The sequence below is a fragment of the Ambystoma mexicanum genome, chromosome 4p (genome assembly GCF_040938575.1).
Source record: "Ambystoma mexicanum isolate Mex_15411 chromosome 4p, UKY_AmexF1_1, whole genome shotgun sequence".
Classification (NCBI taxonomy): domain Eukaryota; kingdom Metazoa; phylum Chordata; class Amphibia; order Caudata; family Ambystomatidae; genus Ambystoma; species Ambystoma mexicanum.
The window spans coordinates 71,134,942-71,279,120 of NC_090927.1; the positions used below are offsets into that span (position 1 = coordinate 71,134,942).

Here is a 144,179-nt window from a genome sequence, read left to right on the forward strand (position 1 = left end):
GATCGTGTAAATATCCAATCATTTCGATACAAATTCATTTTTGCCTTGTTGGGATTCGACAAAAGAAGCGCCATTGATATATCTGCATTACACAAGGATTCAAGAACACAACCAGTCCAGGCCTTAGGAAATCTAGATGTTTATGTTAGTACATAATTGGCAACTATTCCCAAAATATTTGGGATCTTTGCTCCTATAAGACACTTTATATAAAGACTAATCACTTTCCATTGTACCTGTGAATAAAGAGAAATGGCACCTATTTCATATCGGAGGAGAGGCATCTTTGTACATTTAGGAAGCCCAAGTACGGATTTCCAGTACTTGGCCTCCAAACAATCCCAATATTTTCTACCTTTTGGAATCATTGTTTCTTGTCCATACGAAATTATCGGCACAACTTTTTTTGGTAAAAAGTCATGTGGATAGTTGTAAATTTGCTATATTTATGCAAAAGAATCTTACCTTGCGAAATTAATGTCCTCAATTTAGCTTCCAATGTTAGAATCTGGGTAATATCACTATTAGTTTCAGTAAAGGGCAGTCCTAGATATTTATAGTCAGACACAACCGATAATGCTTTTTTCTGTAGGAACCATTGAAAATTCACTAATTTAGTAGTGTAAGCCTTAGGACAACGGACAATTTGAGTTTTTTCATGATTTATAATCAAATTATTCTCTATGACATACTCATCACATTTATTAAGAAGGTTTTGAAGTCCTGTAGGTGTTAATGATAATAAAACTAAATCATCTGCATAGAGCAGCCACATAATTTTTTGATTTCCAAATTTAGGAGCATCTGAGATAGTATCTTCAAACTTATGTCCTATATCTAACAAAAAGAGATTGAACAATGTGGATGCTAATATGCACCCTTGTTTCAATCCACGCTCCGTTGGAATTCTAGCAGATAGCAGCCCATCAAGTGCTAACCTTATTTGTATAGAAGTTTCAGAATGTAAAAGTTTGATCAAGGTGAGGAGAGAAGCCGGACAACCATAACGTTGCAATTTTGCAAAAAGTAATTGTCTATCAACAGAATCAAATGCAATTCGAAAATCTACAAATGCCAGATACAGCTTTTGATTCTGGTCGAGATATTTTGCTTTGAGAAGATTAAGTGTGAGCATATTTGGGGCTGTACCCAGACCACTTACAAACCCTGATTGAAACGGGTCACGTTTTAGTTCTCGACCCATCCACTCTTTAAGTTCTTGTAGAATGATGCGACAATATACCTTGCCAGGGGCGTCTAATAACACAATTGGTCTGTAACTTTCGGGCTTCCGCGAATCTCCTTTTTTAAACAATGGAACAATAATTGACTGTTTCCATGTAGATGGTATACATTGTGTGTAATTAATGTTTGAAAAATTTGAAATAATATTTCAGACCAAATTTCTGGATTTTGCTTAAAGATCTTATTGGATAAGCCATCCGGACCTGGCGCTCTCGATTGGTTTATTGCATTGATAAAGTACAATATATCCGCCCTCACTATATCAAGGTGAAATGGAGTATTTACTTCTACTGTTTGATGATCTAAACTAGTCAATGGAACAGCGTATATCTTAGTAAAATGTGTGATCCAAATTCCTTCAGGAACAGCGTGTACTTGTGTCATCAATTGGGAAGTAATTGTTGCCTGATTCAGTGCTAACCACATTTGAGCAGTATGTTTATTTTGCAACAGGTTCAACATATGTTCACCATCTCTTTGATTTAACTTCCCACGATAAGAGTGTAACCAATTTCTATATATCGTGTTAGCTCTAGTTATAGCTGTTACTCTTTGTTGACCATTCAGGTTTAAAGTCTTACGTTTTTGGGCACGGTGTTCTGACTTTTTCTTTTTAATTTGACTATCAAAGACATGGGGCCTCATTACACGTTATCCGTAAGGGAATACCGGTAAAGAATTACCGGTAATTTCCCAAGCCAATTACGACCCTGACCCACCGCTATTAGCGGACCCGGTAAGTACGGTGCCACTAATAGCGGCAAGGCCGTGGGCGCACGACCCCCAGACCGGAAATAGCGCCATGGCGCTAATATCACGCCATCACAAGCCATGCGGACATGGCATTAGAAGCATGGAAAAGACCCCAAAACCCCTTACCGGCATGGCGCAAATAACGGCATCTAAAAGCACCCGTTAAGAGACCTGAGCAGTGTTCCCATCTGTCACAGAAGGACACAATCAGCACAGGTGGAGGCAATGGAGACACGCAGCACAAAAGAGCACACCACACCCCTTCCCACACCAAGATGGTCCCAATACCACCATCATGACATGGGCTTCAGTACATGATTGCAGTGCAGCACCAACAACAACAGGCCGCACCAGAGGTGACCCGTAACAGGTACCCATTCCTCACACCATACAGGCGATGCCAGCTATCCACTGAAGAGGAGGCTCCTAACCCCTGTCCGGAACCCACAGAACCAGCAGGAAGAGAACTACAATATTGCACATACCCGTACCCGCGTTGTGATAGAGCCGTCATTCGGCCTTACAATGACAGTGCGCTGGTGCCTAAGAGGTCTGGGTGAGGCTCTCCTGTACGGCCGTGACAAAGTGGCAAAGACAACCATGGCATGTGTAGAGCATCACAAAATGTGCATCTGATGGAATGTGCCTATGCCACTTGACATTGACATGCAACCACCAGATGAGGATGATGTGGATGGGGCTGAGTATGGGTGAAATGCTCCGGCAGGACATGCAAAAGGCGATGTCAAGGAGGCACACGATGTGCGTCAGCATCTGAATCAGGAATTTCATCAGGTACAAAGGTGAAATTACATGGATGGAGATGGGTATTGCTGCCCTGGTGCATGTTTTGATGCCCACAAAGGACCCTGTCCACAATAAATGGCACATACACAATGATGGGGACGACGCCTGGTTTTCAACTTCAGAACAGTGTATTGTGAACATAATGTGATAAAAATGTGCATGACCCCAACTTTGCAAACGCCCCTTCCCCCTACCCCCCACAACACCCCCAAATACACCCTCTCCCCCTCCCCCCACAACACCCCCAAATACACCCTCTACCCCTCCCCCCACAACACCCCCATGTGAGCCTTATAGTGTCTATGTGTTCTGCTCCACATGTGCCACCTAGTCCTTGCTGGACCTAAGCCACAGGGCCTCCTCCACCATTGGGTGGTTGTGACGTGGGGCGCCTCAGGTTGCGCAGAGAGGGGCGCAGGGGGCTTGTCTGCTGGGAACCCGAGGAGGAGGTGCCCGGTTGATCCCCTGTTGGGGGTTGGTATTGCCGCTCCATGATGTCCCCAATATGTGTAATGGCCTGGCGTAGTTGGCCCATTTCCTGGCAGATCCTGTTAGTGCAGGCCTCAATGGCCTCCCTTGTTTGGCCTGCATATTTGCTGAGGTCATCCCTCAGACGGCCTGTCTCGGCCACATGCTGGGCGACCAGCGCAGTAATGTCTGCCTGCCTCTGGCTGATGGTTGCAAGGTCAGGTTGGGTGGTATGTGATGTTGGGCTGGCTGCTGCGTCCTGGTCCGTGCCTCCGGGCTCCATGCCCCTTCAACGGTGTGGGTGTCATGTGCTCCATGGCTACCTGATCTGGACGTTGCCCTTGGACTTTCCGCAATGGAATGTGTCGGGCTGGGGGAATAGCTTTGTTCTAGGATGTCAATTGCGTCCTCCTCATCAGTGAGCAGTGCGGTGGCTGCTGCCTCACCAGTTGAACTGATGGCAGCGGAGTGCGTGCCCTCCGTGCACATTTCACCTATGATGGGGCACACTGGCGTGGGTTCAGCAATAACAGCAGCCGTGCCCTCAGGCTGTGTGGAACTGGTGCTCCTGCTGCCTTTGGGCCTCTGCTGATGGACACTCCTCCCAGTTCCCCTAGAGGTGGTGGCGGTGTCACCTTTCTCATTCATTCTGGCCTTTTTGGCTGCTCGGGGGGTACGTGTTGCAGTGCATGTGCCTTCAGTGTCTTTCGGTGATCCTGTAGAGGACAAAAATAGGGTATATCATTGTTAATGGTTCTAGGTGCCTTATGCAGAATATTCACGTCATGCTGCTCTATGCATTGGGGCCTCTTTATCATTGATTCTAGTAATGGGGAGGTCGGGTTGGTGATGCATGGATGGGTCTCTGTTGCACGTGCATATGGTGATGCATGCATGTATGTGTGTGGCCGGAACAATGGCCTGGTCATGGACACATATTTGGGGGACTCCTCACCCGTCACTGTGCATTGTTTGATGTATACACTCACCTCCATCAGATGAAATGGCCACACCATGCTCCATATCTCCGACTCCCTCTATGGATTCGACTCCAATTGTGGAGGCACATGTCTCCTCCCACTCCTTCAGCTTCAAAGGGGAATCTGCGCCACCTCCTGTGGCCATTGCCAGGTTACGGTTGGCCGTTAGTATGTTCCGCACACGGACCCGGAGGTCGTCCCACCTCTTGCGGCAGTCCTTGATACTGCGGGTGGTAGTTCCCACCGCGCTGACTTTGTGGGCAACTTTGGCCTAGATGGCCATTTTCTTATTGATGGCCTCCCGCCGCATGTCATTGGCGAAAGCAACTTCAGCATTAGCTGCAAGTGTCCCGGTCAACATTATCAGCTCCTCATTTCAGAATTTTTCTTTCCACTGACGATCTGAAGATTTTATTAGGGCCTTGGGCATCTTCGGGCTTTCCTGGATGATTTCTTGTCGGAGTTCTCCGGAAAGAGGTCCTGGATGCAGAGGATGGCAATGAATTGTGTTTTTAAAGATGGCCGCCGTGCTTTTTCCCGTTGCTGTGCGATGACACTATTTCCGGTACCGCTTTTTTACATTGAGCGCTAATAGCGGTGACCGCTAATGGCAGTGACCGCTATTTGCATGTAGCGTGGGGGCGGAGGTGCTATCAGCACTTTGGTCGAAGCCGGTAAGGGGCATTTTGGGGACTTTTGCGGCATGGCGGTACGGACTTTTACGGCATGGCGCTATGCTCATGTCTGCGAACTTGTAATGGGACGCTATTAGCGGCCTCTTGCGAGGGCGGTCACGCTAATAGCGCCATGCCGTAAAATTCCGATTTTTACCAGACAACGTGTAATGAGGCCCATGGGCTTTTCCATTTATTTGAACATTAGATGTTTTTTGTACAGTATACTTCTGCATTAGATCGTAATAAGATATATCAGGCCATGCACCACTATGTGAAAAGTGAACAAAAAACCAAATTTATATCTTTTGCAAACTTTGAGAGACTTTTTTCCGTCCACCTAAGGCGGTTCATTCGTGCATTGACTGTCACAACACCCGAGTATTGCTTTTGACAAGGAAATGGCGGAGATTCTATCTAACACCATTGTGTTGTGAGCATTTGATGGTCACTAACCGGTACATTACGTACTTGAAACAATTGTATTCTAGTTAGTAAACTATAATCATCGTACATATAGTCGATAACCGCACTATGATTACCACGATTCCATGTAGTGTGAGGCGGAATGTCTCCCGTACAAGAGCCGTTAAGCATACACAACGCAGGAGAGGTTATCAGATGTTCCCACTGAATTATTTTCTTCCTTTCCTTTAAGTTACCAACTTCAAAGCAATGTATGTTGAGATCTCCAGCCAAGATAACATGCACAATTTCAGAATTCAAAACAACATAATCTAACATTTTGGAAACCTCATACAAAAAATTTGAATCTTCAATGCTATTAGGATTTCAGTATGCGTTGATTATAGCATACAGAGTTGAATGAACAGAAACAACGGTAAATTGGATAAATGCATTCGGGGCATATGAAAAGACAATGCTTACACCGGAACTGATTTTAACACAAGTGAGAAGACCAGACATTGGCCGACCCATCTCACCCTGGAGAGCAGGAGTGAAGTGTATTGAGTGATCATGCCACAGAGGGGCATTAGTTAACCATGTCTCTTGAATCAAGACTATATCATACTGTTCCAAATCAGACTCTGCACTATTAAACAGATGTCGATGCCCACAAGTATTCCAAGATACCAGTTTTACTGCTCGATTCATTCCCTGTGGAGATAGTTAACTATTAGCCTTACAAGAACATACACATTTAACATCAGTTTGTTTCACACAATTTGAGACAGCAATCTCAGATATCACTCGAGGTGGAGCACCTTCAGATGAAGAACATAATCGTTGTACTTCATTTATTTGTTCATGTCCTAACAATAATATGAATCCTAAGTCAAATAGTTCTTCCTTTGCAGACCAGATGATATTACGACCTAACTGAGAGCCTAATTGCAAACATACCAAACCCAAATTATTTTCATTAACAAATTCCACCTGATCAATATCAGACGTTCCTACATCCTCCAATTTGTAAATATCGGAGAAAAGTTCCAATATACTCTGTCTATTCAACACATATTGGGGGAAAGGAGCTTCCCGACAGCCAAGTATTAAATTAGTGACATATTTGTCAGAAATTGGCAGTTTTGATTTTATAAGTGGAGCTTTTTTAAATTTTTTGATGTCTACACTTGGTGTTAAAGGTTTTTCTTTTGGTTGTTCTTTGGGTAATAATGATTGCAACAGTCAAGCGATTACCTCTCTTCTAATCTCCTGGCGTCTAGTACCCTGCGTTACTTTTTTTTTCAGTATAGTCTTGCATACAGTAACTTTCGGGGGAACAAAGGCGGCAGGTAATTAGGATGTTTGTTTAGCATGTTTGTCAATCGTTTCTACAAGCTCATCAAGTGGGGAATGTGGACTAATCACATTATCAATCTCATTAGTAGCTTGCAAACTCAGTTTACGTTTACGATTTTTGTCCAATAATGCATATTTTTTCCCCACCGCAGAAGATGCCAATTGTGTGTTCATCGGCGGGGCCTTAAGTGTTTTGATAAATTGCTTCAAAGCCCCTGACATTACATTTTTCTTGTTATTCATATTTTTTGTCTTTTTTCCCAGATCACTAGCAATGGTCACTTTTCCTGTGCCTGGTTTTGATTTTGAACCTCTTTTTAACTGAATTTCAGATGCGGCCCCATTTAACTTATTTGTAAAAATTGTGTAAGCTTTTTTTGCCACCTTTTCAGTTGTATTGTGATTTATCACAGTATCTTCTTTCTGTTCTACCCCCACCTCTGTTATTATGCCCGTTATATGTGGCAAAAAAAAATTGAACATCATCAGTTGAACTGGCAGTACAAGAGGGTGTTTCAGTATCACAAAATAACATTGGAGAAGTAGCTTGATCATTTTGGACATATGGAATCTTAGAGTGCGATTGCCAAGCAATTATGTTTGCAATTTGGGAACTCTGGATATTCATTTTATCATTCAAGCTCTCATAAAGTTTTACAATTGTGAGCATCGTCGTGTTCAAAGCCTCCATGGCCAATCCTACTACAGTACTCATTCCGTCAGCAACAAAAGGATTCTCAACACCACGTGTTTGCCTAGGAGTCGGGGCAAGAAAAGAAGATGCCACATACAATCTCACTGGGCTTATACCCGAGAACATCTCAGGCGAGAAAGACAATTTTTTTGGAATAGTCTGTGTTGTATAGTCTGTGTGCATTGAGCCTAGATCAATAACCGCTACATCACCAACAACTTCTGCACTTTCTTCAACAGTATCCGTTGTGTCATTTTCCACAGTTCCCACTCATTACAGTACTATCAGACAATGAAACATTGCATACTACAGAATGAATAGAGAGACTTGTTATTGTTTTCATAACACTACCAACAGCCACCTCTTGGTTGCTAGGTTCTACCAAATTTGCGTCCAAAGAGGCTTTTATAGATGTGGTTGGAAAGAATCTGCGTATGCCAGTAACCGGTTTGTTGTTTAATACGGGTTGTACTGACTTTGCAGTTACATATTGCGTTTTAGGAGTTGAGCAAGATTCATCTGCGAAGAACCTTTTCCGGCTCTTTAACTGTTTTGTACTAACAGCAGTTTCGGTTTCAGTTTTCTGTGCTAAAGATAATGAAGGCATTCCTGTACGTAATGTGTACAGAGTGCGTTTCATTGTTTATGAACAGTACGCACAGTTAAATCACTAAGTAAACCCGACGTTCAATTAGAACAGCCATCACTTTGCACCAACCTTATTATAAACTGGGCCACACGCTCCAAAACAATCTCTCAGGCGCACGGACACGCCAGCTTGCAGTGCAGCACCCTTTGCACCGCACCGACACTCGTCACCTTTTTGTAACGTCGGTAAGAGTGGACGGAATCACACAGTGGATTAGTCTGGGAACGTTGAAAAGGTAAATAAAATAGAGGAGTATAAGTTATAACAATTGCATTTAACGTTCCTTTAGACTTTTAGATTGTCCCATAAGAGTATATCAGTGATTATATGATATTACCAAGGCAACAACAGGGCAAACTTTAAAAGTCCAACTTCAATGAAGATAACGAGCGGCAAAGCGGTGCTTCAATGGTGCTTTGCTTGGTGCGCGCCACCAAGAGTATTGTTTTAAAAGTTAACAACCTCCACAGACATGTGTGCAAGGGTTCAAATGGCGCACACATTAGGAAATTCAAAACCAGGTTGATGTCCCAAGGCGGAACCTGAAAAGCAGATGGAGGGAACAAATTTGTGAGCCCTTTTAGAAATTGAGTCACCAGTGGGATTTTGAAATAGGAGCATTCCTCAGTTGAGCGCTTGAAGATGGAAAGTGCTGCCAGGCAATCCTTAATGGTTCCAACCTGAAGACCTTTGTGAGATAATAAAAGCAGAAAGGATAGAACATCCGGAGTCGCACACCAAAAGGAACATTCTTTTCCATGCACCAGTCACAAAATGTATTCCAAAAGCAACGGTACAGTGACTTTGTTGCTGGCCTTCTGGCCGAGAGCAACACCTCCATCACATCAGCCGGGAGGTCCCAATCATTGTATCTCAACCTTTCAGAAACCAAGCGTGAAGGTTGAGAGTTTTGAGCTCTGGATGGAGACCCCGACCCTCCTCTTGCGAGATAAGAGCCTCTCTTTGTGAAAGACGTATCGGAGGACAGATGGACATGTCCAGAAGGTCCAGGTACCACGTTCTCCTGGCCCAATCCAGGGCAATGAGGATCATGTGGCTCCCGAACCGTCTCAACCTCCTGATTACTTGAGGAATGACGGGGATTGGAGAAAACGCGTACAGCAGTGGGAATTCCCAATGCACTACGAACGCGTTGCCTAGAGCTCCTCTCGGAGTAAATTCCCTTCCGGTTGACCCCGGTTGCGAACAGATCCACTTGAGGGGTTTCCCAAAGGGTGAAGATGTCTTGAAGGACTTCCTGAGCTAACTACTGTGCTCTGCCTGCAGAGAGCATCCCCCGCCGTGTTCTCCTCTGTGAACTGCTGACAGGGACATTCCTTCTTGAATAGCCCAATACTAGAGCTGCATTGCCTCTGCACAGTGGTAGTGACCCCTACGCCTCCTCTCATGTTGAGGTAGTGCATGGCCATCGTATTGTCTGTCATTATCGGGAAATGCCTTCCCTTTACAGATGGCAGAAAAGCCTCCAGTGCTAGTCTGATTGCTCTCAGCTCCAAACGATTGATGTGTAGTTTGGACTCTGATTGAGACCAACAACCGCTGACTAGTCAAATTGTTGGCATGAGCTCCCCACCCCGCGAGTGAGGCGTCCGTCACTACAGTTATCTCCGGCCATGGTTGCCAAAAGCATTCTCCCTTCAGAATATTTTTCTTGCTGGCCCACCACAGAAGATCCTGTGAGACTCTGGTCGGAATCTTCAGCTGGTCCGACATCCGTCCCGAGAATTGGGACCATTGCGTTCTGAGAGCCCACTGAAGGGAGCTCATCCACAGGCAGGCCTCTGGCACCAGAAAAATGCAGGATGTCATGAGGCTGAGCAACCTCAAGAATTCGAAGGCCGGGAGTCTATAGGCATTCTGGAACTTTGTTACCAGCTGGAGAATGTCTTGAGCCCTCACCTTGGTTGGCAAGCACTTTCCCAAGGACGTATCTAAGACAGACTTGATGTACTGGAGCTGTTGGAAAGGTGTCATCTGGGACTTCTTGGAATTGAGGGAGAAGCCCAGTCTGAAGGGAGTGGCAGGTAACATTGAGATGATCCAAGGCTTGTTCGGGAGAAGACGCCCCGATCAGCCAATCGTCCAGGTAGGGGTAGACATGAATCCCTCCCCCTCCCGAGATGCGCTGCCACTACCACCATCAGCTTGGTGAACACCCTCGGGCAGAGGGGTTTCCTGTGCTTGAAATTTATCGGCACATGAAAATAAGCATATGAAGGTCCAATGACACCAACCAATCCTGCAATTGGAGGGCCTGCAGGATCCAAGAAAGAGTGACTATCTTGAATTTGTCTTTCCGAGGAACTATGAGAAAAACCAATCCATGTTCCTCTCCACTACAGGCACTGGTTCTATAGCGCCTTTCTCTAGCAGGGTTAAGATTTCCTGCACAAGGAGCGGATGTGGAATCCTCAAAGAGTGCTATATCGGTGGATTGTTTGGAGGCTGCACTATAAAAGAAAGACAGTAACTGTGGGATTTCCATAGCCCAAGCATCTGAAGTAATGGCCCGCCATTCGTCGTGACGGTGAGACAGTCTGCCCCCCACTGGTGAATAGTGATGCACGCTTTCAGAGCGTTTTTGAAGCGGCTACGGCAGACGCTGATGCCAAGGAGGCTGCAGCTTGAGCTAGCTTGGCACCTCTACCTCGTCCACCACAAGGACATTTTTGTTGGCCTCTTTGACGGGCCATTCCTCACGCCCTCCAAAATGAGGAGTAGCAACGAAAAGATCAACCCCTCCAAGGTTGTCCGATAGGCTGAGGGTGCCTAACAGCGGCACGTAAAGACATGGCCGCTGCTTTTGAGGTCTGCAACTTGTCAGCCTTGCTGCCAAAAAGATTAGACCCTTCAAATGTCTTGTTGTGAAGACGAGCCTGCACATCAGGTGCAAAAGCAGACTTCCTCAACCACGCAAACCTGCGCATCACGGTGCTCGTAACCATGGACCTGCTGACGCTATCTGCAGTATCCAACCCAGACTGAAGTGACTCCCACATGGCTTCCTTGCCATCCTCTGTTCCTTTCATCCCCTTCCGGAATATGCTCTGCCACCATACATATGCACTCCCACAGAGTGCACGAAAATGTTGCCAAGGCACAGGTGGAGTTGGCAGACTTCAGCGCCATACTCACTGCAGAAAATACCTTCCGCGTCCATCCATCCACGCGCTTATCGTCCCTATCAGGAGGGATGATAGGGTATGCTGCCTGTTTCAAGGTGGCCGTAGCTGCCTGGACCACCAGACTCTCTGCAGTGTGGGTGTTGGGACAGGTAGCATGGGCCGCTACTGGAAGGGCAGTGTTTTCTTGGAGATTTGTCAACCGCTGGATTAGTCCCCGCGGTCTCCCAATTCCTGGCCACCCTTTTTTGAAGATCCACAGGGAAAGGTAACACAGGATCCAAAATGTCGGTGAGATCATCCTGATCAGAATGCACTGGAGGTCTAGACCAGCCCAAATATTCAACAACTCTGGACATAAGCTGCCAGTAGGAGGAGTCAGCATGCTCCCTGGGCTCTGGTTTACCGAACTCCAGCTCAGGAGAGGTGTCAATACCACTAGCATTATGCAAAGTGTCACAGAGATCTTACATTGTACTCTCCTCTGAAATGAGACATTCAAGCACATTTAGGGTCCCATACTGGAGACCAAAAGGGGCATCTTCCTCCTCAAAAATGGAAGTGAGTGACTTAAAAAATCCTTTTCCGGTAGAAGGGCAAATATTTTCTCAGGTGTGGAACCCAGAGACTTTGAAACAGTCAAAGACGTCAACTTCGACTTAGCCATCGACTTTTTCGAAGGCTCAACAGGCCCTGCGTGCTGAGCTGACATAACCGGTACAGCCAGCGTTCGACAGTTTCGGCGTAGATATCGATAATGGTGTCGAAAGCACCGAAGGCCTGGCAGGGGTCAATGACCCGATGAGTACCATCGACGGCTGTGGCGTCGAGGGGTTGGAGGGCTTCGAAGGCATCAACTACCTTGATTTTCACCAAGTCTCGAGTGATCCTTTGACACCTTGTCCGATCGAGGCCTCTTGATGTAGATCACACCATTTACTCTGGCTCGAGGGCATGCGAGATTCCGGCCAACACCACTCTTTGCCTGCTTCCACAGAAGGCACTGGCGGAGCCCTGCCCTGTTTGTCAAAGATTTTAAGCATCTCCACATGGAAAGCTTCCCACTCTGCCGGTGTCGATTATTTGGACGGGCATGTGACCCCCTCTGGAGTGCCGCCTGACGAAGACGATGAGGAAGTTGACCGGCTGTGCTTTCTCCTCGAGCGCTTCGACGAGGACGAAGAGTGGCAGGGCCACTACGAGACCTTGAACGCTTGGCCTTCTTCAGCTTAGGAGAGTCATCCCTCGACTCGTCGGTCGAAGGCCTAGCAGGTCGGGATTTATAGGGATTTGGACACCTTGCCTACCTGAAGCTTCCCCTTTCGTTCCCACAAGGCTTTTCCTGTCATGGATTGACACTTGGAGCACGTATCAATCTCATGGCCCTCGCCCAGGCACCAGACAGACTCGATGCAGGTCCGTAATGGAAATTTTGGAACCCCAGTCCTTGCATTTCTTGAACCCAGATCGAGGGGTTGTCGGAGTAGAAGACAAAGACATGCTGAAAAAACAACAGCAAATACTTCACAAGTACGAGGTGCGCAGAGCTTCACCAAGCAAACACGTTTGTGGAAAAACAGAGCTGAGGCTGCCGGGCGCTGTGCATGCTACTTATAACATCCAATGATGTCACCCTCGACTGAGGCCTTCGGGGGACATCGAGTCGACGCCATCGACGCAGGTCGACCTCTGCCGAAAGAAGTTTTTGAAAGCTGGACATTATATGTCAAAGATGAGGAATACGTTGGAGGACAATCCATTCAAAAGTATATTTTTCCCCCTTTACCTGGACTGCAGTGTGTCCCATGCCCAGGCTCTGGTGAGCCGACAGCTGCAGTAGCATGTGCATTACACCAGTGATTAGCTCCCAATTCCCTCCCCCCCTGCATGCCCCTCATCTGTTTTGCTTTGATTCATTTAAATATGAACTGGTAGCAGCTCATCACAGGCAAGTGAACACAGGAGAGGGGTATGGCTTTGCCAAGAAGGGGGGTATACATCGATTGCCATGTGCCTGCTGCACATTTCTGCAGCAACTCAAACCTTGCTCACCCCAATCCTGCAAGGAGGCCAGAGGAGCTGTAGTATGCCCCTTAGTATAGCTGCATCATATGGAGCCCAGCATCGCTCAGTGGGTAGCAAGCACAAGCACATCAAATACAGAGACAGAACCCGAGATGGCAGGCAGGATCCTGATAAATGGAAAACCCCTGCCAAAAACTCTACTACAAAAGCTAGTGAAAATGCAGTGACGCTGGATCTCCTCCATTGTAGTCAAAGATGCATTGTGGACTTTACCCATACCCATTAGAGGGTTGGTGCGGGGAAAGAAGCAGTAAAAAAAATCATGTGGCTTAACAGAGGACTTCCTGGGTGATCCGCTTCACTTTGAGAGACAAAGCAGTGAAGACTGCAACACCACCCAAATGAGGACTGCAGCAACATGGGGCATCCTCCATTAAGTACCAAGGACAGCTTTGGTGGTGTGGGTGGTGCTAAGGAAGCAGTGATTTATATACCCAACCCCATAAAGGGACCCCGGTTTCTAGCATCTGAGAACCCTTGCAGATGCCTTGGTACATATTCTACAGGGGTGAGTAAAACAGATCTCCGTGCATTCGTCGCAAGCCGATTTCATCGATGCCCGTGCCTGATGCCGGTGCTCCGGCAAAGCATGTTTTCCCTTGTGGCACCCCCTGCCCTTTCATTCCCTAATGCAGGGGACATCCCCGCAATGCCTGTTCCCTCCCCGCTCCTCCTCCCCTATTATCACATGTCTATTGGGCAGGGGCAATCCCGCCACCCCCAAACTCTCATTCCCCTGACCCACCCCACATTCCTTACAACACACATACACCGTACACACACACTTACACACACCTCCACCCCTCTCCAAAATGCCTCCTTATGTTACAGTCCACCAGCTCTTCCTGGTTCCCACGGTGCACATAAAACACTTGTGCAGTCGCCTACAGGCCACCGTTCGATGAAAGAGGCCTGTCAGTGACTTCTCAGCGAATCCATGCAATACAAGTACAACTAATATCAGGCAATTTGGTAGTAAGGGATCTACAAGCAATCAGGGGGTTAAACAGTGACAGTTGGGAGCAGATCTTCCAGTCTCAGGTGGATAATGGAGGGTGTGTGTATAGGGGAGGAGCCATTAATTCAAGAAGAAGCATCTCAACTGCCTTTCCAGAACTGCAGAAGGATCCGGCGTGTTGGCTGTTGATGTGGAGTATTTTCAAGACGAGTCTTGAACATAAACAGATGAGACCTGTCTTCTGGTTCTTTCCTTCCTTCACTAGATGATTTCCGGTCCACACAGTGTCCTTACTTTGGTGGATCGGAAGGTAGTCTGAGAATTTTAGGGCAACAGTCTTGTAGATGACATGGCAGGATTTGAAGGTGATACTGGCTTGCATCGGGAGCCAGTGCAGTTCTATGGGTGACATGGTGATGTGGTCGAATTTGGGAAGTCCTTCGATGAGTCCTACTGCAGCATGCAGGACGTATCTCAGGTGTTCCAGGGTATTCACCACAACGCCTTCCAAAATACCAAAAGGGCATTTCCACCATCTACGTGGGAGAGGACTAAGGCTTGGACAGCAGATCTGAAGTTGTTTTCTGGGACGAAGGGCTTTATTTTGCACAGGAGAGAAAGTTGATACAAAGTCGCTTGTGTATTTCTTGCTATGTACTGTTTGAAGTAGAGGTGGATGTCAATATCAAACCCAAGGCACTTGAGCTTCAGTTAAGCAATGGGCATCCATGACTGGATCAGGGTTTGAAAACAGTCAGAGGGGCGCTTACAGCAAGGGGTGATTTGTACCCAAAATCCCTTGGTGTAGCTTCTTTTCCTGGATCTTGGCAGCAGCAGAATGCAGTTAAGCTTACTATCAGCCTCAAGCCGAGAGTCTGATACAAAGGCGGATTCTCATAGCTACAAGACATGCTCTTTTCAAGTGTTTATTCTGATGCACGGATTGCTTTGGAACCAGCCGGCCCGAAATATTTATATTGGTTTATTGTTAGATGCAGTACCAGTAACCTGTATAAACGTGCGTTTCTTGCTTAATTTGGGATGAAGTGGCATTGAGGGTCTGATTAAATTCCTTATAAAATGGTCTTCTATGTTATTAGATGAATATTAAAATGGTGGTGGGACTAACTTGGCTGATCGACTTTTCAAGAAAGTGGGTACTACCCACACAAATGTGATTATTAAGTAAATGGCAGCGGGGATCAGGCTGCCACAAAACCTTATGTTTAAATTATAAACAGTGACAGGACGAGCCAACTACAAACAAAATGATGGCAGGAACCATTAGGGCCATTTCATGCCAGCGTTTGAGTCCTTCAGAGCAGAGAGAGGTAGTATGTAGTCTGGGTAAATTGACTGCCAAGCCCTCTTCATAAGATTTATTGTGCACTTGCTCGTCAGCACAGTGCTCTCTCTACCCCAGTCATGCTGCTGCACTGGTGCTACTGGTTGCTACAGTCACATTCCATTTTGCAGCAAGCAGTAGTCGTCACTTCCTTTGGCATACTCTTTGCTGTTGCTTCTTCCGCAGTATGACGTCACTAAATCTAGATGAATAGAACCTAATGTTTGAAGAAACTAATGTTCTCCCTCAAATGATTTCTCTAAGTATTATTTAATTTTCTCCCTTAAAGTTACACTGCATGCATACTGCACATATTCAACTGTATACATTCATAATCCATTCCTTCAGTCACTCATAACATCAATTACTGTAAAATCCTTTGCTTAAATATAGTCAAGTTTATTAATTATTCACTATAGTCATTACAAATACACAATTGCTATTAAATGGCATGTATAAAAACATTATAAAATGTGTAAAAGGATTCACAGAACAGGTAAGTGTGGAAGAAACATTACGTGTTCAAATGTTTCAATAGTGTACAGATCTGAAGCTCTGGTTTTAATGCCATGTAATGCCAAACTACCGGCCAATTAGCAACATAAGAGAATCCAATTGGCATAGTGATGATATATTCTCCATTGTCCAGGAGCCTTTCGATCAATGTGTGCCCTAGAAGCTGCACTACTTCCATACTTAATTGTGGGACTGGAAAAGAAGCAGAATTGCTCATAGGGAAAATCAAAGGTACAGACTGAGTGAGGTATCATAAAACACTTTGTTGACAGATATTTATCAAGGCATGTCATGGTAGACAAAGTCATAATGTTCAATAACTGACTTCGAAAGGCTGAGGTTTCCCGTTTGACACAGAAGTGCCCAATATATTTCACAGACTACATTGCAACTATGTATTCATGACAGTGCGGGTCGCATACTGTTTCGTTAATTGGTGCAGGATCTTAAGAATATATTCTGCACAAATCACTAAATATAGTTGTAGCAGGCAAGTTAAGTCTATTTACAATTCAGAATATTGCATGAATATTATTCTATTTACAATGACTCACCAGCTATATATGTATGTATGTATGTGTATATATATATAAAGTCCTGTTTGTTTGTGGGTTTGTATGCAGCATTCTTGGGGACAGAACACCTCATGAACGGAGAGGACTGGTGTAATGAATTTAGCATGGGTTTTCAGCTTTGTTTTTCCACATTACATTTTGTGGTGTTCCACCACCATCTACAGGTCATTTCTATTAAGTGTTCATGATCGCACATCGAACCTGAAACATGATCAACACCGGATTCATTTCTAACGCAAAACCTTGTAAAGGACAGGTACTTCACCCTCTTAACATCAAATGGAATTTTTCTACAATTTGAAGATGACCTAGTTGAATCAGTTGATTTGAATCAGGTTCCATGTTTAACAAAAAGACGTCCTTCAGTAATCTCTCCTTTCATTAATGCTTTAAGATCTCAATACCATGAAGGTGATCAAATTCAACATGCTTACAGACAGAACAATGAAACTGCTGAAGAAACTGAAGCAAGGCTTACTGATCTGCAAATTTGTGCTGCTAAAAAACAATGCAACGAAACAGCTGAAGAAACTCAAACACGACTTGCTGTTGACACAATTCGTGCTGCTGAACAACGGAGCAATGAAACTACTGAAGAAACTGAAGCAAGGCTTACTGATCTGCAAATTCGTGCTGCTAAAAAATGAAGCAATGAAACTGAAGTGAGTCTTACTGATCAGAGATTTACAAATCTGAGAATTGAAATCCCGATCGAAGCCAGGTAGTTAAGCTAGTATATGTGCTATATTTTCCATTCACTTTTTAAGAGATTTTATACACACAACAGTATCATTTGATTTTGGAGATGTTCAGAAGATGTAGGTTGGTCATGCCCAGAGACCTTTTACAGCCTACACAAGCTTGTATTATGTATATGGTTTTTAAACTGACCATGCAGAAAATGAATTGAAATGTTACAATTAGTAGCTCGAACCCAATCATTATCTCAATGCCATCAACGTTCTCAGTTAAACATTGTTGTATTTTTCCAAATAGTCTGCAGTGATCATTACAAATTCAGCAATTATGTGAAGAAGGTGTTCAGAGTTTATGATTTGTAAACTAGGGATACCCAATGGACTTATCTGAATCATGTTTTTGTAGATGGTAATTGGATCCTACAAATAGAAACATATCCTCATCATTAATGCTTGGTCAGCAAAACTACCTTCAACGTTTTATCAAGTGCAAGATGTTTTGGGCATATTTCATAGCAGTCTCCCATTAGTCCTAGGGATATAATCTAGTAAGGTATTGACATAGGAATGGAATCCAGGCCCTTCTAATCTTTCAAGAGTTAGTAATGTATAGAAGTAGATGTTACAATGTAGCGGAATGTGCTACTGCCTTAGGTCTGAATCGGCCCATCAAATGGTCAGTTATACTTCGCAGGCAATAAAAAAGATTGTTTCCATCTAGGAAGGGAGTAGAGCACCTCATGGTGGTCTCTATGGCCTAGTACCCTCCCGGAATCTACCGGAAGAATAGCATAAGCAGTGATGCACATTTCCCAGATCTGCCTCTCATTAAAAACAATCTTAGGTCAATAGGAGCTTTCCTTAGTCCTCTATTGTAAAGAAACTCGGATTGGAAATCAACCAGAACACAGAGTGATTTTTTTGACTTACTGCAGTACTTTCGTAGCTACCGTTTCAACTTTCACAATTTCAATGTTAAAAATGCCATGGCAGTTTGGAGGGGTGCAGCTAATCCCAACAATCGATGCAAAGTTATTTATTGTATTTGTTCTGTGGTATATTGGACTTATTCTCCATCATCAAGGCATTCTGTCAGTGAAATGTTAGAAGGTCACAAAGTGGATGCGAAGGTGGTTGCAGGTAGACACAAGGTTGTAAATAATGTTGTCCCGACTGATAAGATTTATCCTATAATTGCATTAATAAACTTAGTACTGATCTATAGATATAGGTTTGTGCAGTGTTCATTACATGGCCTTTTTGGAATTTGTAATGAATAGAACTTGAGCAATCGATATATTATTTTACAACTTCCACTTTAAAGTAGGTTGAGCTCAAATAAACTGCCACTTTGATATTTTGCCGGTCTGTGGCTACACAGGAGCATGGGAAGGTATACCTAGGGAGAGGAGACCCTGAAGGATCTGTGGTGAAAGTGACACTTTCCTGTCATTCTCTGACCGGCCTCTCTTGGCCCTCTTCCTGCCACCACCTGTGAGGCTAAGAACCTCAGGGTCATCGTTGACTCCACACTCTCCTTTTCTCCTCACATCTCTGACGTCTCTAAGAAGTTACACTACCAACTGCACCTCCTCAGAGGGATTCTTCCTTTCCTCCCCTTCCCCCAGAAGCTCACTATCTCTAGAGCTCTGGTTTTCTCTAGGCAGGACTACTGCAACAGCCTCTTTCTAAATCTGCCTGCTTCTACTCTCCGCCCTCAACTCATCCAGAACAGGACTATGAGACTTGTCCTTGGCCTCAAGCCCAGGGATCATATCTCTCCAGCACTGAAATCTCTGCATTGGCTCCCAGTGGCTGCAATAATTAAGTTCAAGACCCTCTGCATTGTCCACAAGGCATTCTGGGGACTGGGACCTCAATACCGCCAACTCTCTCGTCGCAAATACCTTCCTATTCGTGCTCTTTGCTCCTCCACCTCCAACTCCCTCAGGTTCAGTCGCTTCTCCAAGCAATGAGTTGATGGAAGATCTCTTCGGCTGGGGCCTCCCTGTGGAACAGCCTCCCTGCCTCTCTAAAACTTGAGGAGAACCATCTCCAGTTCCGGAAGCACCTCAAGACCATCCTCTTTGTTTAGCTTCTCTCTTCATCTCCTCTGCCTGATACTGCACAGTCACCTGGCTACCCTCCGATTCGGGCCCAGGTCCAAGCCCGCCCAGTTGCACACCCGGACTACCTTCCGGCAACCCATGGACTTGGGTCTGTATCTGTAATCCTACAGTCCCCACTAGCTGCACTTTTGGACACCTGCTGTCTGCACTTAGCCTTGCAGCAGCCACCTGCTTGCTGCAATTCTTGTTATTGTTTTGATCCCATGTACAGCACTGCCCCCTCCCCTTTCCCCTAGCACTTTTACCCTCCATCCCTGCACTTGCGTGATCTGAATGTCACTTGGCCTACTAAGATCGTTGTCTGTCCTCCCTCTGTTCCCCCTTCCTTGCCTCATTGCGCCTTTAAACACTTGTGTATAGGTGTGTTACAAATGCTGTATCAGATGAAACGGCTACTCACACCCTAACACAATGTCCAAACTCCCAGCATGTGAAAGGATATGTTAAGTTCAAGGATGTGAATGCAGATCAATTCTGGAGTATGCTTTATGCAGCTGAATCTCTTGTAGTGTTATCAGCATCTTATCATAGTTGGCAAATTGTCAAAGTCAGATTTACAGTTCCTAAGGTCTCAATCTGCATTTTAATTCATTTTTTTAAAGATGCTAGGTGTAATGATGAATTTTTGTCTTTTCATCAATTTTCTGATGTTTTGAGTGCAATTGTATACAGGTGTCAATTTATGAATGTTCTGTTTTTCTTTCCTTCTGTCTACATTTTAGTGTGAAAGGTCGATTAACCACATGCACTCAAAAAAGGAAAAGGAAACGCATAGCTCTGGCACTTGCAGCTCCAAGAAAGCCTAGCACTCCTTTATGGTATAACACTTAATGAACCTTGCATAGAGCCCCACACATGTTGCAATGGGGCTAACAAAAGACCACTTGGCAGAACTCAGTGAGGCCATGCATGGTCTGCCTCAAGCACTGAGGGCAAAGGGAGTGCTGGTCAACCTCAGAAAACTGACTGGTGAGTGTGGCATATCTTAGGCTGTGATGGAAGACAAAGAAGTTAATTAAGAGGGGGCACAAGGCTGGTGTCCACAACGAGGGAGTCGAAGAACAACTTTTCTTAAAATAGGAGCAGAGAAAATGATCCGAGCATGAAATGGCAGAACACAAACAGCAAATGAAAAAGGATGGAGTTAAAGAGTCAGCATAACAAAGTCAGACACCATTCAAGAACACTTGTATCCCATCATTCCGGAGGGAAAAGCAACATTGAGGTCTGCATACAAGAGCTGTAAGACATCCCAAAAGCCTGGATTTCAAAAAATGGTTACATAAATGTACATTTGAACTGAAAGAACGTTCACATTGAGAACATTTATATTTTCTTCCCTCCATGTATTCTTTGATAGAATACTAAATGGCCCTTATATTTAAATGCTTGGCCACACTTGTTACAATGATATGGTAGTTCTCTGCTGTGGGATGGCAGGTGTAATAGCTGTCCCTTTGTACTAGAAGCCTTGGCACATTTTATACAGTGATTAAATGTTTACCCTGTGTGTGCCACATGATGACACGCCAGTTGACGCTTTGAAATGAACGTCTTATCACATTCTGTACATTTAAACTGTCTTATTATGTGGCGCGCCAGGTGCAATTTTAGAGCATGAATTGTGTTAAAAACCTTGTCACAGTCAGTACATTTGCTTAGATTTTCACCTGTGTGATATCTTTGGTGCAGCATTAGCTGTGCTTTCGTACTGAATACCTTTTCACATTCACTGCAATTGTACGGTAGTAGCCCTGTGTGGGTTGTTTGGTGGGCCTGAAGAATCCCAATGGTACTGAAAGCTTTACCGCATTCAGAACACTGATGTGGTCTTTCTCCAGTGTGGGTTCTCTGATGTTTCAAGAGGTCTGCCCTCGATCTACATGCCTGGTCACATTCAGTACATTTGAATGGTTTTACTCCTGCGTGGCCTGCCATGTGTGTCTTTAGGGATCCATTTGAAAAGAAAGCTTTACCACATACAGTACATTGAGCTACAAATTCACCAGTGTGTCTTCTCTGATGTATTGTTAGGTTTCCACTTGTAATGAAAGCCCTGTCACATTCTGTACACTTATACGGTTTCTCGCCAGTGTGTCTTCTAAAATGGACAACCAGCTCCTTTTTTGTAATAAAGGCCTTGTCACACTGAGTGCATTTATATGGCTTTTCACCTGTGTGGCTTTTAAAATGTTGCGTTAACCTTCTCTTTGTAACAAAAGCCTTGTCACATTCGGTGCACTTATGAGGCTTCTCCCCGGTGTGGTTTAGATGATGCAACGTCAGCTGATGCTTTGTAATAAATGTTTTATCACATTCTGTACATTGAAACGGCCTGATGCCTGTGTGGCATGCCTCGTGTCGTTTTAGATCTCTGCTTGTAGTAAAGGTCTTGCCACATTCAGTACATTTATGTAGGTTTTCACCGGTGTGATTTCTCTGATGCACAGTCATCTGTGATTTTGTAACAAATGACTTTTCACATTCAGTACATTTATAATGCACTTCCCCAGTGTGGTAGCGATGATGTACCATCAGCTTTGCTCTTGTGGTGAAGGCCTTGTCACATTCAGTACACTTGTATGGTTTCTCCCCAGTGTGATAAAGAAGATGGCCCTTTAACCTGCTTTTTGTACTGAAAGCATTTGAACACTCTGAACATTTATATGGTTTCTCTCCAGTATGTTTGTGCAAATGGTGCTGTAGCTGTCTCTTTGTAAGGAAGTCCTGGTCACACTGTGTACATTTATATGGTCTTAGTCCTGTGTGAATTGCCCGGTGGGTCTTCAGACTACCAGGTATACTGAATGCTTTCCCACATTCAGAACAAGGATAGGGTTTTTCCCCATAATGGCTTCTATGGTGGATCGTTAGCACCAATTTTGTTTTGAAAGCCTTATCACAGAGAGAACACTTATGTGGTTTTTCCACACTGTGAAGAGACCGATGAATCTTTAGATGAGACTTTAGATAACTACTTTGTTTAAAGGTTTTTTCACATTCAGAACATTTGAAAGCTTTTTCTGCTTCATGGCGTTTCCGATGGACTAAGCCATTAGCCTCACGCTTGAGAGCCTTGTCGCATTCAGAACAATTATAGGACTGATGTTTCGTTAGAAAGCCCTTTTGCTTAAAGGATTTTCCACATTTAAAACATGTAAAATGTGTTTCCCTGTTTTGCGTTCTCTGCTGTGTTACTTGATGACGCTTAGAAGCCTTTTTATATTCAGAACCTTTACTCAATTTCTCCTTTGTGTGCATTTTCTGATTCGAACAAGGCAGCCAATAGCCCTTTTGCTCCAAATGTCTCTTAAAGTCAATATTTATCTTGGCATTTGTAGCCTTTAGCTAAAACAATGCTGTGGATAGAAAGCTTCAGCTAGAGTGCTGCAAGTATCAGAAAATCTGCTAACTTTAGCCCTAAAACCAGCGTACTGCTCCCTGTCAAGGTTCTGTGAAGTTAGGGTTGTGCCTATGGCTCCCAAAGCGGGATCAACAATTTATAATGGACTAATCTTTCAGTTGGGGTGCTATAGCATTTTATGGCAATGCCACAACTGCCTTTAACTAATCCTTGTGCGAAGAGTTGATGGTGAATAACTTTTATACAAGAGGAAATGAGACAGTGTCTTCACCTTTATAAAAACCTATTTTCTGAAACACAACACGTCCCACCACTGTAAACAAGTCTTGTGTGATTTGCTAGCTTCTCATTACAGTGATTTCTGAGCGCTTTGGCAACTTCAGTAAATTTGCAACGCTTTACCTCAGTAGGACTCCAGTTCCAATACGTAAGCCTTTGTAATTCACAATCATTACATGTAGTACAGTAGGCGAGAATCCGGTGCAGAGGTTGACAGGTAATCTGCAGGCAGTATGTTGAAAGTGAGATTGTAGTAGCTCAGCATTTCATCCTTCCCATGTCAATACGATTATGTGCATTTCAATTGAAGTAATGTTTCAAAATCAATGCAGTGTTTAAAATACTGTACAGGAAGGTTTGTGTTGCGTGTTATTTTTCCTTCTTAAATCCAAGAAAATCTTTTGTGGCAGCGTCTTCGATTTCTTTTCATATTTATTTCAGGAGGGATACAGGATGGAGTATGTGTCTCTACGTCTTAGTTTCTTTCAGGAATCATTTTCACATGTGCAATTACCGTAATAATTTCCTTTCTGTTCTTACTTATTTTCAATTACCTGTAAGATTGAAAAAGGAATCTGGAGTTAGCGTTACATTTAATAAAAATAGTGAAATCATAATTGAAAGAAATGCATGCAAAACTTAATAAAACCTGAAATTCAAAGACCTAGTAAAAAACAATGAAATATCTAGGTTTCACCTTGCCATGTACAACAGTGAAAAACACAAAGTACCTGTAAAGTTTCTCACCACTTCCCCAAGCCACGAGGACAGGGAGTAACCCTGCAGCCATCACTGACTAGGTTCCAACAGGAAGGTCGGATTGTTCTCAGGTCGGACAGTTGCCAAAATGTTCAATTCATGATAGCAAGGTTAAGTATAATTCTCTTCAGTAGAGTGTAAAGGACAGTGATGGAAGCATTGTTTCAAAACAATTAGAAAGACCACTTGACAACCAGACCTCAAAGACAGATGCAAAAAGAGCAAGCATTGGCAAAGCCTGCCATACCGGTTCTCCTTAAGAAAGTTCATCATGAAGGCCTTCAACTCTTGTGACGTGGACCGCTTTGATTACTTAATTAATATGTATGTACGTTATGGTGGTTTGTAGTGCAGTGTGTTGTGGCAGGCCACTTCAAATGGGAGAGGCTCATTACCCTTATTTCAGTATGGGGTATATGTGATCCCGGCATCTTAGCTCTGTGATGAGGTCTGGTGGCACAGTATTGAATGATTTCTGGAGGTCCCAGATAATAGCTAGGTAAGTGAGCATCAATGAACAATGTGATCGGAATTATATTGAGGTTTCAGGTGGGGAGTGCTGTTTTTCAATAGATGTGTTGGACTTTTGCCCTTTTACATATTGCACTTTTAAAGGGGGTTCAAATCGTAGACTAGAGTAAAAGATGACCCCTAGATGTCTGGCTTTGTCTGTAGGCCTAAGGGAGACTTCTAGGGTGGAAGACAACTGAAAGTTAAGATGTTGGCCAATAGACCGTCCAGACATGATGCTCTCAGTTTGTCTCTGTTCAAGCAGAGGCTGCTAGCAGTCATACGCCTGAAGAGCTGGGAGATGCAGGAAGAGAGAAGACATGTGGGTGGGCTCACATTGGGAGGAGGATTTGGGGGAGGGAGGTCGGTGGGGGTGGAGGGGATCATCAGCAAAGCATTTGAGAAGAGATACCGAAGAGTCAAGAGGGAGGGCATACAGACATTATACAGTTATGGCGATACTGACCACCACTTTGGGACTATGCAATGTTGGACGGAGGGTTGCAAGCCAACCAAGTAGAAAAAACGTCTGGGTGCCCTCTAGAGAATCCTAAGGAGTTGTATTGTCAGCTTGTATCAGTATGAAGGAGGATTTAATAGACAGAAGAAATGATTCGGGGAATAGGTGTGCAGCTTGTCGATACAGTAGTGCTTTTATTTTTCTTCCCCTAATCCTTCAGACATCAGATGCCTCCCATGTACCATACACCGCCCACTACACCTGCATCCGTAACCAGTGTGGCATGAAGCACTTAATTCTGAACAGAACTCAAAAGCTTACCTCGAATTTGTATATTGGGCGGCTACAGTCTCCGTTCTGGGAGTCTGTTTTCTTCCACAACAGGCTCTGCTGCCCTCTTCTCCTGTTTCAACTTGATGAGTTCAGGAGAGAACCAGCTGCGGTGGTTCTGCTTGTCCCTAACCATTTCAGTCTTCACAGGTGCCACTTTACTAAGCATAGCTTGATAATATTTAGTGGCCAAAGTATCCGGAGGATCGAGATCTGTTGGGCTTTGCCTGATAATACACAAATAGTCGTTAAGATGTTCCTGCCTAATTTTGTTTCAATTCCTACTTGTAATGCTTTTAAGCAGATTACCCTGCAGGGCCTGTTTCCCTGGCTGGGCTAACTGAAAGCCGATGACTGAGTGATCGGACCAAATGCAGGAACTGGTGCAGACAGATTTAATTGGCAAGTTCCTGAACGCAACCAAATCCAGAATACCACCTTTGGCGTGCGTAGGTTCACTATTATGAACAATCTCGTCAATGTTTAAGGGACTGTTCCAGTGAGATCGCATCTTTGTCTACATCATTTCCCCTCCACCTATTAAAATCTCCCATTAACAGAGTGGAGGAGTTAAGATTTATTTAGGCCTGTCAAGATGCCCATAAAATAGGATCGTCATTAAAATTAGGCATCTAATTTGGTCACTCTGGCGATATATCTTGTATTGCCATCACAAGGCCAGAGACTACCACCATATAGCAAGTATTGGCATGATGGGTCCAGGGTACTCCCAGCAGAAATGTATTGGCATATAATGCGCAGGCAGGGCCACAAAAAGCCAAAGTAATGATGTTGCATTCCTGGTGCTGCAATGATACATAGATTTTATGCCGGCTATTACTATCCGATTACCCAGATGCAAGCAATATATAAAATGGTACTACAATACCACCATAAACTGCCTGTGTACCCTGCCATGTAAGTGTTGGCCAACATAAGGTCAGGTGCAGCCATTGTGCATCGTGCTCTGATACTCTCTTATTACATGGCATAATATGCCCCTTATATCCACCAACACCTGTGGCCAGTTTTCCCACCACTTACCTGGACATATCCACCTGGCAGTCCATAGGACCAGTGGGGAGTAACCTCTCCCACTGGCAAAGATGGAGTCATGACTTCTACTTCCTACCCAAAAAGGGGCTACATTGCCCCCCTGCTTCATACCCATGAAGGGCCACATTGTCCCCTCTGCTTCCTACCCATGAAGAGGCCACATTGTCCCCCCCTGCTTCCTACCCATGAAGGGGTCACATTGTATTTGTATTTTGCATTTAATTTATTTAGAACTTTCGCCAAAGCGGTTCACAAAACAAATATTAGATACAACGGTACAATGAAAATGAAGCGGAATGATCCACCATCATCAAAACTTATTAGAAGTAATAGAAAGACGAAGATGGGTTTTTAATTGGGAACGAAAAATATGATAGGAAGAAGATGCACGGATAAAATGTGGAAGAGCATTCCAATGCTTGGGTGCAAGAAGTTGGAAGGAGCATAAGGTGGTTTGGGAACGACAAGAAGTAATAAGGATTGGGAACGAAGAGAGCGAGGGGGAGAGTAGAAAGAGACAAGAGAAGTAAATAAATAAAGCAAAGAAAGTGAAAAATAAGATAGAGATCAAAAGAAAGTAAAGAAGCAGACTGAAGAGAAGGCGTAATAGAAGAATGGAAAGGGAGCTGGAAGAAAAAACAAATAGCAGAATAAAAACAGAGCATAAGGGAGTAAGGTGAGACTTGGGAAGACCTAATAAGAGAGCCGAGTGAAAGTGTAAGCAAGAAAAAACAAAGGCGTAAATAAGGAGTTCAGCCTAAAATGATAGAAAAGGACGAGCCCACCAGAGATTATAAAGATGGAAACTAGCAGACCGGGCAGTGTTAGAAATATTTAGAGAAAGAGGGTTCAAAAATGACACCAAGATTCCGAGCAGAGGGAGAAAAGATGGAGGAAAGAAGACCAGAAGAGGGGCGGTAAGGGACGGAGAGGAAGAAGGAAAGCAAAGATCCTCCATTTTGGAGTGGTTAAGATGAAGAAAACGTGAGGACATCGAAGACTTAACAGCAAGTAGAAGACAAAACCATGTCATGAAGAGTAGGAGTGAATGAAGAAAAAGAGAAGATTTGTGAATTATCAGCATAAAAATGGCAAGAGAAGTTAAATGAAGAAATAAAATCAGACAAAGGAAGAGTTTATGAAGAACAATAAAAGAAGAAGAGGACCTAGGAACATAACGCTGAGGTTTCCCATAGAGAAGTGGATACGATGAAGAAGACTGACCTGCCCAGGAAAAAGAGTAAGTTCGGTTAGAGAGATAGGAATTAAACCACCTGACCACAGACACAGATAATCCAAGAGTTGAAAGTATGATAGAGTGATCCACTGTGTTGAAATCAGCAGAGAGATCAAGAAGGGCAAGAATGTAAGATTGCTTATTGTGTCTAGCGGAAAGTAAACTATTGGCAACATGAAGTTAAACAGATTTGGTGGAATGAGCAGGACAGAAACCAGATATCAAAGGAGGTAAAAGGGAATGAAGATAAAGAAAAAACACTGGAGTATATACACAACTCACTCAAGTAGTTTAGATGGCTTCCTTTTCTAAGAAATAGGATGGAAATTGGATGGATGAGCAGAATCCAAGGAAGGTTTCTTAATAATAGGAATGATGAAAGCATGTTTAGAAGAAGGAAAAGAAGCAGATTCAAGTGAACAATAAATCAAAGAAGACAAGGAATCAAAAAACGATAAACAGAAGGAATGAGAGCGGAGGGAATAGGATCCAACGTAGCTGCAGTAGGGTGTGCCCTGGTGAAGAAACGTGAAGTATCAGAATCGGAAAGTAGTGAAGAAAAGAGGAAAGTGAAGAAGTATCAGAAAAAAAGGAAAAGATAGGCGAGGGAGAAGAAAAGAAGAAAAGGATGATCGACGAGTAGTCACTTTAGAAGTGGAGAAATCAGCAAAATTAGTAGACGAAAGACGAAAGAGAGGGGCTATGGGGACGAGGAGAGAGGATGGAAGTTAGTAGTTGGAAAAGTCGTTAAGAATGAGAAATAGTAAGGGAAGAAAAGTACTGTTTTTTAGCAGCTGAACGATAAGAAATGTAGGATGAATGAAGACAGGATAATGCCAAAAGGTCATACAAATGGGTCATGTAGACCCACCTAGATTAAGCCGCTGCAAAACCTGCTTTACGACCAGCCTTTAGCTCTATTAATAGTGGGCACAAAGTGACAGTCAGTGCCACAAAACACAGAACGAGAGCATGGGGCACACCTAATGAAAAAAGTGCCTGCTCACAAAACTTACACCACCAGTGTTTTTGGGGTGCTACTGCCAGAAGAGATCCAGTTGGAGGAAACTTCCACCCAACACCACCAGTGATAAATAATGGACTGTATAGACGGCTAGTGATAGCGCCCCCCCCCACCTACGCTAGGTAGGCTAAATGACCCATTTGTATGACAAGGGCCCATGATTGAAGCACAGAGTAGGCCAATCACTTCCCAAGCCCTAGAAATGTGCAACTCAATACAGTTTATGCCCAGGCAACCTTGTGATTGAGCAGTACCTTGTGATTGAGCAGTGATAGAAGTTGCCTGCTCCTTTCTTCATCCGTATCGGGTGAGTGATAATATTACCAATACCCTGTCTGAGCCTCTATTTTAAGTAAATTTGGTCCTTTGAGCCCCCAGCCCCTCTATGCACGGCATCCCTCGACTCCCGGCATACATTTCCCCGCAGCTCTTCCCTCCAGCCTCCCAGCCCTGATTGGCTATACAGGTGCTCTTAACCGACCTTGCCAGGGCAGCCCTCTGCCCGTGCAGCTCCCGCGGCTAAGTGCCCCAAGGCAAAGGGCTGCTCCTACATTAGCGGCTCCAAGGTTTGTCTGCAGGTGTCAGCAGGGGAAGCCGTCAACCAGCAGCAACAAAAAAGTATGGCATGGGTGGGGAGTAGAGCAATCACTCTACTCCAGAAAGCCCTGCCATTCCACATTACCTTACCCAAGAAGGAACAAGTTACTTACCTGTAACTGTTGTTCTCCAGCATGGGTCTGGCATGGATTCACATGCTCATGAATATTCCCCGTCGTCAGGCTGGGAATCCTCGGTAAAGAAAAAATCAGTTTCAGTTTCGTTTCTGAACTGTCTTTCTTAGTAGTAACCAATCACTGGTCTCTGGGTCATACTTCCCCCAGCCATTGACTGCCCTCTACCTAAGCCCCTCCCCTGGCAGCCATCCTCAGATTTGGTAGCACGTAAAGTGGCAGTTGGACGAAGTGAAGAGCCGCAGAGGGGTAGGAGGGAGGGTTCGCATGTGAATCCATGCCAGACCCATGCTAGAGAACAACAGTTACAGATAAGTAACTTGTTCCTTCTCCAGCATGGGGTCTGACATGGATTCACATGCTCATGAATACAAGAATACATAGCAGTACACACATGCACAACCACGGGAGGTGGCAAGGCTCAACATTAAGCATTTCATCAACTCAACATTAAGCATCTCTTACCTCCTTCACCAGGCCTACTTTCAGGCGAACAGGTTGCGCAGCACTGCTTGGCCGACTCTGGACTCCTCCTCGGAATCCCAGTCAAAGCAGTAGAATCTCGTGAAGGTGTGCGTCGAACCCCACATAGCAGCCCTGCAGATGTCCATCAGGGGCACACCAGGTAGGAACGCCGTGGTAGCAGCGATCGCTCTGGTCGAATGGACTCATGGACGGCCGGGCAACGGTCGGTTTGCCAACAGGTGAAAGTGCATGATGCAGCCGGAGAGTCATCTGGAAATGTGTTACGAAGTTCGTTGGTCGTGTAGAGTATGGACAACCCCTCTGTCCCCAAGAAACACCCTGACCGATTTTGTTATATGGTCAGTGTGAATATTAAGGCCACAGGTGGAAGTCCGGAAAGCCAGGACGCGGGAACAGCCGGAAGAACCCCTTGAGCGCTGCAAAGCAAGATACAGTGGTTAAGCAATGAAACAGGGCCCGAATACCTTCATGTACATAAACCCCAAAGCTACCAGAATACCTGTGAGAACTTGGGTCAAGGCGTGGGTCTCCTAGCTTAGGCTGGAAACGTGCTGTAGGGTAGAACAGGCAACCACCTATTTGTAGGACCGAGGTCCTAGCCAATGAAGTGCTTAAGCAAGAGGAATCCGTGGAGCAGGCGTGAGTCGGTAACAGGCAAATCCAAAAGTACTTGAAGGGTTAAGCAAGAGGAGTCCGTGGAGCAGGCGTGAGTCGGTAACAGGCAAATCCAAAAGTACTTGAAGGGTTAAGCAAGAGGAGTCCGTGGAGCAAGCCGAGGTCAGAATCAGAGCAGGTCCTTGAAAAAAGAGAGAAGTCACGTGATCCGAAACTAAACAGCTGTGAAGCAACGCCTTCGGTTCACCGACTCCTTTTATCCTCGGAAGGGACGCACGTATAGTCACGTGTGACGTGACCCGAAAGCGTTGCAATGCTGCTAGGCAACCAAAGTCACGTGATCCGTAAAGCGCCGGGAAGCGCCGGTCTCCGCAAAGGACGTAAGTTCCTGAAGTGACGGAGTTTCCAGTTGATCTGCCACCGCCGTGAAGGGCGATAAACACCCGCTCCCCCAAACATGCCATGCCGTGCCCTGATGTGTGCGACGTGAGTGGGGGGCACGGTGCACGAGTGTTGGGGAGTGCGGGAATGGGTAGGCAAGGAGGGGCGAGTGGGGAGGTGTGTCCGTGGTCTAGGAAGCGGCGTGACAGAATCCCCCCTCAAAGGCCCACGACCCCGTGGGCTAGCAGGACTGTCCCTGTGAAAGCGGGAAACCAAAAGCGGGGCATGGACATCCCGGGCGGGAACCCAAGAGCGATCTTCGGGACCATAGCCCAGCCAATCCACCAGGTATTGAAGCCGACCCCGATGGAAACGGGACCCAAGGATGGCACTGACCTCATAAACATCCTGTGAATCCACCGAGACAGGAGCGGGTGGGACCAGGACACGGGTAGGAGCCAGGTAAGGTTTCAAGAGAGAAGTATGGAAGACCGGGTGAATCCTCCAAGAAAGGGGAACCGAAAGCTTGAGGGCCACAGGATTCAAAACCCTGGAGATCCTATAAGGGCCCACAAAACGAGGCAACAACTTGCGACAGCCAGAGATCCGCAAATGCCTGGTCGAAAGCCACACCCGATCGCCCACCCGATACTCCGGAGCTGCGGCCCGTTTGCGGTCCGCTTTAGTCTTCATAACCGTCTGGGCCTCATGGAGATGGACCAAGGTCTGGGCATGGACACCGGCCAGATCCCGAACACAGGCATTAGCAGCGGGAGTAGTAGAGGGGAAATCAGGAAGTGGGAGGGCACGTGGGTGCTGCCCGTATAAAGCATAAAAGGGAGAAAAATCTGTGGTCGAATGACGGGAGTTATTATACGCAAATTCAGCAATATACAGCAGATTGGCCCATGAGTCCTGATACTGGAGGGACAAACACCGCAAATACTGCTCCAAAGCCTGGTTTACCCGCTCGGTCTGCCGTCACTCTCGGGGTGATAAGCTGAAGAGAAGCGAGCATCGATCCCCAGGAGTCTGGTGAGCGCGCGCCAGAAACAGGACGTGAATTGAGACCCACGGTCTGATATGATGACCTGTGGTAAACCAAAGAGGCAGAAGACAGATCTGAAGAATAAGCGAGCCAGAGTTGGAGCAGAGGGTATACCAGTACAGGGGATAAAGCGGGCCATTTTGGTGTATGAATCGACAATAACCCATATGGTGTCGTAGCCCTGTTTGCGGGGTAGGTCAGTGATGAGATCCATCGAGACGGTGTGCCAAGGTCTGGGAGGTACGGGAAGAGGTAAGAGCAGCCCTAAAGGCCGTCCTTTGCGTGTTTTGCATTGGGCACATATGGAACAAGTGTTAACATAATGTTCGACATCTTTTCTCATGGAAGGCCACCAGCACCAGCGTTGCAACAGGTCCAGGGTACGCTGTTGCCCGGGATGGCCGTTTACAGCAGCATCGTGTGACCATGCTAACGCCTGGTTGCGGAGGTCACACGTGGGAAGGAACAGTTTGTCGTGGATGAAAGGCAACCCCTCGTGAAGAGCAATGTCCCATTCGTTGAGAGCCTGAGGATTCTGGGAAACCCAACGCCTGATGTCGATAAGCATGGTGGGGGATGGGGTACAAGTACAGATGACATGGCCCTTTCCTAGCAGTGTGTCGGGGTACACGGACAAGGACTCCCCTCTGGGAGAACGGGACAAGGCATCAGCTTTGCCATGACTGCGACCTGGTCTGTGTTTGACCACAAAATCAAACGCGGCAAAAAATAAATGCCAACGCACCTGTCTGCTGTTAGCACATTTTAATGAGGCCAGGTCCTGTAGGTTTTTGTGGTCTGTATACACCACTGTATGATGTTTCGCACCCATGAGGTGATGACGCCACGTTTGTAAAGCATCCTTGATGGCCAACAATTCTTTTTCGGTTACTGTATAGTGCGCTTCAGCCACCGAAAACGTTTGTGAGTGAAAGGCCACTGGATGTAGACAACCCGTGGTTGGGCAAGGTTGAGACAATACTGCGCCTAGAGCAAACGAGGAGGCATCAGCCTCCAGAATGTAGGGGAGTTCTGGATCAGGATGCTGTAAAACAGGGGCGGACACGAACCTGGCCTTGAGTTCCTCAAAAGCCTTCTGATGGGCGGAGGTCCAAGTGAACGGGACAAGGGGGCTGGTCAGGGCGGTCAGTGGAGCAACAATAGAAGAGAAGCCGGCGATGAATCGCCGATAGAAATTTGCGAAGCCGAGAAAAGATTGGAGTTGTTTCAGAGTAACAGGAGTCGGCCATTCGGTGACGGCATGGACCTTAGATAAATTCATGGACAGGCCCCCAGGGGATATGCGAAAACCCAGAAACTCCACTTCCTTGGAATGAAACAGACATTTTTCAGGCTTGGCAAACAAGGCATTGGTCTTAAGGCGAGAGAGCACCTCCCTAACATGCCCGACATGTTCCTCCAGGGAGGACGAATAGATCAGAATATCGTCCAGATATACCACCACGAACGTGTCCAGGATGTCTGAGAACACTTCGTTGACAAAACGTTGGAACGTGGCAGGGGCATTACAAAGCCCGAAGGGCATTACCGTGTATTCATATAACCCCTGTCGGGAGCAAAACGCCGTCTTCCACTCATCCCCAAGCCGCATACGAATCAGATTGTACGCCCCCCTCAGGTCCAGCTTGGTAAAAACAGATGCTTTAGTCAACCTGTCTAGGAGCGTGGATATGAGCGGAAGAGGGTACCTGTTCTTAATGGTAATGGCATTTAACCGTCTGTAGTCCACACATGGACGGAGATCGCCCTCCTTTTTCGGCACAAAGAAAATCGGACTAGCAGCTGGAGAACAAGAAGGACGTATATGACCCAACTCCAGAGCTTTTTGTATGTAATCCTTAAGGGCTTGCTCCTCTGACCGTGACAATGAATAAACCCTACCCCTGGGTACAGGAGCGTCTGGGACCAGGTCAATCGGACAATCGTACGGTCTATGAGGGGGGAGACCCTCAGCAGTGGCCTTATCGAACACCGTGTGGAAATCGTGATAGGCCGCAGGGATGTTGGCTGTGACAGCCCCCACAGTGTGTGAGGGCACCGGGTCTGAAGCACTATCGTTGACATGGGTGGCAGCCATGGCACCAAGAATCGTGGCAGGAGTGGACAAGGAATCAGTGTCGATGAGACAGAAATGTTGACATACCTCCGACTCAAACGTGACCTGTCCGTTGCCCCAGTTGATCAATGGGTTATGTTGTTGTAACCATGGTATTCCCAGTATTATGCCGAACAGTGGTGTATTGATCAAATCAAATGCCAGGGTTTCTCTATGGATGTTTTGGATCACCACTTCCATAGGAGCAGTTTGGAACTTAATCGGACCGGAGGATAGCGAAGTACCGTCTACAGCATGTACTGGTTCCGGATGTTCTTTCCTAACCAAGGGCAGATTGAGGCGACGGGCCAGGCAAATATCGATGAAACAACCAGTGGCCCCGGAATCGATCACAATATGGACTGTGTGTTTGATCTCTCCAGCGGGTTTTAACAGAGCCTGGACCTCTATCGGTCTAATAGGGCCAAAGGCAGGTTCGGAGGGGGTCGAAGACAGGCTCGCCGGTGCCCCCTGTATCATGGGCGAGCCTTCGGAAAACCCGGTGTTTTGTTCTTGGGACGTCGGGGGCATTCCCTTACAAAGTGTCCGTTTAACCCACAATAGAAACAGGCATTGTCGTTTCTCCGGCGTTCTCGTTCTAATGGGGTTATCGGGCTACGGATACCTCCTATTTGCATGGGTTCAACAGGGGTGGTGGATACGGAAGGTCCGGAGTGTATAGTGAAGGATGTTTCGGCCCTTCTCTCGGATCTCCTTGCGTCTACTTGTAAAGCAAGATCCACCAAATCTGAGAACCCTGAAGGAAGGGTAGGAACTACTGAGAGGGCATCTTTCATGGAGTTGCATAGACCACGATAGAACACGATTGCCTTTTTCTCCTCAGGCCAGGAGATCTCAGCAGCGAGTTGGTTGTACTTGGTGATATATTCTATCAGAGTCTGTTTGCCTTGTGTGAGATCCAAGAGTTCGAGATCTCTAGAATGGGCTTTATGTCGTGTATCAAAGACTTTGGCCATTTCTGATACAAGAAGGTCGAAGTCATAGAGAGCAGGATGGTCATTCTCTAACATCGGGTTGGCCCAGGTGGCCGCTACCCCGGACAAATGGGATAGAAGAAACGCAGCCTTAGTACAAGAGTCGGGGAACGCTAGGGGTCTGCACAAAAAATGTAATCTACATTGATTAATGAAAGTGCGATACTTCCGAGGATCCCCTTGATAACGTTCGGGGGCAGCAAGGGGAACAGGTGTAGGTAGCAGTATAGGAGTGGGTGCAGGGGCCATGGCTGGGGCTGGCTGGTCTGAGGGGAGTGTGTCACCGAATTCTGCATCCGTGGGTAACGGAAAACGTGTGCTTTGTAGGGCATCCAGACGGTGGTGTATTGCTGTCATGTCAGCCCTAAGAGCCGCTACTGCTTGTAACAAGGCGGTCACTGGATCCCCGGCGGAGGGATTCATACTCTGGACGACCAAAAAATAGGCTTCACAGTCTGTTACGAAGTTCGTTGGTCGTGTAGAGTATGGACAACCCCTCTGTCCCCAAGAAACACCCTGACCGATTTTGTTATATGGTCAGTGTGAATATTAAGGCCACAGGTGGAAGTCCAGAAAGCCAGGACGCGGGAACAGCCGGAAGAACCCCTTGAGCGCTGCAAAGCAAGATACAGTGGCTAAGCAATGAAACAGGGCCCAAATACCTTCATGTACATAAACCCCAAAGCTACCAGAATACCTGTGAGAACTTGGGTCAAGGCGTGGGTCTCCTAGCTTAGGCTGGAAACGTGCTGTAGGGTAGAACAGGCAACCACCTATTTGTAGGACCGAGGTCCTAGCCAATGAAGTGCTTAAGCAAGAGGAATCCGTGGAGCAGGCGTGAGTCGGTAACAGGCAAATCCAAAAGTACTTGAAGGGTTAAGCAAGAGGAGTCCGTGGAGCAGGCGTGAGTCGGTAACAGGCAAATCCAAAAGTACTTGAAGGGTTAAGCAAGAGGAGTCCGTGGAGCAAGCCGAGGTCAGAATCAGAGCAGGTCCTTGAACAAAGAGAGAAGTCACGTGATCCGAAACTAAACAGCTGTGAAGCGACGCCTTCGGTTCACCGACTCCTTTTATCCTCGGAAGGGACGCACGTATAGTCACGTGTGACGTGACCCGAAAGCGTTGCAATGTTGCTAGGCAACCAAAGTCACGTGATCCGTAAAGCGCCGGGAAGCGCCGGTCTCCGCAAAGGACGTAAGTTCCTGAAGTGACGGAGTTTCCAGTTGATCTGCCACCGCCATGAAGGGCGATAAACACCCGCTCCCCCAAACATGCCATGCCGTGCCCTGATGTGTGCGACGTGAGTGGGGGGCACGGTGCACGAGTGTTGGGGAGTGCGGTAATGGGTAGGCAAGGAGGGGCGAGTGGGGAGGTGTGTCCGTGGTCTAGGAAGCGGCGTGACAAAATGGCAGCCTTCGAGAGGGCCTTCCCTTGGTTCACAGGTCCAAAGTTCATAAACAGCTGTGATGTCTTCCGAAAACTCTTTGTGCGGTCCACGTAGAACTTCAGCACTCCAGCTACATCCAGCGAGTGCAAAGTCCTCTCGGCCGGATACAAAGGCGACGGGAAGAAAACAGGTAACACCAAGGGCTCGTTGGAAGTCCGACGGCACCTTGGGCGTCCTCAGCACTACCCTCATCTTGTGGAAAGTCAGGTATGGAGGTTTACAGGAGAGGGCCTGGATCTCTACCACTTGTCGTGCGGAGGTGATGACCACAAGAAACGCAGTTTTCCACGACAGGAACTTCAACGGTGCAGAATGCAGAGGCTCGAATGGCGGCCCCATGAGCCTGGTCAGCATCACGTTGAGCTCCCACGCCGGGGCCGGAGCCCTCACCTGTGGGAACGATCGGAACAGTCCCTTCATGAACTCCTTCACCAGGCGATGGGACAACAGAGATGAGCGCACGGGAGTTCTGGTGTAGCGGGAGATAGCCGCCAGATGGATTTTGATGGAGGCATGGGCCAGCCCCGCCTGGGCCAACGACAATAAGTACGGCAGCACTTGGGCCGTAATCCGCAGAGGGTTAATCTTCTGTGCGCCGCACCAGTCAGAGAACCTCTTCCACTTATGTCCATAGCACTTAAGAGTTGAGGACGCCCTGGCCTTTGCAAGCATCTCCTTGCAGTCTGCCGGGATATCCTACCCTCCGAACTCTAGTGCTGCTGGAGCCAGGCCTGCAAGTTCAGCAACCCTGGGTCGTGATGGAGGATGTTGATATGTAGTGACCTCTCCTCCGGGAGCCAAAGGCCTCTTGCGTGGAGATCTCCGGTGTGCGCTCCCCACCCCTCCAGAGAGGCATCCATCATCACCGTCTCCTGATGCGCCAGGTCTGGAAGTCTGCACCTGCCGCCAGATGCGCGCCTGCACCCCACCACCGGATCGATTGGTGGAAGGTCTCGTTGAGCGGGATCCTGGCCTCGAAGCTGCCCGCCGCTTGCATCCACCGGGCGTCGAGGAACTCTTGCAGTGGCTGCATCTGCAGTCTGCACTGGCGCACTAGTTTTATGCACGAGGACATCATGCCGAGAAGGGACTTGATGGACCTCACCCTGGCCACATCCATGGTCAACAGCCGCTGCACCTTGCCCAAGATGGCCTTCGTCCTTTCCTCTGATGGGGAGGCCAGCCGCACCACTGTGTCGAGCTTGGCTCCCAGAAACAGTGCGACCTGCGACGGATCCAGGTGGGATTTGGTGAAGTTGATGGAGAAACCCAGGTCCGTGAGCAGTTGGACGGTCTTCGCTGTGTGCCCGACGGCGAGTTCTCTTGTCTTTGCTTGGATGAGCCAATCGTCCAGGTAGGGGTAGATGTGGATCCCCTGCAGGCGCAGCCGCGCCGCCACCGGTGCTAGGCACTTGGTGAATACCCTCGGCGCCGACTTCAATCCGAAGGGAAGGGCCTTGAATTGGTAGTGCCGTCCTTGGACTACGAATCTGAGAAACTTTCAATGTCCTTTTGGAATGGGGATGTGAAAGTAGGCATCCTCCAAATCCAGCGACGATAGGAAGTCGCCCTCTTCCAGCTGTCCCAGCACGTGCTGGAGGGTAACCATCCGGAACTTCTGGGCCTTGATGTACTTGTTTAAACGACGAAGGTCCAGGATGGGTCGCCAACCGCCGGTCTTCTTTCTTACGAGGAAGTACCGTGAGTACACTCCGGACCCCCGGAGCTTCTTTGGGACAAGCTTGATGGCTCCTTTCTTCAGCATCTCCCTTACTTCCAGCAGCAGTTGGGGGAAGTGATTTTCCTTCCTGGCCATGGGTGGAATGCGGGGGCACTTCTTTAGAAACTCGAGAGTGTGCCCGCGGGCCACGGCATCCAGCACCTATCGGTCAGTGGAGATGGACTCCCACACGCTGACGAACTTCGCCAGCCGGCCTCCCACTGGGGTGCTCAGGTGGGGGCCCGACGCTACGGCCGGTTCAGTCCTGCTTGGCAGCGGCCTTGCCGCCTTGGCCTCCTTGGCGACGATGACGAGATCCTCCTGACTTGCCGCGTCCTCTGTAGTGCTCCTGCGACGAGGAGCGGGCTGCCTGGCGGTACGTCGAGGAGCCGCAGCCAAATCCTTTAGAGGCACCTTGCTTGCCTCCGGGGTTCTGAAAGGGAGGCCATCGTTGCTGCAAAACCCCCAAGGCACGTGCCGTCTCTGTGTCGGTCTTGATGGCCTGCAGCGACTCGTCCACTGTCTTGCCAAATAGGTTATTCCCGTCGAAGGGCATGTCCAAAACTCTGGTTTGCACATCCTGGCGGAAATCGGTCACCTTGAGCCAACCACGCCGTCGAAGACAAACACTGTTGCTCAACTAGCGGAAACCGGTGTCTGCAATGTCCGTGGCCACCGGTATGGCGTGGTCCGACGCCACCTCGCCCTCCTGCAGGATCTCTAGGGCCTCCGCCCTCTTGTCATCTGGGAGGAAGTCCAGCAGAGGAGCTATCTTAAACCAAAGCTCCCTGTCGTAACGGGCCACAATCGCTTAAGCGTTGGCCGCTTTAACCATCGTTGCCGCCGACAAGATGACCCGTCGGCCCATGGCGTCCAGTTTCTTCCCCTCGCCGTCCGGGGGAGGTGGAAGACAAAGCCGTAGCACCTGCCGCCTTCTTCTTGGCCTCCGCCGAGACGACCGAATCTGGGGTCGGCTGAGCCCTAAGGCACAGAGGAGCGGAATCTGGGACCCGGTACTTCTTCTCGTAACGGTGTCTCTTGGCAGGAGTCGTGGACAGGTTCTTCAGAAGCAACAGCCCCTCGTCCCAGATGTCGTCAAGTAACGGCATCGAGAGGACCGTCTTCCTTTTGGTCTTGCGCCGTTGATTGAGGAAACCTTCCTTCTTCTGTTCTTCAGGGCAGAGCGTGAAGAGCTCGGATACCCTGGCAATCATGGCGTGGAAGGAGCCAATTACGTCGGGCGGGGAGGCCCGAGGAGGAGGTGGTGATGGAAGGTCCCGTCGTCACCATCGTTGTCATCCGTCCCCGTCGTGGCCGTCTCCGTTCCCGTGTCCTCCCTAGGATCAGGGGAAGGGGATGAAAGCAGTGAGGGCCGCGAAGGCTGAAAGGGCGGGGGGGGTGAACTCTTCTCCGCTTGTTTGGAGGGCTCCCCGACGGGCCAGGTTCCGCTGGATCGTCCGTTGGGGGTAAGGGCAACCTGGTCCTTATCTCCGTACATAAGGCCTGGATCGCCATCAAGATGGCTCCCGAGTTGTCCTGAGGCTCGGGTACCGGCTGCGACAGGCGTGACGGTTGGGGAGTGGAATCCTCTGCCTCCACGGGAACCTCGTCGGCACCACCGTCGCTCTCTTCGTCTGCCTCGTCAGGATCCCTCCCGTGGGACCGGACTTCCTCGAACTTCTTGTTGAGGATCTTCACGACCCCAGCCAGCTCCTCCTCAGAGGCTGAATCCGTGTCCGTGATGGCCACCGGCACCCCCCTCTTTTTCCACCGGGGTTCTCACAGGGGTCTTATTGATGGGCTGAAAAGATGATTCCCTCCACGGTGGCAGGGAAACTCTGGGCCCCGAGGTTGCCTCCACTGGGGTAGCCTCCACAGGCTTCGCAAGGGCCGCCACGATTCCCTCAATAGAGGCCTTCACCTTGGGGTGAGGGTCACCGCCTCGCTCCCCCTCGGCTGTTTCCGTCAGGATCGACCGGGGCTGCTCCAGAAGCTTACCCGGGTTCTCCGATATCCTCTTCCCCGAGCCAGAGCGTTGGCTCGTGGTTGATGGCGTCGGTGAAAGCGCGCCCTGCCTGGCAGCCGAGGACCCCGACCGCTCGGTGCTCCTGGTGCCCGCGGACTTGCGGTGCTTAACCTTTTGTTGGGCTCCCATCGCCGGAGCGCCCTCAAATGACTTAGAAGACCGCTCGGACCTCTTCTTCTTGACCTCTTCTTCCTTCCAGCCAGTTGGTGAGGCGGATATGCTGATCCTTCAATGTTCCATTCCGACATGTTCTTGAAAAACGCACAGTCCTTCTCCACGTGTGTTTTGTCTTCGTGCAGGCAGTAGAGGCATCTAGAATGCTCATCCTCCTTGAAGACATTCTGCAATCCGCATTCAGGGCAGTTCCTGAACAGCATGGATCCGGTCGTCCAGTTTCCTTTGTCCTGGGCCCTGTCCACGGGGTAGGCCTCAAGGTCTTCTGGAATCCTCCAAGAAGCGTAACTCGACGAGAACTTCGCGCTTGAAGGGTGTATAAAATTCCGAAACGGGTCCCCGTTGATCGGAAGTAGAAACGGTGGAGCTTGAGGCTCGATTGACTGAAAAAAAATGAGAAAACTCCATGAAAAAAAAAAAAAAAATCGCAAAACGCAGTAAAAGCTCGAGAGCTATAGCACGAGGACTCCCAACACTTGAACGTGCGGTAAAAATCTGAGGATGGCTGCCAGGGGAGGGCTTAGGGAGATGGCAGTCACTAGCTGGGGGCAGTATGACCCAGAGACCAGTGATTGGTTACTACTAAGAAGACAGCTTAGAAACGAAACTGAAACTGATTTTTTTCTTTACCGAGGATTCCCAGCCTGACGACGGAGTAGCCAGCACCCCCACCCCCAGGAGGCAAAAACAGAGCCCATGCAGGGCGGTTTGAAGAACACAGGCACCTGATAACATGGGGAGCACAAGTCTGGGGTTAAGGGCCTGCGCACTTCACCCCTCCAGTGAATGCCATGGACCTGAGCTGCTCAGAGCTTGCCCCCTTGACTGCAGCAAAATAAATTCTGCCACAAGATCAAGGGCTCTGTGTGCAATCAACCTACTCACACATTTTACTTTTTTTTTCTTTCACCAATAAACCAGGGGTTAGGCCCGTTCTGGAAGCCCCGCTAAGCGAGGGTCAGAAGGCAGGCCCTGGCCCAGCCCAGCCCAGTTCTCCCGGAAGTCACGACCCGGTTAATTAATTAATTTATACAATGTTTGTCAGATACCCGACAAACATTGCAGAAATAAATAAGTTAACCGCGTTGTGGCTGAGGACTGTAACTTCCTCTGGTGACCCCATTTATGGGGTCACCAGAGGAAATTACAATTTGCACACAGGCACATTTTATTTTTGTCTTTACTATTGAGCCTCGCGGGCCACATAAAATGGTTTGGAGGGCCACATTGTGGCCCACGGGCCGTATATTGAACAACCCGGTCTTAGATCATAACTCAATCCAAACACTCACCTCCCATATCACTATGCTTTACTCTCTTCTCAACACCATCACTCAATTAGAGTGCAGCTATACCCCTCGATCAATTTCGGCCTAGCTGCTCACATACGAACATGAACACATAAACACCTCATTCTAATAAAACACAGATATATCCCATGACAAACCGGCCTAGCTGAACACATAAGCGCCCTACAGGCCCAACGCAGCCAGAACCCAGTCTTGGTGTCCACCTGCCAGACTGCACACATTCAACTGATATCAATACCACTACACCTAATGCTAGGATGCAGCTACCATCAGGCAATTTCATCAGCTGCACACATAACTGGTAACCCAAGCACCTTATTCCCTCAACTGACCTGGACCACGGTCCCTGAGGGCATTCAAGCTACCAGCGCTTTGAGGTCATACCAATGATATATAGAGCGCTATATAAATGTCAAATAACATAACATCTGCCCCAAGAACCTAGATCATCCTCAGCCATGCTTCATCATACTACATGTGCACAAGTTTAACCAATAACAAGCTTACAAGTTTAACCAATGTTAGGTAAGATTTGCACAGAACGGGTAAATCTTCCTTTCCTGGTTCAACACCAGAGGTTTTTGCTTTACTAGTGGGTTATTTTTCATGAATACCTCAATGATTGGGAACCTTTTTCCACACTCACATAATCTTCAACTTTTTTATGGGTGTCATTTTTAAGACTCTTTTTAAAGTTATCCTCTTTAACAACTTATTGGCAATACGTGCCTGTTGTTGCTGGGTTGCCCTAGGGGCTCCCCTTTTATCTTTCTTGTGCTAACCTTGAGTGAACTACAGTTCCCAAGGGCAGAAAGGATCTTTGGATCCCTTTTACATGTTGTTAGGTGAAGCCAGCACACCCCACCTTATGTGGAGTGCTGGGGAGATACAATGTATCCCCTTTCACATTACAACTGTAACAATTCTGTTACAGTGACAAGCTCACCTTCAATGTCTGGTGGCAGTGATACCTTGTATTAATTTGGTGCACCTTTACTGCGGGCTGTGTTCACAGCTGCAGTAAAGGCACCTAAGGGTGCTCATTTTACCAAAATGGACCCGGTCTTTTTTTGCCATTTTAGTGTTTGTCGTTTCTTGTTCCTTCCCCTGACATCTAGGGCGGGAAATTCCTTTGTGTGATTTTTGTCTTCCGGCAGGAGTCCCCTGGACTCCCCGCCTAGGCTCCAGTCTGTCTGTGAGAGCAGGAAGTGAGGGAGGAGTCCAAAACTCCCCAACCCTTTGTCTTACGCCTTGCTTGAATGGGGACAAATCCCAGTGGGGGGCTGGCTGTCCTGAATGGACAACCAGACCGCCCCTTCTTGTAAAATGTGGGGAGAGAATGCAGAGGTTGTGCTGTAATTCCTGATAAATACTGGGAACCTGGAAGCTGAAGATATGCCGTCCACTGGAACTTAAACCGAAGAGGATGAGGAAGGAAAAGCAGCGGAGACGATTTCCAGCGACCGGAGAGCCTGCTGTAGCCCTTCCTTCAATCGACCGGGGGTCTCCGAATATATAGACCCAAACCCAGAGCCTGGTGAAACCCACTAGACTCAAGAAGACCTGCATTTTGAGCCATCCCACACGTTGCTGCAACCTTGCGTTGTTGCAATACACCAATACCCCGGGACCTCGAGCCATCGTGTGGTCTTCCGAATTCCGAATCTCGCTGAAACTTCGTGGGCATCCTGGTGGAACTCCAGAGACACAAATCGAGTCCGAAAAGTCCCCTCACCAGAGTGCTGGACCTTTGTAATGACGAGAATTCAACCGTGATTTTCTGTCTTCCTCTGTGCTCCTTCAAAAGGCGCCATATCCGCAGAGCCGCATTCAGATGCGAGGGGAAACCTTTCCTAGAGCCTTCTTTATTGATCCCTGCTGCAAAGTCCCTTCTGAGGTCTTGTTTTCAGTCTCCACAACAAGGAATCCATTGACCGGGTATTTGGCTGCAGACCGTAAAGTTCCCCTGCTGCAAAATCTTCAATGCTGAGGTACTGTGTTGGCTTTGGTATGTAGTTACCTTAAGCCTGTTAGGATTTCTGTGTAGCCGTGGGTTGTTTTCTGTGATGGGGAGGCCTCTCATCCAGTGCACCCAGTCCCACTGCTAGAATCCTGCTAGGGTGTCTTTTTTCGAAGCCCCTGGACCCTCTAACTCTAGTAAAGTACTCACCCGTTTGCCCAGTTTTCCTAAGGAACTCTGACTTTTTCTACAAAAAAACCTATTCTGACACTGCCTGTTGGTCACTAGTCCTAGTGACCCCCCTTCTGCCATTGAGAACACTCATGCTCCAAGAATAAGAGAAAGACGTTCAAGGGATTGGGACTTCTGCCTAGAAAAGAAAATAAGTGTTTCAAAGTTACTTACTTGTAAAGAGTTGGTTGGTAACTGTAATTATAAGGGTGAACAGTTACAAAAGTTCTTACTGATCTTGAATGTGTGATGCACTATTCTTAAAAGCATGGTTAACATCTTTTCTTCCTTAGCAACTGTTTTACCAGTCTAATAGAAAGTAGATGTGTAGGTATTTTACTCTCCTGTGATTAGGTTGTGCCTCTTTACAAAAGTAATGTGTTGATATCACCAGATTAGTCCTTTGAGGATAATTGTGTCCCCCAACTGGGTCTTGCTTCCCCTGACTTGCTGCTAGCCTGTCCAGAATAAGGCTGCATTAGGTTGTTGCCTACCTAGAATAACTATTCAGTAAAGTAACATTGGGTTTTACTTTCCCCTTCATTGTGAGGTTAACAAAGTATATGGGTTTTACTTACCTTGTGTTAGCTGTGTGCCATCCAAAATAAGTTACACGAGTTACTGCTTACCTCAATCTGGGGTTCCCTGATTTCAAAAGTACCTGTAACTGTATATAACATCCTTAGGTTTTACTCACCTAGTATAACTGTGCATTATCACAAAAGTAGTTATAGGTTTTTACTGCACCTACAATAAATGTTACACTATTCACCAAAAGTATATTGTCCAGTTGCCTGATTATGTGATTTGTTCTGAGAGTCATTTTACAACTGGAAGGCTCTACTGCCCTTGCATTACTGAATGTAATTGTAAAAAGTAACCATTGGTTTTTATTTCCCAGGAATAGGCTTGACCTATACTGAATGTCTATGAAAAGGTTTTGACTTCCCTAGAACTACTGTCAGGTACTTCAAATAAGGTCTATACCTGGGTCTGTGTACTTTCAAGTATATTGTTGTGTTTTTATACTGTGATTTCATATAATGCGTCAGTAGTTACTTACCCCTAGATTTATCTGGGCCTACCTGTATTTAAATAAATCCTTTATTTTTACAATACATAGTGTTTCAGTGTTTCTTTAGATCAGTTGTATGACAATTTCACTTGTACGGATTCTACAGCCCTCTCTCCCTCATAAAATAAGCCTGGCTGCTCTCTCTACGCTACCCTGTACTCAGGTGGTACAGCCTTATACCAAGAGTGGAGTCTTGTACTGCCTCAGTTGAATGGTTTTACTAAGCCCTTGGCTTCAGAAAAACCGTCCTACCAACCATTAAGAAGCTTTCCTCTCTCTATCTGCCAGAATAAAAGATAAGCTCCTTTGGCTGCCACATGTATTTAAGCAGCCATAAACAGGATATGGGAAGCACATAGACTGCTATTCAGGCACAGTAGTACAAGGTACTGTCTTATTACGCGCCATATTACTAACTATTAATATAGCCACTCTCAGTGAGCTTATTTCCTGCCTGCTATTCTTGTTTATGTATCGCTGCTGACACAAAACATATGGACTATCACTAATTTATCCCCATACGCTATGCTAGCTTGTATACTGCACCCACCGCTCTGACTGTTCACTTAATGAGAGATCTGCATATTACTTGTTCTATGCTCAATTTCCCACCTTGCTCTATGCCAACTAGCTTCTGACAGCCTGCCTACTAACACTCTGACCTACTGCATTAACTCAGGTGCCTATGGCCGCAAATGTTTGAATGTAATCAGCTAAATGCACATGACTAATTCATGCCTACATTGTCGGATAGCTGAATATTGTATCATGGTCACTCCCAAAAGAGAAGGGGTTTTAAACTTGACTCCCGCTTATGCGAGCTTGCTGACTGAAACTGCATCTAATCTGCCAACTGCATCTAGCCTGTCTGTACTTTGACATCTGAAACTGCTTATTGCCAGATAGCTGCACCTAGTTTGGCTACATTCTGCCAGATGCTAATGCATTCAGCCTGTTAATAGCATAACTTCAGCCTATCTGCATTCTGGCTTATGAAATTGCACCCTGCCCAATAACTGTACCTAACCTATCTATGTCTTGCTATCTCAAACCGTTCCTAGCCTGATAGTCGCATTTAGCCTGCCTGTACTTAGCCATTTTAAATTGTACTCTGACAAATGAAACTGCACCCAGCCTGATAGTCACATTAGCCTGCCTCTACTCAGCCATTTAGCATGTACACCCTGGGTCTAGGTAAACGTACTACAGCCGCCCATTACAGATCACCTTGGCTACCACTGTACATTACCTCCTCCATCATACTAGTAGTACAAACACTTAGCTTGGCCACCAAAGTTAACACATTGATCCTCTGTGCCACGTCCTCTCCAACCCATCTCACTTACCCCACTATGCTTGACATACAACAACTTAATACAAGACTTATAATGAACCAGTATCAAGACGGTACTACCATACAAAGGCCATGTAATACTGCAGACAGAAACCTAAGATTACGCGCTCGCCTGTCTAAACTGCATGAGCTTCCAGCTAAGAAAAGTGAACAACTAAATCTCCTAAAAAAACAGCTACCCTTGAAGGTAACTGCAGAGCCCACCAGGAAATATTCCAAGCCCAAAAGACCTATACTAAATGGCACCAAAATGACCGCCAAAGATAGACATAATACTACTTGCCCTAACTTAGAAAGCCACAAACCTTATCTCAAAGGAGCGCTTATAAATGCTAGGTCTCTAGTCGCACACGCAACAGAGATATCAGATATCATTCTTACAGACAACCTAGACTTCCTGGCCATCTCAGAATCCTGGCTACATGACGCGGCAGGCCCTGCCCTATCATTAGCAGTTCCTGACAACTATACAATTCTACGAGCTGACAGACACACCTCTCGAGGTGGAGGCCTAGCAATTATAGCTAAGATCAGCCTAGACATGAGAATTATCACAACCACTACCATGAAATCCTGTGAATGCCTCACGGTCAAAATCGCCATCGCTAACTCCCAAACACTAAACATCATTCTTATCTACAGACCACCAGGTCCCATTGGAACCTTCGCTGAGGATATTTCTACATCCCTGTCCAATAACCTAAAAAATACATCCCAAACAATAGTGTTAGGTGACTTTAATTTAGGCTAAAACGACACCAAGGATATCCAATCTACGGCGATTGCCCCGACTCTGAAAGAGCTGGGATTCTCCCAGAAAGTTAACTCACCCACCCACAATAAAGGTTGAATCCTTGATTGGATAGCGGAACACAACTGTGAAGTAAATATCAAGGATTCTGTACCTCAGATTTGGACTGACCACCACCTGCTATTATTTACAGTGACAACTAACCCTGCCACTGCCCAGTCCTCACTTGCCCCACCTTTGCCCACGCGGAACAAAAAACTCATGACAATGGAAAAATTGATGCATGTCATAATACCTAAACTGAACGCAGTCCTAGACATTATAGATCCTAATGTGCTAGTTGAACAGTACAATGAAGCTATGAACTCAGCCCTCGACCACATAGCCCCCGCTCAAATTAAGGAATAGCAAACCGAAAAAGCATCTCAACTCATGGTTCACTCCTCATCTAAAAACACTTAGGCTGATTAAAAGAAAACTCAAAACCGCTTGGAGACTCTCCCCATCAGTCGAAAATAAACTAAACCTCTCCAAAGCCTCCTCCCAATACAAGAAAGAAATACTATTAGCCAAACAGGAAACTTACAATACCAGAATATCTCAATCAAAGTCTAGTGTCAAAGAATTGTTCAGTATTCTGAAAGAACTGGAAACTCCTATTGTTCCACAACAAAACTGTACCAAGGACAAAAAATGGTGTTCTAGTATACAACTTGCCTTAACAAATAAAGTAGCTAACTTACAAACTAAAATTGCTCTCAAGAAAGCATCTCTAACGCCTCACACCCCTCAGAGTTTAGCACCACCACCACAGCCTAATCAAGAAGTCCAATTCTGCTTCTCTAAGGTATCGATCATTGAGGTAGAAAGGGTCATTCTGGGACTTAAACCGTCCAACTGTAAAGGCGATCAATGCCCAGCACAATTTATTAAGGATGCTGCGAGAGAACTATCGCCATTCATAACCAAACTCATCAACTCCTCCTTTTCCACAGGCATGGTACCAAACAACTTAAAAGAGTACTGGGTACTGCCATTATTAAAGAAACAAACCCTCGACCCTGCCATTCCTACTAACTTCAGGCCCATCACGACTGTGCCCTACCTTCAAAATATTCTAGACAAAGTGGCTTACATGCAAATACAAAACTTCCTAGAATCCAACCACCTACTCGGAACCCGCCAATCTGGATTACGCCCACAACATGGAACTGAGACAGCTTTAATAGATCTTAAGGCCCAAATAGACGAGTGCAGAGACAATGGCCAAGCAGCCCTACTCCTCCTTCTAGCCCTTTCAGCTGCATTTGATTTAGTTGACCATACAGTCTTATGCAGCCACCTAGACTCTGCAGCCCATTTCTCTAAATAGGCTATAACATGGATCAAGTCATTTCTGAGTAACCAAACTATGAGAGTCTTCTCTCCATCAGCCTCAGCAGATCCGATCCCTATAACATGCGGTGTACCACAAGCATCTTGTTTGTCACCTACTCTCTACAATGTCTTCACAAAGTCCCTCTTTGATCAAATGGATCATCTGGGTATCGCCTACACTAACTACGCAGACGATACCCAGATCCTCCTCCAGCTTTCAGGAGAATACGCCAAGGATCTAGCTCTAGTGAATAGAATCTATAGCATCGTTCCAGCATGGATGGCCACCCACGGCCTATGCCTGAACGATGATAAAACTGAGCTTATCATCCTAGGCACCCCAACCTATATATCCAAACTCAGCCCGGACTATGCCAACTTCATTATTGATGGGAACAACATAAAAGTAGCTAATGAAGTGAAGACTCTAGGATTCTACCTAGACGCCACCATGAACTTCGCCAAACAAGTTAACTCTCTAGCCTCTGCTTAGGCATACACATGCAAACTTATCAGAGCTAGTAAACAATTCTTCTCCACAGATAGCTGCATTACACTTGCCAGAGCACTTATACTATCCAAACTGGATTACTCTAACAGACTCTACATTGGGGCAAATAAACAGACCAGCCATAAAATTCAAGTCCTCCAGAACAATGCCCTGAGAGCAGCTCTCAAGATTGACAGAAAGAAGCATATATCCTCTTTAAGAAGAGAATACAAATGGCTATCCACTTTTGATAAAATTCAACTTAAGATCGCCTAAGTGCCTCAACAATAAAGCACCACCCACCAGAACCTCGTTCAGACCAACAAGAACAGCCAACGCGAACTGCCTCCAAGTTCCGCACTTCAAACTCTCCACTATAGGAGGACACAGCTTCCCAGTCAAGGCCGCGCAGCTGTGGAATTCCCTCCCCCATGGCATCAGAGAACCTAAGCCCTTCGCTAATTTCAGACAGAAACTGACCAGGTGGCTGAGAGCTAACGACATCTAAGTACTCTAACCTGCACGACGTGTTAGAGGCACCTCCTTTGACGCCCACCCTCTGCTCCTGGAGCTTACTTACTATGTGACCGAAGTCCTGTGCGCATCTCATCACTATGACATTTGAATCTGCTTTCTCTTTTGCAATGCAATGTTCCTGGTGCCACTTGACCTGATATGTCCGCTGCACATAACTGTATATTATAACACTATGCCTGTTATTTCATGGTTCCTTGACCTTGATCCTGCCTTGTACATACCTGCCTATTGTAACATCGCTGATGTCTGTATTTTCCTACTTATCATGTACTTGTAACTAAGTTTAGCATATTCTTGTCTTTTGTGCCTTGATGCCCCAGGGTCTGGCGCGCTTTATAAATAATAAACTAAACTAAACAGTAAAGTAGGTGGGGGCTCACAAACATACATCTTATTTGTATTTGATTATTTATTTTAGGGATGGGAAGATTCTATTGCAGTAGATTGCAAAATCATTGCATTTATTTGACCGGAAATATATTTGGGGGTGGGTAAGGGTAATAATTAAGGAGGAGGAGTTGGTGGGGGTAAGGAGGAGGAGGTGGGGGATAAGGAGAAGCAGGTGGGGGTCTCCTCCCGCATATATTTGTCGGCCAAATGGAAAAATTGAGAAAAATACATGCAATAGTTTTGCATTTGACCAAATCTCTACGATAACATTTTTATTTTATACAATTGGTAGGGTGGGTGAAGCATGAGCCAAACCCATTGGAGTTTTGTCCATCAAGCACCCACATGCATTTTAAGCTTCCATCATGCCCACTTCTCTGGTAAACATCTCTGTTGACTCTTCCTTGCCCCATAAACATTGGCAAAACAGGCAGAGTTCAGCCTCTACACGAAACAGACAAATATCAAGTCAATGGCCTTGAATTCGAGTTTGTTCAATTTATTTTGGTAAGCAAGTAAAATATCACCACGCGTGTACCACAACAGACAGGAAGGAAAATCTAGGACAGCCCTTCAAGCTATCAGGCGTGCCCACACTGGTTGTTTGCATGTACCGTTATTCAACCTCCCAATATTTAATGCAAAGTACTTCAAGGAGCATTACATCAATAAGTTGTGATGCTCTAGAATGTTGACTGGAGACCCCTTCAATTAAGAGGGAAGTGGTACTGGATATTGATAAGTTGGGAACATTTGGACGCATCCCTATATATCCTGACCACAGATCCTTTTGTATTTTCAAGCTATATTATATTGTTACTATTAATAACTTCATTAAAGGGATGGGTTTTTATAGATGAACTTTGAGCCAGGTTATTTTATCTTAAAAGGAGTTTTATTGATCAAGAGTGAGTTTAAAGTTGTATTTATATTAAATAATAGAATAATAGGGAATTACCCGTAATAGTGACCATAGATTGCAATGACGAGAAGGAAGATGCATCTTTATCTCGCGTGAAGGATTCTAGGACTATAACAAAACCCATCACGGAAACGACGAAACTCATTAACGAAACTGACCATCTGCTGTATTCCTTGGATTCCTTTGGAGGAAAGATGGGAGTGTGCCTCCAACTGTGTCATACAGGAAAACTAAGATGCGCTCTTAATTGCTGAACCCAGGGTTGAGGAGAAGTATCAAGGAGGTACCCAACTCTAGTAAAGGTGATGGAAAAGGGGCTACTGGTAGAATTGGAGGAGGCAATGCCCCTCAACCTTTTCACTCCTGCTCAAACTATACTAATGGTAGTAGCTGAGGGGTCCGATATGGGCATTCTAGATATTAGCAATCCCATGGCTGATGTGGTGGAGGCTCTAACATTGGATTCTACTATATGTATATGATATGATATGATATTTTATTTGTATCGCGCTCGTACACAAGTGTTTCAGAGCGCGACTAGGCAAGGGAGGGGAACAAGGGAGAACACAGCACAACATAAAAATAATCTTACTAGGCCCAGTGACATTGAGAACGCGCAAGTGCATGGGAAAGGGAAAAGGGAAAACGTGCATGGAAGGGGGAGAGTGGAAAGTGCAGAGCCGAGGAGCGCAGATAAATAAAATAAATAAAAATAAATAGAAATGGGATGCAAACTGTGGTAGTGCAGCCAGCAAGTGGCAAGTGCTGTGTTTAAGGCAGCAGACTGGGTAAGTCTGAATAAGTGCAGTATAAGAAGAAAAGATAGGGTGAGGGGGCTGTATGGGTACAGATACAAGCCCCAGTGCAAGGGGTGGCCAGGTGGCAGGGTGAGCAGGTACCTGGGCCCAGGGGACAGAGGGTGGCCAGGTGCACACTGCCAAGAGAGCAGATCAGCAGGGGAGAAGGGGAGCGAAGGCAGAAGCAAAGAGGAAGGTTTTGAGGTGCTTCCGGAACCAGAGATGGTTCTCCTCAAGTTTTAGAGTGGCAGGGAGGCTGTTCCAGAGAGAGGCCCCAGCCGAAGATAGAGATCTGCCCCCAGCTTGTTTCTTTGAAAAACGAATGACCCGAAGGGAGTTAGAGGTAGAAGAGCGAAGAGCTTGAGAGGGGAGGTATTTGCCGAGGGATAGCTGAAAGTATTTTGGATCCAGGCCCCAGAAAGCCTTGTGGACAATGCAGAGGGTTTTGAATTTAATCCTTGCATCCACTGGGAGCCAATGGAGAGATTTCAGAGCTGGAGAGATACGATCCCAGGGCTTGTGAGTGTACTACTGAGAGTGTAGGATACATAATGGTAGACCCACAGACCCCTTAGCTTCCCAGTCACCAATGGTAGTAGTCCCATGTTGCATAAGATGTGGCTACCCAGCAGAAGAATTGGCAACCTTACAAACTCTACTGAGTCCAATTTTGGGGGATCCCAAGGAGTTGCAGGCTAGGCTGCCAACTGTATATCTTGGTAATTCAGATATATCCAACAGCAGCTCACAGTTAAAGACCTTTCATGTTACCAACAATCCAATACATATCAACTGATGGTTGGCACCTCACTCAACAAATGTAGTTAGAAAAATAGAGACCCATACTGAGAGTGGGGCCCCCACCTTTAGAAACCAAACCATATTGCGAAAAAGGGTGCGAATTTGCAGGCGTGGTGATAATTAGAAAATCATTACCGACTATTAATAGAGAAGGTCCTGTAAACTACTCTACACAATCCCTGGCTCCTCTTAATGGCAATGATAGAAAGACTATGTATATGGTTAATGTTTCAAAACGACCTCGCTATGCTAGAGAAAACAGTTACACAAAAAAAAGTGCATATACTGGGTTAGAAATATAAGAGGTTGCTATTCAGTCACGAGAGAAGATTTAGTGGACTGCTTGAAACAAAGGGTCAAATAACCCTAACAAAAATTAGATTACACTTGCACTGAAAAATGATTCTTTGGTAGGAGGGCTCTTGTTCCTTGAGAATAGACTGTATCCCCCCCATAATAAGTGTCATTGAATTAGATCCACCCCCCACCTAAAGGTACTTTCTTATCTGCCTGTACAACTGGGTAGCAAGGAGGAGGTGGTTGCTGCCTTGAAAAATAAGCAATCTAGTCAGGAAATAGAGTATCGTAATTTTGGATGACATTCTTCCCAAAGAGGCAGATGATAGGATTCTGATCTTAATTGGATGGATTGAAACTGGGCCCAAAACAATCTTAGTGTTGGTCACAAGATTGCACAGGGAATTCAGGATTATAGCAATAATGAATTGTGTATAGTGAAAAACCTGAGGGTTTTTCCCTTCCCGCTCCCGAGGATCTTACAAACAGGTGGCCTGGGGAGGGCCATCGCTTTTGGGTCCTTACGCTGGGGGCGGACTAGTGAGGGAGGATCACCTGAGTGTAGGGTCCCTGTTACAGTGACAAGCTCACCTTCAATGGCTGGTGGCAGTGATACCTTTTATTAATTTGGTGCACGTTTACCGCGGGCTGTGTTCACAGCTGCAGTAAAGGCACCCAAGGGTGCTCATTTTACCAAAATGGCCCGGTCTTCTTTTTTTGACATTTTAGTGTTTGTCATTTCTTGTTCCTTCCCCTGACATCTAGGACGGGAAATTCCTTTGTGTGATTTTTGTCTTCCTGCGGGACTCCCCTGGACTCCCCACCCAGGCTCCAGTCTGTCTGTGAGAGCAGGAAGTGAGGGAGGAGTCCAACACTCCCCAGCCTTTTGTTTTACGCCTTGCTTGAATGGGGACAAATCCCAGTGGGGGGCTGGCTGTCCTGAATGGACAACCAGACCGCCCCTTCTTGTAAAATGTGGGGAGAGAATGCAGAGGTTGTGCTGTAATTCCTGATAAATACCGGGAACCTCGAAGCTGAGGATATGTCGACCACTGGAACTTAAACAGAAGAGGATGACGAAGGAAAAGCAGCGGAGACGATTTCCAGCGACCGGAGAGCCTGCTGTGTAACCCGAGCCTGCTGTAGCTCTTCCTTCAATCGACCTGGGTCTCCGAATATATCGACCCGAACCCAGAGCCAGGAAGACCTGCATTTTGAGCCATCCAACGCGTTGCTGCAACCTTGCGTTGTTGCAATACACCAATACCCCGGGACCTCGAGTCATCGTGCGGTACACGGTCTTCCGAATTCCGAATTTTGCTGAAACTTCGTGGGCATCCTGGTGGAATTCCAGACACACAAATCGAGTCCGAAAAGTCCCCTCACCAGAGTGCTGGACCATTGTAATGACGAGAATTCAACCGTGATTTTCTGTCTTCTTCTGTGCTCCTTCAAAAGGCGCCATATCCGCAGAACCGCATTAAGAAGCGAGGGGAAACCTTGCCTAGAGCCTTCTTTATCGATCCCTGCTGCAAAGTGCCTTCTGAGGTCTTGTTTTCAGTCTCCAGAACAGGGAATCCATTGACCGGGTATCTGGCTGCAGACCGTCAAGTTCTCCTGCTGCAAAATCTTCAATGCTGTGGTACTGTGTTGGCTGTTGTATGTACTTACCTTAAGCCTGTTAGGATTTCTGTGTAGCTGTGGGTTGGTTTCTGTGATGGGGAGGCCTCTCATCCAGTGCACCCAGTCCCACTGCTAGAATCCTGCTAGGGTGTCTTTTTTCGAAGCCCCTGGACCCTCTAACTCTAAAGTAAAGTACTCACCCGTTTGCCCAGTTTTCCTAAGGAACACTGACTTTTTCTACAAAAAAACCTATTCTGACACTGCCTGTTGGTCACTAGTCCTAGTGACCTCCCTTTTGCCACTGAGAACACTCATGCTCCAAGAATAAGGGAAAGACATTCACGGGATTGAGACTTCTGCCTAGAAAAGAAAATAAGTGTTTCAAAGTTACTTACTTGTAAAGAGTTGGTTGGTAACTGTAATTCTAAGAGTGAACAGTCACAAAAGTTCTTACTGATCTTGAATGTGTGATGCACTTTTCTTAAAAGCATGGTTAACATCTTTTCTTCCTTAGCAACTGTTTTACCAGTCTAATAGAAAGTAGATGCGTAGGTATTTTACTCTCCTGTGATTAGGTTGTGCCTCTTTACAAAAGTAATGCGTTGATATCACCAGATTAGTCCTTTGAGGATAATTGTATGAGTGTCCCCCAACTGGGTCTTGCTTCCCCTGACTTACTGCTAGCCTGTCCAGAATAAGGCTGCATTAGGTTGTTGCCTACCTAGAATAACTATTCAGTAAAGTAACTGGGTTTTACTTTCCCCTTCATTGTGAGGTTAACAAAGTATATGGGTTTTACTTACCTTGTGTTAGCTGTGTGCCATCCAAAATAAGTTACAAGAGTTACTGCTTACCTCAATCTCAATCTGGGGTTCCCTGATTTCAAAAGTACCTGTAACTGTATATTACATCCCTAGGTTTTAATCGCCTAGTATAACTGTGCATTATCACAAAAGTAGTTATAGGTTTTTACTGCACCTAGAATAAGTGTTCCACTATTCACCAAAAGTATATTGTCCAGTTGCCCGATTATGTGATTTGTTCTGAGAGCCATTGTACAACTGGAAGGGTCTACAGCCCTTGCATTACTGAATGTAATTGTAAAAAGTAACCATTGGTTTTTATTTCCCAAGAATAGGCTTGACCTATACTGAATGTGTATGAAAAGGTTTTGACTTCCCTAGAACTACTGTCAGGTACTTCAAATAAGGTCTATACCTGGGTCTGTGTACTTTCAAGTATAGTGTTGTGTATAATGCATTAGTAGTTACTTACCCCCGATTTATCTGGGCCTACCTGTATTTAAATAAATCCTTTATTTTTACAATACATAGTGTTTCAGTGTTTCTTTGGATCATTTGTATGACAATTTCACTTGTACTGATTCTACAGCCCTCTCTCCCTCCTAAAATAAGCCTGGCTGCTCTCTCTACGCTACCCTGTGCTCAGGTAGTACAGCCTTATACCAAGAGTGGAGTCTTGTAATGCCTCAGTTGAATGGTTTAGTTGGACTTCAGAAAAACTGTCCTACCAACCAATAATAAGCTTTCCTATCTCTATCTGCCAGAATAAAAAATAAGCTCCGTTGGCTGCCACAGGTATTTAAGCAGCCATAAACAGGATATGGGAAGCACATAGACTGCTATTCAGGCACAGTAAAGTAGGTGGGGGCTCACAAACATACATCTTATTTGTATTTGATTATTTATTTCAGGGATGGGAAGATTCTATTGCAGTAGATTGCAAAACCATTGCATTTATTTGACCGGAAATATATTTGGGGGTGGGTAAGGGTAATAATTAAGGAGGAGGAGTTGGTGGGGGTAAGGAGGAGGGGTTTGGGGGGATAAGGAGAAGCGGGTGGGGATCTCCCCCCGCATATATTTGTTGGCCAAATCTCTACGATAACATTTTGATTTTATACAATTGGTAGGGTGGGTGAAGCATCGCTTTTGGATCCTTACCCTGGGGGAGGATCACCTGAGTGTAGGGTCCCTTAGGATTGGCGAGGGATTACCCGAGGGTGAGACATGGTTCCCCCCCTTTTAGTTAACTCCCCTACCCGACATCCACTCAGCCTACTGTCAGCCAGACTCCTGGTTTCCCCAGAACACTCAATGCTTCTACCTACATAACGTTCTCGATGGAGCAACTACAACAAAAAGAACTTCTACTATGAATGTCCCTCTAACGAGGCCAGGCACTCAACTACGATCACAAACACCTGAATTCAATTGAGAACCGAACTAAGTATAAAAGGTGGAACCTAGATTCACAAAGGGAGTACAGAAAGCCAGGAAGGCAAAGGCGAGTTCGAGAAGGAGGACAGGCTAGATGGCGATCGGCTGAGCAGAGGCTATTGAGAACCAGGCTTGTGAGAGCGGGATGGCGAGACGCTACAAGGTTGCAGGCTGCAGCAGGAGAAAGCGTGGAGAGGGAGCCTCGTCTTCAATAAGCCGGATGGCTTAATCAAAGGAAGCCGAGAAGCTGGTTAATCTCACCAATCTGTGTGCCATTTTATCTCAGTCAAAAATGGCCCCTTGGGGGGTGGGGGGAGCAATCAAGTGGTGGGCGTGTATGGATATGCACTTAAACTGGAAAATTACTTGGTTATAACAGACTCCAGGGATTTACAAGCACTATGCATCAAGACTAATCTAGGGATTTACATCCTCCTACTAAATTGTAGTAATAGAAATAAGTGCTCAGTGAATAAGCTTCATGCGGAAAAGAATGAATTCTGAAAGAATATGGTTTCAAATGGCTCATTGGAAAAATGTGTGGGCGATTTGAACTTACAGTAGAAGCCTTTACCAAAGCTACTTTTAGTTTATGGTTTAAAATGCAGGCTTATCTCGAGAGCTGTGGAGCCCTGTGCACAGTGTGGGTAACCAGCATTTAGACTGGCATCTTTGATCAGTAGTGCAGTACTGTTACTTGAGGTCTGTGCGTCGGTGTGTGCACCCATTTGGATTAGTCCTTGGTCAGGTGTTGTTGCAAAAGCCATGTATTGAAGGATTTAAGAAATTGCAGAATTGGGGGTGGGTTCATGCCAAGCCAATACCAGGATCCAGTTCCAGAGGGTGGCTGCAGTGCTCCAGATGAGATATTTAAAATGAGAGTATTTTACTCCCGATTTTTTTAAGTTGGGACTAAAATTATGTTTTAGGGATTAGGTTTGCTGTGAGAGGAGCGTGTGCCACCAGATATGTAGAGCTTAGCCGCCAAGTACGCCAAGTACGCTGGTGTGCTACTTGTGACTGCTTTGTAGAAGATGCATTCAGTCTTGAGCATCCAGGCCTGGAGAGGAAGCCAAAGTAGTTTGCAGTGATTTGGTCAAATGTCCGTAGACCTGCCGCAGCGTGCTGGACTGCTTTTAGTGGAGGCAAGTAAGCAGCCAGGAGCCCTGTCAGGAGGCCTTTGCCTGACCATCAATGTACAGGCCCACTTGGCTCTGCACTACGATCTGAAGTCCTGCAGCTGGATGAAGGGTTTGATTTTGAGAAGGGTGGAGATTTGATGCTGGGCGGTTTAGGCCTTCTTGACTTTTTAAATTTTTTATTTATTTATTGCATTTGATTATACGCCCAAACCCGGGGGTGTCGGGGCGTAGGTTACAAGATTACAGTAAGGCGTTCTGGTTGCAGGAAGAAAGTTGTCAGGTGATGAGCATTTGACATTATAGATACAACACATTATAGATTGACAGTGTAGGCTTACAGTTATTCATTACAACATTTGGTTATAAAAACAGGCAGGTTAGAAATTGTTGAAAAACCAGGTTATTAGTAATTTCTTAAAGTGAGTGTGGGAAGGCTTGTTGCTTATTTTTGAGGGGAGTGAGTTCCAGATTCTGGGAGCTGCTACAGGAAAACTGGAACCACCTGTTCTTGAATTCTTGAAGCGGGGGGCAAGTAAGTGAGTGCTGGAGCTAGATCTGAGAGATCTGGTTGACGTTTTGCGAGTGAGACATTGATTAAGATAGGTGGGGGCGCTTTGGGTGATGCATCTATGTGTGGTGGTGAGATTTGTGTGTAGCATTCTGGCTTGTATAGGCAGCCAGTGTACCTCTCTCCTGGTCTGCGATATATGGTCCTTTTTTGGAGCTGCTCTTAATGCTTTGTTTTGCAGTATTTGCAATTTGGCTATATTTTTCTTCAAGGTGCCTAGCAAGAGAATATTACAATAGTCTAACTTAGACAAGATAAGGGCTCTTGCTAAAGTGATGTAGCTATGTGGGGTGAGAAATTGTCGACTAAGGGCAATGAGTTTGGCAGTGTAGGCAGTGGATGTGGCGAGTGAGTTGATGCGTTTACTCATTGTGAGACTTGAGTCTAGGTAAATCCCTAGAGGTTTGACTTGGTTTGAGATAGGAATAGGGGTGCCATCTATAACAATAGATGCATAGTCCTGGTGTAACCTTTTCAGTCGGGCTAGAGAACCTACAATGAGGATCTCAGTCTTTTCACCATTGAGGCATAGACTGTTTGTTGCCATCCAATTTTGGATGAGTGTAGATTTTATTTATGAGAATAGAGTCCTGTTCTTGATTGCCAGTGATTGGAGTGAGTATCTGAGTATCATCCGCAAAGTTGGTGTAGATTACTCCCATGGCATCTAGTGCTGCGAAAGTTTCATATAGGCATTATAGAGGGTGGGGGAGAGGCAGGATCCTTGAGGTACGCCTATGGGCACAGTAATGGGATCAGCTGCCTCGTCGCCAATGGCTACTACTCTGGACGTGCGTTCTGATCAAAATAATTTGATCCATATGGTTGCGTCGTTTGAGAAATGAAAGTTTTTTGATAGTGCTAGGCATAATTCGTCATGGTCCAGTAGATCGAATGCAGCGGACAGATCAAATAATAGTAGCATGCATAGGTTCCCTGTGTTTCGGATGGCATCCATCTGATTATTTAGGTCAAGTAATGCTGTCTCTGTGCTGTGTATGGGTCGAAAGCCGGATTGTCTATCGCCTAGCAGGTGATTGTTTTCTAGGTGTGTTTGTACTTGGGTGTATGCCATTTTGTCAATTATTTTGAGGAGGCAGAGAACTGTAATGATGGGTCTATTTAGTGGAAATGGTGGGATCCAGTGTGTTTTTTTAGTAGGGGCGTGAACCAGGCTTCTTTGATGTTAGATGGGATGGAGTTGATGCTGAAGGATGCATGAATGAATTTGGTGATTATGGTGCTAGAGTGGGAGCACAGTTGTCTCCTTTGCAATTAGATGGTTTGAGGGAGGAGATCGTCTTGAGTACTAGGTCTTGGGTAACTGGGGTGAAGTTGAACTGGAATACTGGAACTACGTTGTCAGTCAGGACAATATGGGCGGTCTCAGCTGTGTGAGCCAGTAGCTTTCTTTTCATTACGATTTTAGCTTGAAGGGAGTGGGTTTGGTGGCTAGGGCATTCTGTATGGTGGTACAGCATGCTTTAATAGCGATTGGTTGGCTGGGGGGGGGGGGATTTGAGTTTCCAGTTCTCTAAGAATTGAGAACAGTTCTTTACTAATGGAAGCAGCATTGGTAATAGGTAAATTTAGGGCGCTTACTTTATGAGTAATCACTGCGCGTTTATATTTTAGTGAGATTACCTGGAGCTCTTTTTAAACTCCTTGGATGGAGTTTTTTCTGGTTAGATGTTCTAATGCTCTTTTGTTTCTTCTGAGTTCAATAAGTTTGTCATTGAACCAGGAGTTGCTACGTTTAGATCAAGGTAGTTTAGTCTTGCGCAGGGCTACTTCGTTATAGCGGTTTTCAGGCAGGTGTGGTAGAGAAGGGAGATGCCGTCAGGATTAGTATTCATTTTAGGCTGTGCATCGAGTAGTTTGTTGAGAACTGGGGTCACATTTTCTGGTGTGAGCTTACGTGAGTTTCTCACCAGCATTGGGATGAATGGTGGTGACTGTGGTTCTTGGGCTTTAGTAGTAGATATGTTAAAGCGAATTAAAAGAGTGATCAGACCAGGATATTTCTAGGATGTCTTCAAGGGAAACTTTTGTATTCAAGGTTAGAATCCAATCTAGGATTCTATCTTTTGAATGGGTGGTTTGGGAGAACTGCATTTCTAGTAGAGCATTATGGAATGCTTTGGCTTTGTGATATCGAGCATCATTGAAGCCCAAATTTATGTCTCCTAGTAGTATGAATTTAGTCTTGGGTTTAAGGAGAGGGGAGGAACTCAGTGCTCAATAGACTATGAGGAAGTTGATGGTTGTATCGGGTCGGTAGTTTGTTTGAGGGCTAAGAATTCATAGACGTCCATTTCTCTGTTTTACAGGCTCTAAACTGTAAGGAAGTTTTGGCAATAATGCTCCTCCCGTGGCATCTGGGCGGTCAGTTCTGAGGATGGTGTAGTTTGTTGGGATGGCTGGAGTCAGCAAGGGACCTGAGGCTGGGTGGAGCAAAGTTTCAGTCGTTACTAGGAAGTCTAGTTGGTGTTCCAAAATTAATGTTGTGAGTGTCGATGGCATGTGCACCTAGGGACCGCACATCTAGTAGCGCGCTTTTCAGGTATGTGTGGGGTTAAGGAGTATGTAGAATAGGTGAGGAGGGTGGATCTGTATGGAATATATTGGTAGGCTGAGCTTTAGAGTGCGAATACTGGAGTTTGGGTAGCGGTATGGCAGCTAAGGTGGTTAACTTTTGGGTGAGGGATTTGGTTATCCTGTGTGGGTTGATGTTAGGGGTACGGAGATGGACTGTTAGGCTACTCTGTATCCTGTTAGCGGATGGTCGCTGGTAAGTACGGGTGGAGAGTCTACATCTCCTATTGGCCCCCAAAATGGGCCTCGTGAGTGCAGGTGTGATCTTGTGTTCGAGAGTTGAGGCGCGTCTGACGTGTGGAACCTAGGCAAGGGGTGCTAACATTAATGTATGGGTGGCAGCACTTGCTAAGCAGGGTTGGAGGGATGCAAGAGTGTATTCTGTAACTATTGTGCCTTTGGTGAGGGATCGTAAGGTGTTGGTGCTTTTGTTAGCTGTGGAAGGAAAGGCTGCTATTTTGGGCAGGAATGGTGTGGGCCAGGGGACCGGGTGATGTCTGGGGCAGCAGATATGGGCCAGGCCTACACCCTGATGGATGTAAACACCTTTGGAGCAGGTTCTGGTGCAGGTCAGACTACTGGCATGGAGTGGCAGGGAGAGGTTTATATCGGCACTGGTATGCAGGGCTGTGTGGTAAGAGTAGGCAGATTAAAGTGAAGAATACTAACATTGTAGTGATGGCTCGGTGGCTTAACAGTAAATAAGTAGGACACAGCAATCCCCGTGTGATTCAAAAATAAGAAGTACATTACATGGAGTAGCAATTAGCTTTTCAGGAAGGACAGGCTGCTGTCATGGTGACGTCTAAGGATTTTGCTGAATATGAGAGTTGGAAAAGTTATTTAGGGGGTGGACCGATAAGGGTGGATTCAGTCTTGGATGAGTTAAGTTTGAGTTATGTTGTCGACATCCATGACTGGATGATGCCTAGGGAATTATGGAGACGACTGATGTCCTGTGGGATTATCCGGCCTTCAGAAAGTTGATGACTTGGTTTGGGATATGCCAGAGTTGCAGGCTTCGTCTCAAAAGAGGACACATACAAAGCGCATTAGAGGTGGCATGGGTATGGCCATCATTGGGTTTCAGGGCCTGTAAAGGGAGGATAATGGGGAGGTGGTAGAGGTAAACCTCCAGTCATACCCACCTTTCTCTCAGGTAAAAAGTGTAGCCATATCAGTTACATTCTCATCGACATTAGGCTTTGTAAAATGGTCAGGGGATTTGATGTATTGGAACGTTAAGATAGTAACCATCGACCTTTGGTCCCGTCATTAATGAAGCCCATATATAGTAGGGAACAGGCAGGATCATCCCAGGACGGTAACACAAAAGAGGGTAATGGACACTCAGGAACTCATGGGGGCAACAGTAAAGACAGGCACAAGTGATCACAGTTCAAGGGTGTTTATTAAACTGTAGATGCAGATTGGAAAAATGGCTAGTCTAAGCCTAAATCTAAGATGGGAGCAAACTACGTACATCAAATAATAATAAGGTAGTCCTAGTGGCATAGTGTCAAATAAAAGGGCCTATATTAAGAAAAACCTATTGCCAATCCTTACACTAAATATAAACAAAGAGTGTGGTATAGGGTTCACAGGAAAGAAGTGTTCACAAATAATAAGTTAGGATGCGGCAGTCGGGGTCTTCCTTCCCCACATTTTGACCACGGGACTACGTAGGACTCTGGAGCACAGTACACGCTCAAGCTTTCCCAGCACAAGCTCATAGTTCTGTTCTCAGCTTATCAGGGCCTTCAGTGGTTAAGTCTCTTTTCAACAAAAAAAAAGTCTCTTGCCTCCAAGGACCTGCTGTCTTCAAAAAAAGAAATGTTGGGGGATGCCTTTTCACCCTTTTGGATCCCCCTCGTTCGGGCTCAGATCACTCTCGGTATTTGGCCTCCCTCAGCCGGAGGCACTATGGCTTTTAACACAATCTTCATCTGCAACATTCACAAATCTTAATGGGCCTCATTACGAGACCGGTGGTATGTCATGATCTCTGCTTCCAAAAGGTCAGGGTTTTCCCAACTCCCTTGGAAGCAGATTCATAACCCAGGTTCCGAGTGCCAACCAGTCCCAATTGGGACCTTTAGGACCCAGTCCTGGCGCCAGTGGCACCAGGCTCATAAATATGCCCAGTCCCAGCGCTGGAAGCGCCGGGCTCATAATGCTTGGGTGGACTTACCTGCAGCAGACCATGCTGCTTACTTGCCTGCCAGTTGAGCCTCTGATCCTCTTCTGTTTGGAACTACTTTTCCTGTTGGGTGGGGCAGGAGCCACTCCCTAGGTTCAGAACACTGGACCTCTTCTGGAAAGCAGGAACTCTTTTCTTACCTAGGCGTGGCTGTGGAAGGAGACACCTAAGCACTACAGGAGGCTATTTAAACCACACCCAATGGATGAATCTTGCTTTGCGTTATTCTGCATCCTCTGCAGCAGAACGGTCATCGTGTCTTCTGCATCTGATCCTGGGCCTAAGGAAAAAGGCTTACCATCCTGAATCCAGTCTTCAGCAACACCTATAAAGACAAGAAAGAACAGGTTAGCATTACGGTCTTCAGTGACAGCTCTTCACTTACCTGGGCCATCGGCTGTCACCAACGCCTCGCGCTGCATTCTGAAAGACAAAGGCTTACCTACTCTTCGTGCGCTCCGGAGGTCTTCACACTGCATTCCGGCATCTGAAAGACAAAAGCTTACCAACTCTTCGCACGCTCCGGAGGCCTTCGGTGCTGCATCCCGCATCTGAAAGACAAAACAAGGTGCGTTTAAAGACATTGGGGAACTTTAATACTCACGTGCCATTACTCCTTTCCACATCTAACCCAGTGGGTATTCCGGCACCCTGCAGCCGCTCCGAACTTGTACCTGCAAAATAAAAAGACAGTTAGAGCGCATCGTGAAGCAGGCAACAAGCGCTTACTTACGTGCTTCCAGGCGCTTCTATTCATCACACGGGCTCCATCTTCAACTCACTTCAGCCCGTCATCCACCATCGCCGGAACCCTGCAAAACAAGAGACATCATTACTAAAGACTTTAAAGACATTAGAATTACTCAAAACTTACCGTTCGTGCAGTAAACGACGGACAGCAGTCCTCTGTAGTCAAGAGGCCTGCTCCCCTTATCCAGTGAAGAAACTGGTTACAGCACCCTGCCCCGAGGCAGATGGAGAGCACGGCGTTCACTTACCTAAGGTGAGAGCGTTAACCTTCGGGGTTCTACAGGAGAAGAGAAAGGGAAGAAGAAAGAGACATTCAATACCCAGTTCATTAATCCCATATTTTCTATCTGCAGACATCTTACCCTTCGAGTCAAACATACAGTGCACAGAGGTCCAGCCCAAAGAGCCAGCCGTGTGTTACACATCACCTTTGAAGATACGGTATACGCCCAGTCAAGACCGGCGCCTCTACGGGAATCAGGTGAGCGTTGCCCGGTTATTCCATTCCGCCTCTGGGATTGCCGGAATCACCGGGGCATTACAACCCCAGTGACCCAGTAATTCCGGAGGTGGAATTCCGTGAATCCCCATTCCCATGGAGTCCCATAGTCCCATAGGACTCCATGGGGATGGGGACAATGGAAACACTGGTTCCGTCTATGACGGAGACGGTGTTTCCATTTCCGCCTGCAGGCGGGTGGCTTTACTCCTGCCAGGCCAGACCTGGCGGGAGTGACACCTCCCGCCTGCAAAACTTGGATTTACCGCCACTGTTATTTCCGGACCGGCAGGGTCGCAATGAAGCCCAATGTCTTTTTAAACAGTTCACTGTGGACATCCCTCTGCCGGGTTCACACTTGTCAACACACTGTTATCAGGACTTCAGACTTCGCGCCTGGTCGGCATCCCTCGGTCAGGTTCCGTCTTGCCAACTTTACGATGCAGGATTCACTTCCCCTTAAGTTTCACAATCATCGGTCAGTCAAAGGCATTCGACTGTACAGAGGATTTTACTAGACCCCTGTATGACCACTTTGACCCCCTTCTTGCCTTTGTCCCAAGGCATTCTGGTTACGGTTGTTCGACAACAGGTAATCGCCAAGAGCTTCTCAAGTGAGCACCCACATGGTGCTTGAATCTGCTATGCTGGCTTTTCCCCTTGCATATCAATAGTTCTTTGTACTTTCTTTAAATCAGCCACTTCCTGCTTTCATTCGACACAGTTCGGTTTCTTATCGGCTCTCCCCTCGACTCACCGGCTGTGATGAACGGCTTGGCTTTCTTGTCTGAGGAGTCTAGGCTGGCATGTGGCGTCCTTCGCTGACACCAGTTTTTACAACAGATGTTTTGCCGCGTGAGTTTTTACAACAAAAAAAAACTCAGCACATGCTTTTGTTTGGGGAATGGAATAAAAAAATATATATTGAAGGGGGGCTTGTGAGGGGTACACCCCAAAAATTATTTTTAAAAAAGTTAGATGAGTTTTTTCATTAAACCTCCCACGGCAAAACACCCATCGTAAAAACGGGTATCGGCGAAATGCATGGAACAAAGGCCGGTCGGTACCCTTGGGCCACAAGTCTCTCCCCTGCTTGGCCGTCAGCGGAGGAGGCGTCCATCTACCGTTGACACCTGCTACAACACACGCTGGCTACTGCTTGCGGTCTTACGATTCCTTCTCTGGATGTTTCTCAGGCCTCTGTGGATAAGGGCATTTAGCTCCTGCTAACATAGGAGAGACTGGTTAGGTACTTTTGGCTCTCCTGGCCAACTGGTGCCGTAGAAATATACATATGTCAAAATACCATTGAGCATTTGAGAATGTTAACAAAGAAGAATTAGGGCACATCTAGTACACATTTAAAAATATTGGTTCATACATAATGTTTAAAAAGTTAGTTTGTCTCTTCTGTAGACAGTGGATTTGCTGTGCACTCGCTCCTGAGTTCCCAGTGGTAGCTCCTACATACTGGGCGATGCCTGAAACCCAGGGTCTGATTTTAGCTCCCGTTCTTCGAATATTAATCCAGAACCATGTATTCTCTTACTACGTAAAAAAAAAAAGGTTTTACCAGTTCCCAGTATCCACAATGAAGACATGTTCCTTGCATATGAAGAAGTGTGAATAGTATGCAGTCCCTAACTACTAAACCAGTTGCAGGGGAAAAGAGTAAAGTTAAAATAGAATCCCTGGTATGGTTTGAAAAATAGAGAGCTCCTGGAGTTTGGAACTATTGGGTCATTAAGGAGTATAAGAAAGTGATAGAACAGAAGAAAAGTACATATGCCGATCAGGCTTGGGGAATGTCATTTAATGCTATTCAAGAGAATGATAATGTCCGATTTTTGAATTTGTTTTGGCGAGTAAGAGATTATGTGCTGTGTGTATGTGTAGAATGGAAGCAGCGAGTGACTTTTTATGGTCGGCTTGTAATTTGAAATTGTGACCAATGGGGGACACTTGGCAATTACGCAATCCCTGGAATCGCATTCTTTTTTCATGCAACTAGCTTTAGTGCAAAAGCCATAGTACATTTTTGTTTTCACTTTATCATACCGATGAAAGCGAAATTAAATGTCAACGAGGCTGTTTTTTAGGGTCTGTTGGGGGACTAAATCTTGTAATACTTTTCTGTTTGGGCTGCTACTGCATTACTTTTTGCAAACTTTTCACCACAGTCTTCCTCCGCTGCAGATGTGACCTCTGTACTAGGAAGTGTGGTGCGTCAAAAGAAGAAGGCGGACACTTCGAGGACATTCTGTACTCTATTAAAAAAGAATAAGGCCCATCTCTCCATATGGCTAAAAGGAAAACACTACCTATCAAAAGAAACAAATGTGCTTGTCAGATGTCAGGATGTCCAAAGTAAATATGTCCTCCATCCAAATTAACTCTATCTGACCATACCACTAAATATAACTAAAGTAAATAGGCAAAGAGAATGTCTCTTCTTCCCTTGGTCTTCTCTACGCTTTGGATAGTCCTTTTATGTACAGGTTTCCTTTTGGATTATATACTTCTTAGCATAATCTCCTTCGATAGTCTTTCTTATCAACTCTTGTACCTCAAAATAACTCTTGGATCTTGTGCTTTCTGTGGTCCTCTATTTGTAGTACTTTTCCTTACAATAGTTCCTCACCCTCCTGTCACCACATATATGCTCTTCACAGTCTATTTGTATTTGCTCTCAAGCTTTTTTGTTAATGATACTCTCTCTGAGGCTCAATATTCTTTTATCTTGTTCAATTGTGAGTCCTGTCGCTGCTTTCTCATTATATATTTCAGGATTACACTTTCCCCTAGCTCCAACTTTGAATATAGAGGGTTCATGCCCTTCGTCCCAGGGGTTCCCTTCCCAGCCTCTGTTGGCTCCCCACCTGGCTTGTTTAAATCTTCCTCTTATATTATATATCTTGTTCCGTTCCTTTGTTAACTGGAATATTCAATACTATTTAGTCTGGCAAGAGCTCCTCTCCTCGAACAAAACCTGGTCTTTCCATACCAGGTTATTTGTTATTCGTTCTCTTCAGGTTTTACAGTTCCAATCATTGAACCTTCTGGTTATTCTTCTGTCTTTACCACTAGGACCAGTTCCTTCACATAGATAATTATTCCCTGGCGGTCTCCCAATATTCCCAATTCCCCCTGGTACCTTTCATGAGGCGGGGAACGGTTGCAGGCCTTGGCTCTCGCTTGGGTACTGCTTCTCGCTCTCTTCAGTAATCTTTCGTTTCCCGGACATCGGTCGCCTGCAGAAAATGGTGCTCAGAAGACGTTCAGGCTTCCCGTTGCGGTAGTCTGTGTTGTTATCAGGCTTCCTGCCCACAACTCTGCATGTGTGTTCGTGCCACTACCAGATATATCTCTCAATTTTCCTCCGGTTCCACTCCATGCAGTCAGTCATCGAATTTCCCAAATGAACCTAGAATAACAGAACAAGAAAGTTTTGTTGAAATTTTAACAATAGACTACATGCAAAGACAAACTTTCTTCCAAAGAGTAACTTGGAGCATGTGTTTAAGTGAAGCATTCTCTCGATTGCATGACCAACATTAATACTTGCGAGTACGTACTAATTCTTGAAATTCTTAGCGGAGTAAAAAGAGTTCTATGGAAAATAAAGAATAGAGATTGAGAAGCGTCTGATACTACTGAATACTCTTCCACCAAATCTTTTCCTATTCTTCTGGAGATAAAAAAAAATGAAAATCGTTGGCTGAGTTAAATCTACATTACGGATAACCATATGCGTTTGGCTGAAGAATATTTATACTTTTCTGAAGCTAGGAGAAACTATTTTGTTAGAATGAAGAGACTGATACACTGGAAATGTTGGAATAGGAGAAGCAATGAATTGCCACACATTGTTTACAGTTAATTAATACTTGGGTAAATCCTGTGGTAGAGGCCAAATCTTTGCACATAAATGTGATACTTGTGTACAGGCACGTTATAAATGCCATATCATAAATTATACAAGAACCATAGTACACGAGTTTGATTTTGGAAAGACATTTATCAAACCGATCTTGAAATAATATTGGCGCACCACTACTATGAATACCTTGTTTTGCCAAATATATGTGTCATTGATACATGACTACATTTGTTATCAATATCCTTCCATATTGAAATGGTATACCTAATATGAGAGAGTAGTTTGATAAACAGGCATTTGTGAAATTGAACAGATGGATTAAGATTTTGTCAACCAGAGACACTAATGTTGTGTAATAGATTAAACCTTTTCCTCATTTCCAAAGGAAGTGCAGGAGGCGTTCGATAAGATTGTGGGTATTGAGGCAAAGGAGTGGCCGGAGATAGAGTATAATAGTGCACCATTGCAAAAGAATCAAGGAGCGGGTTAGGGAAACAGCCCAAAGGTGTCCAACGGAGGAAGCGAAATTGGTAGAAAATAAATTGGCAAAACGCAGTTATCCAGGCACCAGTGACGACACCAGTACAGGTGGAGGGATGCTGCGCTCTAGGCTGAAGGAGGACAAGGACAGTGGCTTTCGGGGGGGGGCAACAGTATCCCGGCCCACAATGGCAGCACGGAAGAGGAGGCTTCCGAAGAGCAGGGGGGTTTGGGGGGGATTTGGACCCAGAGAAGGTGGGTTTGGACCATCACAATGTTGGGACCTATTTTTGTTGGGGGCATTTTGCAAGGGAATGTAGGAGCAGATGTGCAATGGGGTACAATTATGGGTCACAGCAGCAGGGCCAAGGGCCCCAAGGACTAGGGTATCCTCAACAGGTTCAAGGGTGTCAGAATCAAGGGCATCTACAGGGACAAACCCAGACATATAACCAGCAGCCTCAAGCATCTGATATACAGGTATGACACCCGCCGCAGCAACAGAAGGGCGGTGTTGCCCCATTCAATAGGGTATCGAGCGGGACTACCGTCCCCTTTGTATGAGCCAACAGTGATGTACGGGTAACCCCTTCTCATTCCCTGGAACAAACACATATCCTGATTAGAACTGCTCACAGAGAGCACCAACATGTCCGGTCTTGTCAACGACCATCCACCCTAAAGAGTAACCCTTGATGGGGGTAGAGATAGGAGACAAACAGTTCAGATTTATGGTGGATTCAGTGCAACGAAATCATGCATCATGGAAGGGAATTTCCCATTATCAGGCAAATATCTCAAAACGCAGGGACTCTCTGGGACTAGTTCCACGGTTCCATACACTGAGGAACTTGACGTAAAGATGGGAGGGAAGGTGGTACAGGCTCCCTTACTATATTTTGAAGGTTCCTCTGTCAGTTTGCTGGGCAGGGACCTGCTCAGCAAATTAAACATGAAAATATAATTTACAGATCGCGGCATAGTTTGCTCGACGCCTGGGATGTGCACAATAAGGGCAATGTTGATAATACACACAATGACAAGGGAGGTGATGGTTCGCTGAACTCCTGCGGACCCGGACACGTTCATTTATGGTATTACTGTGCTCATGGGGGCAGTGCCTCAGATTGCTAAACAGTGTTGGCGAGTGCCCACAGATTTCATCTTTCGGCCAGTCACCTGGGGTGGTGGCAGGGATTGTTGGTCTCTGACAAGAGGGTTGTTGTGCTAGGAATTGACAGGTGTGAGTGGCGCACAGTGCTCTGTATAGATCCAACCGTACAAATTGACGGATGACGAGCTGTTTGAGAACAAAGACAAAAATTGGGAGATAATATTAGAGATTTGTATCCCCTGTGATATATTGGTACAATACCCCCTGATGACAGTACCAATGCCACCTCTATTTCTTGACGAAGGCTTACAACACTTGCCTTCACGGTTGTGGACTACAAATACACACAATGTGGGGTTACTGAAAGACGTGACTCCTGCGCGTATAACACTGAAGCCAGGGCGGTGCTACCCAGGGTAAAACAATATCCATTATCAAGGGAGGCGGAGGAGGGTATTAGAAATACAATACTGGCCCTACTGGACCAGGGGAATTATTGTGCCATCTAGGTCTCTGTGTAACACAGTGATATACCGCATCATAAAAATCAACATGGGGCAATTGGAGAATGATTCAGGACTTGCGCCCCCTAAATGACGTGGTACAGAAAGAAGTGGAGTGGACTTGAAAAATGCATTCTTCTCGATTCCACACCATCTTGAGTCGAAGTACATCAGAGCATTTACACAGGGCCAGATGTGTTTTGAACATACTAGGTTACCTCAGGGGTACTGTGAGAGCCTGAGCATCTTTAACAGAATACTGCACGCTGATTTAGGGAACATGCTGGTACCCAGCACGATTATCCAGTACATGGACAATCTGCTAGTGTGTAGTGACAGTAAGCAGCATTGCCGAAGGGATTCCATTATACTCCTACAATTGTTGGCCTATAAGGGGCCTATAAGGGGCACAAGGTCGACAAGGCTACATTGCAATACTGCCAACAGGAGGTGCTCTATCTGGCAGTTCATGTCAGCGAATGGTAAAAGAAAACTACCAGATGGGGCAGCCTCAGCACGTGCCACCCCCAGACCCACCTCAGTTAAAGAAATGCAGAAGTTTTTGGGGCTGTGCAACTACTGTAGGGCATGGATCTTAGATTACACGGCATACACAAGACCACTTCTGCAGGCCTTTAAGGAAGCACAAAAAACAAAGGATCATAAGTTACACTAGACTGCAGATATGATCAAACAGTTCGACGATCTAAAAGAAGTCATTAATTCAGCACCCGTACTGGCTACCCCAGACTACACACAGGAATTTTACTTGTTCTCACATTCAGATGGCCATCTTATGACCTCATAGTCTCGGGAGAATAGCTCAGGGGCAACACGCTCACCTTGGAAGCAAGACGACATGGAGCAACACAGGTTTGATCCCCAGTTCTGCACTCAGAAACCTCTAGGTATTAAGCACGTAAGAAATAACCAATTATAATTATAATGACCACAGTGTTGACACAGAAGAGCACTACAGGCCATAAGCCGTTGACCTATTACAGTGGTACTCTGGATTCAGTGATGCAAGGGCAGTTTGTGCGTGAACAGGCTTTAGCAGCTGCTGCATTTGCAATAGAAAATGTTTTACTATTGTAATGGGGAGCAGACAAGAGAGGAAGGATCACCTGGGCAGGGGGTCCTTGGGGACTAAGTGAGTCATGCCCTCAGTGGGAGACATGGTATTCCTTCCGTTCTGATACACCCCTACCAGACAACCCCTCAGTTGTCATGGGATATTGTCAACATCCCATCATACCCCAGTACCTTTCTGTAAGGAAAAGGCAAAACCATCAGGGAAAACAAAGACCATCCCTAAATTCCAACATGAGTTTTACCCCTCTTTCCTCGAAACACACTTTTCAACAACCCTACGTGCAAACCTCTTTTTCCTGACAACAATCTACAACATCATATGATATGGCATTTATAACATGCCGATACACAAATGTTTCAAGGCTTGACAAGACAAGGAGGGGGCACAAGCGGAGGACAAAACAACGATCTTACTAGGCCTTGTGACATTGAGATTGTGCAAGTGCAGGGAAGAGGGAGGGGAGAAGTGCCGGCAGGGGGGCTTGGGAGAAGTGCAGGTACATAATAAATGAGGCCAGCAGGTGGTTCATAAGCGCAGGGACTGTAGGGCTACAGGAACAGACCCTACCTGCTGGGGAGCCCGGAGGTAGCACGAGGGCCACTGGACAAGCAGGAGCCTGGGCCGTTCAGATGGTAGCCCATGACCAGCCAGGTGACCAGCGCGCAGAGCACACAGACATCAGATGTGGTTCTGATCAAGTTTGAGAGTGGCAGGGAGGCTGTTCCAGAGGTCGGCCCCAGACAAGGAGGGAGAGAGAGATATATAGAGAGAGAGAGAAAGAGAGAGAGAGAGAGAGAGAGAGAGAGAGAGAGAGAGAGAGATAGAGAGAGAGAGAGAGAGAGAACTACCCCCACCCCCACTCTCTGCTTGGAGAAGCATCTGACCCTCAGATGGTGTAGGTAGATGAGCGGAGAGCTCAAGAAGGAAGATGTTTAGGAAGAGAAATTTTGAGGTAGAGCGGTCCCAGGCCCCAGAAAGCCTTGTGGACGATGCAAAGGGTCTTAAACTTGATTGTTGCAGCCACAGTGAGTAAGTGTAGCGATTTCAGAGCTGGAGAGATACGATCCCTGGGCTTGAGGCCAAGGAAAAGTCTCGTAGTCCTGTTCTGGATAAGTTGTAGAGGTCGAAGAGTAGAGGCAGGCAGATTTAGAAAGAGGCTGTTGCAGTAGTCCAGCCTAGAGAGGACCGGGGATCTGAGACAGTGAGCTTCTGGGGGAAAGTGAGAAAAGGAAGAATACCTCTGAGGAGGTGCAGCTGATAGTTGGGCTTCTTACAGACGTCGGAGATGTGAGGAGAGAAGGAGAGGGTGGAGTCGAAGGTTCTTAGCCTCACAGGATGGAGAAGAAAGAGGGACTAGGATAGGCAGCCAAAGAGAGGAAAGGGGAACAGGTGTCCCAATGACGAGGATCTCAGTCTTATTGTCAGTAAGGCAGAGATCACTGGCGGCACACCACTCCTGAATTGAGACCAGACAGTCTGGTATGAGAGAAGGAGCAGAGGTGTCTGAGGGGAGACAAAGAGATCTGGGCGTCATCAGCATAACGCTGAAAGTTGGAGCAGAAAGAAGCGATGCAGGGGGCAACAGATGCCAGATAGTGGTTGAAGAGCCAGGGAGAACACTTTTTTTGTAGAACACCACAATTCCCATAATCCCATTCCCCTATTGAAATCCCCAAGGACTGAGACAAAGAAGAGAGGGACTAAGAGTATAAGGATTACCAAGGAAAAACAATTAGGAAACAGAAAACTCACACCATGACACTAGGCTGTCCCACTGAGCAAGAAGCGTCAGTTGCTCTTGGGACACCAGGAGGGAGTCTGCAAGTCTGAGTCCGGCAGAGGATCCTTTCCTGAAGCCCAAGCCCTGGGAGAAAGCAGCGGACCAGACCCAGCACTGGTACAGGGGGCTACACGGCTGAGACCAACAGAGGATCATCAAGTGTTGGCAGGCTGCAAGCCCGGAGAAGAAGGCGAGACACTAAGGAGAGCCACAGAGCAGAGAGCATAACACCAGATCTTTTTGAGCCCTGGACTGACTGATGTGGAGCAGAGCAGAAGCTGCTCTCAGAAAAGTCTACTATGCAGAGGAGGTGGAGGCGGAGAGTGAAGGCTTCCAAACCCTTCCCCCCTACACTGAACAGTGTAGCCACAGTGTAACAGTGTGTTCTCCTGCCACGGGTGCCTGGAAGCTTCTCGGTTCCCTCCCAGGTGAACAACCGGAGTTGGGGAGGAGCAAGGGCGGCAAGATTGATAAAATAAAGGAAGGCCAAGACAACCGGTGAGATCTTGTGTACAATGAGAGAGAGAGGATTAGTCACTCTCACAAAAAAGTCACCAATACCGAAGAAAGTCCTAAGCAGGAACTTTAAGAACATAGGGCCAGCACAATTGGAACAGCGCATGAAAAAGATACAGGAGAACTTCCAGGAAGGAGACTCCTGTAAAGATATGTCATTGAAATACTCAAACACGGTTCAGGAGCTAGTGGAGCAGCTTGCACTAGCTAAAATCGAAGTTGGTTAGAAAGAACAGTAAGATCAGCTAGGGTAACCCCCAACAGAGAGATATCTACATGCAATGGGGTTCACAGGCAGCGGGAAGTAGTTACCTTCCAGTTCCTTCCTATTTCAGAAGAAGAGATGGTCAGCATGCTTGCAATAATGAAGCCTACCTCTTGCTCTGAGAACATAATTCCCCCGAAGATAATACTGGACAATAAGGAGATCTTTACACCAGTATTGAGCAAAAGAGCAAATGCATCATTTAAAGAAGGCACTGTGCCCAAGAGCATTAAAGCAGTCACCATCACGCCCCTCATTAAGAAGCTCGGATTTGACCCCAAGGACCCGGGGAACCTGTGTCCAATTACTAACTGCAATTTCTTGCTGAAAGTCTTGGACAAAATAGCAACTGCTCAACTTCAGAAGCATGTGGAAGCCAATCTCATTTTGCACGACCAACAATCTGGCTTTCATACTGCACACAGTACGGAGACTGCCATGTTGGACCTGCAGACACACATGCTTAGTGTTCTAGATAAAAGGTAAAACAGGGCTTCTAATGCTCCTGGACCTGAGCGCCGCATTTGATCTGGTAGACCACCAACTGCTCCAATTGGTCCTGGAAAAAGTGGCCGGCTGCTCCAAGGGAGCATCTGCATGGTTGGCATCCTTCCTAGCCGATAGAGGTGCAAAAATTCACTGGGGAGCAAAATTCTCCAAGTCAGCATCTATAAGGTATGGGGTCCCACAAGGGGCTAGATTATCTCCCCTCTTTAAGCTGTACATGAGATGTATCCGAGTTACTGGAAGGTGTCGGAGCATTTTCTACAAACTACGCTGACGATACCCAGTTGGTGGTCGAGCTGGAAGGCGATTATCTGGAGGATAGCGCCAAAATCTTGACACTTTATAACATCATCAAGAACTGGATGGATGGCAATTGGATGTGCCTTAATGGCAAAAAAGACGGAGATGATCTTTGGCACCCGTGAAGTCCGACCTAAATTAGGACCCGAATACGAGGCCTTTTACATTAAGGACATCCATACTCAGGCGTTAGAGCAGGTAAAAACCCTCAGAATCGTCATGGAAGCTTCCATGGGAGCAGAGGCACAGGTTCACCACCTGCATAAGAACAATGCCTATCACCTCCGCTTACTCAGATCCATTAGCCCCTTTCTGAGCGAGAAGAACAGTGGCACGATTGCTAGGGTGACCATACTATCCCGTTTAGATTACGGAAACTCTCTCATGCTCGGGGCTAGTAAGAACTGCCAGGTCACGGAGAATAATGCAGTTAGAATAATTAAAGGAAAGAAGAAAAGCAAGCACATCTCCCTGCCACTCTAAAACTTGGAGAACCATCTCTGGTTCCGGAAGCACCTCAAGACCTTCCTCTTTGCATCTGCCTTTGCTCCCCCTCGCCCCTGCTGATTTGCTCTCTTGGCACTGTGCACCTGGCCACCCTTTGTCCCCTCGGCCCAGGTACCTGCTCACCCTGCCACCCTTCTCCACTGGCTCCAGAATAGGACAATCCTTGCACTGGGGACTGTATCTGTACCCATAAAGCCCCCCCCATTTTCTTCTCTTTATTCACTTATCAGACTTACCCAGTTCTGCTGCCGTAAACACAGCACTTGCCACTTGCTGGCTGCACTACCCCGGTTTATTGCTCCATTATCTATTTATTTGTATTTATTATTATTTATCTGTTCTCCTCTGCTCCGCACTTACCACTCCCCCCCCTTCCATGTACTTTTGCCCTTTCCTTTTCCCATGCACTTGCATGTTCTCAATGTCACTGGGCCTAGTAAGATCGTTGTTTGGTTCTCCCCTGTTCCCCTCCCTTGCCTTGTCGCGCTCTGAAACAATTGTGTACGAGCGCGATACAAATAAAATATCACATCATATCCTGCCCATCTGAGTATCTTTAATTCACATTAGGACCCTTTCTAATTTCTAGGGGGTATAAATTGTGCCAGAATAGTTACAATTCCCACAGATCATCAGAAACGAATGTGCTAGTGGAGGTGAACCTTGAGTCCCATTGGTCTGGTAGCAACCTAGGGTTCTTACATTTTCAATCCAAGGAGGTTACTTTTCCCGGTTCAGCGAAAGGGTAGTTTATATTTTGGTCTGTTATTCCATTTAAGTCTCAAGGTACAACAACACTTCAGGGAGCTATGCTTCTGTAGCACTATATTCCTCATTCAGAATGGAAAGAATAGTGCATTCCCTTTTTCTACAAGAATACATTTGTCCTTACGAACAAGGTTGCATATCACTGGTCAATAAGCAGCAGGTTATCATGGTTTGCTGTGGCTTATTCATTAATCAAAAGGTAGAAAAGGTACTTTATCAACAGTTAATCCCGCATTTAGACAATACTAATACAAAAATAAAAAATATTTTATTAAGATGCAAAAGAATATTTAAAAATCTCATAAGCTGAGACCACAATACATATTCAATCATAAAAGAAACTCTAAGGAACATATGCTTAATATACGTGACACCACAACACTGCTAAAATAGAAGAAAAGACATAAAAAATACATGCAACTCAAACAAGGGGCAGAACTCTACAACAGGATCAAGCCTTCCTATTTGTTCTCTAGACCTTAAAGAGGTCTCTGATTTAAATTTCCAGATTTTGCTATTTATACAAAATCTATCACTCAACATGTTTCAGTCCTCACTGTTAATTAGGGACTTTCTTCAGGAATATTCGTGTCCATACAAAACGTTGCAATCATAAAATCTCTTCTTAACATGAAGCGGAGTTCACAATGTTAGGAGATATAACTGTTGATGAAATAAAAAACACACAATAAGTATCAGCACCAGATGCTTGTATTACTTAGGATGCAATGAAGTTATCCAGGTGTATGCCAGATTTATGAATTACATGGATTACCGATGCGGGTGGTTCCTCATAAGGTCAACTGTCCACAATTTAGACTAGTTCTTCCAAATCTGTCGGATAGTAAAATTATCTTCAGAAAAAGAACCTGTAAAAGGTATTACGCAAAACAAGAGGAAACCACTAAGTAGGCTCTCTAAAAAAAGGAGGACGAACAAAATGCTCCTTGTGCCTGCAGATTTTTATTTATCCCTTTCTGTCATACTGATATCAAGATTACAACCTATGGGATTTTTTCTATGAGTTTTCAAAAGGAACCGACATTGTAAAATTGCTGGTAGTGATCTCTGAACTGCTGGTTATGGCAATTGTTACTGTTTCATACATGTTGACGTGACTTTTTGCCGTAAAAGATATTTCTGTGCCCTCTGCCCCCTCTAGGTTCCCAGGATTATTATACAATACGGAGGTTTTAGTTTTGAAGGTCAAGTCAATTAGCATTGTCACCCACCTTGTTTTGTTTTATCTTTACCCAGATACCAACGGAGGAATGGAAGCCAAATTTGTAAAGCTCGGCTTGGCATGGGTGCTGGTAAGATTGGGGGTGGGGGGAGCGGAGAGTTTCAGGACACTGCCTTGAATTTGGTCACAGACTGGTTAACAAGACCACTGAAGAATGGGGAAGAAAATCTGATTACCCTCCTGCGCCACCGAGTTGGACGGCGAGTTGCATTGTGGGTTCCTGAACAGATTTTACTGTCTTGTTATAATATTGTTTCAGAGCGCTAAAGAAGAGGAAGAGGGAGGAACGTCAACAGGCATTGTCTGGCCACCTTATGCTGTCACAATTGGTACACAGAATGTTACGAGGGCAGGCTCAGTGCAACACACTGATTCTGACATTCAGTACAATATCAAAATCTGTTTGTAGATCTAGGCTGCTTCTAAAATGAAGGGCTGCATGTTTCATATTATAAAAGGCAGATTTCTTTTGTGCAATTTGAGGTAAAATAACTATAGATCAAGCCATCCTCAAGTTCAACACAAATACATAAGGCTATGCGAGTATGAAGTAAGGAACTAAACAAGCCATTGTTTGCAGAGTGCAAAACGTATTGCTTTCAACTCCCCCCCCCTCCCACCCAAATGGGTCAAACTGGACAACATGTAACATTTGCACTTTTAAAAAAAGTCTGGGGAATGCTTCCCGTTCCCCCAAGCTCTAGCCCTAACTTTCAATCACCCTTTCTTGGACCTCGACAGACTGTTCCTTACTTTTATGGATTTCAATTCACACTATCCTTTCTCTGTCTTCCAACCCCCAAACAGAACCTTTCCCTCCCCACCATCTCTCCCTCTCCCACTGCTTGCCCTTCCCCAAATGCATCTCCCCAGACTCCCCACATTGTTACGCTGGAGAGAGCAGCAATTCACACCTTCATTTGCCTTCCACCCACCCCATCATATCTCTTTTTTTTAAATGTATTTATTTACAATATATACAGAAAAGGTAACATATCAACAAGCAAAACTACAGAAAGAGAATGCATGAAAACAACAACTAAAAAATTGTTAAACACATTCCAGATCTTCTCATACGAAGACAATTTACATTTCAATTTGTAAATCAACTTTTCTGTCCTTGACAGGCAATGCATTTCCTGCATCCATTCCTCAAAGGAAGGAGTTACCCGACCTTTCCACCCTCGGAGAATCAGCCGCTTGGGCACAATGAATGCCCTAAAAATCCACTTTTTAAGGGCGGAGCTGACATCATCCAACCCAGAATCATCACCTAGTACTACCGTCCTAAAATCAAGGACAGACCCTCCACCAGTAATCCTGCCACACACATCACAGACCTTACTCCAAAAATCTCTGACCCTCACACAGCTCCACAGCATGTGTTCCAGCGACCCAACTTCCTGAACGCAACCCCAACAATCTTCACTGTCAGACATGCCTCTTTTATGAAGTGTTTCAGGACACCAATAAACGCGATTCAGAATCTTAATTTGTCAAGACCTTTCACTCAGATTCAGCGAACACAAGGAGACATTACCACACATATTCTGCCATGCATCAATATCAATCTCAGACCCAATTCTCTCAATCCAAAATCTCTGTAAATTGTCATTACTCCGATAATGTGACACGATTAACTTGTACAGACTACTGGCCAGACCACCTCCCTCCCCATTGGAATCAGCCAGAAAAGCACTCACATCCAAAGAGTCAGACCAGTCCACTTCACCTACAGCCCTCTTCAGGCGTCTATAAGCAGAGTCTGATAATCCATCAAAATTCCAGCTCTCTCTCAGCTCAGCAGCAGTCAACCACCGATCATCATTCCCCAAATCAGAGACCTGTTTAATATCCATTAAAAACCATTCAGGCCAAAAAACTGTCCTTGAATTATCCCTAATCCTAGGATTCAGCCAGATTGAGGCACTCCTGCGCTTAAATGCATCACAACCAAGCAATGACTTCAATCCATGAATTGCGCAAAAATGACGTTGCCAACATACTACCACCAGGAATCTTTGTATTAGTGGTCAACAAGGCTTCCGGGCCCAGCGGCCCATAGGCACTTGACTCTGCCACCGCCCAGCTGTCCAATTCACCCTTCAAAAACGGAACAAAAGAATGAGCAGAAAAGGCCAAATGGTAGGTCCTAAAATTTGGAACCCCTAAACCACCCAAATGGACTGGAAGCTGCAACTTCCATAGACTAATGCCCTTATTACAACTCAGGCGTTAAGGGTTCCGACACATTCCCACCAGTAAAAATCATGTCCAGTCTAGAAAACACACAATGAGCACTAGAAAAGAAGCTATATTGACGTTTGTCCAGGTGTTCCAGATGCCAAGTATCTTTCAAATTGTGTTCCTCCAAGAGCGATCCAAGCGCCCAATGATGATGATCACACCGTGTCACCCGCCTGACTGGACTTCTATCAAGCAATGGATCAACCACCATATTAAAGTCTCCTCCTAGCAGAATATTATAATTATTCAAGTCTAAGAGGGTCTGTGCAACCATTCTGAAAAAGGAGCCATCATCTACTGTAGGAGCGTACACATTGCAGAGAGTTAACAATTCCCCCTGAATCTCGACCAACAAGGCAACCATCCTACCATCCTTCTCCGCACACTCCCTTAAAATTTTAACAGGTAGCTTCTTCCGAAACAAAATGGCAATGCCTCTCGACCTAGAAGAAAAGGAAGAGCCATAAGCAGAACCAACCCACTCCTTCTCCAACCTTGAAATTTCATCCGCCAAAATATGAGTCTCCTGTAAGAAGCAGATGTCAGCATGCAAGTCCTGCAACATGTGAAACACTTTCTTTTTCTTCAGCAAATTATTGATCCCATTCACATTCCATGAGACAACACAGAGATCATTGACTGCCCCACCAGTGTGTGAAGCCATTATTACAATACGAAGGTCTAAAACATCAAAAGCAAAAACTGAACAAAATAAACCATAGAAATGACACACACTTACATATAAACAAAAAATCAAGAATAAAAAACAAAAAGAACAGACAACATTGCGAAGTCTATTCAGCCCAAAAAACAATTTAAACGACATTCAGAACCATCCCCAGGACCTCTCCCAAGACACCCTAGAATCCATCAATAATACATCAAAAGTTATTTCCAAAAAAGAAAAAAAAAATATTACCAGAAAAAGTGCAGAAGCAAAAACCAAAAAAAAAAAATTGCAAACACACCCAAAAGCCTCCAGGCCCCCGCCCCCAATAAAACCATAAGAACATTTTGAAGAATAATCAGGCACCAAACTGAATCCACAAAGCAGTTGAATGACAGAAATGTACTGTGTAACATGCACAACACCAAACACCCAAAAAAGGTGACCCTGGTTCTGTAACCAAAAATGCAGAGAGAAAAACATGCAAAAGAATAAAGAAAATGCAGTGTAAAACCCCATTCATGAGGAACAAAAAGGCGTGCAGAAGAATGAGAGCCAGTTCCAAATCCATAGTCATCATCTGTTATTGCTCCAATACATGTAAACATCCAGTAAGGCCAAACTTGGGAACCAAATCCCAAAACCAGTATCCTTTACCCCTGTCCAACAACCACCAGCAACACCCAAGGCGAGCCACGGTTGCCGTAACTGACAATGCCACCAAATTGCACTTGTCTGTGTGGCGGCCTTAGGTGAGGGCCTTGCATGCAGCTCAAGAAGTCCTAAGCGAAGGATGAAATGGACCAGATATCTACGCTGCACACAGTACCCGCAACATCAGTTATTAAAGCGCTTCGATGCAATAAACATGACGCTACAACATGTCCTATCAACCCATGCACAGTAAATGTAGATGTAAAACTTGGGCGATGATGCAGATGTTTTTCTATGCCTCATTTGAAAACAACAAAACACAGGAAACATGTCTTTTTATCGATATGTTCACACAAGGCTTGCCTTCCAAAAATCATTTACCATAAACTAGTGATTTGAATGTGGTCTGGGATCTGGCGCTGGGGAGTTATTTGTTACTGCAGGGCAGAACAAGCATAGCGGTCCCAGGACGGGGACGATGAACCCGCAAGGCACACCGTGCATTCTAGTCTCCCGCAGAAAGCACTCATTTATGCATAGATATGATGTTCTCCACCGAACATGCAGAGGCTGGGGCCAAACAATGCCAGAACTCTCAATGGCACTGTCAGATCATCTTCCCATGACCCTCGAGGTTCCCTGGCCATTTCTCTGGAAACAGTCTCTGTCTCTCTCTCTCTCGCTCTCTCCTTCACTTCCCACCTCCCCACTTCCACCTCACCAATGCCCCATCGCCCCCCAAGTGCCCCACTCCCACCTCCCCACAGTCAGTGCCTCTCCTCCAACCTCATTTCTTCTGCCCCCTCCATCTCTCAGGACATCCTCTACTTCCATCCATCCCTCTCATTCATTTATAGCTGTGCACAGGGATCTAGATGCTAGTTACTGTACAAGTGTGGTGGTACAGTCCGCAATGTTGTTGGGAAGGAGAGAGGGACTTCCCACCCCCCTGGGTGATAAAGAATGAGAAATAAACACCAAGGAAACACATCCAGAGGGCATGGGTGAGGGTTAGAGCATACAGAGGAGGGCGCATGTTAGGTAAGATTTCCACAGAGCTGGTAAATCTTCCTTTCCTGGTTCAACTCCAGAACCTTTTGCTTTTCTAGTGGGATATTTTTCCTTAATACCTCAGTGAGTGGGAACCTTTTTCCACACACACCTAATCTTTAACTCTTTTTATGGGTGTCATTTTTAAGACTCTCCATAGTGTCTTTTTAAAGTTATCATGTCTAACAACTTATTGGCAATAAGTGCCTGTTGTTGCTGGGTTGGCCTAGGGGCTCCCCATTTAACTTTCTTGTGCTAACCTTGAGTGAACTACAGTTCCCAAGGGCAGAAAGGATCTTTGGATCCCTTTTTACATTTTATTCTGTGAAACCAGCACACCCCACCTTATGTGGAGTGCTGAGGGGATACAATATATCCCCTTTCACATTTAAACTGTAACAATTATGTTACAGTGACAAGCTCACCTTCAATGTCTGGTGGCAGTGATACCTTTTACTAATTTGGTGCACCTTTAGCGCGGGCTGTAATCAAAGCTGCAGTAAAGGCACCTAAGGGTGCTCATTTTACCAAAATGGCCCCTGTCTTCTTTTCCTGCCATTTTAGTGTTTCTTGTCGTTTCTTGTTCCTTCCTCTGACATCCAGGGTGGGAAATTCCTTCGATTGAGTTTTGTCTTTGGCGGGAGTCACCTGGACACCCCGCCCAGGCTCCAGTCAGTGTGTAAGCACAGGAAGTGGGGGAGGAGTCCAAAACTTCCCCCTCCTTTGTCTTACGCCTTGCTTCAACTGAGACAAATCCCAGTGGGGGGCGGGCTGTCCTGATTGGACAGCCAGACGCCCCTTTCTTGTAAAATGCGGGGAGAGAATGCAGAGGTTGTGTTGTAGTTCCTGATAAATACTGGAAACCTGGAAGCTGAAGTCATGTCGACCACTGGAACAGAAAACCGAAGAGGATGACGAAGGAAAAGCGGCGGGAATGATTTCCAGCGACCGGAGAGCCTGCTGTGTAATCGGAGCCTTCTGCAGCCCTTCCTTCCAATTGACCTGGGGTCTCCGAAAAAGACGGCCGAGCCCAGAGCCTGGTGGGGCCCACTAGACTCAAGACGACCTGCATTTTGAGCCATCCCACGGGTTGCTGCGACCTTGCGTTCTTGCAATACCCCAATACCCTGGGACCTCCAGCCACTGTGCGGTGCACGGTCTTCCTAATTCCGAATCGCGCTGAAACTTGGTGGGCATTCTGGTGTATCTCCAGAGACACGAATCGAGTCCAAAAAGTCCCCTCACAAGAGTGCTGGACCTTTTAAACGACGAGAATTCAACTGCGATTTGCTGTCTTCTTCTGTGCTCATTGAAAAGGCGCCAAACCTGCAGAACCGCATTCAGCCGCGAGAGAAATCTTGCCTAGAGACTTCTTCATCGATCCCTGCTGCAAAGTCCCTTCTGAGGTGTTGTGTTCAGTCTCCAGGACAAGGAATCCACTGACCGGGTATTTGGCTGCAGTCCTTGAAGTTCTCCTGCTGCAATCTCTTCTTCATTGCTGTGGTACTGTGTTGGCTTGGGTATATACTTACCTTAAGCCTGTCGGGATTTCTGTGTAGTCCCGGGGTGTCTTCTATGATTGGGAAGTCCCTCGTTCAGTGCACCCAGTCCCACTGCTAGAATCCTGCTGGGGTGTCTTCTGTGAAGCCCCTGGACCCTCTTCTAACCCTAGAAGTAAAGCACTGACCTGTTTTCCCAGTTTTCCTAAGGAACTCTGACTTGTGCTACTAAAGAACTTATTCTAACACTGCCTGTTGGTCACTAGTCCTAGTGACCCCCCTTCTGCCGCTGAGAACACTCATGCTCTAAGGGAAAGACTTTGAAGGGATTGGGACTTCTGCCTAGAAAAGAAATGAAGTGTTTTACTTACTTGTAAAGAGTTGGTGGGTAACTGTGAGTGAACAGTTACAAAAGTTCTTACTGATCTTCAATGTGTGATGCACTATTCTTAAAAGTATGGTTAACATCTTTCCTTCCTTAGCCACTGTTTTACCAGTCTAAAAGAAAGTAGATGTAAAGGTATTTTACTCTCCTGTGATTAGGTTGTGCCTCTTTACAAAAGTAATATGTTGGTTTCACCAGATTATTCCTGTAGGGTAATTGTATGAGTGTCCTCCAACTGTTGGTATCACCAGGTTAGTCCTTTTAGGATAACTAACTGTATGAGTGTCCCCCAACTGGGTCTTGCTTCCCCTGACGTGCTGCTAGCCTGTCCTTAATAAATCTACATTAAGTTGTTGCCTACCTAGAATAACTATTCAGTAAAGTGTGACATTGGGTTTTACTTTCCCCTTCATTGTGAAGTTAATGTAAGTGGGTTATACTTACCTTGTGTTAGCTGTGTGCCATACAAAACAAGTTACCAGAGTTATTGCTTACCTCAATAAGGGGTTCCCTGATTTCCAAGGCATCTGTAATTGTATATTACATCCTTAGGTTTTACTCACCTGGTATAACTGTGTGTTATGACAAAAGTAGTTATAGGTTTTTACTGCACCTAGAATAAGTGTTTCACTATCACCAAAAGTATATTGTCCAGTTGACTGTTTATGTGATTTTTTCCAAGAGTCACTGTACAACTGGAAGTAATCTGAAAGTAACCATTGGCCTTTTACTCCCAAAGAATAGGCTTGACCTATACTAAATGTGTATGACAAGGTTTTGACTTCCCTAGAACTACGGTTAGGTGGTCCAAATAAGGTTTATACTTGGGTCTGTGTACTTTCAAGTATAGTGTTGTGTTTTATATTGTGATTTCATATAATGTGTTAGTACTTACTTAACCCCTAGATTTATCTGGGCCTACCTGTATTTAAATAAATCCTTTATTTTTTACAATACATAGTGTTTCAGTGTTTTTTTGGATCATTTGTATGACAATTTCATTTGTACTGTATCTACTGCCCTCTCTCCCTCCTAAAATAAGCCTGGCTGCTCTGTCTACGCTACCCCGAACTCAGGTGGTACAGCCTTATACTAGGAGTGGAGTCTTCTACTGCCTCAGTAGAATGGTTTTGCTAGGCCCTTAATTGGACTTCAGAAAAACTGTCCTAACAGCGCACAATCACTATAGTATATGCATTTTAAGCTATATGTTAGATACAGATATAAATGCCATCTTGGCAAGCGGCAGCTATCTTAGAAGTTAGGCCCAACCGCAGCAAGCAGCTTTTTGTGCTTTAATATTAGGCTCCTTGCATGAGTGCGAACATCACCCCCACCCTGTACAGATACTGGAGACCCACATAATCTCCTCCATTGTTCAGAAAGTTACAGGCCCTCGCACCCAGGAAAGAATGCGCCCTGCAAGGTTATGAGAAGGGAACAGCGCGCCTCATGGCAGTACCATCCCACGGGACAGATAGCAAGGCCCTCCTGCCCCTAATGATCCCCACACAATACAGCTGCACCATGCTTTCATCCTGAGACCCCCCCCGCATGCCACAGTATCACCCAAAACCAGACCACCGACCATAAAAAGTTCATAACCCTCTGATCGATCACTAAGATCAGAAAGCAAGGCTATTGCGCCTTCAGAAATGGGTCACGTGATTTGTACAGCGAGGAGCAGGGCAACGACAAATGGCCCAAAATGAAGGTGAAGGATCTTGAAGCTGACTTGTCTGGGAGAGAGTTAAGTGTGTGAGTTATCATGACCTCAGCTCTCCCGCTGTGCCCAGCTCTGTGCCTGCCAGGTGCTCATTACAAAGATAAAATAACATTCTGTTAGTAGCCAATTCATTGCAAGGTTAGCTTCACCCCGGTTGATGAACCCCTGCCGCGCCCACGTGGACGGAGAGGGACAGATGAAGATGGACCAATGGTCCGGCATACCATATGGAACAGGTCCTACATGTATAGAGCTCGTCCAGCTAGAATTGTCAAAATGTACTATATATATATTTGCGTCAGTGATGTTTGCACTTTGTGCTGCACGTCCAGACGGGGCTCAGAACTTCGGCAAGAGCAGAGTTCTTTGCTGATGCATGTACCTTTTGTAGAAATAAATACTGGTTATTCTTGCAGTATAAGGTGTCCTGGGTTTTTTCCCACCTGGCGAGCTGTATTTTTTCTGATGCGAGTGTGCAGAGGCGTGCCTTTTATTTGGTGACCACAATGTGATCCTAGTGACTCCTGCACCTTCAGAGGCTTCCACGCCGCTTCTCCAATAAGGAAGCGCCCACCTGCAGCAACTAGCCCCCAAGACGCATCAATACCAGAGGTGTGCAGGAGCTGTTTTTTACAGAATTCCTGCCTGCTCTTTGAAGCAGGGCGTGGCTCAGTAAAGTGTGTAGGATGTTGTTGGAACCCTGTGACAGAGGAATTCCGGTGAACACAGGAATGAGAGTATATGTGAAAAACTTGAGGGTGTTTCAAAGCATAGTCCCCAGGGATCCTGTATTCAGGTTGCATGGGAAGGGCCATCGCTTTTGGATTCCGACCCTGGGGGTGGACAAGCGAGGGAAGGATCAGCTGTGTAAGGGGTCCTCAGGGAGTGGGAGTGGAACACCAAATGGTGAGACATGGTATCCCCCTTTTCCCTTAACCCATCTAGCCCCTATGCCTACTTATTGTATGGGAATCTACAACTCCCATAATTCCTCCACACTTCAAATTGACAGGACTACCGAAACGAGGACGATGAGGAATGAGGCCACAAGGTTTACCTCTACTGATTTGTAATGGTCCTGTCCCTCTAATGAGTTAGGCAAGCAATACAAATCACATACACCTGCGACTTGTTAACACTCCCTGTCAGGATAAAAGGTGGCGCGCACATGCACACTGAGCAAGGCTGGATGCGAGAAGGAACAACTCTTTCGGGGCTAATGCGAACCAGGCTGTGGAAGTTGGAAAGCCAAGGGGCTGATTGGCTGCTGCGGAGAACGAGAAGAGCCAGGCGAGAATTCCATTCTTTCAGGAAGCTGTAAGCGTTCCACGACCGAAAACGAGTGAGCAGCAAAGAGAAACCTTCAAATTGCTTCAAGGCGGCCCACTTCTTCCTGCAGTAACGACAGAGTTGGGGAGAAGCAGAGGAGGCGTTGGAAACGGCCTTGACTGCTACGAGAAAAGCTTTGAAGATAGAAGTAAAATTAACACGACCAGTGAGTTATCAAAGTCAAACAAAAGCCCGGTTTGTGTTAAGAGAGAAATTGAAAAGATGTAACAAGAGTTGAAGGTTGTGCGTGTGCCGATAAAACATGTAATGAAGAGAAAATTATTGAATGCTGAGAAAGGTATACAAAGTAAGAGTGGTCCTGCGAAGCGGTGTCACACATTCAAAAGTCTCTGTGAAATGTTCTACGCAATGGAAAGCGAAAAATTAAGGCAAGAAAGTAAACGTGAGAGTTGACTGTTTTTTATTCAATCTATAATGAACTTTGAAAACTGCCAAGAGGGCAACAGTAAAAAGGATATGACCTCGGAAAGATGCTAAGAGCACAAAAGTAAAACTACAAGTACCAGGAGACATTGGTGTTGCGTGTAAACTTTGAAAAAGGCCAGGACGGCAAAAGTAAAACTACAAATATCAAGGAGCATTGGTGTTGTGAAGATTGTTGCATCAAAAGGAGGTTGACGTGGTCGTGCAGAGGTCCATGTAAAATCCTTGCAGTTTTGATAGTTTGCGACAGAAAAAGCAGATAAAGATAGAACGTGGGGAAGGGGACTGGAACGTGGGGAAGGGGACCGCCACAAAGAGAAAGACAGGCTTGAGCCCGGCAGAGGGAAGCCTGTGCTGAACTGTGAGCAAAACTGTATTTGTGGTAAAGCAGATGTCACCTACAGAATTGATGAGTGTTAAAATCTTGAAGCCCATACCTGAACTGCTCAATTGTACCAGCATCCAGTGTACAAGAATGATGGATATCCACCTATCCCTTTTAAGAAACTCTCAAGAACCCGTGCCTCTGAACATGGGGAAGGGAGTTTTTATCTAAACCAGTCCCACATTTCTTTTAAGACACTTATTTTCCTTTTTGTATTTGCTTTACACATTTGGCATTTGAGAAGGAGGGCAAGGTTAGGTTTCCTTAGTATAGGCCTTTATTTTGACTAGACTAACTTGGACTTTTTATTTTATGGTCGGGACTACTCCCATTACAAATTGGTTTTAATGTTGTGGTATTTGCATGTGTAGCGCACGATTAGGAGCGTAGGGACGCATTAGAACGCACACATTAAGACAATGGGAGTAGAGACTCCCCTAGAGTACATGTACAAGGCCTTGCCCTTGAACCGGGAGAAAATCGAGAAATATCACAAGCAATGGGTGACAGAAACTAAGGTGGGGAATGACCTGCTCCTGGCCAGAGCAGGGCACCCATAATATGGGAATGCTGGAGCATATGACCACCTTTTTAGCAGTGAAGTATAAGGGCAAACAGCTACAGGAAAGGAAATATTAGAATGATGGGAGACGATTGAAGACATGGAAGAGAACAGTGAGGGACGGACATGGAACACATCTAAGGGGGACAAACAAGCAGAAACGGGCGACTCACAAACAGAAAATAAGGGGCTATATCATTTAGCAGCGCTCCCAGCAACGGGATACACTAACCCAACATATGTATCGACGTGGGCCACTGTTCCTCCACCCCCATGTAGACCCACTTCAGCAACCGCTCCACCCCAGGAGGGTGCAGGACAGAGGAACTGGAGGGGGCACTAGAAACGTTGCAAGAAGAGCTAGCGCAACTGCAAACAGAATAGGGCTAAGCGAGGAGGAGCCGACTAGATGAGTGGAGGGCGGGGGACATTTTGTTCAGATTGGACAGTACAGCAATAAAGGACATGCACATAAAGAAGGATGTGAACGGTCAAGCACGCAGCACAGGGTACGGGACTGTCAGGTCCGAAAGAGGAGTGGGGAGAGAACAGGGATAGAATGGGTGGAGTACAGTGGAAAAGTGAGGAAGAAGCACAGCAAGCACCGGAAATCACCACAGGTGGAAAGTTTGTGGGATTAGAGTGTAAGAAGGTTTGGCCGGAGAGCAGTAGTGAAGAAAAAGGGAAGTGTTGGGGAAAAAGGAAGGAAAGCGAGAAGGTTTACAGTTGCCCTTAATATACAAGGGCGTGGGCAGAGCATGGTACGTACCATGGACACAGCTGATTTATCAAGGCGATCCTGCCGTTAACTGCAGGGTGGGGAAATGGATATACGTGTTTGAGAAAAACTGCGGGCGTACCCCTTGCTACAGGCGACATGAAGTTTATTAGTGATGATGGTGGGAGATCAGGCTGGGGACGTGTGGATTAAAGCAGGATACCCCGGAGTAAAGTTTGACGGCGATGCGCACTAGGGATCACTGTTCAACAACATCAGAGCATAGGTGTGGGGCACGTTTGAGCGCACATAACCAGTCACCACAGACTTAAAGTTGATCAAGCAAAACACTGTGGGTGATGACGTAGACCCCGCTCAGTACAGTATTAAGCAAGGCATAAAATAAGCAGTGTCGTATAGCAATTTGCTATGCAATTCTGTAGGTTTGCCAATTAAATTGACACTTGTGTAGCAATGTTTGCTTTTTAAGTTACCCTGTTAAATGGAAGGAACGCTCCCCCAGCATTCCTCTGACTCTCAAGGTTCTTGCCACACTTTTCTCTGTTCACTGCCAGTTCAAAGGGGCTAATGGAGAAAGAGTCCAATAGTAATCATCTCCTTCCCCCTTAAGTGCCAAATGCCTGTGTGGTAAGGCTAGGGAAGATTTATTTTCTTTTTCAAAGAATTAAAATCGGGGTGATACTTTTATTAAGCTATCTGTATCCTCTTTGGCAAAGACGAGTATGTGTAACTTACATGTAGGGATGTAACGGTATACCGTTAAAGATACCGTGAACCACTTAATTGAACAATAATAACCGTCACATTGTTTATACCATTATACCGTTCATACCGTTAAGTGTGCTTTTCAATCTGATTTGGAAAGGCTGCAGTAAGCAAGTGCTGCGCAGTCTTGGTCTTGCATTGTTGGATGTGCCGTCTGCCAAGTAGTTTCAGTTAGAGCAGTTTTTAATGCCATTCCATAAACAACACATGCTTGACACAAAATCAATATGTTAGCAATAGGAAGAATAGATACAGTGCCAAGAAGGAAAAGGGTTTACTTTGGGGTGGTGGTTTTGGGGTTTATATATTTATAATGGATAATGTTCTCTAAACATATGGCAACAGGGGGATTTCCCTGGTTCTATCATTGAATTTACATATAATAAGTCACACTGCGAAATTCACTGATCTGTCGGTATTCCCTGCTGCCATACCAAAGGGTAACATGTCCGTGATTACTGAACAACTTTTGGCCCGCAAGTAAACTAAAGGCTGTAACGTAAAGAGAGAGTGCGTGTGTATGCGCACAAGCGTATACTACCATCAGCCTCCATTGATCTGTGGCATGCAGGTTATCAAGATGGCAACATGTTCATCTTCACCAGTAGCCAGTGGGGGAGCAAGAAGCCTAAATGACCACTTAAGAAAAGCTATTCAGTTTGCTTTGCCAGTTGCAGCAGGCCCAATCCCCCTCTCCACACGTGTGTTTGTGTTTGGTGGAAGCAAGGCATTTCAGTGGAAAGTATGTTGAAAAGCCCAATTCTGGCCCTGAGTGCCTGGTTTTGTTTGTGATGATAAATCTGTCAATTTATGACCTTTTAGAAAATATTTGTTAAGATTAGTTAACTCCACCTGCTATACCGCGATAACCATGATATACCATCATTTGGCAAGAAGGTTATCGTACCGTCATAAAACTAATACCGTGACACCCCTACTTACATGGATCCATTCTTAACAATTTATGTTGTTGCATGATGCATAACTACAGTATTGCTTCTGTAAAACACTCCATTGTCTCCATTGTTTACAGTAAAGTTCAGGTTAGTGTATCTAACTCTCATAGTGTCAACCAGATTTGTTTGTTTGTTGGGGGAAGATGCATCACATTGAAGAGTTAACACTTTTCAAAATGTACATGATCACAGGGCCACCTGCCTTTAATGGCAATCTAGTTCTGTGACCTGCTGGCTGCATTTATCTGTGCAACGGGCGCTCAATGCATGAGCGGTTTTGTACCAGTTACCCCAAAAGTGAGACAGCAAACAACAATATTCCACCTAGTTTGACCAGTTCTCTGCTTGCTATGCCATCTACTCTGCTTAGTCTCTTATTTTCTTTCCTCTTACATAAAGGATACACAAGCCTAACTAGATGTTTACGCAAAAGATTGGTCAATAGTTCCACCCAGACTGTACATTGACACATCTACTGCAATACCACACACTGTAGTTAGCCCCTAGCGCTCACCTGGCTCTATAATTATGATTGCATTATATATTAGCACCTGTGGGAGAGAGCTGGCCAAACTGTTTTAAGAGCCTTTTTATCATATCTATTTGTGTTCATTCATGCAGCTAATCTTTTACATTTTACAGACACTCAGCCAGAGCCCAGAAAGTCCGCTCACCTACTTGCATGATCCAGTAGAGTTTATGAAGGGCGAGTGCCATTTTCAGGGGATGTTTGAAACTTGTTTGTAACATTTACTTTTTTGCAGTAAATATCAAAGTTTTCACTGTGCATACCTGGCATCAGGGTGCCGAACATAAAGTGGGTTTTTGGTGACATGCACCACTTTACCGAAAGCGCAGTTACATTTTTTGTCACCCATTGCTACGGGTCGTGTGCATTTCTTTTAGGCTGAGTAGGTAAACTAAATTACTTAACCTGCAGATCTAGTGGTATTTTAAAGAATTTGGAAGGCCCGATTCGTCTCACTAATATCTTACTTCAGCGGTACACATAAATGCTGTATTGATGCTACTTTATGTTTTGGTTGCAAGTAACTTCTGGTGACATTAAAAATATCAGTAAAACATTGCTAATCAAAGGGGTGTGTTTGCTAATCAAGAAAACTTTAATTAGCAAATTCTGCTAATCAATTTTTGAAAACTAATTTATGCCTTGTTAAGATTCAGGAGATGTGAAGGGCAGAGACGGGGGACCATTGGGATCGATCACTTCCTCTTTTCTACTTCGTCATAAAAAGGGGCTTACCAAAAGAGGTGCAGACGGCACTAGACAAAATTGTGGGCACTGAAGCGAAAAGGGTGGGTGGTAATTCAGAGAATAATAATACACCATTGAAAACGAATGAAGGAACGTGAAAGGGAAATGACACAGCAGCTGCACGCAAAACCGGTACAGAGAAGGCTGGCCAAGATAGCTGGGGAGGGGGCTGTGGTCACACCTGTGCAGGCGAAGGAGACAGGGAGCAAGCAGGGGTCCGCAGATGTCAGTATAGCGGCATTGTGGCCAGGAGGACCAGGACATCTTCAAATGCCAAAATCATGCAATGTGAAATGTATTGTGCCCCCAGAAGCAGCGCTCAAGGTGGAAATGCCCAATGCCACTACACAATCCCACAACAATGCTCGCACTAGCTCACACCCTTATTGTTCCCCCAACAGGTAAACACTGCATCAGCACCATCCCCATTTAACACGTTCAGTCACACCGACACACACACCACAGCTACAAAAGCCCGACCCTTCATGACCTGTGCATTCATCAACGCACAATCCTTAACGGCCCATGACCTAGAAATAAATGATCTCATCACCGACCACAACCTAAACGCCTTAGCCACCTCAGAATCCTGGCTCCACGAAGCTTCAGGTCTTGCACTTTCCATAGCCATCCCCCCTGCTTACACCATCCACGGCAAGGACAGACTCACATCCAGAGTTGGTGGAGTTGCCACATCCAAACATCCCTCAGTGACAATGTCGACCTACTCTCCGTCAAACTATCCCCTTCACCTGCCTGCACCATCACCATCCACATCATCTACCGCCCCCCCACACCCCTGCACCCCTAACACCACTCAACTTTGAGGAAAACCTCCTCCACATCCTCCAGGACAATATCAAAACCTCCACAAAAATAATTATGCTGGGAGATCTCAACCTAGGCCTCCATGACCCAAATGATCCTCCGGCCATCTCACTGACCAAAGCACTTGAAACACTAGACTTCACCTTCCGCAACACTAACCCGTCCCACGCCAAAAGCCACGCATCAGACGGGATTGCCGACCACAACTGCCAAATCACAGTAAGCGCCAACTCCCCCTGCCCATGGGCTGACCACCATATAATACACTTTACCATCCCAAATCCATCAAAAATCAAACCTAGGTCTTTCTGACCCCAAGGACACTGCTGCCACGACTATTGACAATATCCTTACGAATGCTGGATTCACACAGTTCATAAACCAACCTACCCACGACAAGGGTAGAACCCTTGATTGGCTAGCCGCCCATAATTGTCCCATCAACATCACCTCCAACCAACAGTGCTCATGGACTGACCACAACTTAATTACATTCAATATCGAGTGCACATCTGTCAGCCTCTCTCCTAGCATTGCACCTGCTACAGCCACTCGCAATAAACGTAACATCACCTGCGACAGACTCCTCCCGGCTCTCAATGACCAGGCTCTCTCATGCTCTGACCCCACGGCCTTGGTGGACGCCTTTAATCGGGCTATGCTTAAAGCCTTAGACACCATCGCACCCTCTAAACTGAGAAAATCCAAACCTCGAGCCCACCTGAACTCCTGGTTCACACCACAGCTTAGAACTTTACACAAAGATAAACGAATTGCGGAATCTCACTGGAAAAGTAACCACTCTCCAGCCAACAAATCGTGTCTACTCTTGGCCACCCTTAATTACAAGGAAGCCATACTCCAGGCAAAAAAAGACACATACAATAAACGCATCGAACAAGCCAAATCTAACACCAAAGAACTGTTTAAAATCCTAAAAGAACTTGAAACTCCTGTTACTGCACCTGACACCTGTACCAAAGATAGCACCTGGTGCTCCAAAATCCAAGAGGCTCTCCTAGGCAAGATTGCCACTCTTCAAATTAAAATCAACAACAAACAAACTAGCCTTCAATCTAACCCTCTACTGATCCTTACACCTACTATAAACCACTCCATCCCAGATTCTCTGACTCCTTTTAGCTTCTCTCCACTCTCCATCCCTGAAGTGGAAAAGATCATCGCCAGCCTTAAACCTTCCAACTGCCATGGTGACCTCTGTCCTGCGCCTATTATTAAGGAAGCAGCTCATGACCTAGCACCATTCATCACTACACTCATTAACTCTTCCTTTAGCTCTGGGATTGTACCGGACAACCTAAAGGATGCCTGGGTCATCCCGCTCCTGAAAGAACCTACCTTGGATCCCAGCATACCCACAAACTACAGGCCAATCACCACTGTCCCATTTTTACTAAAAATCCTTGACCGTGCGGCATACCTACAAATTCAAGAATACTTTGAATCAAACAAACTTCTGGGACTCAGGCAATCGGGGTTTCGGCCACCCCACGGTACTGAAACTGCCCTTATCGATTTAAAAACGCAGATCGAAGATCTCAAAGACAAAGGCAAACTTGCGCTACTACTTCTCCTGGACCTCTCGGCGGCTTTTGATCTTGTTAATCATAAGATTCTTTGTCACCACCTCAAATCAGCTGCAAACTTCTCAGACAAAGCCTCAACCTGGATCAGTTCCTTCCTCGATAACAGATCAATGCGCGTGTATTCTCCATTAGCAGCCGCCCCACCGGCCCCGGTCTCCTGTGGCGTGCCTCAAGGGTCCTGTGTCTCGCCCACGTTATATAACGTGTTCACCAAACCCCTTTTTGATATTCTGGACCATCTGGGTGTCACGTCCACCAATTACGCTGACGACACCCAGATACTAATCCCTATCACAGGTGATTACACTACTGACTCCCTCGCCATCAACGCCATCTGCCAGGTCATCCAAGCTTGGATGGCTCAACACGGACTCTGTCTAAATGATGAAAAGACAGAGCTCCTCATTCTTGGTTCACCACAAAAACTCACGAAACTTGACCCTGCTTTTAAGTCCTTCACCATTGACGGGAATACTATCCCTACTGCTAAGGACACAAAAACCTTAGGGATTTACATTGACTCGACATTATCCCTGACTAGACAAACCAACTCAGTCTCATCAGCAGCAGCTTATACTTGTAAGCTTATTATGGCCTGTCGCCCGTTCCTTTCCACAGCTAACTGCGTGACCTTGGCTAGGATCCTTGTACTGTCCAAGGTCGACTACTGCAATGCCCTTTACCTAGGTACTAATCGCTGTAACTTAAATAAGTTACAAATTGTCCAAAACAATGCAATCAGAGCGGCCCTCAACATTCCCAGGCGCCAGCACATATCCGATACTAGGCGTAACCTTCACTGGCTCTCTATCCCACACCGCATTTCCTTGAAGTCTTTGGCTCTCACCCATAAATGCCTTCACAACCAAGCTCCGTGTTACTTGTTGAACAGACTTGCCCTCCATAGCTCCACTAGACCTCGCAGATCTGCCCAAGCCAACTGCCTTGTCATCCCACGATTCAATCTCCAAAGATCAGGTGGAACCAGCTTCCCCATCTTGGCAGCCAAACTTTGGAACTCACTCCCTAATGAGCTGAGAGCAGAACCCTCCTTCCTGAAATTCAAACACCTTACCAAAGCCTGGCTGTCCTCCCAAGACATCTAACACTGGCTCACTGCCCTACTTGCACTTTGACAAGACTCTTGTATATGCATTCTGCTCATCTTCTTACTGCTATTTCTCATGATCGTAAATTTTGAAATTCTCCTGTAAAAACATTTATACTGCCATGTTATGCTTTCATCATGTTGTATCCAAGTTATGCGCCTGGTTGCCCCTGGGCCTGGTGCGCTATAGAAATAAAATAAATACAAATACCAATACCAATACCAATACCACCAGCGGTGACCCAGAGCACTCGGAAACTCACTAAAGAAAACATCCTGCCATAGCTCGACAACCCCAGCCTCAAAGCACCTTTCTCCACCAACCCGAAAGAACTAGTAGACATTTACTCCTCAACCCTCACCAAAGCAGTCAATTCCATAGCTCCCCGTCTCCCTCAAAGCTTAACCCGTCAGGCACTCAAAGGCCTGGTTCACCCAGGAGCTCCTAAAATTGTGCAACCTGAAACACCAGGCACAAATACACAGGCACCAAAATAAATAAATAAATAAACACACACCACCCCCTCTTAAAGAGGACTTCACTAAACTTGCTAAACAATATAAATCTGGCATCATATCTGCCAAAGCCAACTCATTGGACTCTAGAATCTGCAATGCAAATATCAGACACTAAAGTCTGTATCTTTAGGGAGTTGGAAACCAACTCCACACCTCCCCCCACTCTCACTAAGGACGAAATGAGGTGCACTGTTATCAAACAGGCTATGCTCAAAAAAAATCGACACGCCGAACAAGAAAATTCTCAGTCACCAAACTAAACATGCCTCACCCATTCTTGACTCAGCCATTAGCGTATCCCCTAACATTCCCATCCACTCTCCCCTACTTTTCTGCTTCAAAGAGCTATCGGAACCCAAAACGCTAAGAATCATCAACACCCTTAAACCTTCTAAATGTAAAAGGGAAACATGCCCTGCCACTCTGATCAAAGACTGCACCAGAACCATTACCCATCACTGCCATCATGAATGCCTACTTCTCCTCGAGCTCAGTGCCAGCCTCCCTTAAGGAAGTATGGGTCATCCACCTCCTAAAAAGAAACGCATCAATGGGCCCCGCCATCCCTACCAACTAAAGGCCTATCACCACTGTCCCCTTCCTATTAAAAATCCTTCATCGTGCAGCCTAATTGCAAGTTCTGAATTATTTTAAAACAAACCACATTTTAGGAATGCGCCAATCAGTCTTCCGCACTGGCCACCGCCAAGTCCTTGACTTAAAGAAACAACTTGACGAGATCAGAGACGAAGGCATGACTGCCCTCCTCCTTCTCCTGGATCTCTCGGCTGCGTTTGGCATGGTCGATCATAAAATCCTTTGCCACCATCTCACTGCCTCTGCCAACTTCTCCAGAAAAGCTACAGCCTGGATTGCCTCCTTCCTGGAAGTAGAGTCATGAAAGTCTTTGCAGAAAACGCAAACAGCCCTCCGTCCCCCATTCGCTGTGGAGTACCACAAGGCTCCTTCATCTCCCCCAACCTCTAACATCTTCACCAGGCCCCTCTTCAACATACTAGACACATGTGGCATAGCATACACCAATTATGCTGATGACACCCAAATCATGATCCCTCCCACAGGCAACTACATGGAAAATTAAAACGCCCTCAACAACATTTATGCGCCAATTCAGGCTTGGATGGCCAATGACCACCTCTATCTAAATAGCGACAAAACAGAAAAGCTACTAATCAGAGCCCCCAAAGCACTAAATAATCTCTCCTCACTCTACTCAGCATTCCTTATTGACAACATCAACATCCCAGTCTCTTGCTCTGTTAGAACTCTAGGTGTGCACCTCGATGCAGCCCTAACCATGTCCCGACAGGTAAATGCCATCGTCTCTTCAGCAGCATACAAAAATCTTTAAATTCTGCCAGACCCTTCCTATCCGGAAATAGCTGCTCGACAGTGGCCCGAGCCATCATAGGCTCAAAGCTGGACTACTGCAACTTACTCTTTGCGGCACCGATGCTACTAACATTAAGAAACTCCAAGCCATTCAAAACAACGCTCTACGAGCAGCCTTGAATATACCCAGAAGAGAACACATCTCTGCAACCAGAAAGGAAGCCCACTGGCTGCCCATCCATGCTTGTATTAGCTTCAAGACCCTCTCTATCACTCGTAAATGCCTCTCTGCCACAGCCCCCGTATCTCTCCCAGAAACTAATCGGAGAACACTCACTTAGGCCCACCAGAACACCATACACCGACCGCCTAGTAATACCCAGGATTAAACTAACCAAAGCAGGCAGCGCCAGCTTCCCCTACCTAGCAGCCAAACAATGGAACGCACTCCCCCCGGCACTGCGTGCAGAAATATCATACTGGGTGTTCCCAAAAGCACTCAAAACACAGCTGTTCTCATAACTCATACCGCTGCCTACTTCCTTAGGGCTTCGTCTTTCCTAACTGCACCTGGAACCTAACTGACAATAACCTGCCTGTATGAACTGTAATAATAATTTTGTATGAACTGCAATCATTTTGTACCTGAAACAGCATCACGTTTCCGTACTGCTTTTTGTGAGCTTTACAAATTAAATTAATAAAATAAATATCAGTAACTGAAACTCCCTCCACTACAAGGCTAAATAGTAAAAGGCTTGACCATTGTATCACAGAATAGTGCCCATTCAGTATCAGTGCCCCGCAGCATAATAAAACAAAAGGCGGGAGGAAGTGGAGCAGGCCCTACACAAGCAAAACACCAGGATAACATAACAAGCTAGAGTGCTTCATGTCATTAAGACCAAACTTTAAACGTGTACAATACCTCATTTAGTTTTTTTAAAACGAATAATAAAAGAAGAAAAGGGCTGAGGTGCAGCCAAACACTCACAAATACCAATCGAGTGACCACAGAGACTGGCCAACACCGCTGAAACAAGGTTAGGGAGGTCAGAATCTTTCGTCAATTAGCGTTATCAGAAGTAGAAAATAAGTCACGCGCCTTCCTGCATACAAAGGGTTCAAAAACGACATTCCTGCACCCAAAGGCCTTCCTACGCAAAACTACATTCCGGCAGTGTCCTGCACACAAAGGCATTCCTGCACTGTCCTGCACACAAAGGCATTCCTACACACAACGACATTCCTGCACTGTCTGCACACAAAGCCATTCCATCACTGTCCTGCATACAAAGGCATTCTTGCACGGCCCTGCATACAAAAGCATTCCTACACACAAGGGCATTCCTTCAAAAACGACATTCCTGCATTGTCCTGCACCCAAAGCCCTTCCTACGCAAAACTACATTCCTGCACTGTCCTGCACAGACCCATTCCTGCACACAAAGGAATAACTACACTGTCCTGCACACAAAGGCATTCTTGCACGGCCCTGCATTCCTACACACAAGGGCATTCCAGCACTGTCCTGCACACAGCCATTCCTACACAAAAAAGGGATAACTACACTATCCTGGACACAAAGGCATCCCTACACTGTCTGCACCCAAAGCCATTCCTACATTGTCCTGCACATAAAGGCCTTCTTGCACAGTCCTTCATACAACAACATTCCTACACACAAGGGCATTCCAACACTGTCCTGCACACAGAGGCATTACGTCACTGTCCTGCACACAGCCATTCCTACACACAAAGGGATAACTACACTATCCTGCACACAAAAGCATTCCTTCATACAACGACATTCCTACACTGTCTGCACACAAAGCCATTCCTGCACACAACGACATTCCTAAACTGTCTGCACACAGTCATTCCTGCACAGATAGGGATAACTACACTCTCCTGCAGACAACGAAGGTTCCTGTACAAAAAGGAATTCCTGTGCAGTCCTGCGGGCATTCCGTCACTGTCCTGCACACAGAGGCATTCCTGCATAAAAACAAAAAAACATTCCCATTGGGGCCGCGTAATTCCCCGCATGTGCCGTGAATAAGCACATGTTTTGCGAGTAAAGTCGATCAGAATTAGCACAGAGCAGAGCCAGGCGTGTGCATCCCCACGGCAGGGACTCTGGAGCGCATAAAGAGGCTTAGAAACAAAGCAAAATAATGATGGAATGCAACGTGTAGGTGCTATTCTCCTGAATCGCAATTTAGGAGAATGCATGGTATTATCCTGCCCACCTGCCTGTTAGGTCCAGTCCAGGGGCGAGCCTGTGCAGTTCTGGGAGCAGCTCTGGGAGCAGCACTGGGCGCCTGCGTGCACCCGTGACCCTGGTTAGTTACTCATTACTCCGCTTTGCGGCCTTGCTGCTGCACCGGCCTCGCCACGTGTTCGCCGCGCGCCGAGCGCCGCAATGCACTCTGGGAATGGACACGTGGCACGCGCGTATAAGGAGACCTGCTCGGATGACGCAGATCACTGGCAGAAAAGAGGGACAACGATGGTCAGCGCCTCCAGAGCCTCGTGCAGGCGCGCCATCTTGGTATGGAGGAAGAGGCACAAGTCCAGTGTTGCCAGGTCAAAAGGACAAAATAAGCTGAATGTCCCTCTAATACAAGCCCAAAACAAGCTGGCTCCCGACCAAATAAGCGGCAAAAACAAGCGCACTGCTAAAACAATGTGGACAGGCCTCAAAAGAAAAACTACAGGAACGCAAACTTACATAAAGATAACACAGATATGCTAGAACGAAAACGCATTTACTTAAATTCCATGTTCTTGTCAGGAAAATGTGTGTACTTTAATTTCTCATCTGAATGGGGCTTCTAAAAGCACATCTTTTGGCAATCACGCAATTTACGTTAGTAACCTGGAGTCAGTGCTTAAAGTGGGGCGGGGCCTGCCGGGGCCGGGCCCCGGCAGTCTCCAAAAAGTGGGACTGAGCCGGGGCCCTGCCGGGGCCCACGTCCTACCGCAACATTGGCGGGAATCGCGGGATGCATTATCCAGTCGCGGACGCGACGGGAGATGCGCCTGCAATGAAGTCAGGCATGCTGACAGAAGTGGCAGCCAGCCACAGCGACGCTGTGACTGGCTGCCACTTCCGTCAGTCATAGTAACTGCGTCTGGTGACCCCTCGCTCGAGAGTTCACCAGAGGGAGTTACTGTCCCTTTGTTTCCCCAGGTCGCTTTTAACCCTCGGCGAACCTGGGGATTCCTCGACATTTTTCGAGGTTTATGAAAGATGGCTTTGAAAGTACACATTTCAAGCCATCTTTTATAAAGCTTTGCCGACGGACAATTTTGTCCCTATTCAAAGCTTTATAAAAGATGGCTTAAATTGTGTACTTTCAAAGCCATCTTTTATAAACCCAAAATGTTTAAAAAAGATGGCCTGAAAACTAGTCAAACCGTAGGGTATGCACACAAATATATATAAATGTTATATATTTGTGTGCGTACCTTACTATGGTTTGTGTACTTTGCAAGCCATCTTTTATAAACGTAGAAATATGTTACATATTTCTATGCTTAGAAAAGATGGCTTGCATAGTACACAAATCATAGTAAGGTACGCACACAAATAGATAACATTTATATATATTTGTGTGTATACCCTACGATTTGCGTACGTTTTAGGCCACGCCCCTCCATGACCACGCCCCAAATGAGGGCCCCCCCTCGATTTCTTACCCTACTTAAAGCCCTGCCTGGAGTGCACATCAACAGAGCATAGCAAAGAATTTCAGTGTCTTCTGTAGGGCAGTACTCCAGATGCATACATGCCAACATTCAGACACAGCTGGGAAGGAGATTTCCAAAGGGAAATCGGGAGATCAACATTTCCCCATAAGAATGCATTGGGGCTACAGCTATTTCAGACGGGAGACAGTGAAAAATAGGCCGTTTTTTCGCTGAAAAATCGGGAGCCTCCCGCCTAAATCGGGAGGGTTGGCATGTATGCAGATGGCCCATGCAACTCGTGAATGGGAGCAATAGCATACATGCCAACCCTCCCGATTTAGGTGGGAGACTCCGGATTTTATCATTAAAAACAGTGCTAGTTTTTACTGTCTCCCACCTAAAATAACAATATCCCCAATGCATTCCTATGGGGAAAATGCATTCTTCCGATTTCGGTGCTGAAATCTCCCTCTAAGGGGCTTCAGAATCTTGGCATGTTTGCAATACAGGTGAACATTGACATATGTAGAGATACCGCAAGATCTCCTGGTCTCGCGAGATCTCGTGCGCGGCCGGAAGTGCGGGCTTTGCGCGCCCAGCACGCATTCAGGCGGGACATAGCCACGGAGCAGGACGCGCTCCCGGGCGCTCCTCCCAAGAAGAGGACTCTAAGCCGCAAGAGAGACTCCCGGCATTTACACGAGTTGCGTCGCAGCACTGGGGCCTGTTGCCCATCATTGACTCTTGTTATATGTGTTGCAGATTTACTTAAGTGGTACAGAAGAATAAAAGGGCACAACCTGCAACCACACCGCTTCCTATCATTTATTGTGAGAATTATACAACAACATAGCTCTCAACTCACCCGCTTTTGGCGGGTGTCACCCGCCTTGAAAGCAGATGAATCACCCGCCAAGTCCCTCAGGTGCCCATTCACTTCTATGGGCATCTCACCCACCAAAAAGACAATCGGGTGTTTTCACCCGCCTTGGAGACAAAAAAGGTTGGGAGCTATGCATTGATGTTGGCCCTGCTAAGGTGAGTCCTCTATACTTGCCCAGGATCACACACCTAGAGAAAGAAAAATGTAAAGTTGTGCCCAGTTTATAATGAATGATTCCGAAAAGCAAAAAAAAAGGAAACACACCGTGGATGCACTTCCAGACTGTTTATTTTGTACATCTTTCAATTTATCCCTTCCTTGTAGCATACATGCCAACATTCAGATGCACCGGGGAGTGAGATTTCCACAGGGAAATCGGGAGATGCATATTTCCCCATAGGAATGCATTGGGGCTACAATTATTTTAGGCAGGAGACTGTGAAAAATAGCAATATTTTTCACCTAAAAATCGGGAGTCTCCCGCCTAAATCGGGAGGGTTGGCATGTATGTTGTAGGTGAACACATTAGTTCTCCTTTCATGCGTATTTTTACAGGCAAGAACACAATCAGGGCGATAAGCGGACAAAAACCGCAACAAGCGACTTGACAAATTTATAAGTGACTTTGGGGAAAAAGAGGCCCAAAGTCGCTTATAATAAGCAGACATGGCGACACTGGGGACAATACGGCAAGCACCTCCAGCACCTCATGCAGGCGGCATCCATCTTGGTATGGAGGAAGAGTCACAACACGGCGAGCACCTCCAGCGCCTCATGCAGGCGGCGGCCATCTTGGTATGGAGGAAGAGTCGACGCAGATCATAGGCCAAATGTGATCAGCAAACAAGGTAAGGCGTATTCGCAAGGACAAGGGTAAATAGAGCAAAACATGTGTATTATTGGCAAGGACGGTGGAGCGAAGGGTACGTTGTGCAGTATTTTTAGAGCATACCTGCCTACATTAGAGAACTAAAAACCCTGAGAAGTGCGTCACCCAAGCCCTGCCCACCGGCCACGCCCACATATCAAAAAACCCACGACTACCAAGAAACATAAAAAAGTGCTAACAAAACAGGGTAGCTTTTCCCCAAACTAACAATTGCAATAGAAACAGGAAAACCTGGCAAATGAGTCATCTTTTGTTTTCTTCCTCGCCTGACTTCACAATGCCTTTGTTTCCCTTTAAAAAGGGACTGTAACTTTATACGCAATGTTCTGCACTCGCCCATGTTTACATAGATTCTATAACTTGACAACCAGAACACTAGATTTTCAGGTGCAGTCATGTAACGTACAGTGCAAAATAATATGAGCCAGATTGCTGAAATGTTTATTTTTGCATGGTGTTCTCGCCCAGGCAGAAATTTGCCTGATGCATGAATGTTTATGGCTCATTTATATAGTGGTGTCCTGAACGGCCATAAACCCGGAAACTCCATGCTCTTACCCGGAGACCCGGAGAAGTGCAAAAAACCTGAGTCTCCGGGCTAAACCCAGAGGTTAGGCAGGTATGCTTGCAAGGCTGTTGGGATGAAGGGTAAATAGTGCAGATGTCCAACTATTTGCAAGGACGGTGGGACATAAGGTAAATAGTGCAGTATTTCTACTACTTGCAAGGCTGATGGGAGGATGGGTAAGTATTGCAGAAGTTCTACTATTTGCAAGAGCGGTGGGACGAAGGGTAAATAGTGCAGTATTTCTACTACTTGCAAGGCTGATGGGAGGAAGGGTAAATAGTGCAGAAGTTCTACTATTTGCCAGGATGAAGTGTAAATAGTGCCAAATGTGTACTATTTGCCAGGACGAAGGGTAAATAGTGCAAATGTCTACTACTTGCAAGGACGGTGGGACGAAGGGTAAATACTGCAGCATTTCTACTTCTTGCAAGGACGATGGGATGAAGGGTAAGTAGTGCAGAAGTTCTACTATTTACCAGGATGAAGTGTAAATAGTGCAAAATGTATACTATTTGCCAGGACGAAGGGTAAATGGTGAAGAATTTACACTATGAACAAAGACGCAGGGCCGAAGGCTAAGTAGTGCAAAATTTCTACTAGCGTCTATTCGCAAGGACAGTGTTATTGTTAGTGTTATTGTTATTTTGCATTTATATAGCGCCTTATATACCATTGGTATGGTCTGAAGGTGCTGGTAGGTTGAACGCCCTTGGGAACCGAAGTTCAGGTCAGTAGAGAGAGTAGAGGGAATCCAAAAGTGCGTGTGCGCACCAGGTATGTGTGCAGCTGGTACGGAAATCGAGTGGTAGCTGCTTCTTAGCAGTAGGTGTGGTGGTTGAGCGGTCAGGAGTATGTGTTCGTTCTGGTCGGTTTTACCCAGAACGAGTGTGGCTGCGTTAGGCCTGAGGAGAACGCCTGGCTGGGGGGTGTGAAACCAGCAATGATTACTTAGAGTGATGTGGAGTAAGCGGGAGAATGTAGATATGAGAACAGTTATACCGAATGGTGTCATAGTATCTCTGTGTTCTAGATGAGTGGTGGTGTAAGGGGGAGAGCAAGCGTGGGGTGTGGTATGATGTATGTTTTCAAGTGTTTCCTTCATTCCAAAGCATATTAAGTATCGTCCGTTGCACATATTCGTCCGTTCCTCATACTCGTCCGCTCCACACATTCGTCCAGTCATTATCATCGTCTAGTTCACACCCTCGTCCAGTCAGCACACTCGTCCAGTCCGCACGCTTTCTTTGCTGCGATTGGTGTGAGAGAGGGTAGGGGGGTCAGAGGGGGAGACAGGGGCAGCTTTGGTTATCGCTAGGGCTAGGCGCGCAGTTTTTAGGGAGGGGAAAGGGTGCGGTCGGGGGGGAGGTGGCAGGGGTATGATGGCAAGGCGGGGGGTGGGTGATTGCGGGGTGGGGTGTGGTAGTGGGGGGAGCGGGCACAGGCAGTGCTGGTGGGTCGGCAGTGGGGTTCAGGAGATGAGTGGTCTTGGGTTTCTGATGGGCACTGGTGGAGTTGGTGCGCTCATGATTGGTGTGAGGTTGATTTGGGAGGTTTTTCTGATTGTAGTTCTAGGGACGGTGACTCAGACTTATAGGTACACTTCTGGGCTCAACTAGTCAAGGACTAATTGGTGCTTCTAAGCAATTGGATATACTTCTAAGTGCAACTTGGTACGGTTCTAAATGCAATTGGGTACACTTTCTTAATGCAGTTGGGTATACTACTGAGTTGAGCAACTTTCAGAGAGGCAAATGGGCGCAACTTCAACTGTAGTTGGATATACTTCTAAATGCAGGTGGGAACAGTCCTAAATTCAACTTTCGCAGAGAGGGTATTGGGTGCAATTTCTAAATGCAATTGGGTACACTTCTAAATGTTGGTGGGAACAATTCTAAATTCAACTTTCTCAGAGAGGGTGCAGGGTACAGTTCTAGATGGCGGTAGGAACAGTTCTTAATTCAACTTTCTCAGAGAGGCTAATTGGGCGCAGCTTCTAATTAAGATTGGGTATAATTCTAATGCAGGTGGGAACAATTCTGAATTCAACTTTCACAGAGAGGGTGCAGGTACAGTTCTAGATGCAGGTATAGTGGAGGATGTGCAATGGCAAGCTCCTGCTGGTATTAGGACAGTGGCATCAGTTAATGTTTGCACCCACAGCCTTAAGTGGGCTTTTTTTATGCAGGAGCTTTATTAAACTAATCATTAATGAACACATGCACTTACCATGGGCTTATCGTAGAATGGAAACCCCTGCATGGAGCGCAAGGCATTGGTGGAACTGCTGACTTCTTTAAAGATGACAAATGCTTGACCCCTCATCTTTAAACTACGAGACACCAAAATATCCAAGATCTGCCCAAACTGTGAAAAAATTGCATAAAGCGATTCTTTCAGCTCATCCGCCCTCCGCAGTCGTCCGCCTTCCGCAGTCGTCCGCCCTCCGCAGTCGTCCGCCCTCCGCAGTCGTCCGCCCTCCGCAGTCGTCCGCCCTCCGCAATCGTCCGTCCTCCGCAGTCATCTGCGCTCCGCGGTCAACTGCCCTCCGCAATCATCCGCCCACCACCGTCATCCTTTTTCCACAGACATCCGCTCTCCACAGACATCCGCCCTCCACAGTCATCTTCCACAGGCATCCACCTTCCACATTCATCCGCCCTGCCCAGTCATCCGCCGTCCACAGTCATTCGCCCTCCACAGTCATCCGCACTCTACAGTCATCTTCTACAGGCATACACCCTCCATAGGCATACATCCTCCATAGTCATCCGCCCTGCCCAGTCGTACGCGCTACCCAGTCGTACGCGCTACCCAGTAGTACGCGCTACCCAGTCATCCGGCCTCCACAGTCATTCGCCCTCCAGAGTCATCCGCCTTCCACAGTCATCCGCCCTCCACAGTCGTCCGCGCTCCACAGTCGTCCGCGCTCCACAGTCATCTGTTCACCACACACATCGGCTTTCCAAGCTCGTCTACGCTCTATTTTTCTTTTATCCAATTCGTATTATTGACTTCACTGTATAGGTCTACATTACTCGTTTTAATTTATTTCGTCAATTTGTGATACAGTCGATTTTTTTTTTTGATTTTTTTTTGCTATAGGTGCTTCGCTGGGTCGGTGTTATTTTGGTGATGCTAGAACGGAACCGGTTGGTTTTAGGGAAAGAGCCAGGTTTTCAGTAGTTTGCGGAAAGCTGTTAGCTCCTCGGTTAGCCTGATGTGGGGTGGGAGAGAGTTCCACAGGGTTGGGGCTAGGGCTGAGAATGATGCTCCGCCCAACCTGACTGAGTTTGTCTTAGGAATTACTAGGAGGCCGGCTGTGCTTGATCTAAGGGTGCGAGTGGGGTGATAAGCTATTAGTTTTTCTTGAAGATATTGCGGTCCAGTTTTATGTACTGCTCGATGGGTGAGGCATAAGGTTTTGAAAGCTACCCTAGGGGCTACTGGAAGCCAGTGCAGTGTCTTGAGGGCTGGGGATACGTGGTCTCTTGGACCAAGCGCAAGTAACGCTTTGGCCGCCGCGTTTTGTGCTCTTTGAAGTTTGTTCATTTGGTAGGCATGGATTCCGAGGTATAGGGGGTTGCCGTAGTCCAGCCGAGCGATGACGATTGATTGTACCGCAGAGACTCTGTTAGGAAATGATAGATATGGAAAGATGCGCCTAAGGTTTTTGAGGTGGTAGTGGCAGGACTTTGAGACGTTGTTGACTTGGCGCGAGAGTGTTAGGTCAGAGTCTAGGGTGCATCCAAGATTTTTCACTTTCTTGGAGGGTATCGGCGAGTCGCCCATGGCGGTTGGCCAGGGCAGTGGGTGCGGGAGAAGATCTGGGTTGCCGCACACCATGATTTCTGTTTTGGAGGGGTTTAACAGGAGGTGGTTTTGGGTCATCCAGCGTTCAATGTTAAGGAGGCAGGCTGCCAGGTCAGGTCGTGAGTTAGGATTCGTGTTCAAGAATTTTAGAATTAGTTGTGTGTCATCGGCGTAATTGTAACATAGGATGTTGTGTGCACGAATTATCGGTGGGAGGGTGATCAGGTAGAGATTGAAAAGGAGAGCAGATAGACACGCTCCTTGTGGGACTCCTGTGTCGACTGGTCGGGCTTGGGAGGTAAAGTTGGAGAGTGTCGTTATTTGGTGCCTGCCCTTGAGGAATGAGGCTATCCATTTGAGGGCGGTTCCACGTATTCCTAGGGAGTGGAGGCGATCAAGGAGTATTGAGTGATTGATCGTGTCAAAGGCGGCTGATAGGTCGAGAAGGATTAGTGCGGCGCATCCCGCGGAGTCAGCAGTCATTTTAAGGTCGTCCAAGATAGAGGTTAGGGTGGTTTCAGTTCCGTGATAGGTTCTGAAGCCTGATTGGGCGGGGTCTAGGAGTTTGTTGGCTTCAACAAAGGCGTTAAGTTGAGAGTAGGCGGTTCGATCAATGAGTTTGGCGAGGAACCTGGTGTTTGATATGGGGCGGTAGTTTTTGGGCTCGAGCGGATCGAGCGAGGGTTTTTTAATCAGGGGTTTGACATGCACCAATTTGAATGCGTCTGGAAAGGTACCGGAAGAGAGGGAAGCATTTATGATGGATCTTGCGTGTTCTCCTGCGCAGGTGGAGGCAAAGATTTCTTTAAGGGTAGTGGCTGGGCATGGATCTAATGGAGATCCGGACGGTTTGCGGGCAGATAGGAGTTTGAGAAACTGTTCTGTTGTTAATGGACTGAAAGAGTCGAACGTTGGTTGCGTGGAGGTTGCGGCTGATGGGTTGGGTGGTACGGGCTGAGGATTGTCTAGTGGCTGTAGGAGTGCTAGTTTGGAGGTTAGAGTATTTGTCCTTTCTATAGCTGTGGAGTGGAAGTGGAGGGAGAGTGAGTCACAGAGTGATTGCGATGCGGTCGGGATGGTTGTGTTACAAGCTGGATTGGTGAATTCGGAGATAATTTTGTGGAGTTCTTTACTTGGGTTTTTGCAGTTTAGGATTCGGGAGTTGTAGTGTGCCTTTTTTGTTTTCCGGATTTCGGCTTTGTACCGATACAGGTGTCGGGCCAAGGTGGTCCTGCTCTCATGGGTTTTCTCTTTATGCCATTTGCGTTCTAGGTGTTTGTATAGTCGTTTAGTGGTCTTCAGCTCAGGAGTGAACCATCTGGGGAAAGGGCCACGGCGGGTTGATGGTTTGCAGGAGGGGGTGAGGCGCATCAGAGATGCGCTAAGTCATGAATCAAGGGCCTCAGGGGTGAGAGGGTTGTTGAGAGGGCAGGATGGTGGTGGAGACTGGAGGAGAACTTCGGCTAGGTCTGGAGTGATTATTAGTTTCTTCCAGCATTTGCCTATGTTCGGAGGTTCGGATATGAGTGAGGGGGGGGGTTCGGGTGAGTGGATGGTGAAAGGGAGAATGAAGTGATCAGACCAGATGATAGGGGTGGGTGGCATTAGCTGAATCAGGTTGTTGGAGCTAAAGATGGCATCGAGAGTGTGTCCTTTATAGTGGGTCGGTCCGTTTATGTGGGGTTGGAGGTTAATTGCATCTAATCCGTCAACCAGGGAGTATGTCATAGGGTTGGTGGGGATGTCGAGCCATATGTTGAAGTCTCCAAGAAGGGTGAGGTTGGGATGGTTTAGTTGGAGGGTGGCAATAGAGTCGCAAAGGTTATTTGCGAAGTGTCTATCGTAGCCTGTGGGTCTGTAGATTATTAGGAAGCTATGTGAGAGCGATGGTGAGAGGGATAGTTTAACAAGGAGAGATTTGCAGGCTGGGATGGAGGGTTGGTTATCGATGATTGAGGAGCGGAAGAGAGATTTAAAGACGAATGCTACCCCTCCTCCCCTGGACGGACGGTTCAGTGGGATGAGGGAGTAGTTGGGGGGAAAGGCTTCGTTGGCGATTGGGCCGAAATCGTCAGAGAACCAGGTTTCAGTGATGAAAACTAGGTCTGGTTTGTCAGAGGTGAGGAGGTCAAAGATGGAATGTTTGTTTTTTGCTATTGATCGGGCGTTAAATAGGATGCAGTTCACATCGGCAGTCAGTGATGATCTTGGTGGTGGAGGGGGAGGGTGCAGTGGTGGAGAGTTTGGGGGGAGGGGCTAGGTTGGGTGATGATAGATGGGAATAGTGGGCGAGCAGAGAGATTGGCAGGCTTCGGGAGGGGTTGGGAGGCTGTGTGTGATTGGATGGTCGGGTTTTGGAAGGGGGATTTGAGAGAAGGATGTTGACGGTTAGGAGTTTCAGTTGCAGCTGATGAGAAATCGAGGGAGAGGGGTTTCAGGCGGGGGGAAGCCGCGGGGTAGAGGGGGGATTGCAGGATAGATGGGATTGGTCGAGATAGGGGGGGCGAGGAGTGCTGTGAGATTGAGGGGGACCAAGAACGTTTCCTCTTTAGTTTCCTTGCTGCAACTGGTGTGTGGCAGAGAGTGGGGGGGTCGGAGGGTGAGCGGGAGGCGGCTTCGGTTCTTGCTAGGGCTAGCCGTGCAGTTTTTAGTGATGGGAAGGGGTGAGGTCGAGTGGGGATGGTGGCAGGGGTATAAGGGGAGGGCGGGAGTTGGGCGATTGCAGGGTGGGGTGTGTCAGGTATGATAGAGAGGGGAGCGGGTATGGGTAATGCTGGTGGTGGGTCGGGGGTGGGGTTCAGGGGATGACTGGTCTTGGGGTGGGTGGCTCGCCATCGTGCCCCCCTTGCTTGGTGTTTGGAGAGGGGAAAAGCAGGGAGTTCGAGAGAGGGTGGCGGGGTTTGGGAGAGGCGGGAAGGGACGGAGGACAGATTGGGTGGTCCATGGGTGGTGTTTCTGACTAATTCTGGTGGAGTGGGTGCACTCATGATTGGTGCGAGTTTTGAGATTGGTTTAGGAGGGTTTTCTGATTGTAGTTCTAAGGTCGGTGATGACACGCTTTTAGGTACACTTCAGGGTTCAACTGCTCAAGAAGGTATTAGATTTATTTGATGCTTTCTATCTGGAGTTGTAAACATAGATTATTTTAGTTTATTGGGTTCACTTCTAGCTAGAGTTGTAAACAGAGATTATTTTACTTTATTGGGTACCCTTCTAGGTTCCTCTGTCGCCAGGGAGGATATTCGGACAGCCTCAAGATTCTATTTGCTTAGAAGGGGTATTCAGTTGTTAGTCTCAGAGAGACTTCTTAGAGGGATTATTGGGCACAACTTCTACTTACGCACGTAGGCTAAAGGAGTGTAATACATAATGAATGCAATTCGGAACACTACTAATATTTATCTTTTTTCAGAGAGGTTATTGGGCGCAGCTTCTAATTGTAATTTGGGGAACAATTCTAAATGCCGGTTTCTTAGAGAGTCTATTGGGGGTAACTTCAGAAATACAATTGGGAACACTTCTAAATGCAACTTTCTTACAGAGGCTATTTGGCACAACACCTAAATGCAGTTGGGAAGACTACTAAATGCAATTGGGGATATTTCTAAATGCAGCTTTCTTCAGAGAGGCTATTGGGCGCAACACGTAAATGCAATTGGGAGCACTATTAAATGCAGTTGCGAACACTACTAAAAGGTATTGGGAACTCTTCTAAAATGCAACTTTCCTCAGAGAGGCTATTGGGCGCAACACCTAAATGCAATTGGGAGCACTATTAAATGCAGTTGGGAACACTGCTAAATGGAATTGTGTGCACTTCTAAATGCAACTTTCCTGAGAGAGGCTATTGGGCGCAACTCTTAAATGCAAATTGGAAACAATACTTAATGTAATTGGGGGCACTACTCAAGGCTATTGGGCGAAACTCCTAAATGCAATTGGGAGCACTATTAAATGCAGTTGGGAACACTGCTAAATGGAATTGTGTGCACTTCTAAATGCAACTTTCCTGAGAGAGGCTATTGGGCGCAACTCTTAAATGCAAATTGGAAACAATACTTAATGTAATTGGGGGCACTACTCAAGGCTATTGGGCGAAACTCCTAAATGCAATTGGGAACACTTCTAATTGAGCTTTCTTGCGAGAGGCTATTGGGCACGACTCCTGAGATGCAATTGGGAACACTTCTAAATGCAATTTTCCTCAGATAGGCTATTGGGCACAACACCTAGATGCAATTGGGAATATTATTAAATGTAATTAAGGACACTTCTAGATGCAATTTTCATTAGAGAGGCTAGTGGGCGTAACTTCGGAATGCAATTGGAATCACTTACTAAATTCAATTGGGATTAGGTGAGAGGCTATTCTAAAAGCAATTGGGAACACTTCTAAATGTAACTTTCCTGCGAGAGGCTATTGGGCACAATACCTAAATGCAATTGGGAACACTATTAAGTACAGTTGGGCACACTACTGAATGCACTTGAGGACACTTCTAAATGCAATTTTCCTCAGAGAGGCTATTGGGCACAATACCTAAATGCAATTGGGAACACTATTAAATACGGTTGGGAACACTACTGAATGCACTTGAGAACACTTCTAAATGCAACTTTCCTCAGAGAGGCTATTGGGCACAAATACCTAAATACCTAAATTTACAGTGGGTAAATGGTGCAGAATTTCTACTATTTGCAAGGGCGACGGGGCAAAGGGTTCATAGTGCAGAATTTCTACAACTTTCAAAAACGATGCGATGAATGGTAAATAGTGCAGAAGTTCTACTATTTGCCAGGATGAAGTGTAAATAGTGCCAAATGTGTACTTTTTGCCAGGACGAAAGGTAAATAGTGCAAATGTCTACTACTTGCAAGGACGGTGGGACGAAGGGTAAATACTGCAGCATTTCTACTACTTGCAAGGATGATGGGATGAAGGGTAAGTAGTGCAGTAGTTCTACTATTTACCAGGATGAAGTGTAAATAGTGCAAAATGTATACTATTTGCCAGGAAGAAGGGTAAATGGTGAAGAATTTACACTATGAACAAAGACGCAGGGCCGGAGGCTAAGTAGTGCAAAATTTCTACTAGCGTCTATTCGCAAGGACAGTGGGTAAATGGTGCCGAATTTCTACTATTTGCAAGGACGACGGGGCAAAGGGTTAATAGTGCAGAATTTCTACAACTTTCAAAAACGATGCGATGAATGGTAAATAGTGCAGAAGTTCTACTATTAGCCAGGATGAAGGGCAACTAGTGTAAAATGTGTTCTATTTGCCAGGACGAAGGGTAAATGGCCATTTTTGTAAGTGTACATTACATTGTACACCTATCACCACTGACCCAGTAGTAAGTTGCTTGCAAGCTACAAAATTAAGGGCTGGAATTGACAAACTACTCATAATAGCAAATTTCCATAACAGCCCACAAAAGTCAAAAGACTCTTGTTGTTGGGCATTCCAGATCACCCCTTCACCCGTAAATCCTCTGCTGCTGGAAGGCAGCCAGTAGCACGGTATTCCCAGTTCCTGCTCATGAATGATGAGGGACCAGTTGACATTAGACGCTGCGTACAGGGTAGCATACGCAACATGCCCAAATTCACGTAAAGACGAGCAAGCTTGCGGTGCTACGGTCTGTTTCTTTTATGGGAACTAGACACTACCCTCTTTGTCCTTGTAAATTGTGCAGAGTATGTGCTATTCACAAGGGCAAAGGGCACATAGCATACATTCTGCACAATTTAAACAGACCCTCTTGTCCTTATAAATAGTGAAGAATGTGTGCTATTTATCCTTCGTCTTTTGAATAGACAATACCTATAATAACACAGGTCTCTCTCTCTCTCTTTATGCTAGAACCCTCACAGGGGATGTGAGTCGCCCCTTTGCGATCCAGGCCTGGTTTTCATTTTCACGGTGCGGGTTGTTGCATGGGCAGCTTCCTACATGCCACCAGGCGGGGTTCTGCCTGGGGTGGTGTTTGGCGCGCACAGAGATGCTGTGCTGGAAGCAGCCCAGGTAGATTATTTAAAGGCGTGCAGAAGGTCTGTGCTCCTGTGTGTTTAGCTATAAAGCCCGATCCACGATCTCCTGCTTAACTCGGGATCCAGTGATCCGCTGGGTGTTTAAAGTCACTTCCTCTTTATTCGAGGCCCTGTGCTGAGTTCTATTTGAGTCTGCTTGGGGCGCTGGCACTCTGAATGCTACTTCCCTATGTTACTACTACGACTACTCCTGGCCATATTGCTGACACCAGTTTACTCTAGGGAGATTCCAATTAATAACCACGGTTTAACGAAAAAAATCTTTTTTTAATTTTATTATTTGGTTAGTTGATAAAATCGACTTTTCAAATATAATAACATAAAAGCATTACATATATATAACATTTCTGGAAAATATATAACAACACAATACATTTCATCATAACCAACTCATAATAACAACTCTATATACAATCACTTATAAAAAGAAGAAAAAAAAGAAAAAAGAAAAAAATACATATAAGCTGCTGGTTTGCACTCAGAAGCGCCTGCCAGTGCCTCCATCGAGATGGGCCGGCAGTGCACCCATGGGGCCAGTGGAGCACTGTTTGGGTGGTGGCAGAAGCCGGGTCGTTATGAAGCAGGAGGATTGATAATGGGGGGTGTGTGGGGGCTACCTGTCCGAGGACTGGGTGAGCATCGCTCAGTGACAGGGGACTTGCTGGAATGCACACGTGGGCTGCTCAGGCTTGGGTCCAGGCAGTGCCGGAAATGGCAATATTTTACTGTGGGATCCCACCAAGACAAACCTTTTTGCCTCTCTGAAGATTGACCTCGCCAGGAGAAGCGCATTTCCTATAATGTTGCTGCCAAAGTATAAAGGGCACACATCTTTTAAACCTAAGAAGCTGAATTGCAGATCAGGGAAATTCTAGCGGAGGGGTGAAATGTGGTCTTTTTTACTTTTAATAAGATATGCAGATTCAAGAGGCCTGCAACTCTATAATAATTGAGAATGAATATATACACGAGCTGCCAGTTGAAATAGCCTCGGAGAAGGAGCTGAGGTGTCTGCTACCTGCTTTAGTGCCCTCTACGATCAATGCTTGCGTGTCATTCTCAATTCAGAAAACAACTCAGGACCCACCTCTTCAAGGAGCCTCTCCTCCTCAGCAACTAGACCATCACATTGCCCTCGCTCCACCTGACTCGATAGACACCGCCGCCCCTCTGCTCCCCGCCACCCCGTACAGGCGCACCCACCGTGCCCCTCTGCATCCTACCCCCGCCATGTACCTGGTCTGTCATGACCCCTGTAAAGCGCTCAGTTATGCATCTGTACTGTTGTATACCTCTATAAAGCGCTCTGTTATGCATCTGTACTGTTGTATACCTCTGTAAAGCGCTCTGTTACGCATCTGTACTGTTGTATACCGCTGTAAAGCGCTCCGTTATGCATCTGTACTGTTATATACCTTTGTAAAACGCTCTGGTATGCATCTGTGCTGTTGTATACCTCTGTAAAGCGCTCCGTTATAAATCTGTACTGTTCTATACCTCTGTAAAGAGCTCAGTTATGCATCTGTACTGTTGTATACCTCTATAAAGCGCTCCTTTATGCATATGTACTGTTATATACCTTTGTAAATCGCTCTGGTATGCATATGTACTGTTGATACCTCTGTAAAGCGCTCTGTTACACATCTGTACTGTTGTACACCTCTAAAGCGCTCTGTTACACATCTGTACTGTTGTACACCCCTAAAGCGCTCTGTTATGCATCTGTGTTGTACACCTCTGTAAAGTGTTCCATTGCTTCTCAAAGCTAGGTCCGCGCTCAATATATACCATAATAATAATAAAATCTTGTGCATGCGCTCTCCACCCGGCGCTGCGTCGCGCACTCAGTGCTGTCCTTCTAAGGTCACGGGAGTTGCAGCGAACGTGCCGTAGATCACAACCTACCCCCTTTTGGAAACATTGAGCTCTATCGTGGTGCAGTCCAAACAGATCACAGTCTCTGATCCGACAAGGTATTCTCCTTTCTCCTCCTGATCGCCTCAATGGCCCTCACTATCGTGAATGGGGGCTGTAGAGTCTATTAAGAACACGGAATTGGTTTATTATGCCTTAATCTTCTTTAGCTGCTCATCCAGGAGTAAAGAAAAATACACTGGGTACAATTATTTAAGTAAAGTTAAACAGGCTCGAGCCAGAACGTGAACTGGAGCTGCTTAACGAGCTTGGGGCAATGACCCATGTAACAGCCAGTCGGAGCAAGTTACACCTCATGAAAGGCACTCCGTCTCTTATTTATTTATTTTATTATTACATTTGTATTGCGCGCCTAACCTTCAGGCATCGGAGCGCATTACTTAAGAATATGGTTACATGTTTGAGAGGCTTAAGCAAGTGGTTACAGGACATATTAGCTTACGAGATTGGTCACAGGTTGTACAGGCTTGGGGCTATAGTTACATGTTCTTATATAGTACAGATTGAACAGATAGTTGCATTTTTATACATAGAAGTGTTATGCGGTACCATGGTAAATGGTAGCTAGAAGTGAAGTGGAAGAGTGTAGTCAGCTGAGGTCTCTCCGGTAAGGAGGTTAATGTACTCAAAGGTTCAGGAGATGCGGTTTGGTATCCTGTATAAAGAGCCACGTTTTTTTTTTCGAAAGGATAGTAGCGATGGATCCATCCTTAAATCCACCGGCAAGGAGTTCCAGAAGTTGGCTGCCATGACAGGGAAGCTGGAACCGCCTGCTCTTTGTATTTTATATCTGGGCTTGGTGAGTTGCCCGAGGTACGCTGCTCGGGTGGGTCTGGCAAACTGTTTTTTAGTTATCAGGCTGGACAGGTAGTGAGGGGCAGTGATAGAAAATCCATCTTCCAGCTTGGGACACCACTTTTGTCCGGCGAGCAGGCTCCCTGTCGAGCTCGCCAGCAATTCTACTCCATGTGTGCTGGTAGGCCACTTGTGACAGGAGTGTTGGCCCTTCTGAGTGCAACGTCCAAAAATTTAGCTGTCATCCTGGGCCATCTGGGGGAGTCTCCTGCAATTAGCCGATACCAGTGAGTTTCTTCGTCCAGTGTAGTTTCATCTGATGTAAGTGGTGGCAAGTATTTTTGCCTTTCTGCTTCTAAGGCTGGGCACGACATAAGAAGATGGTAGATCGGTTCAGCTTGAACTGTATCTGTGTATATGATAGACATTTGTGCGTGAGTACATTAAATTTAAGTCGGTCTCTCACTGGTAGCCAGTGAATGTTTCTTCTGAAGGTGATAATGTGTTCTGACATGGGGATATTGAGAGCTGCTCTGATTGCATTGCTCTGCACAATTTGGAGTTTCTTAATGTTTTTCGATGAGGAGCCTGCAAAGATGGCATTACAATAATCAATCCTTGAGAGGATAAGTGCTCTTGCCAAGGTGATACGGTTCTCTTCAGTGAGATATGGTCTACAGGCTGTGATAAGTTTAGCAGTGTATGAAGATGCCGAGGTGATGGCATTGTCTTGCCGAGAGATGGTGAGTGAGGAGTCAAGATAGACTCCTAGAGTCTTGACTTCTTTAGCGGTCATTATACGGTTTCCATCTATGTCAAAGGATTGGTAGGACGGAGAGCGATTCCTGAGTTTTGCTTGGCTGCCCAAGATAAGGATCTCTGTTTTATCATTATTAAGACATAACTTGTTCTGAGTCATACAGGCTTGAATAGTATTGTAGATAGCATTTAGTGCTTTAGCCTCTGTATTGTAGTCCCCCGTGATATGAATTAGTATTTGTGTATCGTCAGCATAGTTTGTATATGTGTCACCGAGACTCTCTACTTTATCAAAGAAAGGTTTAGTGAATGCGTTATACATGGTTGGTGATACGCATGATCCCTGGGGTACTCCACAGGTGACTGGGGCGGGGCTAACTGCTGCCGATGATGAGAAGACTCTCATCCTTTGGTTAGATAGGAATGATTTAATCCATGCTATTGCATTGTGGGAGAAGTGGGCATCGCTGGCTAAGTGATGGCATAGGATGTTATGGTTCACAAGATCAAATGCCGCTGAGAGGTCCAGGAGGAGGAGGATGGCTAGGTCACCTCTGTCTCTGATCTGATCCATTTGGGATTTCAGGTCTACCAAGGCTGTTTCTGTGCCATGGCCTGGGCAGAGCCTGACTGTCAGAGGCCCAGCAAGTGATGTGTTTCTAGATATTGTTGAATTTGAACAAAAACGACCCTATCAAGAATTTTTAGCAGGAAGGATACTGTTGTGATGGGTCGGTAATTAGTTGGTACATTAGGGTTTAAGGTTGATTTTTTTAGTAGCAGCAATACCCAAGCTTCCTTGAGGTTGTCCGGTACTTTATTGGTGGTGAAAGAATTGTTTATAAGTGAGGTGATGAAAGGTGCCAGGTTGTCAGTGCAATCTTTGATTAGGGTCGCTGGACAGATATCACCTTGACAGCGTGATGGTTTCAGCCTTTTATAATTTTGGTAGTTTCCTCTATCGTAATGGTGTAGAACTCGAACTTTGGGAAAGGTTTGGGGGACCTATGATCGATTATAGGCTGTTGAGTTGTGTTGAGTTTCAACTTTTTATTGTTAATTTTAAGTTGGAGTGACGTAATTTTGTCCATGAGGGCCTTTTGTATGTTTTCACACAAAACTTGGTCTTTGATCCAGAGGTCTGGGGTTGGAGAAGGTGCTTCTAATTCTTTTAGAACTGAGAAAAGCTCTTTAGCTTTCTCTCTTCCTCCTTAGCACCTGGAAACCAATGCAGCATTTTCCACGAAGAGATAGGTCAGGAAAGCGAGTAGATGGGTTGTTCAACCCATTAATTCTGTATGAGTTTCGTAACTCCACAAATTGTGCAAAGTTAGACATAAAAATGTAAAACTCACATTTCCCAAATTATTGATGCCTAAAAATACTATATAGTTCATAATCGGGTTACACACAGCCAAACGATTGAAATCAAAATCAAATGACACTAGCTGGAAAAAACCTTTGGAGAAACCTACAAAGAGCTAAAATCACAGAAACATTGTCACCTAACACCATCCTGACCCGGTGCCTCTCCCCAATCCACAAAAGGGGTGTAGACAAGGCCAGCAAAATATTTGTATCTTAATTCAACCGTTGTGGAACAAAATGTAACAAGACGCTTTTTTTTTTTTTTTATTTGCATTTAGTTCATTTACAAGAATAATTTCGAGTAGAACCTTTGCAAAAGAACAAGTTAAAATCCATGTATAAAGAAAAGAAAATTTAAACATTTGAAATTACATTATTTTACATTAGCACACAATACTTTAAAATGCTTTAAAATACAATTTAAAATACTAGTGAAAGAAAAGATATACCAATCAGTTTACCAACTCAGCATTTCATTCTCCAGTCAAAATAAGTTCTTTTTCTATATGCTTACAAAAGCTTACTAATTCATAGATTAAACGGTTGTGAGTTCCTTGCATCATGCGAGACCATAAAAACTCAAGGCAATCTTCAAACCCTATATCAACAAATTTCATAAATCTTGCTGTACGTATTTTGTTAAAATGGGGACAATAGAGTATGAGAAGCTTCATTGTTTCATATGGTTCGTTACACTCATCAAATCGACATCCCACAGCAAATGTGGCGGCATTTGTTCGCCAATTCTTTATTCTATCTCTAGTATGGTAAAGATTAAATCTAAATCGAATATATGCCTTCCTGGTAATTTCACAGGGGAATAAAGTGATATGTGCATAGCGAGGGATGCGCTGTTTAACAAAGGCACCATATTCTTCATAAGATTTATAAGTCATAATCCGATCAATAGTTACGCACCAGTCTAAATCAAAAAGGTTTTTTTTTGCATAGCACGGGCGAAGGTGGATATCATTCACTGTAATATTCACTTCACTTAAAAGTTGTTGCATTTTCAGTTGATAATTATAAAAGGAAGGAGGACAGTGGGTACCCAGCATCTTATGCAAATCCGCATATAGCGAATTATTCGGTGGATAATTCATTTTTGCAAAATGAGATAACTGTCTCCATTTCCATCTAGACGATAGTGCCACCAATCCCAATTCATGGCGTATGATGGCATTTGGAATGGACATAGGCAAGAACATTGCTGCTTTTAAAAGTGAGCCTTGTACACAATCCAACATATTAGACATATCACACAAACATATATCTAGTGCATAAAGAATGATACTCTCAGTCTTCAAGGACATAAATTCAATTAACGGAGTTAATGAGAATTTGCAGAACCGGGTATAGATCCTTTTCATTTGCGAAAGGAGTGTCCTGGTTTTGCATTTGATTATGTCTGTCCATACCTTGATAGAATTCTGATCAGAGAGATGATACCCCAAATAAATGGCGTGTTAATACAAGATATCTGCGTATCCATAATATGCCATCTAAAACTGCCCTTTTTCTGCTTCACTCCAAATTTCATAATGGCAGTCTTTGCCGGGTTGGGAGTCAAATTGTGGTCCTTTGCAAATTCCTCAAAAAGTATTAATTTCGTTTGTAAGCCTACAGGAGTAGGGTCAAACAAAATAATATCATCTGCAAAGGCAATCCATTGTAAGGATATACTCCCAACCTTCACAAAGAACAGGTTCATCTTTTCCCAGGTTTTATCCAGATCCGCCATATATAGATTAAACAGGGTTGCTGCAAGGTTGCAGCCCTGTTTCAGGCCCAGTGCTGTTCCTATTGGTGCTGTGGTGCCCCCGTCCTGTGATATTTTTATTCTATAAGATGTGTTGGTATGCAATTTCATGATCCAATACATTAAATCTTTTGGAATTCCGAAAGCCAACATTTTCATCCACAATAAGTTGCGGACAACATTATCAAAGGCTGCACTCATGTCAATCATTGCGATATATACCGGATTGGAGTTCTTATTCTTGGCTCCAGCAATGACATGCGCAAGGATAGTTGCATTTAAAGTGGTACTCATATTCTTTCTAAAACCCGTTTGAAATTTAGAATAAAGACCCTTGGACTCAATAATCTTCTCCAGATCGTGAAGAAGTAGAATCGCAAAGATTTTAGCCTCGGTATCGATTAGAGAAATCGGGCGATAATTTTCAGGACAGGAAGGGTCACCCCTCTTAAATATCGGGACTATGTTTGCAGTTAACCAAGATGGTGGGAATTCCCCAGAATTGAAGATGGTTTCGAATTTGGTATTTATAATTTCTGCCCACATGACAGGGTCCGCTTTTTAGAGACAAGGGGGGAGCCCGTCTGGTCCTGCAGCCTTAGAATACAACAGCCTCGAGATTGCCCAAATTATGTCTCTAATGCTCCAATTAAACCGAGGGATCGTGGTAGAGTCTAGCATTATACCAGGAAGAAATTGGAACTTATAAGGTAGTTGAAATTTTGCAGTTATATACGTCTGCCATGTCTGATCAGAAATACAATTTGGCATAGATAACACGGCATTTTTTGGGTCAGCTTTCAGAGTACGCCATATAACTCGAGTGTCATGTGACGTGATGGCACGAATTAAAGTACAGTTATCTTCATTGTGTCTCAAGATCCGGGCGAATCTTAAGTTTTGTTTGTACTGTGAGATGATTTGATTCCGCCTTTCTCTGAGTCTTTCAGTGCCTAAAACATTATATTTTAATTGTCTTAGTGCTTTGTTTTTTTCCCTTTTCAACAGTTTACATTTCTGATCGTAAATGTGTGTGTGTTTCGCACTACTGCGGTTTTTACAAAATTTGAGCAAAACGGTGTCAACTATTTCGGAGTAATCCCTATCAGATAGTTTTATTCTTAAATTGGTACCATATTGATCAACTCGCATTGTTTCTCGAGATATGTGTTTAACAATCTGATCGCACAAACTATTGTTCCACCTAATTGAGTGCTGAGGGCGATCAACTTCTACTGCTGTTAGTGAACTATTTGCCCCTAACAATTGACATTTTAATGTTTCGATTTCAGAGCTATCCTTCCATCATCGACCGATTCTCTCTTCTCTCAGAACCCCCAATCTAGGAACAAGCACACTTATTTGGGCAATTGGTTGAATTTGAATCTCAAGTAACTGTTTCTCTTTTTATGACAGTGGAATAGGTATATATATTTAGATAAACACTCTCCTCCGATGAAATAACGCATGGTGAAATATTATGTTTTCGATAGTTGGACACCAATCGCTATTATATCATTTTTATTTTAATCTCAGGATGTTCATGATGTTCAATCAATTCTTGTAGCTCAGCGCCCATCTCTTCCAAGATCTTACCACTAGGATCAAAACTCGGAGGCGCTCTAGAAGCACCTTGCATGTCATGTCAGCAACCATCATCGCACCACCCAATACTGGAGATGAAGGTTGGTAGCCCAGATGCTTGGCCATCCCATCATTCAGTGTTAACGGGCAAAGAGAAGGGAGGTACAAAAGATACGCTTCTTTTGTGATACGTTAACACATCAGGAATCTCAATAGATGGAGACAGGAACATTTCCTATGTCTAGTTGTATTAGTCTTTGAAGCGGGTGGGACCCCGTGTGAAGTGCTGTGAATGCACACAATCCACAGCCATCATTAATGTAAAATTGGCTGCAGGTGGCATTGAAATCTTCATACGTACAGAAGGTAAATTATAAACGTGTTAAGAGTCCATTATTTTGATATTCATGAGTGAGAAACCAACACATAATTTGAGATGTAGATGGTACAAAGAAAAGAAAATGGTGACAGCCTGTGGAGAACATTCTTAATTGAACCAAAATCATATGAAGACCTTGTTTGGAAAGACAGGAAATTATTGAGAAAAGATAAAAAGCGACGCAAACCTGAGCGCTGGAGGGGGGTCGGACTCTTGTTCAGTGAAGGGGTGAACTGCCACGGTAAACTCAAGACCTTGTGTTACTCCACAAAAGGAACCAATACACCTTAGCACAAACAAGGCACTTGCCAGGCACTGGTATTTACTGCCCATTAATGGCAGCAGCTGCAAAAGGGTGCAAGTACTTGGGCATGGAATAGCAGTTCCTGGCATATGCACAATACTTATACACAAGCCAAAACTGTTGGCTTTGCCAAAGCTTGTTATTAAGAGGACGTCCGTGAAGGACACATAGTGCTGATAAATAGAGTAACTGAAGCCAGACCTGGATTTTTTTTTAATTACAGCAGTAGTGGGTTTACAACGCCAATTAAGTCATAAAATCTCAGAAGACTGTTTTGAAAAAACACAGGCAGGCACTTCGAGTGCAAGGTTTGATGGTAAGGCTTAATTAAAGTGAGCTCAAACATTTTCCACAAGGAGGGGTTTTAGGCAGGGAGGGGCCGAACATCGGTGGGAAAGGCCATAGGGATTAGTATGGCCATGGGCATTCAATGGGTGGGAAAATAACCAAACAACACCTACAAGCTTTGTGTCCCACCTCACATGTCATTTCTCCCCATCTGTACTCTTACGGGTTATAGGTGATAGGATCTAAACAAAAGGATCAAATGCCTTTTTTTCGACACCAAAAGGACGGAAAGAAAGGGTCGAATTTTTTATTTTATTTATGGGGGGTCCCCCCCCCAACCCCCTGTTTTCTTTTTAACAAAAACATTTTTTTTGCATACCAAACTAAAAAATATATAAATAAATAAATGAAAAAGCATTCAACCCTTTTTTTTCGGTCCTTTTGGATTCGAAAAAAAGGGCATTCGATCCTTTTTTTTTTTTCGATCCTTTGGCTGGACACCACTCTTACGCAATAGTTTCAGCTTGTAGTTGTAGGAAGCGAGACTTCTTAGCCCAAACTTAAACGTAAACCTCATGTACTTATTCTCGTGTTTGCCAAATGATTTGTATATGAAAGGTAAATATGAACAATGCTTGTGTACTTTAAAGGATTTGTTTATTGTATGTGTTTATATAAATGGAGCATGTTCAACCAGAATGCAACATGTAAGCTTTTTTAGCAAGATAGACAAACGTAAGTCCCGAGATTTTAGACTCCTGTCACTATCCAGTGGTGGAAGCAGCCAACTGCCACATCCATACTATTGTAGGTTCATAACCGTTTCAAAACAGAAACTGAAGACAAGAATACTTTTTTAACTACATTGAATGAAATAAATCTACTTATAACAATAACAAATTCTAAACCAGTCTTAAATCTCAACAGCGCTTTACAATACAGGGAGCTACAATAGCGCCTTGAGCAAGTGCTTGGACGCGAAACTGATGTTTGGGCTTATATTTTGCTTACATTTTATAAACAAATACACTAAAAATCCATTGAAAGTACACAAGCGTTGTTTCACACTTACTTTTGATCTAGAAGTATCTTTTTGTGCATATAAACATAAGTAGATGTGGTTTCAGTTTTTGTTAAAATGTAGGTAATGTGGGTTGGCAAGTGTTTTTCCCCTTTGTACTTAAGCCAGCCGTGCTGACAATGTATAGGTGTAATCACCAGCTTGAAATAAGTGCACTGATAGCATTGTTAACCCAGGCACATGATAATAGGTGGTCTAACTTGCCACATTCTCTTAGAACTAGTGATAAATGCATTAGTTGAAAACTCTGCCTTTCCTTGGCCAGGGGAGGTTTAGGTGACTGTTTTTCATTTTGTCTTCATATTTGTATTTGTATTTATTGTGTTTATATAGCGCTTTAATCCAAAGCGCTTTATATTATAACAACAAGATACATAGAAATGTATAACAGTAGAAGCAATTTACATGACATGAATCAAACCAACAAGGGGGACGGTGAGAAGGAAGAGATCGGCAGATCGAACGGAGCGGGAAGGGGTGTAGAAGGGGTGTAGATCGTGAAGAGATTTAAAGATGTGACAGAGGAAATTAAATTTAAGTTGGGAGTGAAAGGGAAGCCAACCAAGGTAAGAAAGCGAGGAGGAAATCGAGTCGTGAGGAGCAAGGAGACAGAGGGTACGGATGGCCGAGTGGTAGAGGGATTTGAGGGGGGCGAGATGAGATGAAGGGAGTCCAAAGAGGATAGAGGAGCAATAGAAGAGGCGAGAGAAGATGAGGGAGGAGATTAAAAGTTTAGTGGCATGGAAGGTGAGAGAGGAGCGGACTTTACGAATGTTGAAAAGGTGGTAGCGACAGGCACGAGAGGTAAGAGAAATGTGGTGGGAAAAGGAGAGGGAGGAGTCAAAGTGAATGCCTAGATTGCGAGTGTGGGTAGGGATGGGGAGATTAGAGAGGGGAAGTGAATAAAAGGTGAAGGATAGGGAGGGGGGAAGAGTGTTGGAGGGAAAGAATAAGACTTCACTCTTATCAGTACTAAGGGAAAGAAAGCGGGATGACATCCAGGTTTTAATGGCAGTAAGACAGGAAGAGAGTTTAAGGTGAAGGTCAGGAGAGAAGGAAGAGAAGGAAAGGAAGAGTCAGGTGTCATCAGCATTAAAATGGTGAGAAATACCAAAGGAAGAGATGATGGTGGCAAGAAGAGAGGTGTAAAGAGAGAATAGGAAAGGGCCAAGAACCGAACCTTGGGGTACGCCGTAATCCAAGGGGAGGGTGGATGAGGTACGACCGCCCCAGGAGACAGCAAAAGAGTGGGAGCAGAGGTAAGAGGAGAGCCAGTTGAGAACAGAGCCTTTGAAACCAAAGGAAGAAAGAGTGTTGAGAAGTAAGGGGTGATCGACAGTGTCGAAGGCTGCAGTGAGGTCAAGGAGGATGAGGACAGAGGATCGTTTATAGCATCGGGCAAAGAGGAGGGAGTTGAGAACATAAGTGAGAGCCATTTCAGGGGAGTGTTTTGGTCGGAAGCCAGATTCAGAGGGGGCAGAGGAGAGAAAGGTTAGCAACAAAGGCTGAGAGCTGGGAGTAGGCTAGGCATTCAAGTAATTTAGAGAGGAATGGGAGTAGAGAGATTGGATGGAAGTTTGAGGTAAGAAGGGGATCCTCAGAAGGGTTCTTTAGAATAGGCATAATAGTAGCATGCTTGAAAGCAGAGGGGAAAATAGCTGAGGAGAAACATATGTTGAAGAAGGAGGTTAAGTAAGGAATGAGGAGAGGGTAGATCTTCAGGATAACCAGGGTGGGGAGAGGGTCGGTGGGGGACATAGGATGGGCTTTGGTCAGGAGGAGGGACACACCAGAAGAGGAGACAGGCAAGAAGTCAGACATGCAAGCTGAAGGGAAGTGGGGGGAAAGTGAAAGGGGGGAATAGGAAGGAGAGCAGTTAATGTTTTGATGAAGAGAGAGAATCTTGGAGGAGAAGTCAGCAAAGTCAGAAGAAGAGAGGGAGGATGTGGCTGAGGGATCAGGGGTGGGCGGGGAGAGAAGACGAGAGAGGGTTTGAAAGATACGGTGAGGGCGAGAGGCTTGGAAGTGGAGAATGTTAGAATAGTAGGAATGTTTAGCAGAGCTGAAGCAGGAGTCATAAAGAGAGTGGTAAGAGAAATAGGAGGTTTGGTTGGATAGAGAGGGACATTTGAGCCAATGTCACTCGAGGCGATGGAGGAGACGACACATGGAGAGAAGTTGGGGGGAAAGCCATGGTTGAGAGGGTTTGCGAGTAGGACAGAAGGAAGAGAGGGGGTAGAGTTGATCAAGGGTGGAGGAGATAGAGGAGGAACGAGTGGATCGAGCATCACTGGCCGAGGGAGGAGAGAAATTAGAGAGGGGGGAAGAGAGGAAGAGCAAGTGTCGAAAAAGAGAGAAGGACTAAAGTCACGAAGGTCACGTCGAGAGAAAGAGGTAGGTGAGGGTACAGGTGCAGAAGAAGGGAGAAGGGGAGTAAGGGAGAAGGAGAGTAAAGCATGGTCAGAGAGATAGTTGGGTAGTGTGGAGACAGCAGAGGAGGGGTAGGTTGAGTTAAATATATGATCAAGATTGGAGCCAGAAGAGTGGGTAGGAGAAGAAGGAACAGGAGAGAGGAGGTAGGAGTCAAGGATGGAGAGAAGAGGGGAAGAATGAGGGGGAGTAGGGAGGTTAAGATTGAAGTAGCCAAATACAGTGAGAGGAGAGGGGGACGGAGAGATAAGAGAGAGGAGGGGGTCGAGGTAATCGTAGAAGGAGGTAGGGGGGCCAAGAGGTCGGTAGATGATTATAAAGGAGATATGCTGAGGGAAGTAAAGGATTTGTAAAGGTATTCGAAGGAAAGGGAGTTAGAATAAAAGGTATTTAAGGTGGAAGAGGAGGCCAATGCCACCACCACGACCAGAAGAACGAGAGATATGAGAGAAGGAGGAAGAGGCGGTGGTGAGAGAAGCAGGGACCGTAGAGTTGTGAAGGGGGATCCAGGTTTCGGTTAGACATAGTAAATGAAGGTTGAGGCAAAATAACATGTCCAAGACAGCTGCAGTCTTGTTGCAGAGGGATCTGGTGTTCCAGAGAGCAATGTTGATGAGGCTGGAGGGTTGGACAATAGGGGGGTAGATACGGTTAGGGTGAAGAGGGGGGTTGGCATGGGGTGGGAAGAGTGGGGGAGGGGGTTGAGCAAGGGAAGGGACATGAGGAAAAGGGGAATGGAAAGAAGGAGGGGAGGCAGGAGAAAGGAGAGGGTGGGAGGAGAGGGAAGAGTCATGAGGACGGGGAGAGAGGAGTCTGGCAATGAGCATAACAGAGGGGAGGAGAGTGTGCTGTGGTGAAAAGGGAGTAAAGGGAAAGAAGGGGGAAGGTGTATAGAAGAAGAAAGAAAGAGAAGGAGAGAAGGAAGGCGTCAATGGGGAGATAAAGCAATCAGGGCAGGTTGAGCGAACCTCAGATCAGAGGGCTTGGGTGGGGGAGGGGGATCGTGGGGGAATGAGAGACCCAGAGGTGGTGGGTTAGCTGTCAGGGGAGCCCAGGTAGAATCAAGCAGATCGCTGTTCAGAAAGGGCCAATGGTGGCAGATGGCCAATGGGGGAAGAAGAATCCTGGCGGTGGCAGGAAGGTCCGCAAATAGGAAAGGTCAGGTGGTGACCGGCGGGCCACAGAATTAAAATGGGAATTAGTAAGTAGCAGGAGGTCCACAGTTCAGAAAGTCCCAGGTGGTAGCAGGCGGTCCCTGGGAGATGAGGAATACAGTATTTATTTTATATTTATAGAGCGCCTTCACAAAACAAGAGCTCACAGAGTGGTGGCCATGTCGGTTGGGCTCTCTAGTGCCACCCGTCACTGGTATGTTTAACCAGAGCCACCAGTGTCATTTTCTTCAGTGCCTTTTTTTTCTGCAGTCAGAAGCATGCATTTTGGAACTCCCTTTCTTTTTAATATTTTTGGGGAAAATATATCCAAATAAATCTGGATGTGTTTTGTCGGTTACTTTACCCTCGGGCACACTCACTTTCTCTTTCATTAAAGGATGACCAGAGCCCAACAGGGTTTGACCTTCTCTTTATTTCACTCTCCTCCAACTGCCCCACACCCTTACATCGCTCCTCCATTTCCTTTTCCCCTCCACTAGTGTTCCCTCTCTTAAGGTCATTCCCTTTTTAAGGTGGACCCTTCGGGTTAATCCCACAACACCTTCCCCCCACGTATCGCCAAACTGCTCTCATGGGTATCCAGTCATTCTCTGGCACTTGTGGGTGGCATCATCTTCTAATGCCAGGCATCTCCATCCCCTCCTCGTTCTCCTGGCCTCCTTGTGTACTCTCTGTGGTATCCATCCGGTGGTTCGTCTTGTATCTTGTGCTCCTGGAGATGTAGCCCCTCTATTTCCCGGGACATTCTCCTTTGTACGGGCCGCGTTAGTGTCTGTGTGTTGAGTGTTCCTTCCCGACACGTTGCATGGAGGTGATTCTGCCTTCCACATTTCGTGCACCACTGCCCCATCGCTGGGCACAGTCCCCTATGCGGGAAAGCCCCACCACAACGGCAACACCTGACTTGCCCATGTTCTGATGGTTGGAATATGGAGAAGGTCTTCCCGTCTTTGCCAGATTGTCCTTGTGTTGTCCCTGAGCAACTTGCTTGCATCGCTGCAACCCTCTCGCCTCCTTTTGGCTTCTCGATGGTGGTTACTTGGGTCGCCACCCTTTCATGGATGCGCATTAGTTCTAGTATCTCTTCCATCCCGAGGGTTTTTTGTGAGGAGATGCTTCCTCAGCACCGCTGATGTACAGCCCTCTATGATTCTCAAGCGTATTGCTTCCTCGACTGGAAAATGTGTCGAATTGGCAGCCTTAAGACAAACTCCTCCACAGTGTCACGGCTCGCTCCCTTCGCTTCCGTTCCCGTCACTTGGGGGCATGTTTTGGGGTTTATTCCCTACTGGACATTTCCTCCAGACCTTATGCTACAGTGCTGTCATGAATTGGGAGCGCTAAAACCTTATTTTCCAAGTTACTTCCCTTCCGGATCCATTCCAGGTTTTTGGCATCCAGCATGCTCCTTTAATCTAATGACTATGCTTCCCAGAATGCCTGGCTCACTGCTTCACCTCCTCCCTTGCAGGACAAGGTTGGGTGGAGGATAGGCAACACCTGTGGCTGCAGGTGCAGCAGGCGGCACACCTGAGGAGTGTGCTCGTTAAGCAGCTTTAAAAGCCTCAGTTTGCTTCAGTCCAGCGCTGGTCATTGTTGCAGTGTTCCTGTTGTGACTGGTCCCTTGTTCCTAGCTTTTGTGCCTAGTTCCTGTTTCTTGTTCCTCTGCCCTGGATTTGAGATTTATGTGCTTAATTGATTTCTGGATTTCCCTTTCTGTCTCTGTGCTTTACCCTTTGATGCTGCCCAATTTGCCTGTGTTCTCTGTTTCTTTGATGCTGTCCTTTGCTACTGAAAAACTTGATGCATTAGTCTTTCCCTTTATAGATTTAGCTTCCTGCCTTTTCTCCTTGGATGGGTGGGAAAGGTTTCCTTTTGTGATATCATTTTCCCTGCTCCTGATCCTTACGTTCTATTGGGATCCATTCCATGTTTTCCTTTGCACTTCTGCATTTATTTCCCATTGATTATTAGGTGTGGGGTGCTGTTGTAACTAGTCCCTGTGTGAATGCCTTTTGTTTTCCTCACTATTCTATAATCACAATTCCTACTTGCCCCTTGACTTGGGTCTTATGTATTTAGTTATCCTCCACCCATTGCTGTTATAGCCTTCTGGGTCCCAGTTTGATCAACTGGGTTCGTGGGTTTACTGACATTCAAGTGGTCTTTCCGGTCCTCGTGAGTACTGTTTTGAAGTTCCTTATTCAGTATCACCCAGAGTGTCAGCTCACAGATCCTGTCCCTGTTTGCCCTCTGCGTGGGCTTAGCGCTGTCAGTATCTGTAATAGCATAGTGGGTAAGGAGTTTGCCGACTTTCCTTTCAGTCATAAGGAGGTTCTAACTGCTTACCCCACATTCCTTTTCATATATAGGTATTATTGTTTCTCCTGGGTTTTAGTATACACAAGTCTTGGGTATTGTATGCACGCTGTTAGATTCAAAGTTGTTCACTGTGCAATTCCGTGCACATTTCCCTTGCCATATTCATTGCCTTCTTCCTTTCTTAACACACAGTCTTGTGAGGAAGTTGGGCATACTTTTTGAAGTTGTACCTCTTGAAGTTTTTGTTTGGCTGGGCCACTAAGTTCTTGTTCAGAGCTGCAATGGCCAGCTCATACGTTGGTCTTGCCTGCGTTGGTATGGTCTTCAATATTCCTTTTATTTCCTTCCCTGCAAGGTTAGAAATGTGTCTAAGAGTGCTGATGACTTGCTGTCTCCAACTGCCTTCACAAAGTTGTTGAACTCCTCCAGCCACTCTTCCTATCTGGGCCCTCTGTCATGTTGCGGCTGGAGCTGAACTGGTTGGGGTCTTCTCAAGAAAACTGGCTTCGATGCGTACCTATTTTGGCTCACCTACGCTCACTCTTCTTGATCTCCCATGGTGGGTACTTCACGTGTCTCTGTTGTCTTGAGGTGTCCCCCCTGTTCACTTGCTGAGTTTACTCCTCTTTCCTGGTCTGCTGGCCCTCGTCACCCCTTTGGTGCAGTGGGCTGGCGACGAAGCATCTGTAATACCTGCAAAGAATTTGTCATCTCAGATCCACACCTCTCTTCTGTCTGTTGCCTGGGTAAGGGCCATGGCACGAGGAATGCAGGGTTGTATCGCTCCATGAAAGCAAAGGCCGTGGGGTAAGGGGTATGGACAAGATTTTCCTGGCCATGAGCAGAGAAACAGAAAAACCCAACTCCTTATTCAGAGCAGGTGACCCCCGTTCTTCCAGGTCAGGGAAGAGGAGCGAGAAAAAAGAATGACACTGCCGCTCCCAAAGTGAATCTTCTTCAAGGATGCACTCTTACCCTTCTCAAAAGAGACGTTGGACGTTCGGGTCTAGGAGGTTAAAGTTGTATGCTGCCACCCAGAAACTCATTGAGGCAAGGCCATCCTTCAGACTTCTCCCACTGGAGCAGTGGGAGGCCTTCTGGGAGACCGATCTAGCTGTGTATTCTGTTGCTCTGCATAATTATAGCGTTGGGCTTGTACAGTCTCGTCGCTATCCACCTTACGGCTCAGTTCCGAGCAGGGCACAGAGCGATTGAGCTGCGGGCTGTGACGCAAGTTTCGTCTGCTTCTTCGTCAACACTAACTAAATCGTTTTTTTTCACTTGAGTAGTTGTCACGGTTCCTAACCACAAAAATGCACTCAGCGTTCCCTGAATTTCAGAACCTCTTTTAGGAAGAATATGACGGCATGCCATATGGGCTGCTGCCTGGAGAAAGCTCCAGAGACTATCCCCTTCTAGAGGAACTGATTCCTGAAGGTAACACAGATCCTTCGCTTTAAGAAGTTTACCAGTGGCAGAGATTTCAACACTTCCCCCACACTCTGCAATTATCAGCTGCCATCAGTACAATTTTGGTGCTTTCCTCGATGGCATTGCTTGAGTTGTGGACACCATAGATGTGCCAGCTCCAATGCAGCAATGCCAGACCTACCCAGTAATAAATATGTTACCGCCTAAAAAGCCAAACTTTCTTTGCAGTAAATGTCAAATAAAAGTTGCACTGTGCATGCCTGTCCCCTGGGTGGCAGCAGTGCACCAAACAGGAAGTCGGTTTATGGTGACATGCACCATTTTACAGAAATCACTGGTAAAATGTGTGTCCACCGTCCCCATGAGGAAAGTCCATTTCCCTTAGGGGGAGTAGGTAAACTAAGTTACTCGACCTGCAAGTCTAGCAGGATTTTAAAGATTTTGTGAGGCCCGATTGAACCGGTAAGCCATGTTTCGGTGTGGGGGTCATTTAGAAATCGGCTGCAAAGTCAGCTGCTAAATGCTGACAGCAGCCGTGCCTAAATGACCCTCACGCCAAATGGCGGGTGCTCAGTTGGCTGCCGGACCACTGTGGCTCAACCAAAAGGGGCTTTGCTGCCACAGTGGTGAGGCAAAATGGCCTGCACCGAAACAGCCCTCGCACCAAATGAGCGCGTAAAGAGGCCTGCATTATTAGTTTATTTTTAAAGTCTTTTAATAGGCCAAGCCCCTTCCCGTGCAACATCTTGAAAGCAGGGCACTGATATCCTAGTCCATGCATGCCTAGTTGTGAGAGTGTGGTGGACGGTACGGGAGTCGGCCCGCTTGGGAAGACGGGTTGCGGGTGGACCCGGACATCAAGTGCGCCGGGCGCGGCGGACTCAGGGCGAAACTCCCTTTCGCCACGGCCCCTGCAAACGGCCGTGCCAGATACGGCAATGGCAAGCCATGACTCGCTCTTGCCACAGTCGGGGCGAACGGCTAGGGGAGGAGCACCCTCCTACTCAGGTGGTGTCCGGCGGCATGCAGGGAGGTACCATGCCCCATACGCTGCCCGGCAGACCAGCGTCGGTGGGAGAGCAGTCCCTCGAGGCATATACCCACAGCAAACCCCATACCAACGTTACTCACCAGCTACTCCCGCAGACATGGCCTCCATGGCCGCCGTGACTCCAGGAGCGAGGCCCAATGGCGAGAGGAGACACGTTAGAAGGGGGAGGTGTTAGGAAAGATTTCGTAATTGTGGGTAATTTTCCTTCCATGTGGCAACCCCTAAACCTTTTGCTGTTGTTTTCACCATGATCTAGACTTTGCCAGAGAAGTGCAGCCTTCTGCCGCACTCCTCTGGGCTTTCGCTCCATTCTTACGGGGAAACTGACATGCCCTTAAGACAGTCAGTACCGGGAAACGCTGTTTTCTGTAGTTTCTTTATCATGTTGCAGCTTTCGTGCAACATGACACAAGAGGGCACTGTAAGCTAAGTTACTGCTCTCTTGGGTCTCTAGTCTTCTACAGGCCCTAGATACTCTGCTTGGATTGTAAATGATCGGTGCAAGTGAATCACGGACGGGAATGGTGGCAGCGATCGTTTCTTGTGTTTTTGAGCTCCTTTTGGCGTTTTAAGCGCGTTTCTCGCACTTAGCCCAAAATGGTGGCCTGGCTCCCAAAATGGCCAGGCCAGGAGGCTCTTTGTCCTGTCCGCTGACCGTCTTGCCCCCTTCACCTTCCCCAGGTCGAGCCGACCCGGGGCCTTCCTTATTTGGGCATGTACTTTCCCACGAAACACAGATGCTTTCGCGGGCTTATACAGGCCTTGTGTGTGCCTCCAGGATGTGGGCTGGGGTGTCTGGTCCCAATACACATCCTGGGTGCCAGAGAGTCTAGTGTGGTATGAATGCCTGGGACCACCGTGGTCCGTGATAGGTCCACCTATGGTGTGAGTGTTTGATGAGCGGATCTCCCATTGGGTCCCCTCTGTTTTGGCGCGAAGGGAACCGTGGATAAGAGGGGGCTGGAAACGCCACTACCATGTCGATCTCCTGAGTTCTCACGAACAAAGGGATACAGGATCCAAGTATCCTGCAACCATGAGGCTGAACCGAGGAATCGCTGGTGACCCGCTGAAGGACTGCTCCTCTGCACTGCTGTCGCCTTGTGAAACCCTTTCTACCTCTGATCGAACCAGAAGGCCTGTACTGGTACTTCGACCTTTGGAATAGTGGGAACAACTATTCTCGGCATCGTCACCATCTCCTGCACGTAAGCCTTCGGAAGTGTCTCTGGGCCATCCAGCAGACTGACCAGCCCACCCAGGAGTCTTGCTCTGTAACCGCCGCCAGGTTGTGTTGTATTTCGAGTCCTTGTTACTCTCACACGATTCGTACACTTGGCATTCCCAGGTCTGAAGTGAGTAGTGTACATTTGGCTGAGATACACACGGCCGCTCCGTTGCCCTGCTGTGGTAACAAACTGTGCGGGTTCACTGCGTTTGGGACGCCCTCAACTCAACTCTGCTGCTGCAGAATCTACATGACGACGAGACGTCCCCTGCTCCCCTGAACCTGCCAGCACTGAAACTGACACGGAGAAGCCTGAGTCTACTTGCATCGGGGACCGCTGAGTAGCATAGCTAGGAACTGGTCGCCCTCCTGCAGGAGCCCATAGCTTTTCCCCGCTGTGTCAAACAGCACGCCTTTCCGTACTCGCGCTCTGCTTCTGCCCACAGTGGAGGCTGCGCTTGAGTCGCGGAGCTCTGTTCATCTTCATTTGTTCACCGAAATGAACTGCCTGATTCCCTCGAAGAGACTCCCCTTTTTGCCCGTTGGCACCAGCGTGTGCAGGTACTTTTGAGCACAAGGCTCCACTCTTCGTAGGGCTTGGACTTCCTTTTAGTTAGGTGCCTCTGAAGGCGGACTGGGTCTAATTATTATTCCGCACTGCCTGTTCTCCTCCCCTTCTAGGTGGACTACACATTTTGTGCGTCTAACTCTTTAGACTCGTTTGTATTTGTATATATATTGTATTGGTTTGGTATGTGTTGGTTTACTAGAGTTTTATTGTAATGTCTCGCTACGGTCATTGTTGCAAAGGCCTTGGAATAAATGTGTATATATTTTTAATATAACACCTGTTTGGAGTAATTTGTAAGTGTCCTTGCTTTGTGTGCTCATTGCGGGCTTTCAGTCACCCTCACCCCTCTTGAGACCTAGTCTTGACCGCCGCGATCGCTACCCCGATTGGTCTGGCTTGTCCAGAGGTTACCCTGTTCCAAGTAATTAGGTTGGCCTTCTGAACCTCTGCTCCTCCGAGACAGAGTTCAGAAATCCGTCTTAATAGGAGGGGAGAGGCTGTCTGCAAGACACAGCACCCCATGACAAGGAACGGGAGCGGGAGGGAGCTGCAGGGGCCCCATTGCCAGAATGGACAAGGGATTGGAGGGGGAGGTTCCGGCCATCTAACTGATACAGCTGGGGAGGAGGTGGGGACGGCAACTCAACTTATAATGATGGGATCCTCGAGACAGCAGCCTGTCAGGGTGGGGAAGCCCGGAGCCACTTTTGATTGGTGGGGACCTAAGCCTATCCCAGGGTATATAAGGAGTAACGTGAATTCTCGTTTGTGTGTTGTTCTCAGACCCCAGGAGAGGAAAGAGGAGGTGAATGGTGGGCCTATCCGGGCTCATGGGAATAGAAGAAGACTACAGAGAGACAGACTAACCCCGAGGCTTTGAGAGTAGTGAAGAAACTACCTACAAGCAAGTTATTGTTTGTTACGAAAGGAACAAGGACTCTTTGAGCGTTAAAGAATAAAGTATTGTTTGAGCATCGACCCCGTCTTCTGTCGTGTTTCCTACAATAATGCATCACACAGTCTGAATGGAATCTTGAGCTGAACTGAGACGGAGTGTGTCATACAATATGTTTTAACAGAATGTCTGTTGTATCTAATAGGGCACAGCACAGAGGTACAATGGTTAGAAAGATTAAATGAGTTTTCATGAATTTACCTTCGCATGCAATCATTGCACAATGGACTGTGAGTCCATGTGGGCGGTTGATCAGGCCAAGTCAGACAATTTGTGTTTTAGCTTTGCTTTTTAATTATTGTTGGTCATTTATTCACAAAAGCTTTTTTGCTGCCATTTTCGCCTGGTGTTCAGTTCCTGGGAACCAAAATGTTTTCAACTCTAGGTGATTTTGCACATGGGTTTTAATAGCTAGGGTTTCATTTGCAGCGGGGTGGACTTTGAATGTGGGAAACAGCTGATTTGAATTGAGAGTCTGGCTGTAACGTTGGGATTTACAACATCTGCAGACTTTCTTTCTTGTAGGTAGCTTATAACAAGGCAAATTAAATCATTTGCAGAGTTTCGGATACAGGCATTTGACTTCTGTGACTTGCAGCTTTGTTTTCCCCATTGGCAGCCTAAAAGGGGCTGCTGGCCAATGAGGAGGCTCGGAACGCGGGCTGTATTGGCTGGTACAAGCCAGTGTTGCTAGCGGCCTGGGTGCAGCTAGCCACAGCCCCATTTCCTTGCCTGCTTTATCTTCCTTTCCCTGCACCCCACCCTTTTAGGGTGCTATGAGTGTGTCATTTAAAAAACATACCTTGGTGGGCACAGTCATCGACATTGAAAACAGACTTGGGAACCAGGCTATGCAGCGAGGTAAGTTTATCTGATTTGTGTAAGATACCCACTACTATTAGCACCTACTATTAGCGCCTGCGTTAAGGGGTTCGCTCGGGCTCTTAACCTGGGCTTCAGGCCTTGACGGGCATGGACGGCTGGCCGCCTCGGGTTATACCACTGCTTTATATGTAGGCACCAATGGATTCTGGAATCAAGCTGCTGCTAGCTTTATGGGCTGGCCTGGCTGTAGGCATCCCAGGGGGCCTGGGCTCACCATGAAACACAACAGGGAAGGTTCTAAATGCACGCCCTCAGCTGAGATTTATTTTAATTGTATTCATTGGGTATTTATAATGCGCCTGTACACATGGGCTTGGCTCAAAGCCCCTTCATATTTGTACACGTGACAAGAACAGCATTAACAGTGTTGTGTCAATTCACTTCGGTTAAAGTTCAAAATGTAATGTTGTCCCGGTAAAACGCATACCGGCAGTCAACATTGCAACATACAATACAAATAGTGTTGAAACAAGGTAGCTCACAGAAATAGCTCATATTAGCAGCACATGTTTATTACAAATCCAGAGGGGACATCAATCAGTTTGCCTCCATGTATCACACCTCAACAGCATCTCGTGTTGGGTTAATAAAGGCAGCCTGCATGCAATAAATCATATATCAGCTGAGCTCAGTTTTATTGTATTTTGTAATGTTGAGTGACGCTATGCTTTTTACCTGGACAACATGACATTTGCTTGCATAGGGCACCGCTCACTGACACCGAGAAATCACATTTGGACTTTGGTCCCTTCAGAGTGCACACAGGGTTACCTGTTGGTAACAACCTGCTTGGTTTGTTTGAATATCTGTTTTTTAGTCTCTGGAGGCCTTGAGATTTTACCCTATTGCACCAGAAAGTGTACTTATGTTACTAAGCATATAGCACTGATTACCCTGTGGTCATTTGATTACTTCAAGTGGATCATTTGTGAATCATTTTTTAACACTAGTAGTGACCCTCTCTCCCAGGTTCTTTCAGGCACCTAGATTGCACCCACAGATCAGGGGTCACCCAAACCATAAGGGGGCAGCAGTATTCAAATTGGCGCTAAGAATAATCTATGACACAGACCTCAGTTTCTGGATGTGTGTTAAGAGAGATAGTTCCTCTGCTCCCACAGGATTTATTTCATCAGCTATGTGGATGATTCCTAGTCACTTCAGAGAATGGGCCGGAACAAGACGGAGCGGCGTTCCGTCCCTGAGGCCCAGGGGCTTGCCATGAGTCCCAGATCCTGGGCCTCAAAGAGCAGACCGCTTTCTTCGTCGAAACGCAGGTTGCTCGCTTGTGCCACAGAACACGGGGGCGGCTCGCACAGAAATCTACCAAAGAGCTCAACAAGCTGCATTGTGGCACTTACTGCACAAACAAGTAACCCACACCCAGTCTACACACTAGCTATCAGAACACTTAGCACTGCACAGAAACTGCCAGGCTCACATACAGTGATGCAGGTGTCCAAACTGACAGCAATTTACAGACATCTCTTCATTAGGGTGAATATTGTAACCCATCAAGAGTCCATTGAGCCCCTTTTTACTGAATGACTATAACACATGTTTAACATTTAAAATTGTGGACATTATGATGTTCCCTTAATGCTCTTTGCTTTCATGCAAATTGCCAGGATTGGGTTCTATAAAGAGATACTGGCCTCATTCCGAGTTTGGAGGTAAGTACCGTCCATTACCGGCATGGCAGAAATAGCGTGTCCGAGCTGGCAATAGACTGCTAAAAGCTCACTATTACGAGTTCGCAGGCACGAGCTTTGTGCCATGCCAGTAATAGACGTAGCGGCTTGCTGTAAAAGTGCCCGAAACCCCCCCTAAGGGCATGAACCGCACCGTAGACAACACTACCGCCATAGATCAACGCGGCATCAGTCTGGCCAAGGACCAACACTGGGACATGGCAGTCCTGTGTACAGTTCCCGTGAGGAAGCGCCGGCAGGACATGTCAGCCCGATCCCCGGCAGGGCCACTGCTCCATCCGCCGATGCACAGCAGGCTGACCAGCTCACAGCAATGATTACAGAATTTGTGCAGGACAATCGGCAGGCCAGGGAGGAGTGGCGTTCAGAATTGAGGGCACTGGGCCAGTCCATAGCAGAAAGCACCAATCGGGTACGCGAGGTGCTCGGCCTCATATCCGATGCTCTGGAGGCTGCTCATCCTGGCCAACAGCCTCAGCATGAGGAAACTCCTTCAATGAGCAACTCCACCCAGACCAGCCCACTCCGTTGGTCGCTCCGTGCGCTGCGCTGCCGGGACATGCCTCCCCCTCGCTCCGGGAGCGCAGAGTGACATTACTGCCAGCCACATGTGGGCTACGTGGACCCTATGGGACTAGTGTGGGCTTGTTGTGGTGGGAGGAGGAGGGGGGTGAGGGTGTGTTGGGGAGATGTGGGGGAGGGGGAGTGAGGGTGTGTTTGGGAGTTGTGGGGGAGGGGGTGAGGGTGGTGGAGGGGTTGTTTTTCACGTTGATATTTCTAAATTCAATACACCGGTTGTTCATCAAAACAATTACCAGAGTGGACATTCATCATTGCGCATGTGTCATTTATTCTTGTACAGTGCATAGTGTACATTTATCCCCACACCCAGTGCCCTACGTCCTAGCAATATGTCACCCTGTGCTGACTTGTGGGTCAGAAATATTGTGCAATCAAAGACTGCCACACGGCACGTCCCTCCTGTGCATCGGCAATGTGATGATGTCCTGCCACATCTTCCTCCTCCCCTTCATCATCAGGTGGTAGCAGTTCCATGTCAGAGGGCAGGGGCACGTTCCGACGGATACACATATTGTGCAGCATTACACATGGCATGGTGATCTTGGCCACTTTCTCATGGTTGTAGAGGAGAGCCCCACCCGACCGGCTGAGGCAGTGAAATCGTGCCTTCAACAGGCCAAAGGTCTGCTATATCACTACACGTGTACGAGTATAGGAACGATTGCAGTCCTCCTTGTGCCTGGTCTGTGGGTTTCGGACAGGGGTCATGAGCCACGGCTTCAAGGGATAGCCACAATCACCTGCATGAGAGTGGAATAAAGGTAAGTGATTGCACAATCATGTAGGACAACTGTACTAGTCTCACACGGAAGAAGGTAATTTGTGCGCACACACACATGTCCCTGTATGCATTGACCCCATTTCTGGCCCCGCTATGTGCCCTGTGCAATGGTCTGAGGGTGTGGGTTGCATCTTCAAGATGGGTCATGGTGTGCACTGAGGTCAACATTCCCACCCATTTGGAGTATGTATCCCCCCCTTTTCCCACCCAGGTGGAGTATGCATCCCCCCCTTTTCCCACCCAGGTGGAGTATGCATATCCCCCCTTTTCCCACCCAGGAGGAGTATGCATCCCCCCCTTTTCCCACCCAGGTGGAGTATGCAGCCACCCACCTCACAACCCCAATGCGCTGCCATGGCCCAGTCAGGAAACTCACCAAGCAGCCAGGCACGTCGTCCAGCATGTCGCTCTATGTAGCGTGGTAGCATGGAGTTCCGCAGTACCAAAGAGTCATGAGTTGATCCTGGATATCGGGCACAGCAATGTGTGATGATCTTGCTGGCATTGCATACCATCTGCACATTGATGGAGTGGTATTACTTGCGGTTGCGATACGCCACCTCCATGGCATGCGTGACCACCAACTCCACGTGGGTGAAGTTGAGGGCACCTACACAATTTGGCATGCCTGCCAGTGCATGGAAGGCAACTTTCGTAACGAATATCTCCTGGGGAGTCCGTGGTAGGGATATGTAGTCCCTTGTGTGCTTGAGGAGAGCATCCAGCACTTGGTTCAGTATCCGGGAAAATAAGGGTTGTGATAGGCCAGGCATGTGCCCCACTGTGTGCTGGTAGGTTCCTGTGGCAAGGAAGTGGAGCACAGACACTACCTTCAGTAGAGGGGGGATGGCAGTGCGTATTTCTATGAGGCTCACTTTGTCGTGTATCAGGTCCACTATCGTGGTGATGGTGTCACGGTCAAGCCGGTACAGGGTGTGGATCTGCTCAGGTGTTAGGTTGAAGGGGGTGGCTCTGATGCGAGGGATTGGGGGCTGCGGGCGTCGTAACGGTGGCTGCACTGGTGGTGCATGCTGGGCCTGTCTCACTCTCCTTCTCGTCCTGTGTGTCCTATGTGGTGACGGCTGTTGTTGTTGTTGAGGCATTGCAAGCAGAGCCCCCAGCTCCAGTAATGCTACTACTATTGGTATCATCTTGGTGTGGGAGGGGTGTGGTGTGTGGGTGTGCTCCTTTTGTACTGGCCCTCACTCCATTGCCTCCACCTGTGCTGATTGTGTGCACCTGTGGCACTTGAAAACACTGCTCAGGGTTCTTAACACCTTCTCGGAGATGCCGGTATTTACACCAGGAGGTCATTATTTGCATGTACGCATTACTTGTGATCAGCTCCGGTTTACGGCATGCCGCTAATGCCGGCATGGTGTGTGTCGCGCACGTGCCCTGACCACTATTTACGTCATCGTAAAGTAGGGTGCCGTTGATAGCGGTCTGGTAGGTCAGAATAGCCCGTAGCGGTAAGCAATGCCGGTAATCCTTTACCGGCATCGTTTTTCCCTTACCTCCAACCTCAGAATGACCTCCACTGTGTTGCACAACCTAGCCGGGAGCCCCACCCATCCTTCCCACAGCCCCGCCCCTCTATACAGTTCCCCATGTACATTATTTCCATTTCCAGCACTGTGCCGAGTGGTCACAAATATCCTGCGCGTCAGTCTGCAGCTTAGTTTCCTGGTGCCTGAGTTCCACTCAGTGATGGAAGTGGAAAATGGGAACTAGTGGTAATCTGGCTGCATCCAGAAAGAAGGTAGTGGGATGGCGGGACAGATGGGAGGAGGATGAGGAGTGCTGGGGGAGAAGAAGTGTAGGGCAGGTTGGGACGTGGCCTTTGGTTTATAATGCTAACTGGCTCTTTTTGCATTGTAGTCATACTAGACATTGGCTACATTGATGCGCTAATTGCACTAGGTGCGTCCCTGACAGAAATATCAAAACTATATATGCATAAATAGAAATCTTTGCTACAACAAATTAAACACATCTCTTTAGAACATGTTTTTTAGTGTTATCTGTGAATCATTTACAGAAAAACGCACAATTACAAATATAGTTTCAACATATTTTGATTGGCAATACATTTGGAACTGTGTAGGGCTCTATAATTGTCAGTAGGTAAAAATTAAATGTTCCCACATGAATAATACAGAACGTTAACCTATCTATGACAAGTGACAATTAAATTACTGTGTCCTTTTCTCTTAGTGAATACTTTTATTTAGAAGTAACAGTACTTGAGAAAAAGTCAAATTCAGTACTTTGAGCAAGCCCATACCTGTACCATAAACTCAATACACTTTGTAGTTTCCAGTAATCAAATCACTTCCATTGAATCCAAACATTGGCAAACACAACAGATTTGGCTTTTGTGTAGGCATTTGCAGGCACTGTTATAATGGTACTACCTGTGCATAAGATGCAACAGCTGGAGCAGTGTGTGGTTATCCAGGCATATGAGTGTCTGGCATATGCCGATCTAATACCTATGCACAAGCAAAAACTGTTGGCTTTGTCAATGTTTGTTTAGACAGCACCTCAGTGCAAAGAACATATATAAAAACAATTGGTCGAAAGTTCACTTGTTTTAAGATATTTCTATTAAATCTGCAGCACTTTTTCAGCTGCACTGAAGCCATTAATGCTTAGCTCTCAGCAGACTACTTAGAAATAACACTGGTGGGCCAACCTTTGATGTTACTACTTGATTAAGCTAGCTCAAAGCCATCCCAGGAGGATGTGTATTGGGCGCGGAGGATGGAGCCGGTAATGGGTGGGAATGGCCATAGGGATCACAATGGACATGGCCAGTCAATGGGTTAGTAAATAACTAAGCCACTACCTCAAATTGGGTGCCCCTCCTCACACGTCCTCTCCTTCCTAGCTTTACTCCAGTACAGTACATTTGGCTTATAAGTACAGGCTAATAGCCAAAACTAAACACTGATTGAATTAAAACTATGGTAAAAGCAAAGCTCTGCGGTTACCATTCCCTCTGGCCGCAGCTACACTGCTCTTGGGCTGTTCTGGCGCGTCACTCGCCTATGGTACCTGGCTCCATTGGGAGCTGCTCCTCTGGCCCACCCCTTGTCTGGTCCTTGACTCCCGCTGTCTAAAACAAACTGAAGCAAAAGGCTTCCATTTTATGTGTCCTGTTTCTGGGTAAAGTGCACTTTGAAAGCCTCAAATTCCCACTCTTGCTTGGTGTGCCAATTCAATCACGTACGCCATTGATTTGAGAAAGATATGTGATGTAGTTGTACCATACTCTTGGGATGTTGGGTAAGGCTGTATTTAATTATGTAGCACGCATGTAGTAGGCAATCAAGCCCCCAGCTTCACCGCCCTCCTCTCCCTTCCTTCTCCCTTCAACAACTCAGCCCCCCAGCATTCTTTCTCACTTCCCTTCCATATTAGAATACAGAACACAAAATATATATACATGTTTGCATGCCGCACCAATAGATGTGAAGCAGCTTCATAATAGCATTGAATGCCTTACCATCGAAAAAAATACATTGAAAAAAAAGCATCAAATGCATTTCTTTTCCATTTTTTTAATGGGTGGGTCCCTCCATTTTTTTAATGGGTGGGTCCCCCTCCCAGCCCCCCCTTTTTTAACCTTTAAAACCCTTTACAATTAAAATAAACCCTTTACCTTAAAAAAAAATGTGTTTGATGCTTTTTTTTCGATGCATTATTTTCTATGGTAAGGCATTTGATGCCATTTCATTTGATGCAATGACTAGATACCACCTGTCTACAAAATGCATGACGAATTTTGCATGCTCCCTTTCATGGTGGCATGAATACTCAAGCCATAAAAAAGGTGACTATCACTCCCTTGCTAAAAAAGACGGGCGTGGATCCTAAGGACCCCGGCAATATGCGCTTGATTACCAACATTAATTTTATCCTGAAAATCATGGATACAATTTCTACAGAACAATTGCAATCCCATGTCGAAGCCAATAACATCCTGCACGAGCAGCAGTCGGGTTTCCGTGCCGCACATAGCACAGAAAACCGCGATGCTCGATCTACAATCACAAATGCTCTCCATAGTGGACAAGGGCAAGACAGGGATTCTTCTGGCTGCTTTCGATCTTGTGGATCACCTATTATTACAACAGGCATTGGAGGAAACAGCAGGATGCTCTAAAGCGGCCCTTGCCTGGCTGGCATCTTTTCTCACTGATAGAGTAGCCAGAGTACACAGGGAAGAGAAGTTTTCAACTCCAATTTACATAAGTGCAGGGGTACCACAAGGAGCAAGTATATCCCCCCTTCTTTTCAACCTTTTCATGAAATATACATGTGTACTCTTAGAATCCATTGGCGTATATTTTACCAACTACGCCGATGATACACAGCTAGTCTTAGAACTAGAGGGTGATTATCAAACAGACAAGGAAAAGATCATGGCCTTGTATGACCTAATTGGTAAGTGGATGGAAGAAAAATTGGATGTGCTTAAATAGCAAAAAAAACTGAGCTAATGATATTCGGCTCCAGTCAAGCGAGAGACAAGCTCGGAATAGAATATGAGGAGTTTGTGGTCAAAGACTCACGTATTAAGGTAGTCTCCCAAGTGCAAACGCTTGGGATGATGATGGAATCCACTCTGGGTACAGAGGCTCAGACCAATTACCTCTACAAACATAATGCCTATTATATAAGGCTCCTGAAAGCCATCTGCCTGCTTTTAAGTGAGAACAACTCAGCTACGATAGCCAGAGCCATTATATTGTCATGCCTTGATTACAGCAATTCATTACTGCTGGGAGCATCTAAAAAATGCATCAAGAAATGTCAGATAATGGAAAACAACGCGGTCCGGGTAGTAAAAGGGATCAATAGAAGAGATCATGTGATGGAGGGCAGGAGATCTCTTCATTGGCTCAGGGTTGAGGAGAGAATCCTCTTTAAATCCATGACGCTGTTGCATAGATTTTTATACGGGGTGGCCCCGTTGTATCTCAGATCCAAGTTTACTCAATACATTCCTAACAGGACCTTGAGATCACAAGCATCAGGCAAGCTGCAAGTACCTCTGGCAAACCGAGCCATGGGTGCCGGTAAAATCTTTCCGGTCCAGGCGGCCCGGCAGTGGAACAATCTCCCTGTGGCAATGCGCATAGAACCGAATTACAAAATCTTCAGGAAAAACCTGAAGACTCACCTCTTTAAATAAACTCTCACTTAAATAGACCTCTCACCAGCACCTTGACTGTCTATCCTGCATTTGGTTCTGTCTCTCTGTGCCCTGATGCCTGGGGGCTGTCGGCATACTCCAAACACATAAAATAAAATAAATAAATAATATTCAACGAGGACGAAAAACGACATAACCTCTTGCCTGTTGATCTCCACACTTTTCCTTCCGGGGTATCATATCAGCCTGCAACAATGCTGCTAACACCCTACCAAGTCTTTGGTCATGTTCACGCATATCTTTCCCCGTTACCAAGATGACATTCTGGAAATACACCACTCCTTCAATTCCTTTCAGCATTTGGCACATCTGAAAGAATGCTGCTGCCGACACCAGCCCAAACAGCATCCTCTTCTGCCTAAAAGTTCCTTTTGGAGTCACAAAAGTGGTGAGGTCTCGACAATCTGGATGTAACCTCACCTGGTGATATGCAGAAGCCAGGTCCAGGGTACAGAACACCTTCGCACCAGCTGCCAT

General features: G+C 46.1%; 1 protein-coding gene across 1 annotated transcript; it reads right to left on the reverse strand.

The window, feature by feature from the left end:
* Positions 1-15,980: 15,980 nt before the first annotated feature.
* LOC138453010 (zinc finger protein 624-like) lies at positions 15,981-99,603 on the reverse strand. Its single transcript, XM_069605416.1, has 3 exons — positions 99,460-99,603; positions 67,304-67,573; positions 15,981-23,680 (listed from the first exon to the last, which is right to left on the reverse strand). Exon 3 carries the CDS (start codon positions 22,742-22,744, stop codon positions 20,984-20,986), a length of 1,761 nt encoding a protein of 586 aa, XP_069461517.1. The 5' UTR covers positions 22,745-23,680; positions 67,304-67,573; positions 99,460-99,603; the 3' UTR covers positions 15,981-20,983.
* Between the last annotated feature and the right edge of the window lie 44,576 nt (positions 99,604-144,179).

Coding starts and splice junctions, on each gene's coding strand:
- LOC138453010 (XM_069605416.1), bottom strand. CDS start 22,744: ATGCACACAAAGGAGAAATTGAGTAAAGGTTCTGAATATAAAAAGGCT.